At 39.0% G+C, this 144,179-nt stretch overlaps 1 protein-coding gene across 1 annotated transcript; it reads left to right on the top strand.

Moving 5' to 3' along the window:
- The first annotated feature begins 61,335 nt into the window (after positions 1–61,335).
- Positions 61,336–108,395, top strand: LOC149267460 (uncharacterized). Its single transcript, XM_089432876.1, has 2 exons — positions 61,336–61,858; positions 107,535–108,395. Exons 1-2 carry the CDS (start codon positions 61,728–61,730, stop codon positions 108,103–108,105), a joined length of 702 nt encoding a protein of 233 aa, XP_089289002.1. The 5' UTR covers positions 61,336–61,727; the 3' UTR covers positions 108,106–108,395.
- The last annotated feature ends 35,784 nt before the right edge of the window (positions 108,396–144,179 follow it).

The following is a 144,179-nucleotide window of genomic DNA, read 5'->3' as shown; positions in this document are numbered from 1 at the left end:
CTGTGCAACTATTTTACTTACACCAAAGGTACTTGATATTAGAGAAGTGTGTGCTTCTCGAATTATATTTACTCTTTCAATTTGTGGAATGCATAACTTTCCCAAATGATACAAGAGCTGGTCCTTAACATGATAATCCAATTCTCCTACTTGTTTGCCTTGACTTAAAGTTGCATACACATCTTTAAAATCTATATCTTGAGCATATTTTTCAATGTAGCTTTCATACAGTACTGAATTATGCTTAAGTATAATATATGCATTTATGATTGGTCTGGACAACATGTCTGCAACTTTATTGTGTATGCCCTTTTTATATCTGATGACAAGATGAAACTGTTGTAGAAAACCCATCCACATATAGTGTCTTGATTGCTGCAACTTAGTTTGGGAGTGTAAATATTGAAGTGGTTGATGATCAGTATGTATAACTGTCTCTTTACCCAATAAATAATGTTTCCACTTTTTCACACTCTGTAATACTGCATACAATTCTTTATCATATGTGGGATAATTAACCATTGCAGAATTAAATGTCTCAGAATGATAACATATGCGTTTACCATGCTACATCAACACTGCTCCCATGTCATAGTCATTGGCATCTGTTTCAATCTCAAATGGTCTTTGAAGATTGGGCAGTGCTAGTACTGGTGTTGTACTAATCCTTTTTTTCAAGGTGTCGAAGGCTTTCTGTTGTTTGCCTCCCCACTGAAACACCTTGTTCAATCCTGTTAAAGCATGTAAGGGAGCTGCAATTAAGGAAAAGTTAGAAATAAACTTTCTCCAATATTGTGCTACTCCTAGGAAGCTTCTAACTTCTATAGCAGATTTGGGCTTAGGCCAGTTTACAATGACTGCAACCTTAGAGGGATCTATCTTCAATTCACCACCCCCTACTATATGACCCAAATAATTCAAAGATGTTTTGCCAAATTCACATTTTGAGAGTTTAACATAAAGGTTTTCTCTTTTCAAAACATCTAGAGTCTACTTAACATGCTTTAAATGTTCTTCCCACGTTTTGTTGAATATAAGAATGTCATCCAGATACACAATAACAAAATCCAACACAAGCTTGTCTAACCTCAATAACCTAGAGCTGTGATACCACTTAATATGGAATTTATCCAGGACAAAGAATTAAAGGTATTACAAACTCATGTGCATGGATGTGCCTATGTTACTTTATGCAACGGACCGATAAGATTGCTAGAATACATAGACACTGAGGCAGTTAGAGAAAACATAACAGGAAAACATGTAAACACAACAAGTTTAATAAGGAGTTCACCCAATGCTCCTGGGCTACGCCTCCTGGTCCAGCCTTGGGTGTTGGCCTCTCTATTATGTTTTCAAGCAGAGTTTTACAACACTGAGCTCAATTTGAGTCTCACTAAATAGATATAAGTCAGTAGGACTGGAGTACACAGACTCTCCTTACTGAAACTCAACCTCTAAGGGTCACAGTAGTATGACAGGCCTATGTCGAGGAGTTTTCTTGAACCTCTCAAGCCTTCTCTAGATTACACAGACTCTCTGGCTCCGTCTGGCTCGATGCTGCCTTTAGGTCAGCTTGGCTTCTACTCTCTGTTCTCTGCTCTAGCTTTCTGCATCTAACTAACTCTCTCTTTGTCACTGCCTCCTCTGTCTCTGTCAGTTCATGGCTTTAAAACCAGTCTGTTCTTTGACTATTCGTTTCCGCTTCCCGGCCTTCTGGTTTCCCTGCCTCTGTCCGTTCGATTTCCTCTGCTCTGCGTCATCATCATTGGGTAATGCCTCACAGGGAGGTGGCCACCTGTTTCCTAACGAACTGAGTGTCAGATTCCTTGAATCATATTTGAATGGTCATTAATTCTGTTTGCTTCAAGATTGCCCGTGAATCACGACTCTTTTTCCAACTCATCATCCACGTCGGACTTCAAATCCCCTATAATCTTGCTTTATCACTTGTCAAATCTAGTCATTTATCGGGATGCGCCTCCGCCGTTGATCTGGGCCCCTAGATCCTACGGTCGTCGCTCATATCGGGCAGGTAAGTTGCATGACGTTTAATCATCTGATTTTCTCTCTCATCTGCCAGATGCATGTCGCTCGGTGTGTGGCATCGGGCGAGACTTAGTGAAAACTTCTTACCACCTCGAAGCCTTCCTATATCCTGCCGGTTTGGGTAATCCCATGCTACAGAACTGAAACGATTACTTTTTCACATTTCACAGTGTTTCTGGGTCCAGGCGCTTCGGGGCTTTCCTTCACTGAGGGGGACACCCTATGATATGCGATTAGCGCTAATCGCGTATCAAAATCTGCCCCCGTTCTTCGAACCAGCCTCCGGTTTTGCTAGTTTGTGCTAGTGCGACTTACCATGGGCCAACGGTCTACGCGCTCGACCGAGGGTCCTAGTTGCTCCGCTCTGGCCACAACTGCAATTGCGACGAGGATTCCTTTTGATAGCTTGATTTTTCTAAGACTTGAATCTTTTGGAATAATTTGAAAGAGTCATGAAAACTTAGAGAGTGTTTAGGATCCAATTCGGATCACGGTCTTAGGTTGAAAACCCCAACAGAGCAGAGGGCCAACAGTAGCATGAAATGCTCAGACAAACCATCTAAATGCTTATACTACTAAATTGGGAAGAAGTGACCTTACTGGGAGGTTCTACGTTTGGGTAGATCCCGCAGGGTTCAAACCCTTTGCTTCCTCTGATGCCTTTGAAACATGTAAATTATCCAAGAAAATCATATACAACAGCAGTAACATAAAGAATATTCATGATATATACGTTAGATCATATAAGCAAATGAACAATTACATATTAATATAAGATTTATAAACAAATCACAACATGTATCAATGCATAAACACGATAAATATCAGGAACAGAACAACATTTCTTTATTGATGTAAGCTACAAGAAAGGTGGAAAACTACAACCTGAGTCTTCCTCCAGCTCCAAGCGAAACCGTCCTCTGGATCCGTCCTGTCTCGGCCTCAGCAATCTTCCTCCATCAACATACACAAGGATATGACAAGAGGGATGAAGGATATCTCAAAAGAGGAAACAAGAGTTTCCTAAAGCTTGGGGAGTGCAGGAGGCACAGGGATTTCTTCAGACTTGATTAGGGATCAATCAACTATAATATCAATATCTCATCTCTTCTCCCCTTAGGCCTTCCCATGGAGGTTTATTTATACTTCTCCAAATTAGTTTTTTTCAGTTGGGAAACATTTGGGCCACAGGCTATAGTAGGTGAGTAACAGGTAAAACTCGTAAACTCCACCCGAAATTAAGGAGATTTATTATTTTTAAGTGTTTTAACACATATGCATGGGTTGGGTATATGTTGACCTATGTGTACACGCTTTTAACACATGTCAAAGTAGCGTATAGGAAATAAAACACTTTTTTTTAGATATTGAACCAAGTCTAGAAAGGAAGGGTTTCCCTAGGCCATAACCAGAGCATAAAATCTACTAAGAGTGGTAGATGGTGCTATAACAGATGCCCCTTAATATATGAGGTCATAAGGGGTACATGATGGCCGAAATTTATTAAGTGTATATAAGGAATCATGTCGAGACAAAGGAGGAGTTCACCAGAATTCAGCGTGCCAAGCCAGTGAAAGAAATCAGAAAGAAACTACTGTCTGAGGCAAGCATACCCATTCTCAGAGATAGTAAAGCATGTCCACATGTCAAGTACAAAAGCGGATCCAATATGCATATAAGTATAAAGGAACTGAAGATACATAATGGATCATATGATCATATCCAAGTAAGTACATGTCTGAATATCACATATAAAGAACTGATCAATGATGTTGAAGTATGAAGCTGATCACTGAAGTCATAAAGCTGATCCAAAAAGTACCAAGTCAAATGGTGGAATAAATGGTACTACACTGCAACTCGGGTGCCAACATATAGGATGTCGCTATAAGGAACTGCAACATATAAGGTGGATGGTGTCAACTAGCAGCAATATGAGCAACTGACAAGTGAACCAAGAAATGCTGATGCAAACTCGAGGTCTTCACCGATCGCCATGGTACATTTCTACACAATGGGAATAAATGATATGAAGTTGACCATGTGAGAAATCGTTTGTTATCGATCATTGATCTATACCATTAACAAATGTGAGACTACTCACCGATAATGATGATGAGATCCAAGGTACGGAGTACAATCCCACAAGTGCGAATAAATGAGTTGTAGTCGAACACTTGGAAGAATCTATCAATCAGGAGACAATGATGTTTTCCCATTGTCGATAGCAAAGGAGTCTGCCACTAATGACTGCAAACCCTAAGGTACTGCCAAATGGACTCTAGATCTCATTCCTAAAGCAATGAGCTGAAGTCGATGGGAAAAGATCCGCTAGAAGGAAGGCATTAAGGCATCCTTCATCAATCTAGTGTGAGTGTAACCCGTAGGCCAATAATGTTGAAGGAATCAGATGAATAAAGATGTAGTAACCCAATCGAAGCATGTTTCCAACATACACAAGATGTAGCTAGCGCACGATAGAAACCCTTTGAACCAACCAATAATGAATGCTTAGCACAACGCAACCTATCAATAATGAAAATAGTTCCAGGGTGCGGCTCTAGATCTGCTCTCATGGCAATTTGTATAGTCGATAAGAGCAAGACCCGCAAGCAAGAAGTCAATGGAGACCTTCTCAAACCAACACGAGCAAAGGACCAAATTGTTGATGTGATAACAAACATGACTTTGACAACAAGGGATGGCCGACTGAAAAATAGGTCAAGAGACACTGCAGAGAGGTCGACTCAGGTTTACTTCCCTTGAACAAAATCACGACTCAACTCTGACTACATGGCAGCATATGATAACTTTGTATAAGTTTGTCATGCACGAGGCACAAGCAAATTCTCCATATGATTGGAAGAGATAACCAATCGGAGGAGTACTGACTCAATAACAAGGTTAAGGCTCTCCTAAGTTAAACTAAAGCCCATCCCAATGGAGGAAAGACTTATTTTTTGAGTTCTTTGTTCAAGGGCGACACAACTAACTCGAGCTGCCATCAAATATGGAAATAATGTCTTGTTCCCGCTATTTTTTTGGAATATACAATATATATCTATATATATATATATAAATATATATATATATATATATATATATATATATATATATATATATATATATATATATATATATATATATATTCTTTTTCATATTTATGAAACCTGAAAAAAGAATAAAAGAATGCTATAGTATAGTGGAAAGAATGAGTATCGAAAAATCAAATGCTCTAGTTCTTAGGAGGGGAACATTCCTATGCTCAATGCAAGGTGGTGAAACTGGTCAATGACACTCAAAGGAATGTTCTTTCCATGGGTAAAAGGTGATGTCAAGTTGCAGAGGCTAAGTGATTGCAAGGTTGATTTCGTAGAAGACATGGTCAAAAAGTGGCTTAAACACAAGTCCAAGTGAAGCTGACTCAAGGCCAAAAGGTGAAAATGGTCAACATGTAATGCAATAGTACAACTCAACACAAAGGAGCCTCTAGGGTATAAAGCCAAAAAATAGTGAAGAAGAAAGAGAATAAGTCTCCAATGCACAAGTCATGGCGAGACTAAAGAGGACCCCCGAACCTAGTCAATATAGTAGCATGGAAAACATATGCCAGTGAGGATCTAACTAAGATGCCCATGTAAAGGTTGGCTCTACCATCATATCATGATTTTATAAGTCGTCAAGTGAAAATGGTTTGTGAATAAAGACATGATGGGGTCGACCCTATGGCAAAAATATCGCAGTATGGAGGCTAGTATGCAAAATGTAGCGGAAAGTGATATTCCCTAACCTATATGCCAGTAAGCAATTGATACCTACCATGACGGGTGTGCAGTCATGGAACCAAAGCAATTTCTCAAAAAATTCTCCAAAATATCCTGTAAAAGCAACCCATTCCCAACACTCCAAGCCAAAAGGTCAAAAAGTCCATAAGATAAAAATCAACTTTAGAAAAAATAATTTTCATTTTTCAACCTATATAAGGACTTTTGGACTCACAATTTTCTCATTTGTGTTTTGATCAAGGAGCAATGGAGAAAAACTCAAGCAAGCTTCCTCCGTCAAATTCAACCATTCAAATTACTTCAAATCTTCTAGGTAACCCTCTAATCATACTTGTTATAATTTTTTATGCTTTTCAGATGTTTTTTCATAAATTTGATCGTAGGAAATTATTTTTAAAATTTCAACTTTGCATACACGCGGGTTGGATATAGGTAACCCGCGTATACGAAGGCCCTATACACGACTATGTAAAAAGCGAACCCGCGTGTGCACGAGTTTAAAATTTCAAACATGGATTTAATGATATGAAACATCTTTTCTTGTAGGATGACAATTACCTGGCGTGAGAGAGAGCACAATGCCATTGATAACCAAGTGATGGAGGATCAAAACGCATTAGATGCTTTGAGAGGATGTGGTTTGTTAAAATTCTTCAAAATGCCAAAGATGAAGGCGAATACTTGATTGCTTGAGCTTCTAATTCACTACTGGAGTGCAGAAGAAGATGCATTCGTGATTGATCAAATGCCCCTAAGGATCAAGATATAAGACATTTATTTCATTACAAGTCTTTCCCGAAGGGGGGAGAGAGTGCACTCAACTGGCAGGATGAGAGGTAGTCTCAGTGTAGAAGACTACGTCCGTATATATTGTCCTAGAAACCCTGAAAAGGTTGGAAGTCAAATTCCAATCAAGTATGTAGAGAGTTTATCATTGAGAATCCTACTATTTACCATAGCTAGGGTAAATGATTTTGCTGCTCTACATTAGGCTTCACGTGTTTCCATGAGCCTAGCAGTGGATTGCCTCACTACTATCTTTGATTGGTGTACACCTTTGCTAACCAACATGAAGAAACAACTCACTTCCATCCAGAAGGGTCAGACAAAGAATTTAAGATACGGAACTATCTTATGTTCCTTATTTTTTGAGAGAGTACCTGGGCTTCAGCCCAAGGTATTATCTACCATTAGTAGCCCGAGAGATTCACGGATGGGCGGATGGGCTGACTTGATGAAACGCCTAGGGGGCAGTGAGGTCCCTAGGACGACTTTTGATGACGATTTTTTCCTTTGGTGGGAACAATAGGTCACTGCAGTGCAAGACTACCCCTATACCGGAATGGATTTCCGAGGAGATCCGGATCTAGTATAATGATTTTTGAATTTTAAGATATTTTTGAATTTTTAGTATAAATTAATTAAAAATCTTTTTAATGAGACAAGACACTTACAAAATTATTGATCATGTTTCAGATGTGGTACTAGTGAGACCTGATGGACTTCCTTGACATAGGCGTCGTGGAAGAGATGTTGAAGGGGCCGCAGCTGAGACTGAGAGAGTCCTCCATGCAATCTAGAGAAACTTGGCGAGACTAACTCACCAGGTACCCAAGGTGGCCATAGAGGACTTACCAAAGGAGATGCAGTGGCGCATGGTGGGAGTACCATGGGACTAGGTGTGACTATTTCGGCAAGTGGCTAATACCGTCATTTTCTTTCAAGTTGCTCATCCTGAGCAGGATTGTTAGATAGATGATAATATCTTTTTGTGATTAGACATGATGATGTGCATAAGCCCAAATTTTATAGGGAATTTTGTCCCGATTTTTGTATATTATTTTGGACACAAAAACTCTATCTATATACAAACGGTTTTATGATGATCATATATATAGATGATACTTCGATTATTTTTTATGTTTTAATGTGATGAATGATTTATATGCCAATCCAAAGCTTGATTTGCAATAGAAACTGCTAAGGAATTTTCTGATTGTGGAATGTGAACAAATGTGATGTAAACAAATGATCTTTGCAATAAGCACACTCTCAAAAATTGGTGATACAAATAAGGATCTCGTACCTGATAGATGTTATTCAGTTGAGATACCACCAGTTGTGATTCTAAATAAACTATTAACAAATCAATATCAAGAGATATCACTTTAGATAGTAAATTAATAACAACAGTATATTCGACAATATTATTTGAAGCGGGACTGATACATACTCCTCTCGAAACCATCAACTGGCCAGATGGATAATAATTCACCCAAGCTGTGGAAGCAAGGTTTCAGGTGTGCCTACTAGCACCATCTGCCAACCCTATATATATCAAATCGTCCATCAATACCTGCCAAAGCAGATCAAAAATATTGACATCACTAAAACCGATAGATAGATATGTACAATATTACAATATATACAATTAAATGCTCGGTCGAAGCCTAAGCAAAGTACTTCTTAAGGTAGAGCCCATTTCTAGGCTCTGCCAGCTTGTTTCCTTCAAAATCAATAAATTCATAGGCTCCCTTTTTCAAAACTCACTTAACAATGAAGGGACCATACCACATAGACTTAAACTTGCCTGCCCCCAAGGCATCTTTGTCTTGATCATAGACCAAGACAAGGTCGCCTTCAGAAAAATTTCTAGGACGGACAACTTTATCGTATTGAGTTTTTAACCTCTTTTTATGAGTTTCGTTTATTGTGACGACATCTCGACGTTGCTCATTAAGATGTTCCAAATGAACGAGGCGTTCTTCGAGACTCAAAGTCTCAGGAAGAAGTTTAACAACCAGTTTAAGGGAAGGAATTTCACATTCGATAGGAAAAATATATTCCAACCCATAAACCAATTGAAAGGGAGTAAAACAAGTGGCAGTCTTAACTGACATTCGGTATGCCCGAAGTGCCAGATATAACATGATGTGCCAATTAGATCTAGCTTTGTTAATCGTCCTTTTCAGGATGATTTTAAGGGATTTGTTCACGACTTTGACCTTCCCATTGGCTTGAGGATAATACGGAGATGAATGCTCCAAACCCAACTTGAGAGCTAATTCAGACATTAGTTGATTTTGGAAATGACTGCCATGGTCAGTGAAAATATCTTTAGGAATATCGAACCAGGAAATAACTTGATTGAAGAGAAACAGGTCGTTGTTTCACTATCATTCTTGAAAGGAGGAATAGCCTCAGCCCATTTAGTAAAGTAGTCTACGGCCACGATGATATACTTGTGATTTCCTGCCAAAGGTGGATTACAAGTAGTAAAATCAATGCCCCACTTTGTGAAAGGACCGACGGTGATCACAGGGAAAAGTGGAGCTGGATGTGCATGCATTTTCTGAGTATAAACCTGACAAGGATGGCATCTCTTGACCACTTCAATACAATCTTTGAAGATCGAAGGCCAAAAGTAGCCTGCTGGCAAAAAGATTTTGGTTGTAGCAAGCCCGGATAAATGACCACCACAAGCTCCATTGTGGCAATCATTAAGCACTGACTCAACTTCTTCCAAGGTTAAACAACGTCTAAGGATTGAATCAATCCCGCGACGATATAAAGTGTCACCTATAATAATATAATTTTTAGCGAGGTGATGCAATTTTCTATGCTCGTCCTTGGAAAAAGCGGGCAGAAACTTCGAAGTCTGGAGATATATAATGATATCTCCATACCAAGGATCTTGCGAGGAAATAAGAAATAGATGTTCATCAGGAAAATTTTCTTTGTGAATGATTTCTTCCTCACAAGGTAGCTTTGAGATCAACTCTGCAAATACTAAAGATTTCTTAGATTTAGCCGACATGAATTTGAGGTCGAATTCTTGTAAAATGACAATCCATCTATTATATTTTCCCCCAATCACTCGCCTACTGAGTACAAGACAAAAGTTTTTCGAAGCAGAATATAATGTCAAAGCCGTTGGATAGCATGAACAACTGCCAAAGCTAATTTCTCAATGGGAGAATAGCGCGTTTCAGGACCAACCAAGCCTCGGCTCAAATAGTAGATTACATGCTCACACAAGGCATCATCTTCCTGAACTAGAACCATACCAATAGTTGATTCTGCTGCAATGAGATACAAGAGGAAATATATACTATAATCAGGTGGTCTCAACAAAGGAGCAGAGGTTAATGCTTTTTTCAAATCATCAAAAGATCGTTGCGCGAAATCATCCAATAAAAATGGGACCCCTTTCTTAAGAAATTGCATAAATCATTTTTTGATCTCGGCATAATTGGCTATAAATCTCCTCAAGAAATTTGCTTTTCCTTGGCGACTCTGAAGTTGACGTATGGAAGACGAGGGGGGCAACTGAAGTATTGCCTCAACCTTGAAGGTATCTACACGAATCCCCTCTGTTGACAAGATGAATCCCAACAACCGACTGGATGTAACTGCGAAAACGCACTTATTCAGATTCAACCGAATTTTATAAAAACGACATCGTTCAAAAATAAACTGAAGATGTTTAGGATGATCAATTCTCTTTCGAGAACGAGCAGCTAAACCTTCCAGATATGCTTCGATAATGTGCTTGGTGTCGTGAAAAGCATATGACATGGCCCACTGAAAAGTAGCTCCAACATTTTTTAGGCCAAAAGGCATCTTTTTGTACGCAAATGTACCCCAAGGACAAATAAAATTTGTCTTGTGCTGATCTTCTGGACGGATAGTAATTTGATTATAACTAGAGAATCCATCCATAAACGAAAAAATCTCATTACCCGCACATTCATCAATAATATGATCAATAAAGGGCGTGGGGTAATTGTCCTTAGGACAAGCCTTATTTAGGTCCCTAAAGTCAATGCATACACAAATCGTTCCTTTCTTTTTGTCTACAGGGACTGGATTAGAGACCCACTTAGTTAAAGGAACGGGGTATATGAAACCCGCCTTAAGCAGCTTCTTGACCTCAGCTTTGATAGTTGCTGCTTTTCTAGGGTTAACCGGTCGAAGTTTTTGATGAATAGGTTTTGCATTCTTGTATGTCTTGATCTCATGCTAGACTATAGATGGATCTATTCTAGGCATTTCCTCATAAGACCAAGCGAATACATCACGAAACTCTTTAAAGAGATCGGTATAAGTTTGAATTTCTTTAGGGAAATAGTCAGCTCCAATGAAGTCATTTTCAATAATGTTGGGATTCCTAGAGATGTTCATTGGTACAGTTTGTGAGATAACAGACATGTTACCTTCGGCAGAAAACTGTGCTGGGGCCAAAGGTTTTAAAACTGCATGAACATCACTTGTAGAAGGACTGGACAAACTTGACTCTACTTCTTGAAAATGCGGGAGGAAATACGAACGATGATGAAAATCATTCCATGGTCTTTCAACACCCATCATTACTTCTATAATTTCTTCTTTAGATGGTAAAGACAATATCTAAGAAATCCTGAGCAGACATTGAATTGAGAGTCCAAGTCGAAGCCACATCTCCATCCAGCTCCTCTGGCAAAAAAGGAGTAGGATTGGAGTCTGCAGAGTTAACAATGGACTGACAAGAAATTTCTGTTGCAGACATAGGACATGCCATTCCACCTACCTTCCCCTCACCTAATGTGGTGGTGGATGAGGGTAAGGGCCAAGGTTACGAAAAATAATGAGTTCTAAATAACACTCTTCGAAAAGGTCCCTTGGAGGATGAAATATCATTAATTCTAGCTATAGGAGTAGGAAGATAAAAAGTACCCATTAAGGAAGAGTACATTCCAACTCTTAAATTCTCTATAGGTTGCTTGGGATTGTCCACTAATGGAACAGTTGAATCATAAGATGCGTGGGACTCTCCCGAAGAATAATCCATCTTATCGACCTTTACAATTCTCCCTTCATGAGGAAAACAAAGGATGTGAAATAATGATGATACAATGGCATCCATCTCATAAATCCAATTCTTGCCTAAAAAGAGGTTGTAATCTAGATTCGCATCGACTGTCTCTACTTCAATATTCACCACCTTTCCCCCAACATAGATGGGAAAGGTTGGGATAATCCCTTACGGCCTATGAGAATGACCATCAAATGTTGTCAACAAAGTTGGTGAAGGAACAACTTGAGGCAATCCAATAGCCTTCCAACATGACATGGACATTACACATGAGGAAGCTCCCTCATTGATTACAGTTCGAAAGATATTGATCTTTTGATATGTAGACTTTATCTAAAAATCCATATGATGTAGGATCCTTTTCTTGGTGTTTGACATATCGAATGTAAGCACAAGAGAATTTTTTGGATCAATTGCTCCAATCACAGTGAGTAATGCACTCCTTTGTGTGAGGCACGATTAGAGTACCTCTAACACCGACATAGCACAAGGACTCTAAGCCAGATCTTCTACAATCGAGTAGTTATGGGATGCCCTAGCATTAGGGTTAATGGTCAAGCGTTTTGCAGAGCCTTTCGGCATCTGAGGTATAGACTCAACAAAGGGCCTCTCAATATGGAGTGGCTCTGAAGCATCGGAAGTAGACTTAGCCTTAGATGACTCTAATTCACCATAATCACGTGATCATGTAGCAATGTCGATATGTGAACTCATCATGTAGACATTTGATGTATTATCCCCTTCCTAGTTGCCCCCTAGAGTTCGCTTTAGCAAGTAACTGCTTCCTTCCGGGAAAAGGGTTAGTGAGGACAGCTTGGGAGATAGAAGGCCCCTGCTGAAATAATAAGCGCTCAGCATCTTGGATCTTAGGGCAAATATGAGTCAAAAGATCTCCATTGCACAACTTGCATGGAAATTTTACTTTTTTCTTAGACTCTTTCCTACCCCCTCCAGCATCATTGTTGGGTTTGTTTGCGTTGCCCTTCCCATCTTGGTTCTTTTCCTTACATTGTCCTTTCTTCTTCCCATCAAATTGTTGGTTTCCTTTGGGGTGAGAAGTTTGGACAAAATTTATATACGTAGGTTGAGAAGGCATAGGTGTTGATGGTGATGCTTGTATAGAAGAAGCAGTTTGTAAAGACAACTATTACAATTGATTTAGCAAGTTAGCCATGTTAGCATCGATCGATTCGACTAGCCCATCAGCATGAGGACCTAGCTTCAGCTTGGCTATATCAACCTTAGACCTAGGAGCATCAGGAAGAATTTTTTTAAGAACCCCAGATTGAGAATATATAAGTTCTAATTATTGGGCCCTAAAAATAGCATGTTCTTCGATGAACACACCGGAGAGTGACACATCCTTAGAGATCTCAATTTGTAAAGATTTAAGGAACCATTCAAGAATGAATTATTATGGAATATCGGCTTTAATGAGCCTCTTCCTCGTCCTTCATTCCTGGATGTGATCCGAAATGTGGGTTACCTGATCCTGGTGAAAATTAGCCAATAGCTCAGTTTGAGCATCATAGCGGAAAGGCAACTGAAAATGGTTCAAAAATATTGTAGCCAAATCGCCGAAAGAAGAAAAGGTGGCCCCCAGAAGTTCAATGTACCACTTAATTGCATTTCCAGTTAGGGTACGTTGGAATAATCTCAACCTGATTGAATCATCTATCAGGGAGTTTGACGAAAACCATAAGTGAAAAGTGGTTACATGGTCACCTGGATCTTCACCAGTCTTCCCTTAAAATTTAGGTATGTCTTAGGGAAGTTTGGTCAGAATTGGAGGCCAAACTAGGTTATATCTAATTGGATCATTAGTCAATTTAGAAAGAACTGGCAAGTTTAACGTTGCGAAAAAAGGTAGTCGCGAAGGACCCTGAGGATTCCACTTGATGTGGGCAGAATTCCCAACGTTCTGAAAAGAATGCCCTGGATTTGTGAAGGCACCAGGTTGCTTGAAGTAATTAGTAGAGCCACTTGAACCATAAGGAGTTCCTTGTGGTCCAGAAAAAACCAGAGTTTGACCAACTCTTGCCGAAAAATTTCTATAGCCAGTGAAATTTCCCCCTGGAGAGGTGTTAAAAGGAGCAAAGAGCCCTTGCTAAGGGTTCCATGCATGAGCATAGGGAGAAAAGTTCTAGAATGAACTGACAAAATAATATGGCATATTCCCCTGGTTCCCGGCTCCAAGTCCACTAACCGCAGGGTTTGTCCAAGCTTGAAAAGGATTATGACTTTGACTCGTAGAGGGAAAAGGTATCGATCTTAAAGATGGGTTGGAATGTGGTAAATGACCAATCCCAAAAGGAAAGCCCTCAAAATAAGTTGACCCACTTGCCATGGAAGTCATGGATGTGGAGGTAGCTGATGGAATACTTAATGGAACATAAGGAATAACATTGGTCGACATTCTAAAAGGGAAAAAACCAATGCTAGAGGCAAAAGCTTGAGTACCGCCACTCGAAGATGGAATGGAAGTAGAGCCAAATATAGCAGTGCTAGGAGTAATGGAAGGTATGGAAATCATTCTTCCTCCTTGTATGGATACAGGAGTTTGCATACTAGTAGCACTCATGGTGGATGCCATGCTTCCAGCAGTGGTCATCGAAGGAAAAGATTGAAAGAAACCTAGGCTTGAAGGCCTGTTGGTCGGAGTCTCGACATATAATAAAACATCCGGGTGATTGAGAGGAAGAGGAGAATTGGGAGCCAAAAGAGACTCTTGAAGCTCTTCAACCTCAATAATGTCTTCCGACTGGAAGAGGACTCTTGAAAGAACTGGAGTGTTCCTCTCCAACTTTGTACTTGTACCAAGTCTATCTTGTAAATCAATAACTTCAACCGGAGGATCAATCTCTGATGTGTCCACTGTCACTGATTGAAAATAACTGGTGGCATTGCTCCTACGCCTTCGAGGAGAAGGCTCAGGACTCATAGGCGAAAGCCCATGAAGCCTCCTAGACCGATGAACTGGTCAATCAACCATTTTTAATTATTTTTAAGAAATCTAATTAAAAACTCAAAAAAATTGTAAATCTAGGCCAACTAAGAGAAAAGAGCACTCTCTAAAAATCCCTAAAGATGTAGTCAATCAAACTACTTTCAAGTACTTCCGCTTCGAGTGATGACGGCCAGACACCAAAATATAAGAAAGCGAAAAACAAGGACCTTCTGAAAATAGTCTGGGGTAATGATGGCCTAGGCCTACTAGCGAAGGTAACAAAAACAGTTATGTTGACCTCAAGACAACATCCTTTGTTGGTGCAAGTGCCTAACCTTCGCAAGGGTACCCTCCATAAGTACTAATGAATGTGATGCAACATCTGCCTCAGGTGCCATGGGATTCCCCTCCACAGCCACCTATGTGATCCCTAGGAAAGGCAACTATGGGCACCAATTCGTATCAAAAGTTGGGTGGAACAGTTGTGAGGCGGGATCCAACAAGTAGGAGAGGGGGTATCTCTCTTCCTTGTCTTCACTCTCCCTCGTGCTTAACTCCCAGTCACGGAGCTTTCCCGGTCTTTCTAACGATATTGGATTTCGCTCGTTATTCAACTTCTATGTTTGATAATTTGAGCAGCCTTGGAGAGTTAACTCTCCACTCACCTATTCCAAGGCCCTAAAGAACTTAAACTTGTTGGTGTTCATTAATGACAAAATAGAAAATTTCTAGTTCTTTTTATTAGATCGCTTGATTTTAGAGGGTTGTTCTTTAAGTCAAGGGTATAGCGAGAGTGAAACTGATGATGTTTTCGATGCAAAAGAAACCAATAGAAACTTAAATATATGCATGCAGTTATTTTCTTTCGATGAAGAGGGATTTCTACTTGGTTCTACGAAAAACCTATATAAGCAATTTTTTTTTTTCTTTTCATAAACACTCCACACGCACTCAAAATCTAAAAAGACTAAGAATGCTTATGATGCAAACTAACCTAATGCAAATTTAAATGACGATGCAAGATCCTATGAATACTCACAACATAAGCGAAAGTGTTTCTTTATAAGGTCAATAAGCCAACTTGACAATGAAGAGGGAACAAAATTTAAAAACAAATTTCCCTCAAAACCAAGCAAAACAAATTGACAAAAAGATCACAATTGCTCAAAAAACAAAACCAAAAGAAACCAAAGAACCAAAGGCTTGGAAAGAAAAAGAAAGGCAAAAGCTATGTTTTTGTCTTTTTTCTTTTAAGGAAACTAAAGAAACTTTTGAGGTCACAAAAAGAACTACTAAATTCCAAAGATCAAGAAACAAGCACAAGGAGCCCTTATACCTTGCAAGTTATAAAACTCATTAATAAATGAAACTTGAAACAAGAAGGACTACAAACTCGCACAAACTAACCTGAACAATAGTAAAAGACTTCAGCAAACCGAAAAAATGTCAAGAAAGAAAAACTCTCAAGATTGCCAAAGAGACACTCAAAAAGCACGAAAAGCAACAAGGCCAAACAAAAAGGAAAGCAAAGCAACGCAATTTGAAATCCGAGTTATAAATGAAATCAAAACCAATTTCTTGTTCTAGAAAACCAGAACATCCAAGAACTTCAGACAAAAGCCTTGAACCCAAGACACAAAGCAAAAACTTGCTCCAAAAGCAATCCTAGGCCAACTAGGCTTTTCACTGAGAAGGAGATTTGAAAATGAGAACTTGCAAGAGAACCGAGTTCTATAGACAGTGGATGACCAAAAAATAGCAGAAGTCACCAGGCAACAGACCTAACTGAGCAAAAATATTTTGAAAAAACAATCCAAAATTATGTATATGCGACTGTGTAAAGGCACGGAGGCGTGCACATGCGTTTCAAACACAGGAAACTTGCGTATATGCAAGTCTACTTGAGGAAACTAGCATGTATACGCAACTGTACTCCAAGAAAAAGGCGTATAAAAGACTCAATCAAGAAAAACAAAAATCAAGGCCTGATCCAGAAGATCAGAGTTGATGCCTAGGAAGATAATAAGTCAAATAACATTGTAAAAGCAAGCAATCAAGAAAACAAACCCTAATTGAGAATAAACAACCCAAACTAGGAAAAAAAAGAATGTTTTCCCCAGTGGAGTCGTCAATTTTGCTGCGGGTGGGAACACCCTAGGGTCTTGGGTTGAAAACCCCAACAGAGTGGAGGGCAAACAGTGACAAGAAATGCTCAAACAAACAATCTAAATGCTTATACTACTGAACTGGGAAGAAGTGACCTTACCTAAAGGTCCTACGTTTGGGTAGATCCCGCAGGGTTCAAACCCTCTGCTTCCTCTGATGCCTTTGAAACCTGTAAATTATCCAAGAAAAGCATATACAACAACAGTAACATAAAGCATATTCATGATATATACGTTAGATCATATAAGAAAATGAACGATTACGCATTAATATAAGATTTATAAACAAATCACAACATGTATCAATGCATAAACATGATAAATATCAGGAACAAAACATCATTTCTTTATTGATGTAAGCTACAAGAAAGGTGGAAAACTACAACCTGAGTCTTCCTCCAGCTCCAAGAGGAACCGTCCTTCAGATCCATCTTGTCCCAACCTCAGGAATCTTCCTCCATCAACATACACAAGGATATCACAAGAGGGATGACGAATATCTCAAAAGAGGAAACAAAAGTTTCCTAAAGCTTGGGGAGTGCAGGAGGAACATGGATTTCTTCAGACTCGATCAAGGATGAATCAACTATAATATCAATATCTCATCTCTTCTCCCCTTAGGCCTTCCCATGGAGGTCTATTTATACTTCTCCAAATTAGTTTTTTTTTTTTTGGGCCATAGGCTATAGTAGGTGAGTAATAGGTAAAACCCATAAACTCCGCCCGAAATTAAGGATATTTATTATTTTTAAGTGTTTTAACACATATACACAGGTTGGGTATATGCTGACCCGTGTGTACACGCTTTTAACATAGGGAAAGGTGGCGTATAGGAAATAAAACATTGTTTTTTAGATTTTGGACCAAGTCTGGAAAGGAAGGGTTGCCCTAGGCCATAACCAGAGCATATAATCTACCAAGAGCGGTAAATGGTGCTATAATAGAACCCTGAAAACCATGGAGGTAGCTGCATATTTATAAAATAGCTGCAGAATCATGTTAATTTCGTAGCTAATGCAATCTTTAACATAACAATAAGGAACATTAACGAATATGAAAAATAAGACATGTAAGAGTTTTTACCTTATCAATATCTATGATTTTCTTCCTTTATTGAGTTGATAGTGATGATGAAAAAGGGGAAAATGGAGTAAAAAGGGTGTAAAAAAAAAACAGTTATGGAACTCTACATTCCCCCACACTGAAGATTTTGTATGTCCTCATAAAAAACGCAAAATTGATATCTTGAACTACTGCATTTTCTTGGACACTTCTGCCAATACATCTAACTTCGTCCTTTTCAGTTTCTTTCCGGTCATTGCCATCCTTGGTTTCCTCATGAGGATCTTGTAGTTCAAGTTTATAACCTATCTATGTAAAGCCTTGTTTTTCTTCTTCAGTTTCTTGTTCTTATTAAACCACAAACTTAGATGTAAGAGGAGGTTGTCACTCTTAGCTATTTGGATTTCATTTTGTGTTTTCAAGGCTTGATTTTCATTTTTAATGTACCTATTTAATGTCTCCAGTTTGAAGATTTCTTATTTCAATATATTGACTACTAGAGGTTCTTGTGGCTCATTAAACTGGACTTCTTCCTCCTCTTGAATTGGAATTGATGTTCTTGTTGCATCCCTTTTCTCTAGGGACTCAATATAATCATAGATCTCTTGCTGCACCGGATCAATCTCTGGCATTCTCCATCTTGGACTTTGAGGAGGCGAGGTGATAGTTGGTGATGAAACCCTTGGAGGAGTTCCTTAATCTTCTTCTTATGCCTTTGAGTTTTCTTATATTTCTATATTGACATGCTTTGTGCTCTTTGAGGGTAGTTATTTTGTTGAGTTGAGTATGGTAATCCTTCTTAAACCTATGATAGGGGTCTTTTGAGTTTTCTTCCTTTCTGTTTTAGGCTTCTTTGCTTGTGGTGAAATCTCTGTTTCTTTACTGGCTTTCTTTCTTCTAACATTTCTTTTGTTTATTTTCTCTAAAACTTCTGCAAGAGGGATGTCATCTTCTGACAATTTCTGTGGCTGTTGTGGTTCTTGTTCCTGTGTCTTATCAATTTTTCTTTTCCTTCCCCTCTTAGGTCTGCTGCTATTTGGTTGCCCATGAGTTTCTTCCTGAAAGTGATTTCTTACTAAAAAGCTTTCCCAATTATCACCTATGTTTTGGAGATGAAATTCAACAAGTATTTTGACTAGACCATGGTGATACATTGTATTATCTATAAATTGAATTCTCCTCTAAACATTTCCTGACATCTTTCTAAGACTATTTAACAAGAAATACAAAAGATTTATCTCATTTTCTTCAAGAAAATTCATTAGCAACCGAATATGATAGAAAAATATACATCCAAACCTTCCTTCGCAGGTAACAAATTTTTGGATTATTAGAAGTAGGTTCCTCCACTTACTTTTCAATGTCGTTCTTGGGATGCCCTTCTTGAAAATGGTGGTGTCCATGCTTGGTTTCTTCAGGAAAACCTTCCAGTCTTCTGTTTCAATACCTTTGTTCTTGAACCATTTCTCTCCAATCCACGACAATCTAGTGGCTTTAGCTATAAATGACTCTGTCACTGTGAATTTGATGTCCCCTATCTCCACTTCGACTCCATCAAAAGCCTTAGTGAAGGATTTGGTCACTTCTTTATGGAAGCCATCGAATTTCTCTACAAATTCTAGCCATTGTGCTTTCTGCAATAATTCTTTTGTTTGTGGATACCCCTCCAAAAATTTCTTCCCTGTTGGCTCTGTTCTAACTATCACTCCCATGGCCGAGAAGCTTTGTTTCAAAACTGTTTTGTTTGACAAGGGTAGGATGGCTTGGTAGGGTTTTTAGAGCGGAAAGGTCGAGAGTGTGAGTGATGGAATAATGAGAGTGTAGGTAGTGAGGGTATAGAGGAATGAGGCAGAATCTAATCGTTAAGATCATTCATGCTTATGTTTTGGACAGTTGATTCAATGGATCGGGATATGATTTATGATGATTGAGAGTGAATGACAGATTATGTAAGATTTGACATGACACGATCAACTCTTTGCAATAATGATTTTGATTTTTTCGGTAGTACTATGTCTTATAATTCATATATGTAATGTTTTGATCCATATTATTAAATTAAAGAAGTACATACCTTTGAATTGTTTTCTTGTTAACCTTTGGTTGCCTTTTATGCTGTCTTCAGGTACTTTGCGGTGGAGGGAGTCAATCATTCCTTCAATTGTATGATTAGAAGTGTCTATCAAATTGGCTGCAGAAAATCAATAATTGTGTAGATATTTATTATTTTTGAAAAGAAAGGGATAAAAAAAGATGGGTTTTTAGAAAATGTGATACAAAGAAAATTTAAAATGCCAAGAATTCTTGGTTTTCACCTTGAATTTTTTGCATAAACATGCCAACAATTGTTGATTTTCATGTTTATACATATTTCTTACTATTACTACTACTACTATTATTATTATTATTATTTTTTATTTTTTTTAGAGAAAAAGAAAATTTTAAGGTGGAGAAGAGGAAGAATTCTTCTTAACCAACTTCAAATCAGAGTTGTCTTGGGAAATCTTTACAAATTCCTCCTTTGTCATTGGCTTATGATAGATCTTGAGTCGATGTCCATTCACTATGAGATGAATTTTTTCTTCATCAATAGTCCTAATTCTGACTGCTCCATTATAAAAAAAAAAATTCAATTTCATAAGTCCCAAGCGAGTGAGTTTGAAATTTTCCTTGGAAAATTTTGAACTTTGAATTAAAGAGTAATGCCCAGTCTCCTCGCTGAAATTTTCTTTCTTTGAGGTATTTATCATGCCATCTGGATCTTTGTTGCTGGAATAAACTATTCTTCTAGGTAGCATCTTGCCTTGTTTAATGAATCTCATTGATTTGTCCCATTCTTTGCTTTTATGCTTCTGATAAGTTAAGTCCCAACTTGACTATTGTCTTGTAGGTCTGAATCTAGAACTCAATTGGAAATGGACTTGTTTCCCATAAACAATTTCATACGGAGTATGTCCTGTAGTGCTTCTCCATGTAGTATAATAGGCCCATAAAGCTTCTTGAAGCTTTACCTCCCAGTCCCTTTTATGCAAGTGAACTGCCTTTGTGAGAATTGCTTCAATCACTTTGTTGGTAGACTCTACTTGTCCATTAGCTTGTGGATGGTATGGAGTAGACTTCCGATGCTTGATTTTATATTCTTCCAATATCTTTTGCACTACTCTGGATGTAAATTTCTTTCCTTGATCTGTTACAATTTCTCTTGGGACACCAAAATGAGTAAAAATATCCTCAAAAGAAATAAAACTATAGCATTTTCAGTAGCAAAAGAAAGTGTTTTAGCTTCTACCCATTTAATAACATAATCAGTGCATACAAGAATATATATTTTTTTTGTTTTGAAGATGGATTAATTGATCCAACAAAATCCATAGCCCATTTTTCGAAGGGTTCAATGAGTACTTGGGGCTGTAGTGGCATTTCGTATGAAGGAATACGTTTCCCTTTTCTTTGACAGTTACCACAACTCTTAACATATTCCTCAGCATCCTTAAAAAGGGAAGGAAAATAATATCCTAAGAGAAGGACTTTATAAGCAGTTCTTTTATCAGCAAAATGACCCCCACATGGTTCATCATGGCATGCTTTAAGTATTTCAGATATTTCATCTTCTCTTACACACCTTCGAATGATGAGATATGGTCATGTCTTGTATAAGTCTTCATTTATCCATGAATAAGATAAACTTGTTTGGACTATTCTTCTCTTTTCTCTAGGAAACAAATAGGAGGGTAACTTTCCTGAAACTAAATAATTGGAAATATTTGCAAACCAAGGTGATTTTTTATACACTGCAAAAATATATTCATCACGAAACTTATTCTCTACATGTGTATCATCATTTTGAATTCTAGATATAAATTCAGCAATTGTGTTTTATTTTCCAGGTCGGTCCAAAATGGTGATATGGAATTCTTGTAACAATAATAGCCATCTCGTTACTCTCCCATTAGTAATTGGTTTATTCATTAAATATCTAATGGGAGAATGGTTTGTATGAATGAAAGTTTCATAACCAGTAATGTAATGTCTAAATTTATTAATGGCATGAATGACAGCTAAAAGCTCCTTTTTAGTTACAGTGTAATTTAGCTATGTAGGAGTTAAATTTTTACAGGTATAATAAATGGCATAAGGAGTGAGGTATTTTTGTCCTAACACAGCTCCTAGATTTGTATCTGAAGCATCATTTGATATATGAAAAGGCAATTTCCAATTAGGTCCTTTTAAGATGGGTGCTTCAAAGATCTTTTTTTTTTAAGTTTCAAAAGCCTTTTGACAATCAAAGTTCCAAATAAATTCACAATATTTGGTGAGTAATCTTAAGAGTGGAGATGCAATCTTTGTGAAGTTTTCTATGAATCTTCTATAATATCCAGTAAAACCAAGAAAACTCCTAACATCTCGTTGACAACTTGAGATTGATAATTTGGAAATAATTTTTAGCTTAGATGAGTCTACCTTAATTCCATTTCCTAAATTATGGTGACCTAAAACAACTCCTTCATTAAACATCATCAAACATTTTTCATGACTTAATGAAAGATTTGTTTATTTGCATCTTATGAAAACTTTTTCTAAATTTTCAAGAGCTTCTTCAAAAGAATCTCCATAAACTATAAAATCATCCATATACACTTCCACATAATTATGAATAAGATCAGAGAAAATTCCTAGTACTGCTCTTTGGAATGTTGCTGGAGCATTACATAATCCAAAAGGAAGTACTCGGTAAGCATAAGTCCCCCATGGACAGGTGAATGTGGTTTTGTCTTGATCTTCAGGTGCTACCTGAATCTGATTATACCCACTAAAACCATCCAAAAATGAGAAATATTTTTTTCCTGCTAATGTATCTAAAACTTGATCTATGAAAGGAAGTGGAAAGTGATCTTTCAAAGTTGCTTTATTCAATTCCCTATAATCAATGCATACTCTCCATTTTCCATTTTTCTTAGGAACGATTACTAGGGGTGAAACCCATTGACTATCTGATATTGGATAGATGAAATTTACATTTAACAGTTTCTGCAATTCTTTCTTTTAAGTTTGGATTCATTCTTCTTTGTGGTTTTCGAACTGGTCTAGCATTTTCTTCAATATAGATATGATGCATGCAAGTTTTAGGATCAATTCCCTTCATATCAGTGTATTCCCATGCATATGCAGAAGAGTGTTTTTGCAATATTTCTACTAGTTTCTTTTTTTGTAATTCTTCCAAGTTTTCATTGATGTTCAAGATTTTTCCTGGAAAAATTTCTATTGAAGAATTTCCAAATTTTTCCATAGAATGTAAAGACATTTGTCTAGATGATAGATATTCAATATTACATTGTTCTTGAAAATTTTGACTATTGTCACAATATAAAGAGGGTTCATTATTTTCTATTGAATTTAAAATTTGATCCTCTTCATTTATTTGTGCAATAATGAAAATTGGTTGTATATCATTATCATCATATATCCATTCTTCGTTCTACTTCTATCATTGTTTTTGGAGGTGGGTACAATGTAAATTTCTTTGTCGAACTTCCATCTGAGATAAACATGTCTCCTGATCTACAATTGATAAAAGCATCAGATGTAGCTAACCATGGTCTTCCTAAAATTAATGGATGTCTTCCTAAATTATTCCTAGGTATTAGGATCATGAAATCAACGGGATATTCCCAAGAATCCAAGGATACATATATATCTTCTAACACACCATTAGGTTTAATTACAGACCTATCTCCTAATTGTAACAAAGTTGGTGTGTATTAAAGATTAGGAAGCTTCAATTTATCCATAGTTTGGTTTCTCAGTATGTTTATCATTGCTCCTAGATCAATCAATGTGTTTGGTATTTCAGTTCCATTGATGTGTGTTTTCACAATGGGGCTTCTTGGATCTAAATATTTTTGAATTATTGTTTTCCCCATCATGATATCTACAATTTTCCCGACTAGTTGAATTCTTTTTATTTCTTTTCTTTTTCTTCGTGATCCTTTAGTACTCAATTCCTTAATTGTTTTTGCAAAAATCGGTATTTCTTTTATTGCTTGTAATAAAGGAATTTTTATACAGACATTTTTTAATTCATCTAACATATCATAATCAGGCAATATGATTTGTTTTTCTACTCCTTTATCGATTTTCAACCTTTCAGGAAAAGGTGGCCTTGAGATAGATACTGAAGATTGTTCTATAATAGGAGTATTATTAGAATGTGTGGGATTTTATTTATTTATTTATTTTTTTCCTGTTTCAATATTTTCTTTCTAAGGAAGGGAAAACTCTTCTTCAGAGTCATTATTATCTTTTTGAGAATTCTTTTTCTATTTCTTGAATAACAACAGATGGTTTCTTCCTTTCTAATACTCTACTAGACCTTAATTGAACATTATTTAGATCTAATGGAGTTATCATATAAGTTTGAGGATTCTGTCATTCTAAGTTGTAAACAGGTTGTGAAGTTTTATTGTTTGGATTTGGGAGTGGTTGAACGGGTAATTGATTTGGTCTTTGTGAAAATGGCAAAGAAAGTTGTGGATTTGCATTTTGAGCTTGAGCTTGAGGTAACTAGTTGGTTTGAGGGAAGTATTGTGGTGGAAAATTTGGATAAGGTGGCGGATATTGTTGATATTGAGAATATCTTCCTTAAGGATTTTGCCATCCTTGATTCCAAGATTGTCGTGGTTGAGTGCAAGGCTGCCATGGCATAGGTGGATTTCAATTATTTTGTGAAGATTGTGCAAATTGTTGAGGATTAAAACCTTAAGTTTGATTTGTTTGAGGATTTTGACATGGAATTTTGGAAATAAAGTAAAGAGGGTCTACCTGGTTTGGCCTTCCTTCTTCACTAAACACGGCCTTAAGACCTGGTATAGAGGGACATTCTTTTGTATCATGGCTTTCTGCACATATAACACAAGTTTCTATCAGAGCATGTTTCTTTCTACACCTAGGACAAAAGATGGATAATGCAACATTTTCGGCTTTTTGCTTGTTTTGTATTTTAAGGGTGTCAATTTGCTCACTGAGACTCCCTAAAATATCTGTTTTAAAGTTATCAAGCAAACTACCTATTTCTGCCCTACTTACTGTCCCGGCTGTAGATTTATTTACTCTTGATAAAAGAGGATCCCTTGAACTTTTCCCTATTCTTGCTTTACCTCTTGAAATATGTACACATAGATCATAAATATCTACAAATGGTAACTGAGAAATATCTCCTTTTCCCATTAGATTTAGAAGATCAATCCACTCATCTTTAATGGATTTGAGTAAGAGAGCTTTCAAAGTTTCCTCATCCAGATTATTCATTTTTTCCCTTTTGATATTATAAACAAATATTTTGACAAAGTCTTCAAGATTCTCATCTTCTTTTTGTACCATTTTGAAGACTACATCTTTGATGCTATGAGGCATACAATAATCCTTATATTTCTCTAAGAATGCATCTTTCATTTGTGCCCATGTCCTTATAGAATTTGTTTCTAAACTCATAAACCATTTTAATGTTGCATCCTTTAAGGTGACAAGGAACAATTTTAGTTTTTGAGCATCATGCAGATAATCATATGATCTACATAATACTTCAAATTCAAAGAGAAATGTCTCTGGGTCTTCACTTCTTATTCCATGAAAATTGGGGAGAATAGAAGGCGAGATGTTTTTCATTGTTAATGTTGTATCTTCATTCCTCTTCCTCTACCTATACCACCTCCTCTTCCACCTCCTTTGTTTCCTCCTCCTCCAATCCTATGTTGTTCACCATTGAAATTGTGTACTTCTCCTTCTCTTTCTTCAGCCATGATGGATTCCTCATAATAGATATATGGTTCTACAACAGGATTATCTAGTTTTTCTTCTAGTTCTTCTGGTTCCTCTATCAAGGGTTTGAAGTAAGTTTCTTCCTCTTCTTCTTCAGAAGGAACTTCCAATTCTTGAGCTAGAATTTTTTCTCCAATTGAAGATAGAAAAATTATTCCAGTTTTTGGAGATGTAGGATCTATTTCTATCACAACTTTTGTTGATGAAGTTGGTGAACCTTTAGATTGGATTTCAGATCTTAAGACTTCAGGAAGTCTATATTGGGTTGTTATGGATGGAATTCGAATTTGTGTGGGTGGTATGGCACTACGAGGTCATGGTGGAGTGAGTGATGATGTAGGAATTAAACTTCTTCCTCGACCTACAAACCTACCTCTAGAGTCTCTTTCCCTATGCATGTCATGTTTTTTTTTGATGATTTTTTTTAAGGCTTCTATTTAGACTTCCCCAGTGACGACGCCAAAATTTGGTCAATTTAATGTTCTTAAATTGCAAGCATAAATTATCGACCGAGTTGGTAAACTTATGAAGTGCATGTGCACTATATATGCTAGAAGCCTTTAGTTTGGAAGATGATGATTATGTTTGTTTTGGGATTTTGTTGTTATTTAGATTCCTATTAGTTTAAAGTTAGATTTCTACAAATTGATAAGTGGAAGTTAAACTGCTGTTAGATTAAGTGGGAGTTAAACTACTTTTAAATTAATCTACCAGGTCATATCTATTTGAGTATCATCCTTATGTTATTCATCCTAAAATTATGAACCTATCTAAACACCTTGCTGCTATGAAACAAAGTATTGAAATTCAAATTATTCTAATGATATTTCAAAAGTTTTTCTACAAAATATATATACAAATTCTGATTTTAAAGAGCATGAAAGAAATCTCTAATTGCATACTACACATTAAATATAAGTTCTAATTCTAAAAAGCATGAAAATACTAACTGTAATGAAGCAAAAAACATTGAAGAACTAAACCATTAAACGACTGTAAGCATAAACGAAATAACGAAATGGTAAACGAAATAACTGAGTTATAGCGAAATAATGAAAACAGCGAAGTAAGGAAACTAAAATAGAATGCAATGATAACAAAAAGCGATTAAATTCAAACACTCATAAAGCAATGAAATGAAATAAACTTAAAAACCTTGATTGTCTGCAGGGGCCCTCCACATCCAATAGGTGTAATTCACACTCACATACGCATTGAATCACAGAAAGGTAACTTCAAATTAATATGAGAACAAAGGTTTGTTTCACAATTCTTCAGCAATTAACTATTACTTCCTCTCCGCTATCGTTTACAGAGGATACATACTTATATAAAATGTGTGCTCAACAGTTTGAGACTTCTACGCTTGCAGGTCTGTTGTTCAAGCCTTATTCAAATTTGAAACTAAACAGAAAAAGCGTTATCTCGTCGATTTGATATTTGGAAAGCAAATCGAAGAAACATGATGCACTCAGAATTTTGTTACTACGTGTCTGATCCATGCCTTTGACCGCGCCACTGTGTGATTCCTTTGGTGAATTGGCTCAAGTGAATAGGAGGAGATCCATGAGGGGATCAATCCTCAACTACCCATGTGCTTAGTTGCTTCATTGGCGCACCAGAACCCCGCAAACCATGGAGGTAGCTACATAATCATGTTAATTCCATAGCTAATGCAATCTTTAACATAACAATAAGGAACATTAACGAATATGAAAAATAATACATGTAAGAGTTTTTACCTTATCAAAATCTATGATTTACTGCCTTTATTGAGTTGATAGTGATGATGAAAAAGAGGAAAATGGAGGAAAAAGGGTGTCAAAACAAAACAGTTATGGAACTCTACAACATGCTTGATCTTTGAAGCTAAACTTGTATTCCCTCCTTGTAGCCAATTGATGAATAAACCTGGAAATGATGCCAAAACTTTGTAACTGTCTACCCTCGTCACTACTTGCTTTCCTCATGTTGACTCGTACGCCTCGGGCCACAAAAATATATGATATCTTACCACAATATACTCAAAATAATTATTGCTTCATTATTTAACCATGGTAAATCAAAATGTTAAATATATTAGGGTTTCGTGTAGCAAAATTAGGGTTTATTGTAAAAAAAACTTGGGTTTATATTATACTCTACCCCTGGAGTCAATTGTTCACTTCCATATGTCCTTTGTAACTTGAGCAAGGATGTCCAACTTATCTTGACTCATTGTCACCCTCCTAGTTAGTTTTCATGAGCTTTTATCAGTTTTTAGGGTTTTGCCTTTGTTCTTCTTAGCATACTCTATTTTTCTTTGTCTTTTCTTACCTTTTTAAGCCTTTTTTGGCTTGGTTTGGGCTAACCCAGGTTCGATCTATACTATGCACCAAAAAACCCTTAATCACTAGCCCTTTCGGTAACGACCTACAAGCGGATCGCAGTGTTAGGTCTCTATACTACTAGTGTAACCCCTTATTGTTATTAGTACAACCCCCTTATTATATTGTTGTGCCCATGTAGTCCCCATATTGTTATTATTGTGCCCCATAGAAGCTCATTATTGTTATTATTGTGCCCTTACATTATTATTGTTATGTCGGCTCTGATTATACTATGACCCCTTAGACTCCTATATATAGAAAGGAGGTATTGTCATTTGTATCATCCAAGAATTGTTCATTTGTGTAATGTAAAGGAGGTTGCCCCCTCGAAGAGGCTTATTTCTAAGGCATTGATCTATCTTTTCTATCTTTTTGTGAGCTCGTTTAATAACATTTGGTATCAGAGCTTTGGATTCTAGGGTTTCGCTGCTCCAAACAGGCCTTCATGGAATTTTCGTTATAACTTTTTTTCTGCGACGTTTAACAAGATAAACAAAAAACCTAGTTAAAAAAAAATCGTTCTGAACCTTGAGTCTGAATTTTAGATATTTTTCTCGCTACATTTTCGGAGATTTGATATGAGGAAGTTAGGGTTTTTGCAAGCTCCAAAATTCAATCTCAAACCGGCCATCGTGGAATTTTCGCTATAATTTGTTTTCTACAAAGGTTCAGACTCTGAAATTAAAACCCATTTGAGCTGAAATCACGGGTAAGCTCAAGCCCGAATTTCAGATCTCGTTTTGCTACATTTTCGGAGATACAGTCCAAGACATTTAGGGTTTCTGCAGGCTCCCGAATTACATCCCAAACAACTGACCTGGGGAAAATTGTCATAACTGTCTCTCTAAGCATCAGATTGAAATTTCATAAGAAATTTCAAAAAGAGGACAGACTGTAGTTTTCTGTGTATCTTTTTTAGATCCGAAGGTCAAAACAGTGACACGTGGAACTTCGTACAAGTTCGCTCTTCTGAAAAGGTATATAATGAGGTCATCTTGGGAGATTGTACATAACTCTTTCTTGGAGAATCGAATTTCGATCAAACTAGTGGCAATGGAAAGAGGACAAAGAGGGATACCGCAGATCGCAATTTCAGAACTGGGAGATCCGAAATTATAGAGTTACAGTCGTTTCAAGATCGAACTCCTAAAATCAACAAAAAGACGATATGAGGAAGTTTAATGGCAAGGATCCAGTAAATTGGATACTACAGATGGAGCAATATTTTGATCTACATGAGGTGTAACTATTACAAAAGGTACATATTACATCTTTATATTTAGAACCGAATCAATTTTTATTGTATGAAGGGCTTTTTTCTCGTAAGCCACTTGTCACATGGTCAATTTTCACAGAAGAAATGATAGCACATTATGAGGATACAAAGAGTAACTCTTTCTTTAGCCAATTGATAAATCTCAAACAAAACGGTTCAATGGCAGAGCACATTGAGGACTTCCAAAAATTGAATATAAGGTTAAATGATATTCCAGAGAAGCAAAGGATTGATGTCTTCATAGGGACTTTAAAGGATAACATTCAACATGAGGTTTGTCTTTGGGAATCTGATTCATTGGAGAAGGCATTCAGGTTGGCAAGAAAAATTGAAAGTGGAATTATGGAAACAAGGAATCCCACCACTCATGGCTATAATTATGGAAGTGTTTTTTCTCCTAGCCTTCCACAACCTACAAGGTTTACACCACAACAATTGGAAGAAAAAAGAGAAAAAGAGCTTTGTTATAATTGTGATAGCAAATACACTAAATGTCATAAGTGTGTTGATAAGAAATTATTTTACATAGATTATGAAGAGGAGGAAGAAAATGATCAAGAAACATTAAAAGAAGAGGATATACACAAGGAACTAACCCCAAAGAAAGAAGAAATGAATCCGACCATTTCTTGTAAAGCATTGGCAAGAATTACCACTCCTCAAACTCTCAAGATAGAAGGACATATCAAGAAGAAAAAGGTTCAAGAAGTGAAATATCACATCGAGAAAGAAGAAATGAATCTGACCATATCTTGTAATGCATTGGCCGGAATTACCACTCCTCAAACTATCAATATAGAAGGACATATCAAGAAGAAAAAGGCTCAAGAAGTGAAAGATCACATCAAGCATCAAGAAATGAATCTGACCATATCTTGTAATGAATTGGAAGAAATTACCACTCCTCAAACTCTCAAGATAGAAGGACATATCAAGAAGAAAAAGATTCAAGCAGTGAAAGATCACATCGAGCATCAACAACAAGTTCTCCAACTTTTAAAGGATAACGCCACTTTGGTGTAGAATCGAATGAAACAATAGGTAAATCAACATCACAGTGAAAGAAGTTTTGATGTAGGCGATTGGGTATTTTTACGGCTACATCTCAAGCAAGATATTCATGAGAAGGAAATGTTGGCAATACTACATGCACTTAATAAATGGCGACCTTACCTAATGGGAAGACACTTCAAGTTGAAAATGGATCATGATAGTCTTAAATACTTTTTAGAACAAAAATTACCTTTAGAAGAACAGGAAAAATGGGTCACAAATATGTTGGGTTATGACTTTGAAATCATCTACAAAAAGGGGAAGCAAAATGTTGTTGCAGATGCACTCTCAAGAAAGGATGAGGATGTGGAAGCACTGTTTTGTGCTATTTCTATTATCCAACCATATTGGATAAATGAAGCAAGGGATGAATGGAAGAAGGACGAAGAAGTGTGGCCACTCATTCAAAAGTTGCAAAAGATCCCAGTTCAAAAAATATTGCTTTAACTTAACGAGGAAGAAAAAATCATATTGGAACCTGGAGCAGTGACAGAAACAAGAACCCGGCAGCTATGAAATTGATCAATTTCAGTGTATCTCATCAAGTGAAAGAAATTACCCGCTGAATATTCCACATGGGAGGACAAAAATTTTATACAGAAGCATCAAGAACTACTCAAGTGTTGAGGACAACACTTTTTGAAGGAGAGGGGCATGTTAGGTCCCTATACTACTAGTGTAACCCTTTATTGTTATTAGTACAACCCCCTTATTATATTGTTGTGCCCATGTAGTCCCCATATTGTTATTATTGTGCCCCATATAAGCCCACTATTGTTATTATTGTGCCCTTACATTATTATTGTTATGTCGGCTCTTATTATATTATGACCCCTTAGACTTCTATATATAGAAAGGAGGTATTGTCATTTGTATCATCCAAGAATTGTTCATTTGTGTAATGTAAAGGAGGTTTCCCCCTTGAAGAGGCTTATTTCTAAGGTGTTGATCTATCTTTTCTATCTTTTTGTGAGCTGGTTTCATAACACACAATCTCACCTGAAGTGATTATGGGAGGATGCAAAACCAGGTTTTTGTAGCCTTCAACAATTAGGAGATGTGGTATTATTATATTATCTTACTCTTAACAATTATAAATCACTTCGCCGCATTAGGTTAATCACTTAAACATGCCATATGAAACCATAAAGGATCATTGTGTTGAAATAAAATGCAACTGTAATAATTGTTACTCTACAACAAATAATAAGTAAATATACACATCAAGACACCAAATTATTGTGTTTCACCCCAATGTGGGGCTACGTCCACAAGAACTATTGCTTATATAATGAATCTTTGTACAACAAATAGTTCTTGGCATGCACACTAAGCTACAGGTTGTCTGCGCACTCAGTTGCAGAGCCTCTCCTCCGCTACAAAGCTACAAATCACAATAATTCAACCATAACACTAATCTAGATCCAAAGATATATGATTCTCTTCTTATTATTTTACCCTATATATACTATTACATCGTTACAATATCATGGTCCAAATACCATGAACTCCCTAAAACAAGCAGATATGGTCCCAAAACCATTGATCCCTTACAAAATCACGCTTTTACAAAAAGGAGGGGCTTCGACCCATCCCAAAGCCCTTACATTGCACAGTATATTTACTTCCTCAAACTGTGCTCTGTTGCTCCACTACGCAGTCCACTTCGGACTCTGCTGCACTCTCCGCCCCACAAAATGCGAAGTCTTTGCCAAAATCTAGGCCAAGTTGGGTTGCACCCAACAACCTGCTCTGTTTTTTCTTCTTTATCAAGGATGATGACTGCTTATTTGTACTTAGGATTCATTATGGATTTGAAGTTAAACCTTAGCTTGTTAGTAGGCTGAGTGTGAGTCCTCTTGCCCAAAACCCTAACTATCTCGACTTCCTCATCTTCTCCTTTAATTTTTTGTTTACCCTTTTTGCTCTTTGATATTTCTTGTTTTATTTCCTCCTCCTCTACTAAATTTTTTTGTTGGATTCTTTGGCTTGTAGTCCTTCCTTCATAAACCTCAACCTCAACTTCTGACATTTTCACAGGGACTTCCTCATGTCTTTCAAGCTGGGGTTGGCTAGATTCTCCTCTAGTCTCATGAGCTACAACTTGAGGAGAAACTTTGTTTTGGCCCCTTTTTTATCTTTAGGGTACAAGTGGGTTTAGGTTCCTTTGTCTAATTTTCCTTAATTGTTCCCCTTGCTTATTCCACTCATGGGTATATAAAATATTAATAAGACTGTGATGACAAATATCATGAGCTTGTAATTTAGGTTTCTTCCTTGCCTTAGTGAACATTTTCAAAAAAAATTGATGTAGGAAGTATGGAAAATTCATTTTCCTAAAACCTGTTAAGTGACAAAGAAACCTCATGTGGTATAGGTAAGCTTTGGAATACCTGCCTTCACAAGTGAAGAAAAGTTGGACAGTTCTAAGTGTAGTAGCCCATTGAGGTTTCAATTTTCTTTGGAGGACCCCTGCATCCCAGTCTTGATTTTGGCAGTCTTCTTTCAAGAAGAAATTCAAATCCACATTCAACAACCTCTGCTTCTTGAACCACCTTTCACCTTCTGTTGGAAAACTCGTTGCTTTAGCAATCGACTCCTCTATGATAGGGAACTGTAATGTCTTGATTCTAGTTGTATTACCATTGAAAGAGAAGACAAATTCATGGCACCAACTGAGGTTGTACCCGTTAAAACGTTGAAAGACTGCTTCCTAGCCTACACTTTTGAGAAGATCAAGCATTTTAAGGTACACTTCGAAGTACATTCCATCAGGTTTGAACCTATTCACATGACTAGACCAACCCATTTTTCCAAGCTCCAAGACCTGCAACACCTTCACTAACCTTGCAATAACTCAACAGGGGACTGCAAAACAACTAACCCTATTTTTGCATTTGGAAAACAACAAATCTCGATTTGCTGGAAAAACAATTTTTACGCAAAATAGAGTAAACTGGGGTTTGGTTTAAAATGGCTCAATTGGATTCAAAACTCTTGGAAATGTCACTTCATGCAGGGGAGGATCGTTATTTTATAAACCACCACTTTGATGCTCATAAAAGATGACTTAACAGGTCAAAAATTGAGTTTTTTAGCGCTACCCAATTTTTTGCTATAAGTCAAATCATATAGTGAAACTTTGCATAAAGTTAGGGTTAGGAAAAAGGATTTAAATGATACATTTCCCTAGGTTTTTCCAACCTTACAATGAAGACAATACCCCCCTTTTCATGATTATGACTTGCAAAAAAATAGACTGACATCCCTGACTTGACATGAAGGCGTAAACCTGATGCTAGCAGGTAGCTTCAATCTCTTAATGACCTCAACTGCTATTAGGTTCTTCTAGTTGCCACTATCAACAATTAAATGTAGTGGGGTCTCCATCACCCCCATCTATGAATGGAAGAGGCACTCTCCCTCCTTAAGTACGTCTAATTCTTCTAGTTGGATCTTCGTAGATGCAATGGTAACATTGGGTTCTGCATCACTGATCAAATTCCTTTTATTTTTTTCTAAATCAGAATTTGAACCAGAGTCTATTTGTTTCTCTGCAAGCTCTACTGTTACACAGTAATTTGTCACTGTCTCCCTGTCAGTCACCTTACTGTGTCAAGAATTCACAATAATCAAGTTCATGCCTTCTGAACTGGCCCAAAACCCACTTTTCCAAAGTTTTCCTCATCAGCGCGTCTGTTTCTAAAATATCCGCGCTGACTGGCGGCTCGTAGTGTATTCAGTGCGCTGCCAGCACGGAAGCACATCACTTTTCCGCGCTGGTCGCATTTTATGAGCCAGCGCATCTCTCCTTTGTATTGGGTCACGCTGACATGACTTTCCCAATTATTGAGGCGCGACGTCAGCGCGTCAGTTACCTCATAATCCGCGCTGATCCTGTTTGGGCGAATTTGTTCCAACAGCCAGCCTTCCAGATAACTCCAGGTTTGGTTGTTGGCTTTGTGAGTATCGACTCCCTTCTATGGCATGTCTGTTCGACCCTTTGTAACCATTTCCCTCAAGGATAAGCTCATCCTTCCACCCTTTTAGGAGGCTCCTTCTCCTATATAAACTTCCACCATTACCATGAGCAGCTAGTTTGGAATAGCTTGGATTGTGTAGAGCTTATAGTGCTCAGATTGCTGCTACTATAGGTATTTGGTGTGCTAAGTGTGGAAGTGATTGATAGCTTAGGGAAGGTTGTTTTGTGTTGCTTGTGTGAGAGAGAGTTTCTTGTCTTGGGAGAATCACTTCCAAAGGTGTATGCTTGAGACGCTTGCTGATTGGCCCCTCCTGAGAAGGATACCGACGTTAGAACATTTGGTTGTACTCTTCTCTGTCTTGATTAATAATAGATGACTGCTATTATTGTTCCATTCTCATTTGTTTATGCAATGGTTAAATGTGAATTACATCTTTTCTGACTGATGTATGGTTGCTTTTACTAGATTTCACGCTTGCGTTTGTTTCCTCTTCGTGTGTGCAGGTATCTATTCGCGGGGATCGAGGAGGATTGTGACCGGCCAAAGCGAAGGAGCGAAGGCAGCATCTCTTCGTTAAACAACAGCGTTGGAATCCAAGTAGGTGCTCGTTACCTCTTGTTTAATTGTAATTAGGAACATGCATAGCAGCATTGATTGATTGTTGCTAGACCCTTGCTGGGCTAGTAGGGATCGCCTCTATCCGTAGAGGGGATTTACCTCTCCAACAATTTGGCGACTCCGCTGGGGATCAGCCTTTTTGTCTCTTGAGTCCACTTTTGTGTTTGAATTTGATTGTTCTCTCTTTTCGAGATTCTGGGATTGTTTCTCTGCTTATAAACTTTCTGGGTGCATCTGGGAAGTGTCTTAATTGTTAAAAGGTTCTTACCTTTGGTTTGGGAAGTTTTTGCTTTGGCTTTACTTGCTTTTTACCCTCAGCGCGCTTTAATTCAAAACAGACGCGCTGACGTCGCGCCCTTTCTTCTTTGTTTTCCCTGTCATCGCGCCTGTACACCTAATACCCGCACTGACCTCGTTTTTGAGCCAGCGCGCTTTTCCCGTGTGCTTCCGCGCTGACGTCGCAAAGTTGCTACGAGACCCCTCCTGTCAGCGCCGAGTTGCTGAAGGCCACCCGCGCTGATCCTGTAAAATTCATTTTTGCCCAGATTAGCCTCCTAAACTTGTTGCTTTAGCTTTCCCCTCTTCTCTCCACTTGGTTTGTGACTTGTTTTTCATTATCTGAACTCTGAGCTGCTTGCTTGCGAAGTCTTGTTCCACAGGGTTTCGTTTTGCTCATTTTTCGATTTTGCAAATACCTTCCTCTTTGCTTTCGCTGCTTGGTTTGTATTTCCGCCATCACTTTTACAGCTGCTGGATTGTGTTGAATCTCTATTTGACTGGTTGGGACTCTTATCCTCCGGGTGTTTGCTTTTCTCCATTGATTTCGCACTCTAGCCCTAGGGCATCTAGTGGCCGTGTGTGTGTCAAGCCTTCCGTAGGGATTTTGTTTTCTTGTTCGACCAGCCAACTTCAGATTTGTTTATACGCTTGTTCAGTGATTGTTGAAGTGTTTTTGGTTGTGTTTCCGAGTGGTTTTCGCTTCCTCCTTGCTTGAATCCTTGCTTGTCGTGCCGAGCTTAGATCACATAGCTCGTGCGGAATTTGGTTTTCCTTTCGATTTGGAAATCTTTGTTGGGTGTTTTGGGAACTTTGTGTGCTTTCACTAAGTGATTGGCTTGGTGTTCTCGTTCCTCCAAATTCATTTAGATGCTTTGTGTCGTTGAAAGAAAATCAAACTAGTAGCTTTGCTTTTGAGAATTGAAAAGGAAAAGAACATTTCATTGATTCGCATTTTCAAAAGAAAAGTTTCCTTTCCTCACTTTTAGCTGCATTAGGCTGCTTGATTGTTTGATTTCATTTTGTTTGTTTGAAAATTCTTCACCTTCTCATAGCTAGAGTTCATCGAACAAAATGGTTTTCTTTGGCATGCAGTTTGCATCTAGGTAATTGTGAGAGAACATACGATAGAGCCTGAAATCGAAACTTAACTCAAGATTAACCATAAAATGAACCGAATGAATCTAAAAACGCATTGGAACTAAACACAAACATCTAGAGGTCTAGGTTAGAGACGTGTTCCGGCGTCTTTAAACATAGTCACTGTTGTTTCACATTATGGTTGGGTGATTCCTCCTTCTGTGACTCGATAGTGGTCTAACACGGACTGCGCTCCCACGTACTGTCGCATATATAGGGAGACCCCACTAGGCTTTTATCCTTTATCCATAGGAAGCCGAGTCTGCCGCCTTGTGAACCGTAACGCACCGAACACAGCATTCGGGAAGATTGACTGCAGTACGGAAAGTCCTTGGCTCTCATATGAGTGCTGGGGTGTATAAGCAGTTTTACGGGTCGCTTGGTAAACCCTTTACCTAGAGTCTCCAGAGCAGTCACTTTTGATCCTTTTCGGACTCCCTAAATGAAAAGGTGCCTGTGAGCGTCTTGTCACTTCGTGCTCATTAAACATTCGAAGGAGACTGGAGTCATCTTTTCGTCCTTTTCTCGACTCTCGAAACATGAAAAGGTCAAGTTTGGTTCTTGTGTCTTAAAATTAATTCGGCCACGATAACATCACCTGTTTTAGATCTTGTGTGCGATAGTTTTGAGTAGGGTTTTTATCGTTAGTTTGCTTTAGGTTTTCTGAGGGGTCTTATCATCCTGGCTGACCCGTCAACTCCCGGTCCGAGTGATCAAAGTTTTCCATCTTCTGTTGCTCCAGAGGTACCAGTTGTAAGCGATACTCTTCCCATTGTCCCGAGTATCCAGCCTATCAACGTACGTGCCCCGGGCGACGAAGATTACATAGAAGATTGGAATCCTATCTGGGAGCCTGACAGCGACACTACCCCCCGTACTCCTTTCGGTATGTCGTCTCCGATGTCTACTTCCCCCATGGATGAGACATCTTCCAGCACGGGTGAAACACCTGTCGTGACAGATATTGAAACTCCGATCCCAGCCTCCTCCCCACTCCCTCCGCGATATTCATCAGTGAGGGACAGGATAGCCGCTAGAACTACTTCTACGACTATATGGGATCCTAGTCTTATTGCCACCACAGGGCCCTTTGTTTCGCAATCTCTCAGTACACCTCTTACTTCAGGTCTTAATACGCCTGTTACCTCAGTTCCCACCAGACCCACCGTTTGTGTAGCACGCTCGACTCCGGTCGTCAGTGCTGTACCAGCATCCTCATCTGTAAACCCTGAAGCTGGGCCCTTTCCTGGTGGCATTCCAGGAGCAGGGCCGTATGATGCCCACGGGCAGCCCATTGTGGACCCAGATTACGATGGTCCACTCTTTTATTATGATGCGAACGGCGAGTACCTCGAGAGCATTTCGGTCCTTCCTCATCGTCCTTTCGAAGAGAACCAGGAACCGTTGAACGTTACGTATGATCCCGTTACTCATGTTTTCCATGGGACCCAGGATCCTCCTGGACAGCCCCAAGGACCACCCAATCAAGGCCAGCCGCCTTATGGGCAAACCCCTCAAGGGCAACCACTTTATGGCCCGCCTCACCCAGGACAATCTGGGGGCCCACAGGGACAACCCTACCAGGGACAACCCTCGGCCGTTGGAGGTCCGCCGTATTCATATCAAGGTCGACCTACTGGATATCCAGGGCAACCTGGTACTCAGCAAGGTTACCCAACTGGACAACCAGGGCAGCCTTACGTTCAGCAAGGCCAACCCGGTTTCCAGCAAGGGTACCCATCTGGACAAACTGGGTCAGTTTATAATCCTCAAAATCAACCAGCAGTCCAGCAGGGATATCCTCTTGTGCAGGGGGGGCAACCCTACTTACAGCAGGGCCAACCTACTGCCCAGTCCGGTCATCTTTCTGGGCAGGGTGGGCAACCCTATGTTCAGCAGGGTCAACCCACTGCTCAATCCATGAATCCTTCTGGGCAAGGGGGGCAACCTGCTATACAGCAAGGCCAACCCTCTGCTCAGCCTATGCACCAAGGAGGGCAGCCTGCTATGCAGCAAGCCCAGCCCTCTGCTCAGTCTGTTCACCCTGGGGGGCAAACGGGCCAACCTTCTATGCAGCAAGGTCGACCCGCTGTCCGCCCTAATCGCCCATCTGGACAAGCTGGCCAACCTCAGCGTCAACCAGCTATCCAGCCGGCTCAGTCATCCGTTCCGCAAGGACAACCCTTGGTGGCACATGGACAACCTGGTACCCAGCAAGTCTACCCTGCTGGCCAACCAGGTCCATCTCAAATCCAACCAAGTCAACCTTCGGGACAGATGGTTCAACCCCAGCCGGTTCAAGGACATTACCCTGGGCCTCAAACTCAAACGGGTTATCAACCTTCTTACCAAACGCAGCCTGCCTATCAGGCTCCGTATGGGGCCCAGCAACCATATGGCTACCGGCAACCCCAGGGGCAAAATAAATTTGCTCCTTATCAAAATTATCAACAGCCACAGGTCACTCCTTATCAAAATTATCAATATGGTGCACCTGTGGGGCAAGCTGCTAATACATGGGGAGCTGGGGGGCAGACACAGGGACAACCGTCCGCATATGGCCAGAATCCGTATGGACAAAATCCCTACGGGCAAGCTCCCTATGCACCAGGCCCTTTTGGACCGGGTCCATCGGGACAAAGTTCTTACGCACCAGGCCCTTTTGGGCCAGGTCCGTCCGGACAGAGTTCGTGGGGGCAACCACCATCTGGTTGGAACCCTAATGTCGCCTCGAATCCGCAGCCTCAAATGTCCTTTAACCCGCAGTTACCATTCTTAGCAACGTTGGAACTGCCTGATGTGTCCAAGTTAACAAATGATCCTATTTTGCATAACCCATATTGGCCACCAGTTCCAACCAAAATACCAGGTGATTGCCCAAAGTTTGATGGCAAAGCTGGTGAAGACCCTCAGGCCCATGTAATGACTTATCACCTTTGGTGTTCATCTAACTCATGGCTTGATGATTCTATCCGGCTTCGCCTCTTTCAGAGGACTCTCACTGGTTCAGCTGCTAAATGGTACATCGAATTGAATCGCGGCATGTTTCAAGATTTCAACTCATTGGCTATGGCCTTTTTGACTCATTTTCAGTTACCCATTCGGTACGAGACTGGGACTCACCTTCTCACGTCTCTCAAACAGGATACGGCTACGCACATCTCCGATCATATACATGAATGGAGAAGGCGTCGTCGTTTGATTAAATTTTGGATCCCTGATCAACTCCTGACCGACTGGTTCACGACTTCCTTTGTCCCCAAGATTGCAAAAGACATCGCAATGGGAGCGTGTGTAACTGAAGAGCAAGCGATCGCGCGAGCTCAGTACCTTGACTTAGTGTATTCTCAGTCGGGTACTTTGTATGAGTATTTTCCAGATGCCCCGAGGCATGGACAGCCCAAAGCTCCACCAAAGCCTTCTGTTGATGGAGTCATTGGTTCTGTGAATGCATCATCCAAGAAATCGGCCGCGAACCCTGGGAAGCAGAAGCAGAATGCCCCTAGCGAAAATGCTCCTCAGGGCCAATCAATTTCTGGGAGTACCTCCGAGGTAAACGCCGTTCAGTCCATCGCGGCGGAAAAATCCTCGAAAGGGAAAAAGAAAGGGAAAGCTAAAGATAAATCTGGACAGCCCAAGCAGAACCCTCCTAAACCTCCCTCCGAGGAAGGAGCTAAACGGAAACCTAAGTATCCTTGTCTCATCTGTGAGGAGGATCACTACACCAAGGATTGCCCTAGGCGGTTCGAGGTTAGTCGACTTTTGAAAGGTGCTCCGGGGCCTCCTGCTGTGCTAAAAGAGCCTTTCCCTTCCCAGCAGACGCATCAGGTGGCAGATCCCTCTCAATCCTCTTCCTCGTTCGGTTCTCAAGTGTTCATGGCTGGAACGATCCCCATCCATGTTTCAACTCGAGCGAAAGATTATCCATCTTCAGCCGGGAAAGAGCCAGAGGTTCCCTCCAGCGCTCCTCCGTCCAGTTCTGGTCCCCTTCACATTGAACGGCCCAGCACTGAGACGATCCCCCGACCCCCTCCCAAAGGTGTACTCAGGAAGTCATCTTATAACCCCAATGCTCGTGCTGCCCAGCACTATAGCATTGTCGAGGACTTAGCTCAGGCTCCGTCTGCTATGTCCGCATTAGAAGTCCTCCAGAGCTGCCCCTCCCAGAGGAAGTCCCTGCTATCAGCGATTGGTGGCATAGACCCGGCAGATTCAGATTTAATTTCTTTTGATCTCGAGGGTTTCACACAGAGACTACCTCATCAGGTGGCTTTCCTTATACAGGTTCTCATCAATGGCAAAACGATCCATCGTACAGTCATTGATGAAGGTGCCTAAACCTGCATCATGTCAGTTGCTTGCTGGAAAGCTATTGGTTCTCCTGCTCTGAGCCAGTCTCCTACGACCCTGGAGGCTTTCGATGGAAGAGAGTCTCGTCCATATGGTATCCTCCCGCGATTGCCTATCTCTTTAGAAGGGAAAACCGTAGAAGTAGAGGTTGAAGTTGTTGACGCTAATATCACTTACAACCTCCTCCTTGGACGAAGCTGGACATATGCCATGCAAGCCGTGGCTTCCTCCTTGTTCCGTGTCGTTCGCTTCCCCCATCAAGGAAGAATCGTCACGGTGGACCAGCTGTCCTTTTTTGCATCCTCTTCTGAAGGAAATGTGCCATTCGTAGAGCATACCTCCAAATCGTTAGTGAGTGTGGGTGCTGGATTATTCAAAGATCCCTCCTTGATGGGAGTCTTTCCCCTCCCACCTCCGAATCTCGCCCCTGTTAACATGATTTCAGTGCGTTCTGATCCATGGGTTCTTCCTCCCTTGCATCAGGAAGACTCTTGGGGTGATATGATGACGTTGAGTCCTGCCGAGCTCAACTACATCGAGATTGTCGCTGCATTGGCTCCCCCTCCTGAACCTGCTTTTCCAAGCAGCGTTCCCGATTCATATGATCACTTCCCTTGGTTGGGAGATGAGGCCACTTCGGATCCCCTGAAGGAATCATTTCCCTCCGATGAGGCTATCATTGAGACTATGTCTCTTGAGGAGCTCCCTTGGTTAGATCACCACCATCACTCTTCGTTTCTCCCTCCGCATTCGGAAATGGTCGAATGTCTCGAGCGGTTTGCTTCATGTGTCCCGTCTCCGCCTCTCCAAACGCCTGTTCAGCTATATCAAGTGTCTTCGGAAGGCAATATGGGTAACATCACGCAGACCCAGGCCATCGACATCTCTGTCAAACCAGGGATTGTCGAGAATATTTTCATTGGAGTCACATGCACTCCTGAAGAAGTTCAACTTTATACCGCTTTATTTCGTGAATTCCGTGATGTCTTCGCATGGTCTTACGAGGAAATGCCCGGCATCGACCCTAGTATTGTGGTGCACGAAATACCTACTTATCCAGGCGCTAAGCCTGTTCGTCAGCGCTTATGTCCAGTGCACCCTCGAAAGGCTGCAGCCATCAAGGCCGAAGTTGAAAAGCTCCTTCGAGCTGGTTTCATCTATGCCATTCCCCTCACGGAATGGGTATCCAATATAGTCCCTGTGAATAAAAAGCAGGGCACTATCCGGGTCTGTGTTGACTACCGCGATATTAATCGTGCCTGTCCAAAAGATAACTTTCCTACGCCTTTTATTGATCAGCTTATTGATGACTGCGCAGGAAGTGAGATTTATTCATTTATGGACGGCTTCTCTGGTTACAACCAGATCAACATAGCCCCCGCAGACCAGCATAAGACAGCTTTCATTTGTCCTTGGGGCACCTTCACTTATAAGAAGCTACCTTTCGGTCTCAAAAATGCCGGTGCCACTTTCCAGCGTGCGATGTTGTATGCTTTTCATGATATCCGACACGTCGTACAGCCTTACCTGGATGACCTCCCAGCTCATTCAGCTAAACGTCAAGACCATCCATCTCATTTACGCGAAATTTTTCTCCGCTGTCGACACTACTGTATTCGACTCAATCCACATAAGTGTGTCTTCTGCGTAGAATCTGGCCGACTGCTCGGGTTCATCGTCTCCCGGGAAGGCATCCGTCTGGATCCCCTTAAAGTCGAGGCCATTTTGAATCTTCCTCCCCCTGCCTCTTTGCAGCAATTGCAGAGCCTGCAGGGTAAAGCTAATTTTCTAAGACGATTCATTCCGAATTATGCCGAGGTGGCTAAGGGTTTCACACGGTTGTTAAAGCGAGACACACCCTTTCGTTAGGATGCTATCGCCCAAGAATCTTTCGAGCGTCTTAAAGACCTTCTTGTCTCAGCTCCGCTCTTAAGACTCTCTATCTAGCTGCCGCTGACACCACCATCGGCATGGTTCTAGTGCAGGATGATGATGTCGGCACCGAGCACGTTATCTATTATCTTAGCCGCAACCTTCTGGATACGGAAACTCGCTACGCCTATGTCGAGAAGTTGGCATTGGCAGCTGTCTGCGCCGTCCAACGATTCCGTCATTATATCCTGTTGCGCACAACGACCGTGATCTCTGATTGCAACCCTATGACCTACATCTTGTCGCGTCAACTGCTGGGGGGCAAATACTCGAAGTGGATTGTAATCCTCCAAGAGTTCGACTTGGAATTCACTGCGGCCAAGTCTAAGAAATCTTTGGTCTTCGCTGAACTGCTCTGTTCCTTACCATCTCACTCTGCACCATCTCGTTCGGAGGAGCATATCCCGGACTCATCAGCACCCTCGACCCGTGGTACGGGGACATTATCATATATTTACAAATGTCTTCCTTCCGTCCGAATGTATCGAAAGATGCTCGACGGCGAATTCGTCACCAAGCTCAACCCTATCGCATTTTGGGCGATACCCTGTACCGCCTCGGCGTTGATTCTGTTCTCCGCCGTTGCTTGACTCTCGAGGAGGCTGAGCGGGTGTTGAATGACTGCCACTCCGGCGCTTGTGGCGGCCATATGTCCGGATATGCTACCGCCCAGAAGATCCTCTGTGCTGGTTATTTCTGGCCTTCCATCTTCAAGGATTGCATCCTTGCTGTACGTGCATGTCACAAATGCCAGGTTTACCACCGGAAGATGCGTGCACCTGCTGCACCACCAAGGATAATTTTAGGGGCGAATGTTCGCCCTTTGGGGAAATTAATGGGTTTTAAATTTTTAGTGGGCGAATATTTTGTATCATAGTACATTTTTACAAATCACCTCATATAGCCCACCTTATTTTAAGGGAGAGGGTAAAAAAGGTAAATTTAGCCCTTGAAATTAGGACTTACAACCTTCCATTCGCCCATTTTCAAGAATAGGTTTTATTTAAGTGAATCCATTCGCCCATTTTCAAGAATAGGTTTTATTTAAGTGAATCCTATGGCCCAAATACCATATTTATAAAAGAGGTATGGTAAATTAATAAAAATATAAATAAATGAGAGGTATGGTAAATAAATAAAACATTTTTTATATTTACTCCATAAGTCACCTTATATACATGTAAGGGTGTAAACAAATAAAAATATAAGTAAAGTGGATGTATGGTAAATAAATAAAACATATTTTTATACTTACTCAAAAGGTATGGTAAATAAATAAAAATATAAATAAACTAGACGTATCGTAAATAAATAAAACCTCTTTTTATATTTAGTCCATAACCCTCGTTCTATTTATGAAGGCTCAAGAAAGAGGTTTTATTTAAGTGAATCCTATGGGCCAAATACCATATTTGTAAAAGAGGTATGGTAAATTAATAAAAATATAAATAAACTAGAGGTATGGTAAACAAATAAAACATTTTTTTATATTTACTCCATAAGTCACTTTATATTTACGAACACTCAAAAAATGGGTTATATTTAGGTGAAACCTATGGCCAAAATACTATGGGACAAATACCATGGACTAGATTGTTATTAATACCATGCAAAAAACCATTATTAACCCTAATATTAGAACTAATAAAAATAAAAATGGCACATGGTATTGACCCATGGTATTCAACTGGAATGTAACCTATTTAAATGGGGGAATTAAACCAGCATGTAGCCTATGCTAAGATTCATTAGGACTTTACAAAGTTTTATTATTTAGTGATAGACTCGCCAAGATCTTACAAGATTTTATAATTGAGTAAAATATTCGCCATGCCTGGTGAGAGATTCGCCAAAAAATTATATATACATATTATATTATTGATAAAATTGCCTTCCATTTTTCCTATATACCATGGAGATTCGCCCATTTATTATATTTATAAATTAAGGGGGGGTTCTTAAAATTTTCCCTGTGCACCACTGCACCCTGTTGTCACCGTAGGTCCATTTGCCAAATGGGGCATCGATTACACGTCCTGTAACCCTCGTTCGACCGGGGGGCATGGGTACATCATCGTTGCCGTGGATTATTTCACCAAGTGGGCCGAAGCGATGCCTACATTGAACGAAGACGGTTACACAGCGGCGCAGTTTTTATTCAATCATGTCATTACTCGTTTCGGAGTCCCTCAGGCTATTGTCACGGATCACGGAAAGCATTTCCGTAATCACATGATGACGGAACTAACGACCCAACTAGGCTTGCATCAGGATAGTTCGACACCGTACTATCCACAATCTAATGGTCAAGTCGAGGCCGTGAACAAAGTTTTGATCACTATGCTTCAACGCACCGTTAATACGCACAAGTCTAATTGGCATCTGATGTTGTTCCCAGCCTTGTGGGCCTACCGGACTTCCGTGAAGGACGCCACCGGCTTCACTCCATTTCAATTGGTTTATGGACTGGAGGCTACCCTTCCTGTCGAATGCGAGATTCCTTCGTTGAAATTAGCTGTCGAGTTGCTCCCCAACACCACTCCGGTGGAGGAACGGCTTCTGTACCTAGAACGGTTAGACGAGACTCGTCGTTTAACTTCTCTGGCTATCGAAGCGCAAAAGAAGAGAGTCAAAGCTCACTTTGACCAGAACATTCATCCTCGTTCCTTCGTTGAGGGAGATTTAGTATTGCTCTACGATCAAGCTAAAGATAAGCTGGGGGCAGGAAAACTCGAGTCCATGTGGCTAGGTCCCTACATCGTGAAAAGAGTTTTACAAAAGGGCGCATATGAGTTGATTGATTACGAAGGAAATCCTCTTGACAAGCCCCGCAACGGGCTGTATCTGAAGAAATATTATGCATGACTTCGTGCACTCAGTTTGTACATACGCGTGTTTAGTGTGTTTTGTGTGCATGATTTCATGTTTTGCTTTGGTGTGAAGGCGTGTTTGCCTCTTATTGTGTTTTCTTCTTCTTGTGCAGATGTCTAGTGCACCTTATGTTGGTTTCGCTGATGGCGCCTGCCGTAGTACCTGCAATTTGTCTTCTGCGGCATGGGCGATCTATGATCCTCACGGAGAGTTGCTAGATCTTCAAGGAGTCTGTCTCGGTCGTACCACTAATAATGTTGCTGAATACAGTGCCGTAATTGAGCTACTAGCCGAAGCAGTTGATCTCGGCATTCGAGCAATGATGGTAAACCTGGACTCCCAACTGGTCGTTCATCAACTTAACGGGCGATATTCCGTCAGAGACCAACGTATCCTAAGGTTGTATCTACGTGTCAGATTGTTAGAAAGGAATTTTGACTATATCACATATCAACATATTCCGAGACGATTAAACACGTTGACTGATGCATTGGCGAATCATGTGTTAGACAGACATTTGCGAAATAGATAACATCGTACAAGAAGACATAGAAAGCATAATAGAGTAAAGCATATGTAAATATTTTCTCAAGCATAGTTTGCATGCGTGCTGTGTGTGCTTTTAAGCTTGCATTAAAAACATTAAAATATATGGGTCATGTGTTTTGCAAATCCATACATAAGATCACATTTGTACTGAACATTTGCATAACAAAACATCATCATATGTAACAAGATCCATCCAAAAATCGGTATGTATATATATCGTGTGGCGCACTGAGGCGCTCAAAAATAAGTGTATGTGTCAAAAATAAAGAGTCACTGTTCTCCATACATTCGAGACATATGTCTCTCAAAACATCAAAAAGAAACCTAGGCGACTACTGTGCTGGGTTGTGCTCTCTGTAGCACACAGCCGCTCGTGCCACCCGCCTCAACAAGCGGTGCACCCTGGGTGCCACCCCCACTGTATGGATCTGGTGCTCTATGGGAACCTCCTCGACTCCCTGATAGTCTGGCACGCCCTCCAGCAACCCCTCAAGGTTGCGAGCTATGGTCTCTGAAGTATCAACTCCTGGAGGGACCAAGGCAAGGACATCGGCTCCTTGCCCCTCTCTCCGTGCCTCTGGGGCTAAGCCGATGGGTCTAACAGGTCCCACATCTGCACACAGCGACATTTATCAAGACATATGCATTAAAATAAAAAAATATTAAAAAAATTCAGAAAAATCAAGTGTCATACCTCCATCATCCCAGTGATCTCCCACGGGCAATGGCATGTCAGGATCGTTGCGGAAATCCATACCTGCGTACGGCCAGTCCTCAACGAAAACGATCTGCTGCTCCAACCACTCTCGAAAGATCACTCCCCAAGTAGCTGGCCGGCCACCACCTCCGCGTGGCATAATGCGAGCCCACCGAGTGGCCCTCGTCTCCCGGGGACCTCTAGGAGGATCCACGGCCATAGTCTGCAGCCGCATGACTGGCACCCGCTCCAGAATGAGTGGGAGTAAGAGCGACCCATAGCCAAACTGTTTCGACTCTCCGCGTCGACAGTTGTTGAGTTGCCTCTTCATGCTGTTGGTCACCGCAGTGGCCCAATCAAACACTGTAGGCTGTAGACAATCAAGAGCTAGTAGCAGGTGGGTCTTCGAGGCCTCGTGGTTGGCCAAACATCCCGCTGCCCGGGTCACCATAAAAAGGATGGTGCGAAGGACTATATCTCTCACCGTGGGAATTGACACCTTCCCACTCCGCGATTTCTCCGCCCCTGGACATACTCGAGCCATGAGTTGGTCGAGAGTCTCGCCGCTGGGTCGCTGCCCCTCCAGAATGGGCCTCGCACCCCGGCGCGACAATCCAGTCAAGAAATATATGTCCATGTGGTCGAACTCAATGTCTTTACCGCGGATGGTAAATTTGCCGTCTATAGGGTTCCATGACCGGATCAGGAACTCGAGTAAGTCATGATGAGCTCTCAAGCGTGGAGTCAGGAAGAATTTTAGGAATCCGCACGCCCGCATGGCATCTCGGCAATCCGCTCTTGCAAAAGCGGCTATGTCCTCAACATCATGAGCCCTCTCTTGCCACTGGAAGGCCATTGCGTCCTGCATGAGCATTAAAAGCAATTAGAACGCTGGCTAATGAGAATTTCACGTTCAAAATATAAAAAATGAAATTTGACTGCGCCAGCGCGGCTGTTTTTAAAACAGCCGCGCTGACAATGGCGGATCCTTTGTATTTTCTCCAGGTCAGCGCGGAAGAACACGGGTTTTCCGCGCTGACCCGAAATCTGGTACGTGTAATTTTCATCGGTCAGCGCGGTCCCGAGCGGGAAACCCGCGCTGACCGAGAGCGCACCAATGGCTCGAAAAAGTGCCCAATTGGGCCAATCCCACTGCCAAAATGCTCACAAAAAGACTCAAAAAAGGGCGCATGGCAAGAAGAACCTACCTGGAGCAAGCCGTTCGCCGAATGGTGTCCGCACGAGGAAGAATTGGCTCCGTCAACTTCACAGCTTCACAACGTTCTCAAAGGCTCAATTTGGTGACAATGGTAAAAATGACTATTTACCTTTCCATTTATAGTAAAAATGGCTTGATTGACTATAATTTTTACGAATAGGGGTTTTTGGTCATACTTTTACCATGGATTTAGCACTTCTGTCAGTGTCTTATACATATTTCAATATGTTTTTAACATGTCGAACGGATTTATGCGGGTATTTTTATTGTGCAGGTCCTCAGAAACGGTGAAAATCATCATGATCCTGGAAACACTTGGTCCCAAACAATGTCGTCTTTGAGCTCTTTTTCGACACAAAACAAGAAAAGATGGCCGAGCCTCCTTTCAGCTCGTTAAAGGGAACGGGAGGCGGTCATTTTAAGCTCTTTTTCCGACCGTGTAACTTAAAAAGATTGTCGGGTGTTTGTCATTTCGCACTCGTTATTGGCTCTAAAACGACGTGTTTCCGACCGCTTTTTTACTTTTTCAGGTCGAAAGCACTATTTACGAAAAGTACTCCTCGATCGTAATGGTCGGGCGGTTCTTTCGGGCATCGTTTTATACTTTTTCGGGCTCGAGAGACACAACTGTATGAAAAAGGACCCCCCTGGAGTCTCCTTTTCCGTTGTCTTTTCAGACTCTCTAAACAAGAAAAGACGCCGAGTTTTTCCTTTGTCAGGCTCGTTAAACACTTGATGACATCGGGCATTGTCAAAATGACACTCTTCAAGCATATGCTATCCCCGTCAAGCTTGTCATCCAAAAATAACCGGGGTACCTGCCAAAAATGGTGGGGAAGATGGAACTGTAATCATAGTCGTGTCGGCAGTATGTCGCTCTTGAACATGGCACTCCTCTGCCTTCGTGTCTGGGTGGGCCCATCTCATCTTGTTTTTCACTGGCCTCCGTGGGTTTGGGTTATCCTATCTTGGCCTCTCGTCTGCTCATTGCCATCGTCACCATACCCTTTGCTCATTCGATGTCAAATACTGCCAAATCCGCTATAGTGCCGCCGATATGTTCAAGAGAAGTTGACCTCTGCAATAATACAACCTCATCTGCTATCTCACACAAATCATTTTACCTCTGTCTCGTGTCGATGATGTGGGAATCATTATGGCCCACCTTCGATCAAGGTCACTTCCTGTCGACTTCAGCTCATTATCCGGGAAGGTGACTTAGAGACTCCCTTCAGGTGCCTTAGAGCCTGCATGCCCTAATGGCAGGTTCTTCGTGTTCGACGCGAGGTTTACATCATTGGCCTCCGATCGAATGATTCCGTGGGTGTTCGACACCAGCTCATTGATTCACATGCCGCAGATTGTACCTATAGTACCTTGAGGGCCATTGTCATTATTGGTGGTACCTCTCACGTCTGTTAACAGTTCTCATCATTGACTGGTAATTAGACGATGTTCATGCGTGTTCGACTTCAACTCATGTATTCACATGCTTGAACTTGTACTTTGTTCGGGTCGGGACGGAGCGCAAGACCCTGGATCCCTATCTGTTATGGTCCAGGTTGCGATTTTGTGGATGATCATTACATGACTCATTGATGGATGGCTGCGCCCATACCTGAGTCTTCATGGATGGCTGCGACCATACCTTATCATTATTCTGGTCTCTTTAGCTGGGTGGCTGCGTCCATTCCACAGACCTTTTCGCATGTCTTTTGGATGGCTGCGCCCATGCCTAGACTGCACGTACTTGATTATCAGAGATATTCGGTCCTTCCTGGTGGTGTTCCAGTTCGGCAAAGTGTTGTAAAGCATTTCACCCCTCCCACTCTCTCGGTCTTCATGCTTTAGGGGGCATCTGTTACACAGTAATTTGTCACTGTCTCCCTGTCAGTCACCTTACTGTGTCAAGAATTCACAATAATCAAGTTCATGCCTTCTGAACTGGCCCAAAACCCACTTTTCCAAAGTTTTCCTCATCAGCGCGTCTGTTTCTAAAATATCCGCGCTGACTGGCGGCTCGTAGTGTATTCAGTGCGCTGCCAGCGCGGAAGCACATCACTTTTCCGCGCTGGTCGCATTTTATGAGCCAGCGCATCTCTCCTTTGTATTGGGTCACGCTGACATGACTTTCCCAGTTATTGAGGCGCGACGTCAGCGCGTCAGTTACCTCATAATCCGCGCTGATCCTGTTTGGGCGAATTTGTTCCAACAGCCAGCCTTCCAGATAACTCCAGGTTTGGTTGTTGGCTTTGTGAGTATCGACTCCCTTCTATGGCATGTCTGTTCGACCCTTTGTAACCATTTCCCTCAAGGATAAGCTCATCCTTCCACCCTTTTAGGAGGCTCCTTCTCCTATATAAACTTCCACCATTACCATGAGCAGCTAGTTTGGAATAGCTTGGATTGTGTAGAGCTTATAGTGCTCAGATTGCTGCTACTATAGGTATTTGGTGTGCTAAGTGTGGAAGTGATTGATAGCTTAGGGAAGGTTGTTTTGTGTTGCTTGTGTGAGAGAGAGTTTCTTGTCTTGGGAGAATCACTTCCAAAGGTGTATGCTTGAGACGCTTGCTGACTGGCCCCTCCTGAGAAGGATACCGATGTCAGAACATTTGGTTGTACTCTTCTCTGTCTTGATTAATAATAGATGACTGCTATTATTGTTCCATTCTCATTTGTCTATGCAATGGTTAAATGTGAATTACATCTTTTCTGACTGATGTATGGTTGCTTTTACTAGATTTCACGCTTGCGTTTGTTTCCTCTTCGTGTGTGCAGGTATCTATTCGCGGGGATCGCGGAGGATTGTGACCGGCCAAAGCGAAGGAGCGAAGGCAGCATCTCTTCGTTAAACAACAGCGTTGGAATCCAAGTAGGTGCTCATTACCTCTTGTTTAATTGTAATTAGGAACATGCATAGCATCATTGATTGATTGTTGCTAGACCCTTGCTGGGCTAGTAGGGATCGCCTCTATCCGTAGAGGGGATTTACCTCTCCAACATCTACTAATAATGATTGTTTCAAGCGGAATTCATCAATGTTGTGCAAGGGACTTTTGTGGAGCCTACACCACTTCCCATTGTCTTCCTTTGACTTTCCATAACCATTCTTTGTTTTTATCTTAGTTGGGTTGTCCTAGGGAGGTCCACCTTGGCTCTATCCCTTCCCTCCTTCTACTGTAAAGGATTTGTAGATTCAAAGTCTTACTTCTTTTGTTTAATTTTTTTTTTTTCTCTATTTTGACAGCATATCTATATGCTACACTAAGTGAGGAGATGTCCATAAACTCCATTTATGTCTGGATGTATCTGTGCAGACAACCATGATACTTGAGCACCAAATGTCGCTCACAATCTTTGATACCCAACTTAGTGCACAAGGTATGAAAGATATTTGTGAACTTTGGTACTGCTTGGTCCCTTTCCTATCGTAGTGTGGTCCACCTCATGTACTGGTCTTCATAGTATCCTACAGGGTAGAATTCCTCCTTGAGGGCATCCACAAAAATGGCCCAGGTGGGGCCTCCCTTGTATACCCCAGACTCGTCTTCATTGAGTCTCTCCTAGTAACCTTCCCACCAATATTTGACATGGGGAAGAGCTTTTAGGAGTGCAAAGGTGATTTTCTCATTGTCGATTTTTTTTGGACCACATAATAACCCTTTAGCAGATTCAACCATTTTTCTAAATATTATGCATCTATTTGTCCTTCAAATAGGAGGATATCAAAGTTAACTTGTACCTGGAAGGGTGTTGAGCTTCCAAAATCTCTACTTGTCAAATATTTTTTGACCGTTGTTGGGAGTCCTTAGAGGATCTCAATGAATTTTTCCATCATCTCACTCCTCTATCATGTAAGTGCTTCCTCGAGCAACAATTTGGCATGGTCTTAGGTTCTGTCATTTTTCTTTTCGTCCACTATGTGAGGTTGTTAGGGTAGACGAGGGCGGTCTTGCAAAGGTTGTAATAATGCAAGTTCGAAGTCCTTGTACCTTGACCTCGTTGGGGACATGTGCAAAGAAAATAAATAAGAGCAAACTGCTATGATAACAATGATATGGATCGTTGGAGGAATGAGACTTAGAGAGTGACAAAAGAATAAAAATTTACAGCAAGTCACCCATCCCAATACTACTCTAGCCCAAGTGACCTTAATTGCAAAGTTCTCATTAAATTTGATGCTTTAAGGTTGTTGTTATCCAAGTTGTTTAGGAAATGCAACTTTATGAGAGACAAAGGAATATGTCACAATGCGTAAGAGAAATGTTGCTATGAAATATATATATATATATATATATATATGGCACCATGGGTAAGGGAGATATTGTAGAAAAAACAATAAAAATGAACTCAAATACATTACGAGAAAAAACATGCTTTGCTCTTAATGAATTCTTGTATTTATACTTTTTACAGGAGTTTTTCTACCGAGAGTCATCCCCTTTACATTTCAAAATACCATGGGTAAATACCATGGTTTACAAAATCCATGTGTGAATATGATGGTAAAAAATAAATCATCATGCAATTATATTCTTACTTCACTATTATGATTTTTTTTCCATGCATATTACAAATATAATCAATGATTTTACAAAGATTGGTAGAAAAATAATTATTAAATATGGTAATTATCATCCACCTGGATCACCCTCTTTCTCCTTCGAAGGAATACATAAATGCACGGGTCACACATTCATTAAAATCAACATAATATATCCTCATATGTAATATGAGGTGGTTGACTATAATTGGGGAATTTTGATTTGAAATTCTTGGGAATGAAATGTGTGAAGAAAGGAAGGAAGAGATTGTGGAATATGCAACCATGGTAAAGGTAATCAATATCCGAAAGACCAAGAAGATTTTAATAGGATATCTCCATGTAAGACATGAAGACTCTAATGGAGTCTGAAAAAAGAAAGATACCTTGACAATATATATATATATATATATATATATATATATATATATAGAGAGAGAGAGAGAGAGAGAGAGAGAGAGAGAGAGAGAGAGAGAGAGATCTTTGGGAGATGTGTCAATATGTATGCACGATGTTGATGCAAACTAGAAGATGGCATGATGAAAAACCATCACAAAGGTAGTGATTTTAATGTTCATTTCTTTATTTTTGAACAAATATCTGGATGGATTTATGCAGGGCTACCAAGGGAAGACTTATAGATTTCTTCCACCATTGATGCACATGTAATAGGATGAAAGAACCTTAAGGAAACATGGCATGATGAAAGCAACATGACATGAAGGAAGGCTAGATATGGACTGATGGATCACTTTCTGATGATGACATGGTTGACTCGTGGATGAAAGTGATGGATGGTCGGTGCCCTATGAAGAAGTCCCAAACATGAAGACTTCTGGATAATGAAAAGAATTTCATGACATCATGAGGAGGAGTTCTTCAAAGCATTTGGTTGTCCCATCATCTCCACCTTAAGAGCTGTTGTAGGTCCCTAATTAAGAGGGAGCCTGGAAACAAGTTTCTTACTTGGAAGAAACTTGGAAGCAAAATTCCTAAGCTAAGAGACATTCCTTTATTGGAATAGATATGTCCTCCCTAATTAAGAGGGAGAGGTAGACACACCATTCTTGTCTTCATTTGGGAAGACAAAATGGAGGATTGGGTAAACATCTGACATCTGATACTCTTTGAGGATGAGTTGGGGCATCCAAAATAAGAGTAGTCATAGAGGACCGATATTCTTTGAGGACTTGGAATCCAAGATAAGAATAGTCCTGGTGGAATACACCTTAAGAAATCAAGTGGGTATGTTCCGAGAGAGTCAATGATGAGAGTGTCTATACATCATTGGTCTCACCAGCATTGTGCTCAGATCTCACGGAGAGATAGAGTTGTTAGTCAAGGCCTTGCTATGTGACAATGCTCGTTGATATGATGCTAAACAAATGAGTTACCAATCTGACTCTTCTTATGAGAAATTATTCAGATTGAGGATGACCACGTACCTGTTGAAAAGTGTGCAACAAGAAATGCTTGTTGAGAATGCAACAAGATGATGGAGCTTAGTGGAAAGGAGTCGCCTTCACTAAGTGGGCCCGCAGGCAAATTATGGCGCAAGTTCTATTTTTGATCCCAACGTGGATGATCACAGTGTGGATGATCACAGTGTGGGTGATCACAGTATGAGTGATCATAGTGTGGGTGACCACAGTGTGGGTGATCACAGTGTGAGTGATCAAATTCTATTTTTAGATTGGCTGTCAAAAATAGAAAAGTCAAATATTATTGTCTCATAATAATATTTGGACTATAAACTTGATCTTATTCTCTTGGAGCACTTCAGTTTGAGCTACAGAGGTGGCACATGCAGCTGTCAGAAGGAAATACGCTTTTCTTATGAGTCAGTTGAGTTGTTGCATGCATGAATTCAGTTAGAACTCAATCAGTTGAGTTTGGTGGAGTTGATGGAGTTGTGTTCAGTTTGACTTGGTTAAACTAGTTGTAGTTAGTCTAACTGCAGATAGACTAATGATGAGTTGTTAAACTAATTATTAACTCATAATACAACTATAGAATACATCAGTTAACTCAGTTGCATGTCAGTGCATGTTCAGTTCAACAGGGATAGGTGGTAGAGAATCAGATTGCTATCAGTTGTGACTATAGTTGTGCACTAGATCTTGCACAATCAAGGGATTGAGTATGCCAATGAGTTTGCTCACGTATTTGCCCAGTATTGTAGCCTTTGCTCACGTCCAACAAAGTGTGAGTGATTATTTTGAGGTGAAATACGAGTTTGGGAAGTCATTCTCATCAGTTCTTGAGCAGGTATTGAGCTGGAGAGGCAGGCAAGCAGTGGAATAGATTTGGAGATCAGATCTGAGCTGTATTGTGTGTAACAGGTGGAGCTGGTACTGGATTGCTTGTGATAAGCATTGTACTTTGTAATGTTACATGATTCAATCAATATAATATACAGATAGTGTGGGGTTTTTAGCGAGATGCTTTCCCCGGGATACATACTGTGTAAATGAGTTTGATTGATGCTTCTATGTGTGCCTGTGAATGTTTCTACTTCTGTAAATTGATGATCAACGTAGAGGAGATTATGTATTATACATGTTCCGCTTATAATTATATGATCAGGATAATCTCTGTGAATATGTGTTAAATTATTCAAAATTTCTACAGTACCATTATTAATACCTCCCTAGTTAAGAGGGAGTGTTGAAAAGTATAACTAGGTTTGGTCTTCATAATGACATATTGTGATTTTATGTAATTGATTAAAAGAAGAAAAATAAAATTATTATTGTAATGCTTGTCTCATTGGTTTCATGAGCAAGGAATTTTATTTTAGTGATGGCTCCCATTGTGAACCTTTAGGATTTGTCATTTAGTCATAAAATTCAACTTGAGTCCACGTCATGTATGAAGGACCCTTCTTGGGCAAGTTACATTTTGTATGCATCATTAGATAAGTATAAATAACCCTCCAAGACTTGTCACAAGCCCTCCTCCAAGTCGACCTGCAAAAGGAAATGAATATGGCTCTAGACAGGCATGTCGACCTAGTCTTGAATTAATGTCAGCCTATTGTACATGGACAAACTACTATATATAGAGGTGCTCGACCTCACTTGAAGGAGAGTAGAACAAGCATCTAAAATAGAAAAGAAGAGCGAAGGGAGTAGCCTATATTCTAGCGAAGCAGTGGAGGAAGAGTAGCCACAATATCTTGAATTTGTTTTGGATGATTCCTCCCACAAATGCGAAGAAGAAGAGTACAGTCGGGGGTAAAAGGAAGTTGAATTGTTACAGTTGTGTTTCAAGACCGAATCAAGGAAGAAAAAAAGATAATCATCAAGGCGAGTTGTAGTAGAACGTTCTTCTATCCAAGCGAAGGATATCAAGATATACAAACGAGGTCAAGTGTTGCAACCAGGGTTTCTAAAGGAGGGTCGAAAGGACCAGATCCGATCTAAGGGCTGAAATATGAAGATTAGTCGAGGAAGGTGGGAGGAGGAAGGAGTTTGACTATCATTGACTCAAGGAAGCAAAAGTTAAACAAGGAAGCCTTGTGACTTGGTCTTGGAGTGACAAATAGGTCAAGGGTCTTGGTATTGGTATTGGTTAATTGGAATCTCTATAAGAAGAAGAATTTGTTCGGGTTTTCCTATCAAGAGTGAGAGGTTTTGGCCCTATTTGATAGCCTATATTCTGTGTCTCTTGTCTCTTTATGGTTTATGCTTGGTAGCTATTTCATGAAGAATAATATTATAATAACATAAGTAAAATAAGATCCTAATCAAGAAGTAAAAATCATTCACAAGCAGATATCTAAATAAGAGAAATCACCTAATATTGATGCCCTAGATTTCTCAACAACTTTTGTTGTATCAGTTAGAATATGTAACTACTATTTGTCTTATATGTGTGTGTGATCATTTTTATTATTGAATTTATTGGTCATGTTTAGGTATAGTTATAGTCTCTACAAAGAGTTTGTTCTTATTACTTAGGAGGTTGTTTAGGCCTAGTCGGTTGATAGATTCTCTCCAACTAGTTAGTCTCCTAGATTTCGGTTACAACTATGAAGACTGCATGTGTTGAAATGGTGCTACTATGTGTGTTGAATTGGTGCTGCCACAATGATTATTGAATTTGTGTCATTGTTTCATAAGTGGGAAGCTACTTGTATCTGCATATAACCATCATGCTTGCAATTAAGGAGACCAAGCCAAGTGCGCCTCACCTTGTGTCTTATGAGTTTTGGACTTGGACCATTGACATCCGAAACATGAATTTAAAGACTTGTAGAGAGCTCTCAAAGATTTTTGTGCAATAATATCTACTCTCCTACATCTTAACATGATATCAGAGCTGAAGGTTGGGTTTGAATCCCTCATGGGAGAGCCAAGAACATGGGGCGAGTAGAGTAGAGGAGTGTAATGTCAATAGTTTGTCCATTAATTGATGTAATTACTATGTTGGAGTGTGTTGTACCCGTATCTATGTAATATGAAAAGGGCATATCACTGTAAGACATGGATAAGCATGCATACCCTTTATCACAAGTCCCAGATAATGACTTGATAAATTGTCTAGTTTGGTTCAGTAGCCTCTATTAGGGAGTTCATCAAGAAGTTGGATGAACCACGTACATGAAGGACTTCCTACTAGAGCAATGATTGCAATGGTTGGGTACCCATGCATTTAGGTGGATGGTTGTTTCTTTATATTGAAATCAACATTTGATGATGTTTGCATGATTGAGGTATGAGGTGAAAGCGCCAGGTTGGACTAGTGGTAGACATTGCTAAACATGAGGATCTTCAATGGGTGTGTGCTACAGAAAAGATGTATATGAATACCTCAACATATGAATATTAAGACAAGTAGTTGTTAAGTGGGAGTGTTAGAATATGTAACTACTACTTGTCTTATATGTGTGTATGATCATATTTAATATTGAGCTTATTGGCCATGTTTAGGTAATTTATAGTCTCTATGAGGAGTCTATCCCTTTTACTTAGGATGTTGTTTAGGCCTAGTTGGTTGAGAGATTCTCTCAAAGTAGTTAGTCTCCTAGACTGGTGTGTGGTTGAGATATACTCTCTACAAAGTGATTGAGTGTGTAAGATAGTTTTTCTATATTGAGACATAACTCATTGTATTCATATGTAATATTATTTGATGTGAATATATTGAGAATGCTCCCAATTTAATTTAGTATCAGAGCAAGTCTAGGCTTGACTCCCTTTCGGAATGGCCCAGGTAAAACCCACAAGAGTAAAAAAGTAAATTGAGGTATAAGATGAGAGAGAGTGTGGGCTACTGAAGTGTTGAAGGAAGAAAGTGTTGTGGAGCCAAGCAGATTGTTGTGTCTACTGTGGTCGTGGATACCAAACCAAGTGCGCCTCGACTTGTGTCCTATGAGTTTTGGATCGTTGATATCTATGACGTAAAGTTAAATACTTGTAGAGGGCTTTGAGAGATTTGTGTGCAATAATATGTACTCTCTTGTATCTTAACACAATTTGTGTGATTGTTTCTTTGGTAGTTGCATGGATATGTAAGACGAATAAAGGGCTTTGAGAGATTTGTGTGCAATAATATGTACTCTCTTGTATCTTAACACAATTTTTGTGATTGTTTCTTTGGTAGTTGCATGGATCTTTAAGACGAATAGAGGGCTTTGAGAGATTTGTGTGCAATAATATGTACTCTCTTGTATCTTAACACAATTTATGTGATTGTTTCTTTGGTAGTTGCATGGATCTGTAAGACGAAGTCTCACTAACTTTCAATGCAATAAATGTTAACATTCCATGAAAATTCAACGCTTAAGCGCACACCAGGCCAATTCAGAGCCTAATATAATTGATGAAGAGTCCTTTGGTAAACCAAAGGTCTCCCCATGTATGGATAACGACACTTGGAATGGGTTCCAACTGCACCATAAGCTAACTTTGATGGAAGGTTAAAAAAAAAACTATAAATTCCAAGCCATGACCAAGCCTTTGAAAAGAGAAGTTGATATAATGTTATGTTGCCAAAGTTTTACCAAAATTTCAATAGTTTGTAACCATTTCATTTGCTAGCATTACCACTTTGAACAAGGTATCCACCATTGAAGAAACTTGCTAACTTCTTGAGATCGATACAATAATCTTCAAGGGAAACAAAAAGACCCTAAAGGGAATTGAAGTAGACCTATCTATTCAACTCCACAAAGTTAATTTTGTCCAATCACTTAACAAAACAACTCAAACAATTACCAATTAACCACACATAAATGTTTAACATTCTTTTCTTATTATACCTGCCAATCGCAGGTTATATTGTTTTTAGTAAAAAACAATTGACTTTTAACTAGTTTTCAAAAATTTTAAATAGATTTTATAAAGTCTATTAAAGTTTTGAAAAAATTTAAATATTAAACTTAATATTTTGAAAATTAAAAATAGATTTTGAATTTTTTAAAATTTAAATTTCTGTTTTTTCATTGGTTCATATAGATGAAGTGACTAATTTTATGGGGTTATAAATAAAAAAAAAATTATATACCACCAAGTGTCATCATAGTACACATATCAATGTCAATATTTATGACCAAATTTCAATCAAATCTCATGAATTAAATATTTTATAATTAAAATATCATGACATGTTATCATTAAACTATAAAATAGTTAATACTTGTCGTCGCTATATATAGGAAGTTCGTGACTTGTTCTAATTAGCTAATACTAATGGGTTATCTTGTTCTCGCTTGCTTTTACTAATTTTTTTTTTTAGATGTATGGAAAGTGCTACCACCATCATATCAATAGAGAAAACAACGTCGAAGACCATTTAGCAATGACTTATTCTAAGTAGCTAATACTAATGAGTTATTTTGGTCTAGATTGCGTTTATTAAAAAATCTTTTTAAATGTATGGAAAGTGCTGCCACCATCATATCAATAGAGAAAACAACGTCGAAGACCATTTAGCAATTGATGTAGATTTTTATTGCGATTATTTGGATGGAAATATATATTCCAAGGTGGCCTTGGTAGTCTTAATAATTATTCTAAAAGTTTGTTGTTCGCCTATATGAACCAAAAGTTTGTTGTTCGCCTATATGACCCACTATGAAAGTTTCCATCCTTAGTAAATGCTGGGTCTATATTGACTAATATTTTTTGCTTTTTGCTTTTTATTTCTTTAATTTTTTCATGTTTTTTTAATGAAACATTCTGTTTTGGATAAAATACATTCTGTTTTGGATTTATAATTTATTTAGACATAATATTTAAAAAATTGAAAATCCACACAACATAAGTTATTAAATTTTATATTTTTAATAAATATTAATAACAATAATTAAAATTTAATGATCAATTTATTCACGGTAAGTAATTTAACATTCTTCCAATTTGCTATTATTAATAATGATTTGAACTATTTGAACCCGAACCATGAATTCACTTATAAAAAATAGAAGTGAAATCCTTCTACAAACAAAAGTGACTTCTAGATCAATAAATAGTACTATGAAATCTTGAACCATCTCATGAATAATCAAATACAATTCAAACTAGCAGTGAAGGGTTATGGAAAATGCTACAACATATCTTTTTGTTATAGCAAACTCTAAGAAAATATGGTCTAAGACAAGCCCAATCAACACACTATCAATAAAATCTTAACCAACAATTATAAAAAAGTAGTGAGCCACTTGGAATCACAATATGGCTATCAATAAAGCACTTGAAATCATAATATACATATCAATAAAACACGAAGCCTAATTAGACCTTGTTAATCCTCATTGAGAGTTGAATTCTTTCACATAAGAATGAAGTATATATATATATATGGGAAAAGCCCACTGCATTTCTAAGAAAACAAAAACATAATCAATATCCAGTTAAAAAATGTAATGAATTGAACTCATCTATCCTTGAGTAATTAAAAAATAGAATCCACTGAACTTGAATAAAACCAAAATGCTTAATTATTCTATTTTTGAATACAATTTTTAGCCAAATTTTGATTTTTGGTTATTTAAAACCCATTAGAATATGGTTAACTTTAACTATTATACATTTTGAGTTTTAGTTTTTTTTTTTTTTTTTTTGGTCATACAATTTTTGACCAAATTTTGGTTTTGTGTTGTTTAACTCAAACTTGTGATTCCAACTCAAACTTGTGATTCCTTAAGACATTATTAAGTTAAAGTTGCACGGCAAAATTTCCCATGTATTAACTAATTAGAATCAATTCAAACTTATAATACCTTTAAAAGTTAAACTTGCATTACAAGATTTCTCTTTATATTAAAAATAGTCCCATAAAATAATATCATTCCATTTATTAATATATTTACTTATTTTTAATTATTATAAGAAACAAGTACTAATCAACATCTCTACCTCTTATACTTGTTTTAAATAAAAAAATAGCACACAACCCTAAAAACTATACTGAAAATATATTCAATATTTTTAACAAATCAACCATTGATAAAATTAAATGATAATTAAATATGTTATTTTATGTTTTGATAACTTGATCTGCTTTCTCCGATCTTTCTATGTATTATAAAAAAAAGAAAAGAAAACCTTATTTTATGTTTTTGATAATTTAATTTGTTTACTCCAATCTTTCTATGTATTATAACAAAAAATTAAAGCAATATAAAAAACACTACTACCAAAACCATTAAATATTTCGTCAAATGTTTTGGCAGATTAGATGTACACGGCAAGTTTTACAGCGTTTTATATTTGTTTTTGTTCTGTTTTTAAATCATTTATTTATCTGTCATATTTGACCAGAGATTATGGGAAATTTAGTACATCACTATCCTGATACTTTATAAAAATGATCGCCAATGAATGCAAAACTGAAAACTTTTATTTATGAACATTCCCCCGGGAGGGATTAAACTAACGGCTTTGGTTGTGCCTCGTCTATATTTACTGCTTACTGCTTGGCTGTGTACAGGGAAAGAACTAGAAACTTGTTTTCTTTCTGTTACTTTAAGGGTTGTGGCTTATGTACAATAAAACCACCCCTGGAAAGCTACTTTTGGGGGTTTTAGGGTTGTGGCAATAAAACCACTTTGTATCACTGGGATTCAAAAGGGTACACATTGTGCTTCTGGGGTTTTTGAAGGGTTTTGAAATGTACCTACTAGGATCTGGTGGGAAGGAATAATAGCAGAGATACACTTCGAAAGAGATGGTGTTGTGGGAGATAACACTCGCCACAGCCTACGTGCTCGGCCTCAAGCGCACGTACAAGCTTGCTCTCAGACTCCAACGCCGACTTATTACACAGAAACACCCTGCTATTCGCCAGTTTGTTCAACGGTATGCACCTTCCTTCCCTTTCTCGAATAAATAATCCATCTAAATCTTCATGACAGCTATGCATCATAAACCTTCTTGAATTAGCCTTCATGATGGTCCTTATGCTCAGGGTAAAGAATTTGGCATCACAATTTTGCAGTCATAGTCTGCTCTATATAGGTCTTATTATTGTAGGAAATGAAATAAATATATCAAAAAATGCATTTATTGGGCATAAATCATGAATATCATGCACAATCATGGTCCGACTGGCCATTGAGGTCGTGCCTATCTTTACATCACTTCACCCCAGAACGAGTTCCAGGTTTTTTGGTACAAGATCAACACAGACCCATCTAAAGTTGGGTTTGATATCTACCTCCAGGTTGTGAAGGTTGAGGTTGCATATGTCAAGGTGCATATTTGAACAAGGTTTTGATGGGCTGTGCTAATGTCCATATTCAATACACCCAATGCATTGTCTAGATTTACTGCATCATTACATGCAGGAAGCGTTGATAGGTCACCCCACCCATATTTGAGCTGTAGAATGCAACTCGTTTCTGTCGGTGCTATTAGGACATTCTCCTCGTTATATAACTCCATATCTTCACACGACATCATTTTTCAAGGATACGTAGTCAAGTTTAAACAGATAACTTGTCCAGTTGCCAGTAGAAACCACAAATCCATTCAGGCAATCAATTTCAGTCTAATGCTTATGAAATCAACTCTTGCACTTAGGGTAGATTACGCTTCATAAATATATTTTATTATTTTACCTTATTGGCTAGTGGTCCTCCAAAATCCCCTTATTTTGATCCTCCCTGTGCACTCCATGGGCAAATAAGGATTCAAAACAGGCTGAACTTGCTCTATCGTCTGAAGCAATGACATCAACATAGAAAACATAACCAAGCAGCTTGGATGTAGAATTCAGTTAGGGCCATTTGGGAACTTTCTGGTAATGGAGTGAGAGGATTACATACTTTATTGATTTCTTCAGGGCCCATGTTAACCAAGAAAAGACCTGCCGCTGAGCCATGGCAATGAAAACATTTGGGTTTTTCCTTATTGCACAGGAAGGAAAGGGGCGCACAGGTCTTCCATGTATGTGTGGAGAAACAGTAAGCCGGGAAAGGGATTTGTGAGTTGTCTTCGTAAAGAAAAAGCCATGTCTTCCTGCTGGGCCATGGCTCCTCATTAAATAAACCAGTTATGAATTTGGTTTGAGTATATAGGGCATTCCATTCCTTGCATACACTGTGGACTCTACAGAGGCTGTCTTGGGGCAGAAATGACGATATCTCATTCTATAAATCCATAGAGACTTCACACCACCGGAGCGAGCAATCCTTCAGCTTTCTAGATGGGCAAGAGAGATGGAGTCTTGAGTGCACACAGAACAGCATGAAAGAGATGGAGCAGGCAATTTTTTTTTTTAAACCACGAGTGCTTCCTGACAGTGGCACCAACAGGTGTGAGAGGAAATTGGAACCAATGAAACGACTGACGGAGGAGACAGGCACGTGGGAGTAGAGAAACCACGAACACTGGAAACAGGCACGTATTACCAGATGACAGATGTTTGATGTTGCAGGAGAAGCAGAGCTTAGAATAGTAGAGGGCATTTTTGAGCAGTGGGATTCATGAAGTTGAGTGAATACCCTGCTTTGATACCACTGTCAGACTGCACCGGATTGAAAGATATGCATGAGTCACATTTTATTCAAGTGATACACATATAAATACATGTTTATGATGGTTGGATTCATCCTTCGGAGGTCTCTTGGACTCTTGATGATGGTTCATATATTCCTCACCATAACCCTAATGGATTAGGTATCTAACATGGAGGAATCCTGTCATTCCGTTTCTAAGTCAAGATCAATCTTCTCCAGTTGAAATGAGAGTACTCGTACTGAAATGATTGCTCAAATCCACTATTAAAACTCTTTTAATTAGACTAAGTCTTATGTCTTCTCAAATGGTGGTTTGCACGTGTTGAAAATTTAAATTAACAAGGAAAAATTGTGCAATGGAGAAAGGAGAAAGAAAGAGGAAACTGATAAATTATACCTGATTACCTCCACCTCTATATACATATTTGTAGCCTTTCTGTAGGTCTAGATGTTCCTAACTGAACAGTATGTCTTTCCTAATGTTTCCACTTGTTAATGCACATTAGCTTTGACTCCCCCCTATAAATCTTCTTACCATGTGAGCTTTTCCTTTGAGCTAGCTTATGAGGATCTCCACCTGGCACCCACATACCGTCTATGACAGTTGCTTGTGCCAGGTAATTGACTGTTATGGCCCTTGCGATAGTCACAGGGACTTCTAAGGTTGCTTTTATTATATGTTCATTATGCTTACTGAGATTTCCTCTTATTTAGGGCCAACTTGACTTTCATTCCTTTTTGTGTTGATCAATTTCATTTAAGTTGTCTTGGCTGTCTATACGGTTATTTGTTTTTATTTCCACATTGTTTTTGTAATTGGTTATGTCATTTAGTTTTCTTGTAATAGGTAGAACAAGGGTATTCCCTTTGATTATACATTTTCTTGTGTGTTGGAACCCTCCTTTTCCTTGAACATAGATATCCTTTTGTTTGAGACCATTATACCCATTACCTGTGCATATCAAAGATTTCTTTTGTTTGTTTTCTATGCACTAGCTACCTTCTTCTTTTGGTTGGATTTATGTGTTGTGCTTGGAACTTGTCTTGCTTTGGCACACTTCAATTAAAGGAAGGCGGTTGAACGACGCTAATGTTTTTCTTATTTATATTATTCCTCATTTTGAGGTTGATGCATTTGTTTTCTCTATCTGTTTTAAAGTCATTGACTATTCTTACAACTTCACCTTTTGTCCATATATTGCCATTCAATTTTTGATTGGATGTTCCCTGATTTAGAAGCAATTAATTCAAACCAATCTAAGTAGCTCTCATCACAGTTTTAATAATTCTATGTCATTGCCAAAATGTACAAATAGGTGTTGATTCTTGAATACATATCTCAAAATAATATAAGGCTAACAGTTATATAGTTTAGGTTCTTTGACTTTGATGTTTTACTCAAATGTTCAAGGATGCAATCAATGCCCTTATATCCACATGCCATTCAATGCACATGATCACAAAGTTGAAGCAAGTGCACTATTCTTTCCTTTTTTAAAACATTCTTATAAATTTCTATTAATGAAACAATAACATACAAGAGTTTCATATTCATTAACATGTTAGTTTTTGTAGCATTGGATGGTGTTCTAGTCTCGACAGTTGCCATAGAGGCTAAGAAACACTAGGACTCCATAACCTAGAAAAGGTTTTAGGAAAATCCACCTAGAATTTAATTAATCAAGTTAATTAATTAATAATTAAATTAAGTTAATTAATTAATCAATAATTAAATTAAGTCAATTAATCAATAATTAAATTAATTAATCAATAATTGACAGTAACTGAGGGAGGTGAGATTTCTTTAGAAACTCACACGAATCGACTATGAAATTATCTCAACCATTGATTAAGTTTTAATCTTGGCCATTGGAGTCCCAACTGGAGATTATAAGAAGAGGTCGATGGGTAGATGGATGAACACACTTGAGATCGATTTCCTTGGGTTGTTTGATTTTTCCAGAGAGCAACAACATTTTACGGGAAGAGTTTGAGCCAGAGAAGGGAAACAGAGATAGAGAGGAGCGGAAGCAATGAGTCCGGGGGAAGTTTTTCAGTTACGAAGAGTAGCTTGCAGAGAGGCAGAGATAGCCACAAAGAGGCTGACGCAAGGGTTGTGCAAAAGTCTCTAGAGGGCAATTTGATTTTTCTGGAGAGAAGCGTGTTTTCAGTTCCAAAGGTCGAGAAGATTTTCTAGGGTGCTAGAGGCAGTTTCTCAGTCAGCAGTTGACAGGACGACTTGAGTAACAACTGTTTCAGGTAGTGTGTATTCCAGTTCTACGCTAGGGTGACTTAGGGTATGCATAGGCTAATTTGCACAACTCACTTGGAGCAAGCAGTCGGAGCTCAGATTGCTTGTGGGGTGAGGAAAATTCCTCATAATATTTTTGCTAGTGTTCTCTTTAGGATTGCCAGATTTCGACATCCGGTTGTACTCATAATTTCTCACTGTTGCTTAATAATAAAAACCCTCAGCTACTGCATCGGTTTTCCCACATTGGGTTTTTCATGGGACTTTTGTCTAAAAATAACAATGTAATATTTTTATGTGCATGTGCCAGTAGTTTCTCAATTTCCAATTTATCTTCCGTAGTATTTTTTATTTGTGAAGATTGCAGTGTAAATAATTCGTTGTTGCCGTAGCAATAAACTACTAAATTAATTTATAGTTAGAAGAATTAATTCTAGTTGTTGTAATATAATTTCAATAGTGGAATTTTCACATGCTATCAGAGCAAATTTGATTAGAAAGGGAAACTCAGAAGAAGAAAATTTGCTGTTCAGAGGGAGCAATAGGATGAATTTTCTGAGGCTGCGCAGTGCCTAGCCAGGTAGTGCGAATTTGTGGGCAGTTTGATTTTTCAGTGTAGGGTTGCAGAAAAATTCGGCTTGCTAGAGTGAGTGATTCCAGTAGGCAGAGGGAGCAGCAGTTCAGTATTTTCGCTTAGTAGATTCTTTGTTTAGGCGCAGAAGGGTTTTGCAGTAGTTACTAGAGCAGAATCAGTGCTAGGTGGAAGAGAGTGCACACACAGAGGGAATTTCTCCCAGAGGGTTTCTAGTTTAGAAATCTAAACTTCTAGTTGCAGCGGGCAGTAGCTGCATGTAGATTTTCCCACTCCAGAAGGGAGTGTGAATAGCAGATTCAACAACTGAGCAGGTGAAAGTGGGAAATTTCCATTCCAGTTTCAGAGATGGCCACAACTGGGCTTAGAGATTAGGATAGGTTGGAGGGAGCTTCCAACTATGTCATCTGGAAGGTCAGGATGTCCTTCCTGTTAGATGAACATGGCCTGAAGACCTTTGCAAAGAGCGTGGTGGCAGTATTGACTGATGCAAATCAACTGAAAGAGTATAGGAAAGAGATGGCCAAGGCGAAGTGGATGATCCTGGATGGAGTCCAGGACCATATAGTTTCACATATATCTGGCAAGAACACCGCCAAGGAGATGTGGGATGCTCTCACACAACTATATTAGAACCCTTCTGAGCAGCGGAAGATGTTCCTAGCAGAAAAGTTGCGAAACATCAGGATGTATAAGGGTGAAGGCATTGATCCCTTTCTCACCAGAATTTAGGAAATATGGGATCAACTTGAAACATTTAGGGAGGCACCTCAAGTTACTGAGTTGGTGCGTTTGGCACTGAATAATGTCTCAGAGGATTGGGAGATCTTTGTCCAAGGTATTTTGGCATGAGATACTCTACCTAGGTAGGACAAGATGTGGTCAGACCTGTAGTAGGAGGAGATGAGGCAAGCACTTGTGAAGACCTCTATCAGCGGAAGTAGCAGTAAGAGTACGAAAGGTGACAAGGAGGAAGAGAATGTGGCCCTTGCATCAAAGGGTCTTAGTCAGGGACAGGGGGAGAAGAAGAAAAAGAAGGACCTATCTAAGGCCAAGTGCTTTAGGTGTGGCGAGTTTGGCCACTACAATACTCAGTGTCCTCAAAGGAAGAAGGAATAGCAGGACTAAGCGACAACATCCATAGAGATAGACAAATTGTCCTCCAGGCTGGAGGGAGACTTTGCCATGTTTGTAGCTATATGAAAGGTGAGAAGGAGGAAGAGAATGTGGCCCTTGCATCAAAGGGTCCTAGTAAGGGACAAGGGGGAGAAGAAGAAAAAGAAGGACCTATTTAAGGCCAAGTGCTTTAGGTGTGGCAAGTTTGGCCACTATAGTGCTCAGTGTCCTCAAAGGAAGAAGAATAAGCAGGACCAGGCGACAACATCCATACAGAAAGACAAATTGTCCTCCAGGTTGGAGGAAGACTTCGCCATGTTTGTAGCTATACCTCTAGGAGTGAGGTGGGGTGATATGGAGTTATAGTCTTAGAGTAGCACAAAGGTTTTGGCAGGGTCCATTGAGGTGTCTTCCTCATGGATCATTACCTTGCTACAGGGGCTCACAGTATTCAATAGCAGGATGGATCAATGTGAGTTGATGTAGTCAAATTCCAAAGTGTCAGTTGCAGACTAGTTACAGTCAGGTGCTGAGGAGTGCAGATGCAGTGTTCACAATAGAGCATGAGGCTCAGTAGCAGAGTCAACAACAACGCAAATTACTTAGTGGACAGTGTAGAGGCTAGTAACAGTTAGATGCTCAAGAGACAAATGCAACACAGAGGCATAGTTGATTCAGTATTTCAGATGCTTCTCAGTTGCAATAGTTGTAGTAGCAATGACAACAATTGAGAGGAAGTTGCAGTGCATATGCAGATTTGGTAGCAATATAGTAGTGTCAGTAGCAGCATAGATGTAGCATAAGAGTTGCGCAGTGGTTGGTGAGCAGCAGCAGGTAGTCACAGTGGCCAGACATCAACAACATACAAAGGGTGATACAAAGACAAAGTGTTGGAGCAGTTCAACATTAGAACACCTTCCTCGCTAAGAGGGAGTGTTGTGTTAGTTTTTGTAGCATCCGATGGTTTTCTAGTCTCGACAGTTGTCAGAGAGGCTAAGAAACACCAGGGCTCCATTACCTAGAAAAGGTTTCAAGAAAATCCACTTAGAAATGCCTTAATTAAGTCAATTAATCAATGATTAAATTTTTCGTAAGTCTAACTTAGGGAAAATGATTAATTAACAATAATTAATTGAGGAAGGTGAGATTTCTCTAGAAACTCACACAAATCGACTAGGAAATGATCTCAACCATTGTTTCAGTTTTAATCTTGGCCGTTGGAGTACCAACTGGAGATTATAAGAAGAGGTCGATGGGTAGATGGAGGAACACACTTGAGATTGATTTCCTTAAGCATTTCAATTTTTTCAGAGAGCAACAACATTCTGTTGGAAGAGTTTGAGTCAAAGAAGGAAAGCAGAGACAAAGAAGGGCAAAAGCAATGAGTCCGGAGGAAGTTTTCCAGTTCCGGAGAGTAGCTTGTGGAGAGGTAGAGATAGCCACAAAGAGTTTGACGCAAGGGTTACGCAGAAGTCTCTAGAGGGCAATTCGATTTTGTTGGAAATAAGCTTGTTTTTAGTTCCAGAGGTTGGGAGGATTTTCATGAGTGCCGGAGAGGCAATGTCTCAGTCAATCACTGACAGGATGGCTTGTGTAGCAGTTGTTTCAGGCAGTGCGTATTCCAGTTCTGCACTAGGGTGACACACAGTTTGCGTAGGCCAATTTGGACGGCTTACTTGGAGCTATAGCAGTCAGAGCCCAGATTGCTTGTGGGGTGAGGAAAATTCCTCATAATATTTTGCCAGTATTATCTTTGTTGGATTTTCAGATTTCAACATCCAGTTGCACTCAGAATTTCTCATCGTTGCTTAACAATAAAAACCCTCAATTGCTGTATCGATTTTCACACATTGGGTTTTTTCGAGGACTTTTGTCCAAAAATAACGATGTTATATTTTTGTGTGTGTGTGTGCCAATATTTTCTCAGTTTCCAGATTATCTTCCGCAATATTTTTTGTTTGTGAAGATTGCAGTGTGAATAATTCATTGTTGCCGTAGCAATAAACTGCTAAATTAATTTACAGTTAGAAGAGTTAATTTTAGTTGTTGCAATAGAATCTCAGTAATGAAATTTTCACATAACATAGGATGTCAGAGCTAAAAAACACCCTACAGTAACAACAATTACGAAATTTGTGTAAGCATAAGGATGTTTAGCTCCTGCAAGAGATGAAAACCTCTGGTTTTGATATGAGATCCATAGTTTGTTGTTTGCCAAAAGGATGCAACTCACATTCAATCTGCAATATATTTCTGAACTCATTGCTTTTCTGGAGCTATGATTAAAGAATGTTTCCTTAATTTAATTTTTATTCTGTATATTATGTAATATAATATACGCTGCATTTCCCCCAAAACAGAAAAGTACAAAGCATATAAAGGAAAATATCATGTGGCAAATGGGCCATCACCATGTCGCAAATTAGAGATGCATTAAAGCCCCCTCTAAACTAGATCCTCAAATCTATTAGCGACTTACAAAATCAGCTTAAGGCCATATGGTAGTTGATAGTAATGGACCATTCAAGATAGTGAAACTAGATGGCTTAGAAGGTAGCAAGGTATTTGGAAATCCCACACTTCCTTTATGGTTGGATTGCTTGGGTGGATGCTCCTCAATAAGAGTTTTAGTGGTTAAAGATACGACTTCACAAATTTGACCTTAAAGAAATTGAAACTGTTGTTGCGTGAAACTGCAAAGTTACTAGATCCTTTTGCACATGGGTTGCTTCTAATTACACCATTTGCTTTGTCGACCCTCTTCATTGGAAAGGGTAACTATCGGGGTACAAATGGATGGTCCAATGTGTAGGAAAAAGAGTATGGGACATCTTTGGATTAACATGCATTTTTCTTATATGGGAAAGGTAATTACTAATATCATTCAATTGATAATAGGGTAATTAATTTGATTTGCTTGGCAGAGGTCATAGCTTTTAGATGAGAGTTGGCTGTATAAATCTCAGCTAGGATTTGGTATTTTCAAGAAAGATGTAGATTCTTTTGTGATCAGAGCCAAATATGATATTTTGTGATCAAAGCCAAATATGATATTCTAGTTCTTGTTACGATGTAGGGAGTGGTAATTGGTAAACTGTCTCCCCACACTTTGGCTTCATGATCTGTAATTCTTGATCTATTCTCTGTTATTCAGTGATAAAATGTAAGTGGTAAAAACAGAAAAAGATTAGTAATTCAGAATTCTTCTTGGAATTCACAAATAGAGGGACCAAGAATACCTATTTTATACGAATTTCAGCGGCTAGAATGCTTCTCCTATAAGTAGTCAATAGGAAAAAAATGAATTTTAAATGCAAACTGTTACCACACAATCTAGCGGGGTTTAAATAGGGAACCCTAAAGGATGGAGAGCTAGACTATGTAATAACAATTGACAATGACCCACTGTCACCACAGTCAATTTCCCCTGCTCTTTACGGATTATAGTGCAAGGTGATGGATTACTATCTCTTGAGGAAAGCCCCAAGTTATTGTATATTGCTTCTAAAGGAACTTTGCTTCCTACAAGAAACCTAGAAAGAGTTTGTGCTAGATCTAGGGTTTCATGAATTTTCATGGTCAAAGGTACTCCCGAGATCTAGACAAGTATAAGAAAGGGTTTCTTATGATCTACTTCTTCGAGTACTATGCTCATATAACCCTCAAAGAAGGCCCCAAGCCAAGGAAATACAAGCTAGGGTTTCCCTCTAGAGCACAAGATTTTATGGGTGAACACGTAAGGGATGCCAACCAAACCTTGTTGTCTTGTAGACAAGACCCTAGGCTTGAAGCTTATGCCCTTCGGATTCACTAATGTACTCTCCAAACAATTTCGCTTGATGACCTAGCCTAGCCATCCAAGAGAAAGGGATCGGAAATTTAGAGAGAAATTATGGAGAAAGAAGTTTGATCACCAAATACCTCGGACAAGTGCCAAGTCCTTTGGTGATCCAGATTTAAATAGGAATGCAACAAATTACAGAGATAACCATAAACACAGAGATGCAGCGGAAATAATACTTCATTTCACTGATGTAAAATACTGAAATATGCTTACAAACATAAATGGAAATAAACCAGCTAGGGCGATGGTAGCTTATCTCTGAAAAGAGATGTGGCGGCTACATGCCTCTGAACTTTGTTACAATGAGGCTCGAAGGCCTATTTATTGTTGAGAAACAATAGAAAACCCTAAACATCCAAAAACCTAACCCTAGAAGATGAAACGCCAAACTGTGGGTCCCGTTTGGGTAAATTGGTACATCAACTTCTTGGGGTCGTAACTTTGGCATATGATCTTCGTTTGACGCACACAATATCTCATTAGAAAGATCTATCCGAGAACTACAACTTTTGGAAGAGCAACATCGGTACATGTTGCTCTCATTTTTCCCAAAAAAACGTCGTTTAGGGCCTCAAAATGGCTCCGGAAGTTTAGGACTTGAAAAACTGCTAAAAATAGTAAACTGTGCTACAATTAAGGAAACTGAAAAGCTGAAAGAAACAATGGTGGGGGTCCAAGTGGACTTGGCGGGTGGCCACCAATATCCACCTGGATCATTCCTCCCCCCTTAGGAAGCAATGGTCCCCATTGCGTTGAGTTCCTCCATGAGATGAGTAAACGTCTACTGCACTTGGTCCCTGGTGAGCCACTTGCCCTGGTGAAGGAGTTGGCCTGCTTTGACAACTCGATACAGTTGGATATTCTGCTGGCGAGTGTGCTTGATCTGTGTGTCCATGATCCGATCAGTTGCAACTTGTTCCATGCAATCTGGATTTAACTCTATGGGTGTGAGTTGTTCTGCAATGTCGGATGTGTCTAGTAATGGTGGAAAATATGGCCGAAGGCGGTCCACATTGAACACTGGGTGCAGGCCAAGGAATGGGGGAATGATGAGCTCAAATGCATTGTCTCCCACAGCCTTGGTAATGGTGTAAGGACCATATCAGAGTGGTCTGAGTTTCCGATAGGCTCCAGTAAGGTGTTCCTTTTGCAAATGCAACCAGACTTTGTCGCCCACTTGAAACTTGTGTGGCACCCGATGTTGATCATGTCGCTGCTTGTACTTGGCATTTGATTTCTCCAGAATATCATGGACCTGCTGGCAAATATGTTGGATGTGCTCAATGAAGCTGTTTGCCTTATTTGTTTCAGACTGGACATGAGCCGAATCTGTGTGAGTAGCTGCAAATGGCATGGCCACATCAATGGGACATAGTGGCTGGAATCCCAAGCCCACCTGAAAAGGGTTGTGGCTAGTCGAGCTGTGGAGAGCTCGGTTGTAGCTGTGCCGAACATAAGGGAGGCTCTCGTCCCATGTGCGTGGATGCTTTGAGTTGTACATGCGCAAAATGTGTACAGTCATCCTGTTGACAACCTCTGTCTAGCCATCAATTTGAGGATGGAAGGCTGTGGACTTAGTGAGTTTGGTGTCCAGCATCGACCAGAGACTGGACCAAAATGTACTGAGGAACCTACTGTCTCGATCTGAGATGATAGACTGTGGGATCCCAAAGTGTACCCACACTCGTTCAAAGAAGAGTTTAGCAGTGGCTTCTGCTGTGATATTCTTCTTGCAGGCTGCCATAATGGCCATCTTCGAGACCCTGTCGACGACCACAAAAACATAGTCGTTTCCGTGCTTAGTGGAAGGAAGGCTTGACATGTAATCGATGGAGATGGATTCCCAAGGTTGACTAGGGGTAGGCAGCGGGGTATAGAGGCCTTGCTTCTTGATGGTTGGTTTGGCAATGGCGCAGGTAGTGCATGATTTGATGTACTTGCCGACATCTTGTCGAAGATTCGGCCAATGGAAATACTCCTGCAGTACTACCACTGTTTTCTCGACCCCGAAATGCTCAACAACCCGACTGTCGTGTGCTTCCCAAATCATCTTGGTACGCTCACTTGAAGGAACACAAAGGTGACCCATGTGGCATAACAGGGCATCCTAGAGGTGAAAATCTGGAACATGCTGACACTCCAACAATGTCTGGTATGTGTGGCAGAATTTTGGGTTGCTTTTATAGAGAAGTGGCCAATCAGAAGTCTCGTGCCCACAAGAGTTGAGCGCGGTGGTTAATGCCATGATTGATGGTCGACTAAGGCAATCTGCAACATTCTTGGTGCTGCCCTTCTTATACTTGATATTCAAATGGAACTATTGCAGGTGTGTGGACCACTTCTGATGGCGATCATTCTGCAATTTCCCTTGGGTCTGTATGAACTGTAGGGATTGGTGGTCTGTGTGGATGACCGTTTCCTTCCCCAAAATGTCATGCTTCCATTGTCGGCAGGCTTGCACAATGGAATACATCTCTTTGTCATAAGTGGGATACTTCCGGACTGTGTTTGAAAGTGTCTCATTGTGATATGCCACTGGATGCTCGTGTTGAGTAACGACTGCCCCAATAACATAGTCAGAGGCATCTGTCTCAACCTCAAATGGTTGTTGCAAGTCTGGTAATGCGAGCACTAGTGCCGAGCAGAGGCGATCTTTCAACTCTGTGAATGCCTTTTGTTGAGATTCAGACCAAAAGAATTTTGCTTTCGCTCCTCCCTTGGTGACTTGACTCAAGGGCCAAGTGATATGAGAAAATCCCAACACGAACCTGCGGTAGAAGTTGGCAAGACCTAGAAAGCTGCGGAGCTCTGTCAAAGTGGTTGGAGATGACCAATCTCGAATGACTTGGATCTTGGCTAGATCCACATGCACCCCCTGTTCATCAATAATGTATCCCAGATACTAAACCTGGGTCATGACAAAAGTGCATTTCTCCAAATTGGCACATAAATTGTGTTGCCGCAGTGTTTGGAGAACTTGTCGGATGTGGTGGAGGTGTTCTTCCCAACTCTGGCTGAAGATCAGGATGTCATCCAAGTATACCACTACAAATGAGTTGGTGAATGGCCGGAAAATGTCATCCATTAGCCTCATGAAGGTTGCAGGAGCATTCGTCAATCTGAAAGGCATAACCAACCATTCGAAAAGGCCCTCCTTGGCTTTGAAGGTAGTTTTCCACACATCAGAGGGTTCCATTGGTACCTGGGGATATCCTGACTTCAAATCGATCTTGCTGAAATATTTTGCCCCCTTCAGTTGGTCCAGGAGTTCATCAATCCGTGGGATCAGGTACCTATTACGGACAGTGATCTTGTTTAGAGCCCGATAGTCAATACAGAGTCTCCAAGTCCCATCCTTCTTCTGTACCAACACGATTGGGCTTCCACAAGGCGATGAACTCGGACGGATGTGACCTTTCTGCAGCAGCGCTTGAATCTCCCTCTTGATTTCATTGTTCTCCAGAACAGAGCGCCGATAGATTGGTCCATTGGGTAGCGGCGCACTTGGGGTCAGATCGATGGAGTGCTTGACCTGACAGTGCAGAGGAACCCCTGCGGGGGAGGTGAAGATGTCCTCATACTCCTCCATGACCTTGTCCATCTGTAGTTGTCGTGCGGAGGGGCCCTGTCTGGAGGTCGTGGCCACCGTCTTCTTCTTTCCTTGAGGGTGTATCATCAGGAAAACAAATTTCCCGGTTTTGGAAATGAGCTTACTACATTGTTTTGCAGTAACCAAAGAGATGGCGGTAGGCGGTGCTACCTCCGGTATCCTGTACAACTTATTTCCCAAAGTAACAATAACAACACGAGGCCTTGATTCATACACAACATGTCGCTTCCACAAGTATGGTTGTCCTAATAATACATCACAAACTTCAAGGGGAGCAATGTCACACAATACCTCATCCGTGAAGGGCTTGATGTTGTATGGAAGGCGACACTGTTGGCTCACGCAAAGATCCTGTCCTTGGTGAAGCCACCCAATGGTGTACGGTTGTGGATGTGCTGTGGTCGGTAAGCCTACCGCTTCACGACTTGTTGCTGAAATGAGGTTCTTTTGGCTCCCGCTGTCGACAATGAACTGTAGCGGGGAGCCCTTTACCCACATTTGGGAGTGGGAGAGACGTTCCTCGTCCTGGATCTTCGAGTTTCTCCTTCTGGATCTTCGTGGTGGCAACAGTGGCATTGGGCTCTGCATCGATAATCTGCTTTCCCTTGTCATTCCTCTTGTCGGGTTCTGAGTCAGAGTCAGAACATGCATCTGATTCTGAAACCTTTAGCTCGGGCACCAATGACTGCTTGGCCCAACACTCACTTGTGTTGTGAGTGGAGCTCTTATGGAACTAACACAACTTTCCCGTGTCCTTTTTCGACTTCGCGGCGCTGTTCTTTGCTTGCAGCTTTGGCGAGTTGTCTTGGGTCGCCCCGCCTTGGCTTTGTTCTTTGTTTTGTGGTTTGGGGGCACCTTTCCCTTGCTTCGGATTCGTAGATCCAAAGTCTCGCTTCTTCTGTTTAAACTTTTGCTCGACCTTGATGGCATATCGGTATGCTGTGTCGAGTGAGGAGATGTTCAAGAATTCTATTTCTTCCTGGATGTACTTGTGCAGGTAGTCGCGATATTTGAGTACCAAATGCTGCTCTGAATCCTTGATACCCAACTTTGTGTGATGGGTATGGAAAATATTGGTAAACTCCGGCATGTCTTGGTCCCTTCCCTGCCGCAACGTGGTCGACTTTATGTATTGATCCTCATAGCTTCCGACAGTGTAGTACTGCTCCTTGATGGCATCCCAGAATGAATTCCAAGTGGGTGCGGCTGAAAATAGTGAGCCTGCGCTTTCATCCTTCTGCTCGCAGTAGGTTTCCCACCAGTCCTTGACGTGGGGGGCTGCTTTGAGAAGAGCGAAAATAATTTTTTCCCTACTACAAAAATCATGAACAGAAAAATAACCCTCTAGTAGATTTAACCATTTATCGACGACATCTGCGTCTATTTGACCCTTGAATATGGGGATTTCAAAATTAACTTGTACCTTAAACGGTGTGGCGTTTCTAGAGTAGCTGTTGGAAGTCGATGCGTCGCCCCTGGGTAGCCGCTGAAGGATCTGGGCAAAGTTGTCCATCATCGCGTTCCTTTGTCGCTTGAGGGCTTCTTCGAGAAATATTTTGATAGGATCTCCTGCCCCCTCGTCTTTCTTTTCATCTGCCATGGAAGGCCGTTAGGATTTGCGAGGCTGGTCTTGCAAAGGTTCGACTAGTTCAAGCCCTAACTCCTTATATCCTGACCTTGTTGGGGACATGCAAAGAAAAACAGAGAAAAAGCAGACCGCTCTGATACCACTGATCCAAATTTAAGCAGGAACGCAACAAATTACAGAGACAACCATAAACACAGAGATGCAGCGAAAATAATACTTCATTTCATTGATGTAAAATATTGAAATATGCTTACAAACAGAAATTGAAATAAACTAGCTAGGGCGATGGTAGCTACATGCCTCTGAATTCTATTACAATGAGGCTCAAAGGCCTATTTATTGTTGAGAAACAATGGAAAACCCTAAACATCCAAAAACGTAACCCTAGAAGATGAAACGCCAAACTGTGGGCCCCGTTTGGGTAAATTAGTACATCAACTTCCCAGGGTCGTAACTTTGGCATATGATCTCCATTTGACCCGCACAATATCTCGTTAGAAAGATCGATTCGAGAACTACAACTTTGGGAAGAGCAAGATCAGTCCATGGACTCATGTTGCTCTCAGTTTTCCCAAAAAACGTTGTTTAGGGCCTCAAAACGGCTCTGGAAGTTCAGGACCCGAAAAACTGCTAAAAATAGTAAACTGTGCTACAATTAAGGAAACTGAAAAGCTGAAAGAAACAATGGTGGGGGTCCAAGTGGACTTGGCAGGTTGCCACCAATATCCACCTGGATCATTTGGGCAATGGAGTCTTGAGATGCATAAGATGAGATAAAACATCTTCCAAGGAGGTTCGAAATCGATGCTCTAACTACCAACTTCAAACATTTACCCTGTTCCAAGATCATCGCATGGAATGAGATTGTAAGGCGTGTTGGAGAAGCGAAAGGGTCGCGATAGTCCGTGCATTTCTCAGATGTGAGGAAATCTGCCTGAAAGCGTCCACTTTCAAAACCAGAATAACAAATATTCATCTTTTGGCTGACATCATTTAGAGATTCATTGTCAGATAATGAAGCATCAGTCAAAATATATACATCAGATACTTCATCATTGGAATCAACTACTGACCAATCATCTGCAAATTCTTCAATTTCAAAACAGGCTTTCAATTTACTAGAGGAACTCTTGGGACATTTGCGAGCAAAATGTCCTTCTTGCTTACAAATGAAGCAAGCATTATCTCGTTTTGGTTGTTTCCTCTTTTTAACATATCTAAATTTTCTGAATGGTCTTCTAGGATTAGCAACCCTCTTTGGTCTGTATTTACCATATTTCTTAGTTCTTCTTTCTCTGAAAGGAGTCCAGGGTAATACAGAACGACAAACATTCAGACTTGGGGAAACATTATGAACCTGTTTTTGCCAGCAAAATACTTAACCTTTTCTTGACACCGGAATAGGAGATCTATCCAATAGATTTGTTCAATCTTTTTGCCTTGAACTTCAATATCTTTCATAATCATGTCTCCTAAATTTCCAGGTAACTTTGATAAGAAAGAAACCTTCTGGGTAGGATCATTATTTAAATTTGCTTTAAACACCTTAGCCATGTACTCAGACCCAAACTGATCTAGATCTTTTAAATCTTTCAACTCCATTCTTGTTAGATAAGTAATTATTTGCTTTCTTTCATCTGTAGGTTCTGGAACAAATTGAGTAAGCAACAAAACTATTAAAGTAGCTAATCCCAACGCTGCAACATTCTGTCTTTCTTCATTAGAAGCAAACATCCACCAGTCCCACACAATTCCTGCCATACGTTTCTCTGCTAGCAAGAAAATTGAGAAATTATCTAGTTTAGACACAACTTGCATTTGGTACAAAGCACCAATCCATATTCGAATCGATTCAGTTGGATTTTTAGATTTATCCAAATCTAGAACATATCCAGATGAATTAGTAGCAAATAAATCCTGTTCAACTCGTGGATATTTTGGTTCTTTATACCTATTAGCTTTTTGCAGGGAGGGCATTATGAATGATGGAAATAGAGTAGCAACATTTTCAAAGGTAGCCAATTCACTTTTATTTCTATGAATTGTAGTTGAATTGGGCTTCTCTATTTTGAAACCAATTTGGCTGTTGCTAGATTCAACTACTTCTTCTTGGGAATCACTAGTCTCCCATTTTTGTGGAATTTCCATAGTTTTAGAAAACTTTGGAGGCTGCGATTCTTTTTTTTTCTTTTCTCTTCTTCTTCTTTCTCTTTCTTCTCTATGCTATCTATCGGCTGTTTGTTCATCATGTAGAAGTTTAAGATTTGCCAGAATTAATTCACTTTGGCAACCTAAATCATCTAAAACTTCTTCTGCATGTGCACACCATGTAGTTATATAATTGCCGATCTGATATGTCTCATCGAGATCATTTGTATTCTGTGCATTATGTTCAATCAGGGGAGCACAATCTGCACGAGTGATTGGTTGTCGAGAAGAGGAAGAAGTAGTGCAGAACTTTGTGCGAGGAGGCCATTTGCCACCCTTGACAAATCTGCGATTGGCATATTGCCATTCTTCAACAGGAGGAAAACGCCCTATGCGATGCATTTTATTTACAGTGGGTAAAAAAGGCTTAGAATCTGGTATGTACAATGTAGTAGATGACATATACCAATTGAAGTGGACTCAGTAACTTACTTGAACCAATTGAAGTGGACGCTTTCAGGCAGTTTGAACCAATTGAAGTGGACGCTAGATGGACTCAGTAACTTACTTGAACCAATTGAAGTGGACGCTTTCAGGCAGATTTCCTCACATCTGAGAAATGCGCGGACTATCGCGACCCTTTCGCTTCTCCAACGCGCCTTACAATCTCATTCCATGCGATGATCTTGGAACAGAACAGTCCTCAGACTGGCGGCCCAGCAGGCTTCAATATTAATTCAAAATAAGATTACACACCATAGATAGCCTCAAGTATGAGAGCTCTGATTACACACACACACACTCACTCGCAAAACACACGATGCAGAACTCTCTGAGAGTTCTTTCTTAAATAGCCTAAAATCGAATCTAACTTAGCTAAGACATGACATAAGATAGAAATAATTGAGGGTCCTGTCGGTATCTTTTTCCACCGACGGTGTCTACTCAATTTTTCTTTTTGTACAAAGATTCCTGTCACAACATGTGATCAACAGTATCACATTGCTGACAAGAGATTCTTTACCATGAACCTGGTGGACTCCTATCACTATCAAAGTCTGCTTCAAACTCTGAGTCTGGTGGTGTCGTTATTCTCTGCCAAGAATATGTTAAATTTGACAGCGTTTCCTGTGGATTTTTCCATGAAGACGTAAGCCATGATAAATATTCCTTTTCCCAAGTAGGGTCATTTTGTACCTGAGCATCTTGATAGACATCGACAAATACGGTCTCTTTTTCTTCTCCAACTTTTGCTTTTCCTTTATAGTCATGAATTGCTATTGAAGATGCCTCTTTTTGTGGTGCATGTGAACTTTGGCCTGTGTCATACGAAAATTTTATGGAATCTGCAGTCTTCCGTAGACTCTTTGATGGAAAGAGATAATCATCTTTATTCCATCTGTTCACATATGCAAATGGATCTATTTCAATCCCAAGGAAGGAATCTTTCTTACTTTTTCTAAAATCTGGCAAAGATTGTACTGCCAATTCAACCCCATCTAACAACTCCCACTTAAAAATTTGAAACATGCTGACTGATTGCTCTATAGCTGCTTGAACCCACAATTTGCACTGTTCACTGACATGTCCTTGATCTTGCCACCCAACTTCAAATATCATTGCTGAACATACCCGATTTGATAATAGCAAATTTATCAGACATACAGAATCTTCTGTCTAGCTCCCGGATGAAACACTGATAGATATTAGTGCTTTTTGATTAATGATTAACCTTAACACTCCTCTTTTTCCTTGCATCGGCTCCAGTGTTTTAATCATCGAAATCTTTTCTGGTAATTTTAATGAGTGGAATTCTTGAAGCCACATAGAAACCTTTTTTATTTGCTCTGGATTTTCAGCCAATGACGATTTGAGAATGATATCCGTGCCATACATTTGTGCGAACGGATTAGGTTCTATTGGATTGCGGAATTCCATACTCTGATAATCCCAAGGTGCTGCAAAAGTTCTAAGATATTGAAGGGTTCACATTACACACTGGGAAGCTTTGATCTGAGCTTTCTTTTGACATCTGCCATTTTTTATTTCCCAATCAGCAAAAGGCTGAAACAATTCATATTGTGGAAAAGAATCTGTCGATACAAAATTTTCATCTACTTGTTGCAAAAAGGCTGTCTCTAATTCTTCAAACATATCAGGAATCTTGAGGGATTTTAAAAATCGTTCAACTAATCCATTCATATTAACTTCCTCAAGATCTAACATCTTTGCAGAGACATAAACAGCAACAGAGAAATCAACTCCACCGATTATTTGATAATAATTCAAAGTCTTTAAGACTTTAATCATTTCTGGAGTGTAATGGCTGTCCCATGTGTCATCAAGCAATCTGAAATAAACTTTTACCTGTAAATTTGGTAGAGGATAAACCTTCACCAACTCTTCATTGAGATTAAGAAAAATACCAACATTTTTATGCTGCCAAGCCTGGCATTTTTGAATCCACTGATTTCTTCTTAATCGTAAACCAATGACCTTCTTTATCTGTATAACAAGGTCAGGTAAGAGGAATTCTAATATCTTAAACCGCTGTACAAAAGTTTCAAAATTATCATCAAAAGCAAATTTATCTGAAATATCAAACATACTCTGTTTATGTACATGAACCTTATTCATTTCTCTTGTCAAAGCATCAGCTAAAAAATTAGAATTTCCTGGGATCCATTCGACATCAAACTCATACATCTGAAACCATATTTGCCATGCTAACAATCTTCCTCGAGCTAGCTGTTTTGAAATCTTTGCATTCAGGAAGTATTTAAAATTCATGGAATCTGTCCGAATTAAAAATTTTGCAGGAGCCAAATAGATTTCGAACTTCTGGATTCCATTAAAAATAGCAAGGGTTTCTTTTTCAGCAGGGAAATAACCTTTTTGATGTTTCTGAAATTCTCCCGATGCATATGCACAAAGAACTTCTTCAATTTCGTCTCCTTCTCCTTTTCTCTCAAGAAGAGTGGCTGCCCAAAAGTTATTTGATGCATCTGTTTGTAGAATCAAAAATCCGTTACCTGGCGGTTTTAATGCAGGTAGATTCTGGCATTCTTGCTTAAGCAACTGAACCGCTTTAGTAGCTTCATCAGACCAACCACCATTAATATATTGTCTAATTGGAGAAGTTTTTTCAGAGAGATTCGGAATATATTTATGTACATAATTTAAAATTCCTATAAATCTCTGAATCATATGTTTATTTGCTAGCTGATTAGGAAATTCGGAAAGTTTTGTTAACACGAGGCTGCATCTGAATTTTCCCATTGCTGACATGTATTCCAAGAAAATCAATACTTTCTTGAAACAGGATCATTTTCTTTTCTGACAAAACAAGACCATGTGCCTTGGCCTCATCAAGAAATATCTGTAAATGTTTCAAATGAGATTCTAAATCTGAACTATGTACAAGAATATCATCAATATATACAACGATGAAATCATATTTGCTGAAGATATGATCCATTCTTCTTTGAAAGAAGGCAGGAGCATTCTTCAAACCAAAAGGAACAACCTTCCATTGGAAGAAACCTGCAGGACAAGTGAAAGCAGTCTTGTGTCGATCTTCTTCTGCACTCTGAATTTGATAATAACCTGATTTCATATCAAATTTGCTAAAAATTTTACTTCCTTGAATTTTTTGCAGAATGGTTTCCTGTCTAGGCATAGGATAATTAAAGCTTTTTGTTATTGCATTCAATGGCTTATAGTTAATAACCATCCTATCCTTTCCACGCACAATTTCTGAATGATTTCTGACAAGGAATGCAGAACAGGAGTAATGAGATTCGCTTCTTTCAATCAACTGAAGATCTAACAATTCTTGAATCTGCTTTCTCATTTCTTTCTCTTCAGCAGGGGTGCATGGTATTAGTTTACCAGTTACCCCATTATCATGTAATGTTATAATTTCCTGTTGTGGACTTTTTGTATTCCAGAATGCCCGAGGGTTGTTTTAACAGCACTTTAACAATTCTTCATATAGACTGATTTGTTCAGATGACCAATTGGGATCTCTATTGGCTTTCTGGGTAGGTTGTGATTTAGCCTCATACATCATCAACACTTCTCTCCAATCATGAGACTCATTCTTTGTTTTCTTTGAACCTACCTTTTTTTGACTCTGCTCTTTTCTAGCTTCTGAGTTTGCCATTGTCAATCTTGGAACTGCTACTGCTTTCTTTTTGACATTACAAATGATTTTGTCTTCACTTATTGTTACAGGCAGTACTGAATTAATAAATGGCATTCCTAAAAATAGACTTGCAGAAGCATCATAATGCTGAATAGCAGAAATTTTTATAGTAACCCCCCCAAGTTTCAAAGAAATGTTATCGACATAATGAGTAAGGTTTACAGATCCGCCAATAGTTTCTGAAACAATTATATGCTGCAAAGGCTTCCATAATCCTTTGAAAAGAGATGGTCTAGCAAGATTATTGGAACCCCCAGTATCAATGAAAGCATCAACACTAACCCATTCACCACGAACTTGGACTTCAACTGGAATATACAAAAGATTATTTGATTTGACCATCTTTTTAAGAAAAGCATTTTCTTCATCTAGAGCAGAATTATTTACAGGGAGTGATGAGGAGGAAGACGCGACTGTTTTAGGATAAGGACATAAAGAACTCACAGGTGGCTGTGGCGGCAAGGAATTTAAACTGGGAAATGAGTCCTTTAAGTCTGCGATAGTAACAGTTTCAATAGAAGAATGATCTGACTCTTCTTCTGTAAAGTCTTCTGTATCTGTCTCATCACTATAATGATGTTCTTCTTCTTCAAATTCACTTGGTTCACTTTCAAAACCAGAATAACAAATATTCATCTTTTGGCTGACATCATTTAGAGATTCATTGTCAGATAATGAAGCATCAGTCAAAATATATACATCAGATACTTCATCATTGGAATCAACTACTGACCAATCATCTGCAAATTCTTCAATTTCAAAACAGGCTTTCAATTTACTAGAGGAACTCTTGGGACATTTGCGAGCAAAATGTCCTTCTTGCTTACAAATGAAGCAAGCATTATCTCGTTTTGGTTGTTTCCTCTTTTTAACATATCTAAATTTTCTGAATGGTCTTCTAGGATTAGCAACCCTCTTTGGTCTGTATTTACCATATTTCTTAGTTCTTCTTTTTCTGAAAGGAGTCCAGGGTAATACAGAACGACAAACATTCAGACTTGGGGAAACATTATGAACCTGTTTTTGCCAGCACAAATACTTAACCTTTTCTTGACACCGGAATAGGAGATCTATCCAATAGATTTGTTCAATCTTTTTGCCTTGAACTTCAATATCTTTCATAATCATGTCTCCTAAATTTCCAGGTAACTTTGATAAGAAAGAAACCTTCTGGGTAGGATCATTATTTAAATTTGCTTTAAACACCTTAGCCATGTACTCAGACCCAAACTGATCTAGATCTTTTAAATCTTTCAACTCCATTCTTGTTAGATCAGTAATTATTTGCTTTCTTTCATCTGTAGGTTCTGGAACAAATTGAGTAAGCAACAAAACTTCTAAAGTAGCTAATCCCAACGCTGCAACATTCTGTCTTTCTTCATTAGAAGCAGACATCCACCAGTCCCACACAATTCCTGCCATACGTTTCTCTGCTAGCAAGAAAATTGAGAAATTATCTAGTTTAGACAACTTGCATTTGGTACAAAGCACCAATCCATATTCGAATCGATTCAGCTGGATTTTTAGATTTATCCAAATCTAGAACATATCCAGATGAATTAGTAGCAAATAAATCCTCTTCAACTCGTGGATATTTTGGTTCTTTATACCTATTAGCTTTTTGCAGGGAGGGCATTATGAATGATGGAAATAGAGTAGCAGCATTTTCAAAGGTAGCCAATTCACTTTTATTTCTATGAATTGTAGTTGAATTGGGCTTCTCTATTTTGAAACCAATTTGGCTGTTGCTAGATTCAACTACTTCTTCTTGGGAATCACTAGTCTCCCATTTTTGTGGAATTTCCATAGTTTTAGAAAACTTTGGAGGCTGCGATTCTTTTTTTTTCTTTTCTCTTCTTCTTCTTTCTCTTTCTTCTCTATGCTGTCTATCGGCTGTCTGTTCATCATGTAGAAGTTTAAGATTTGCCAGAATTAATTCACTTTGGCAACCTAAATCATCTAAAACTTCTTCTGCATGTGCACACCATGTAGTTATATAATTGCCGATCTGATATGTCTCATCGAGATCATTTGTATTCTGTGCATTATGTTCAATCAAGGGAGCACAATCTGCACGAGTGATTGGTTGTCGAGAAGAGGAAGAAGTAGTGCAGAACTTTGTGCGAGGAGGCCATTTGCCACCCTTGACAAATCTGCGATTGGCATATTGCCATTCTTCAACAGGAGGAAAACGACCTATGCGATGCATTTTATTTACAGTGGGTAAAAAAGGCTTAGAATCTGGTATGTACAATGTAGTAGATGACATTACAGGCTCAGTCTGACTTTGACTGGCTTCTTGGATAGTAGACAAATTATGACTACTTGAAGGAACTTCAGTTGGAGCAATAGGAAACACATATCTTTTCTGCTTGGTAATAGGACGAGGTACCTTTGGCCTTGGAGGAATCAGTTTGACTTGGCCATTATCAATAGCAACTCGTTTTACTTTCAGTTCAGGCTTCTTTTCATCAGCTATAGATTTATATTGGAAATACCAATTTTGGGGGTAATTCAGTAGGGTCATATAGTACTCCCTCAACTTGGGCATTAGATGGACCAACAGTAACACAATCTTTAAGTACAGGCTGTTTAAGCTTTGGATGTGCAGTATTCGTAAGCTGAAAGGAAGCTTGTCCTATCACAGAGAGATATTCACTTTCTTCTGCCATAGTTAGCCCTTGAACCCCAGTTAATAATTTCCAACAGTCTTTCAAATGTACATCATTCAGGCTGATGGCATAGTCAGGATATATTGTTCCATATTGACAACCAGTAGCAAGGTTTCCCATAATAGTACCAATCCTAGCATGATCATAATTTTGATGACGGGTATCAAACAGTTCAGCAATGCAAGGAGTATTTATTCCATGACGGAATAGTGGTGCAAGTCCTATCCTTATTCCTCCAAAATGAAGATAAAAATATTTTCCTTCTTTAGCATACTGACGGAACTTTTTAATTTCATCATCAGAAAATAAGTTCAAAGCAAGGATTTGAACTGAAGGTCCAGAAATCTTTATAGTTATCTCTACTTCTTTCAGAAAAGTCTTTCTTTTTAAACAAAGGTCATGGGAAGCTTATAAATATCAGTAGCATGCAAAGCAGGAGGAGTCCAATTTTCAGGATTGTCAACAATCTCATGATTTTCATTTTCAGCAACTTCAGACTCATTAGATCTTGATGAAACTTCAGTTATGACTTTCCGATCTATAGAAGAGAATGAGCGTAATAGACTAGCCATATTGTATAATCTAAACCAAAGATTGACTAAAGAAAGCGTTTATCTACTCAGCCCAATGATCAACAGAGTTGCCTTTCGAAGGCTGCTGGCTTTCTCTAGAACTCTGTCTATAGATTACCGACTCAGGATTTAAAACAGGGCTCTGATACAATGTAGTAGTAGACACCGTCGGTGGAAAAAGATACCGACAGGACCCTCAATTATTTCTATCTTATGTCATGTCTTAGCTAAGTTAGATTCGATTTTAGGCTATTTAAGAAAGAACTCTCAGAGAGTTCTGCATCGTGTGTTTTGCGAGTGAGTGTGTGTGTGTGTGTAATCAGAGCTCTCATACTTGAGGCTATCTATGGTGTGTAATCTTATTTTGAATTAATATTGAAGCCTGCTGGGCCGCCAGTCTGAGGACTGTTCTGTTCCAAGATCATCGCATGGAATGAGATTGTAAGGCGCGTTGGAGAAGCGAAAGGGTCGCGATAGTCCGCGCATTTCTCAGATGTGAGGAAATCTGCCTGAAAGCGTCCACTTCAATTGGTTCAAGTAAGTTACTGAGTCCATCTAGCGTCCACTTCAATTTGGTATCAGAGCCCTGTTTTAAATCCTGAGTCGGTAATCTATAGACAGAGTTCTAGAGAAAGCCAGCAGCCTTCGAAAGGCAACTATGTTGATCATTGGGCTGAGTAGATAAACGCTTTCTTTAGTCAATCTTTGGTTTAGATTATACAATATGGCCAGTCTATTACGCTCATTCTCTTCTATAGCTCGGAAAGTCATAACTGAAGTTTCATCAAGGTCTAATGAGTCTGAAGTTGTTGAAAATGAAAATCATGAGATTGTTGACAATCCTGAAAATTGGACTCCTCCTGCTTTGCATGCTACTGATATTTATAAGCTTCCCATGACCTTTGTTTTAAAAAGAAAGACTTTTCTGAAAGAAGTAGAGATAACTATAAAGATTTCTGGACCTTCAGTTCAAATCCTTGCTTTGAACTTATTTTCTGATGATGAAATTAAAAAGTTCCGTCAGTATGCTAAAGAAGGAAAATATTTTTATCTTCATTTTGGAGGAATAAGGATAGGACTTGCACCACTATTCCGTCATGGAATAAATACTCCTTGCATTGCTGAACTGTTTGATACCCGTCATCAAAATTATGATCATGCTAGGATTGGTACTATTATGGGAAACCTTGCTACTGGTTGTCAATATGGAACAATATATCCTGACTATGCCATCAGCCTGAATGATGTACATTTGAAAGACTGTTGGAAATTATTAACTGGGGTTCAAGGGCTAACTATGGCAGAAGAAAGTGAATATCTCTCTGTGATAGGACAAGCTTCCTTTCAGCTTACGAATACTGCACATCCAAAGCTGAAACAGCCTGTACTTAAAGATTGTGTTACTGTTGGTCTATCTAATGCCCAAGTTGAGGGAGTACTATATGACCCTACTGAATTACCCCAAAATTGGTATTTCCAATATAAATCTATAGCTGATGAAAAGAAGCCTGAACTGAAAGTAAAATGAGTTGCTATTGATAATGGCCAAGTCAAACTGATTCCTCCAAGGCCAAAGGTACCTCGTCCTATTACCAAGCAGAAAAGATATGTGTTTCCTATTGCTCCAACTGAAGTTCCTTCAAGTAGTCATAATTTGTCTACTATCCAAGAAGCCAGTCAGAGTCAGACTGAGCCTGTCATGTCATCTACTACATTGTACATACCAGATTCTAAGCCTTTTTTACCCACTGTAAATAAAATGCATCGCATAGGGCGTTTTCCTCCTGTTGAAGAATGGCAATATGCCAATCGCAGATTTGTCAAGGGTGGCAAATGGCCTCCTCGCACAAAGTTCTGCACTACTTCTTCCTCTTCTCGACAACCAATCACTCGTGCAGATTGTGCTCCCCTGATTGAACATAATGCACATAATACAAATGATCTCGATGAGACATATCAGATCGACAATTATATAACTACATGGTGTGCACATGCAGAAGAAGTTTTAGATGATTTAGGTTGCCAAAGTGAATTAATTCTGGCAAATCTTAAACTTCTACATGATGAACAGACAGCCGATAGACAGCATAGAGAAGAAAGAGAAAGAAGAAGAAGAGAAAAGAAAAAAAAATTTAAGAGATAATGGAGTTTCATGAAGAATACAAAGATATTTATTCACTAGGAACATTCGTTACATGCCTTTATTGGATAACAAGTGCAATACTCTACTAGAAAAGCTTTCCAAAATTAATCTTCAACAATTAGGGCACAAATTTAGCATATCTAGAGCAACAATTCCATACATTAAACAAGTTCAAAGAAAAAATTGATCAACCTTAAACATTTACAAAGAGACATGCAATATATCCATCCACTATTCAAGAAGAAACTCCAAAGAAGAAGTGAAAATCATCTCCATACATCGAAATGCATCAATAGTCTCCAATAGCTCCAAAGAAAAAGTGTGAGTTCTTTACAAGAGAACAGATCCAAGCGTGATGATGATCTCTCACAAATGAACCTAAGTTCTATTTATATGAGTCGTCCTAAATCAAATTTAACCTATTAAGTCCCAAAATATTATAATAATGAACAAGATACATGCCTTGGTCACAAGCCGACCAAGTAGCTTTTACAAATTATGAATTATGTTCAAGTTAGAGAGAAAGTGGTCTAACTAAATTTAGAGATGCACTAAATTTGACAGGGGACCCACCAGAACTCCATTACAACTATATTTAATTTTTTCTCTAATGTTTAACTTAGGAAATTTTTAAATTATCCTAAATGGGCAACGAATTAATCTCAACTCTTGGATCTTTTGATTTTTAACATTGAGATCAATAGTGTGGGCCCATGTCAATTTGAAGTGGAAAAATGGGCTGTATGGAGTTAGCATGCACCAATTTTGTTTTGGTGAGAGCTTTAGCAAGAAGGCAATAGAGCTTTAGCAACACTCTAGGGCATCAGAGAAAGAGGGTATAACAACTACAAAACGCAACAGTAACATCCACATTGAGAGACAACTCAAAATAGGCATGCAAAAGGGCTTTACACCCTATATGAAATTTGTACAATGTAGCCTGCGTAGGAGGGCCGTGAGCTGGGTCGTTTTCCAACAAGGCTGAGTGGCTTTTTTGGGTCAGATTTTATCATAAGGAAGGTCTTCCTTCTTATTGTAATTTTTTTAAAAGAATGTTTTTTGAGGCTGCCTTAATAGAAGCCACCAGATAAGCAGGGTTTCCCGTGTTGGGTTTCTTGGGTAAATCGTTGTGTTTTTATGGTGATGTGACTGTGTTTTTATTTTTGGGTTATTGTTATTATTTCTGTTACATGTTAGGTTAGAAAAACTCAATGTACTTTTGGAAAGAAGTTAAATTTTAGTTTTAGTCATTTACTTGTTATTTTCAGAAGTTAGTTAGTTGAGTTTTAGAGAAACTAACATGGTATCAAAGTGAGGTTCTTTATAAAGACTAGTCACCAGGGAAAGAGCATTGTGGAAGAGGAGGGCCGTGAGCTGGATCGTTTTCCAGCAACGCTGAGTTGCTTTTTTGGGTCAGATTTTATCATAAGGAAGGTCTTCCTTCTTATTGTAATTTTTTTAAAAGAATATTTTTTGAGGCTGCCTTAATAGAAGCCACCAGACAAGCAGGTTTTCTCGTGTTGGGTTTCTTGGGTAAATCGTTGTGTTTTTATGGTGATGTGACTATGTTTTTATTTTTGGGTTATTGTTATTATTTCTGTTACATGTTAAGTTAGAAAAACTCAACATACTTTTGGAAAGAAGTTAAATTTCAGTTTTAGTCATTTACTTGTTATTTTTAGAAGTTAGTTAGTTGAGTTTTAGAGAAACTAACATGGTATCAGAGTGAGGCTCTGTATAAAGACTAGTCACCAGGGAAAGAGCAGTGTGGAAGAGGGAGCAATGCTAGGGTTTAAGGTGCAATTTAGAGTTTCCAGCCAACAGAAAGTGTGTTTAACTAGCCAAACAACACAGTTAATTAGTCAGACCAATGCTAGAGTTTGAGCAGAAGTCAACCAAGAAGATGGCATATCAGGGTTTGAGACCGGAACACAGTTTGGAAGGAGCCTCCAACTTCTGTGCCTGGAGAGAGAGGATGCTTGTGGTGTTGGAGGACCAAGGGGTCAAGGAGTTTGCAGAAAATCTCATGGCTCAACCTACATACCCTCAACAGTTAGATCAACATAACAAGAGGGATGCTAGGGCCAAGGGAATAGTACTTCGCACGCCCCCCACCCCCCCGCCTATTCCCACTTACCGCTCTGCCCCCCCTTCGAAAACCGTCGTCTCGCTTTCCCCCTCAGACGACCGTTGACCTTTGCTACTCCCGCGCTACTAACATCCCACCATGTGGACTCCCATGTCCCCACCATTCACTTGTACATCATCCTTTCCCCTCCATTGCCTGTCCACCACCTCACTGTTGCAGACCTCGCTACCCATCCACTTGATCTGCCATCCTTCCGCCATATCCAATCGATGGACCTGGTTACCTTTTTGCCACGTCACACTGGCGGACCCCACATCCCTTCCGCCAGAACGACCTCCTGTCATTACTTCTCCCCCAATCTGATGATGCCATCTGGCACTCCCGCCACCACATCAGCAAAACGTTGCTCAATAAATGCTTGCTTGTTTCCTGCGACAACGGACCCGCTTCGTTTAAACGGTTAAATAACAACAATAAGTTCATTTTTGCTATATAAACCCACCCAAAACCCATTCTGTTTCCTCTTTTAACTGTTTTAGGATAACAAGAATCAAACGCTCCAACTCACAGTCAACTAGTCACAATCTGCTTCAGCATTCCGTTAGTGACCCACGCCATCACTGTGAATATTCAACATAACCAGCTACTGTAACCAAGTGCCTTTTTGCGCCCGAATACCAGTCTTCACCTTTTCTTTCCTGGGTAATTCAAGTGCCTTTTTGCACCTGAATACCAGTCTTCACCTTTTCTTTCCTGGGTAATTCTGAATTCTCTTTTTTTCCCTTCGATAATGGCACCTAAAAGCAAATCTAAATCCACTGATGACAGCCCTACGCTGCCCCTACCATAGACCTAGATCATCATTAATGGACCAACAATACAAGATTGCTGAAACCAATTGCGATTTTGACCTGTATGAGCTTCACAGTTGGTTGAAGCAAAAGTATCTCGATCTCAGTGATGAATTAGGCTTGTGGGAATCTTCCTTGCCCCAATTCATCTTCCCACAGACCTATCACTTCCCAGAATTCATGTCTTGGTGCCAATTTCGCTACATCCCTAGCCAAAGGGCAATTGTGGCCCATAACGGTGACATCCTTTTCACCATCACTAGAAAAACCATCTCTCAGATGCTACAATTGCCGAATTTTGACTCCCTGAAGCCATTTTTAGTAGATTCCCTCATGGAATTCTACAAAAACCTGACCTTCCCACAAAGAGCCAAGATTTTTGAGTTTTTTCTCCCAGAGGATGCCCAATTACCTAAGAAAAATCCCCCTCCTACTCATCCTCTATGTTCCCCGAGATGACTAAACAAGTAATTGCAATAATTTCATGTATACTTGGCTATCAATCCGATTAGTGGGTTGATGAGGCCATTGTTGGTTTCCTATCAGTCTTTACAACTGGTGAGAAACCCCTTATTTTCAATTACAGTGAGTTCATTGCAGAGTCAATTCATGACCAACTCCTCAAGTTCTCTACTGAGGGGACTTTTAAGTATTCTTCAGCGTTGGTGTATTTATTTCTTTACCATCAAGCAGATAGGATTTCATTCCCTTTGCAGAAATTAGATGATCAGAGTAATTCACTGTATGTAATCCTTTGGATACCCAATTACCTTTGAAAAATTCCACCGAGTACACCTTCTCTGATTATGTTGATCAATTCCTACATTCAGTTGCCAACTTACTAAACAATGATGTAGATCCTAGGATAGGACCAGAAATACAAAGAATTCTGCATCTCAATGAGCAGACTAAAACAGGGGATTGGTATTTATACCAAACTTATATAGAAATCAGAGTTTTATGGGTGCGAGTTGCAACCCCATAGGCTTCCTAAGTTTGTTCCTGTGAGAATCTTCCCATTGGAATATATCATACAGATGGTACATATGGATTATTTACATTTTGTTGCAACAAAGAAGAAGTCCCAGTTCAAGATCAAGGCACAGGTGTGATTGTTTATTTGTAAGACCAGGGCAACAGGTAAAGAGGCAGATTCACTCCTTAAACAAATGAACTTCAAATTGAGCTTTACCTGGTCATATGACCCTTTTGGAATCATCTCCAAGCTAAGAGTGAAACAAAAAACCACTCTCTACACTCACACTCCAAGACCAAGGATAAAGAAGTTCATGAATCAAAGTCAATGGGAGGAAAACACACTACATGAGGCAAAAGAACAAGTCATATCTACAACAACCTCACAGACTGTGGTACCTCAAGAGAAAAAAGACAAGAGACCAAGGGAGGAGGTTTCCCCTTTAGTGATAGAGATTGGAGTCAGAATTTCAGATATACAAAAAGAAGCACAAGACTAGTTCTCAACCAATTTTTCAGCAGGAGGATGAGGGGTAGGCCACCATAGTCCTGACAGGCCATCATGCTTCTATAAGAGGAGAAGATATCTTCACAGGATCTCCAGCTTCCTTAGCTTCCCAAGATCCCCCAGATACAACTCAGACATTAGAATTGGTTCAGGACCAGGATGAACCAAATATCTTTGCAAAATATAGAGAAATTAAGAAGAAGAATGAGCAGCTCAAGGCCTCCACATACACCCAATTCTGGAAGCAAACAACCTCTTCACAACACAGGCTTCTTTCAACCTTTGATATAGAAAAGGGGAAAATGCAAATTGCATTCCTTCAAGCACAGGTTCCATTTCCAAAGACACCAACTGATTACAAGAAGTCCATTTCTCCTTTGATGTTGAGCAGATTCACCCCATTGACCAAATAGACTTGCATAAACAAACTGGAGAAATGTTGTACTCTACCTTTGACCAACACTGCCATGACAACTTCCAAGTTGCAGGCCTCACTCAACAACATACAGTCACAATTGAAGCTTGAAAATATTTCATCTTTGGCTAAGGACACCAGGATCAAATCATTGGAGGACTTGGTAATTAAATTGGGGTATGACCCCAAAGATGTAAAAGTAGTAGAAGAAATTGTGAGGAGGAAAAATGCAGACATAACAACATTGAGGAAACAACTCAAACTTCCCTCCACTGAGGATCCCCAAGCTAAGGAAGTTGGGGAGCTTGAGAAAGAAAAAGAGAACATGTTCAAGATAATAATTGAACAAAGCAGCCAGATTAAGGATATGGAAGTGGAGATGGAAAAACTGCTCAAGGAAAAGGAGCAGTCATCACAACTAGCTATAGTGCCTCTAACAACAATCCCTATTTCAGTATCAACAATAGCAAGAGCATCTACATCGACCGCAACACCAACACAGAGTACATATTCTCCAAATGAGTTAGTTAAAGCCATGGAAGACCTGTCCATTCAAGGGCAGGAAATTGAAAAGTTAAAGGCTCAGCTCAAAACTCTGCAGGATCAGAAACTACAGATAGACAATTCTTATGTAGCAGAGTTGCAGAAAACTCACAGGCTCACTCTAAAGATTGAATAGTTAGAAAGTGAGTCAGCCATGGCCCAGACTTTGGCACAGGCAAAGGAGACCATATGGATAGAGATTAATGAGGCCATCAATGAAATATGGCCCTCAATTCAAATTATATTTGAACAACAAGAGTTGATTAGGAAATCAAAAGAAGCAGTTGCAGAGATAAAGGCAGATTTGGGACAAAAGCTTGGAGAAGCTACAACACTGATAAGGATCTTAAATTCAAAAACCAAGGAGGAGTTAGAAGAATTAGAAGTTGCAGATAGAACATAAACAATTTTAGAGGTGAGAAGGGTCCTGACTAAGAGGAACCTGATGCTGCAATTAGAAAACAAATGTCACAACATGGAGTCTAGTGTCCAGAAATTTCATAGAAAGTTTAATGCACTTAATTTAAAAGGACTGCCAGGACTGATAGGAAATGGAGACCAACTGACCAGTTTAAAGGAACTACTACCATAAGCTATTCACTATTGCTCGAGATAAATCAAAGTTTGTAGGCACACATGGAAGGCTTTTCTGGAGGCTATAGAGTTCGACTAGTTCATAAAGCACGAGATCAAGCACCTGTTTCTCACCAAGACTACTTTTCAAAAGTACACTGAGGTAGATGAGACTTAAAGGAAGTTAATAACTTTTTCTATCCCAAATGAAGAGCGTTGGGATAAATTATGTGAATTGCTGGAGTAAAACAATTTCACCTCCAATAGCAGGACAATAGGACAACACTTGTTCAGGCCCAGTCATCAACAACCACCCTCGAGGATAGTGCCAAAAATCACAACAGTTTCATATCTCCTATAATTTTGTTCTATTTTTGTAAAAAATCTTTGAGATATTTTGTAATAAATCTTGATATTTTATGTCAAGATATTTAGATAGAATTTGTATAAATACTTTAGAATTCGAAGTATTGATGCTGGGACTCGTACTGAGAAAGACTACCATTCATTGTAAAGCTGTTTACTAAGCTCAAGCAACGATTTGCATTAATACAAGAAAGCTGTTACAGGATTCATGTGTCATAGCTGTGTGGGGAAGTTCTTTTACTATAATATTGTCTTTTCTCTGTTTTCATATGTCTTTCATTTCTTTATTGTTTTTAAGAAAATTAAGTAAAAAATTTATTTCAACACACTCTGTTATGGTTTAAAGCAATAATCAATGTTTTCCACTAAAGTTTAAATATAGAAGGAAACCGTGCTCTATATTTGAAGTGATTCTTATTCTTTTCTTCCTTCTCCATTTCATAAACTACAAAGGTCCAACAGCATGCCTACCTTGCCCTGTTACACTTAAGCCTGATATTTCTGCAAATTGATCACTCTAAGCCCCTTTGACTCCATTGCCCATTGGCTTTCCTTGTTGTTCCAACCAAACCATTTTAAAAACGAAACCCTGAATTTTCACATCTAGCCTAAAATCCTACAAAGCAAACAAAGCTAAATCTGATAGAGAGATCCCTCTCTGAGTTTAGAAAGGCTAGCTTCTAAACTTAAAAGTGGTTTTGTGGTTACCTTTGCAATTTCTTTTACAGCCTTAAGAAATTACAGAGTGCTAACAGAGGGTGCTCTTTGTCCCATGTCTCAGGGGTTAGACAAACCTCTTTTGGCCCTCAGATCAACTACCACTCCATATGGTACGCCGGTTGGGCACACTAGTCCAAGTGCATCATCTCGTGAATAATGTGGGGCAATAAACAAACTGCTGAAGGTGCTGAGGGTGCCCATGGTGTGAAATGATGCTCTGCACATGATGGGAGTCCCATGGCTCTCAATGCATCCCCTGGGGTGTCAATATGATCCTTTGGTGGACATGGGCCCCAATTAAGTTGCCCAACCCATGATGAAACCACTTGCCAATTACATATAATGTCCAATGTGCATCCTCACCATCAGGTACAATAATTCATTAGTGCATCTAAGTGAACCAAGCTTGTTTATCAAGGGCATGATTGAGACTTCATAATGGGCTTCCCTTCCAAATTTGGGGCTTCAAGCTCGTAATAGAGTTACCTCCCTAGGTAGGAGTGGCTAATAAACAACCCCATTAGGTGTTCCCAACCCCTAAGGGGAAAGATAGTTCCTTGGTACATCCTTCATTTGATAGGTGTCATGTGAATGATGATGGATGGATGGGGACATAGGGGTCTCAAGGCCAAATGCCATGGATTCAAGGGTGGCAATGATGAGGGATGCCCACATATTGGGTGTATAGATTTAGGAGGAAGCAGACGTGGATACATGAGTTGCCCTGACCTTTGTTTTTCCACCCTTTTATATTTTCCTTTTGGCTTTTCTTGATTTTTCTTTGTATTATTGCTCAAAGCTCTAGGAAATGAGAACATGATGTAAGCAACTTTAACTCCCTTAAGGTGGGGCAATTGATTGCTTACCAGGGGCTGGGACATGCATGTGTTCCTTAATTATGTAGGGGCACTCATGGGGCCCTAAGAACTAGGGTGATGGCCATAGTGAGGGGTAGAACTCATGCTTGGATTTTGCCCATGTGTTATATTAAATGTCCCTGCCATCTTTTGCATTTTATAGTATTCTTTTTCTTTTGTTTATTGCTTGTGGCTATGATATGCTTTTAATATTTTTTTAGCTGCATCAATCTCCGGGGTAACATTTCCAAGTCCAACCTAGACATGTTGACAAGGGGAGGGGGCGCGCTCGTGCCTTGTGGACCCAAAGAGGGAAAATGATGAAATAGGGCTTGTAATGTGCGAAGGGGAGTGAAAACTATGGATCATGAAAACAGGACCACACCACTAAAATCAGGGTTTCCCAAGTAGCGCCCTTCGCGAAACCATAGGTCAATAAGGGAGATCCCACAAGACTAGGATTGAGGATTAACCCCCCATTTAAGGTGAGGGAACAAAACTATAGTCAAATCCCTCCTTCTTCCAAGTCACCCAATAATCCATGCCCAAGATGCTCAAGGAAAACCAAGCATAAGCACCCAATTGCACAATGGAAAACATACCTTTTGGGTTGGACATCTTACCTTTGAACATATGCTCTCGATAGATAGGTGACGAGACATATGACTAGTGCAGGGAGCGAAGATTAAGTGGCACAAGACATTGGCTACACTGGTGGTTGTCAGGGGCTGACGACTGAAGAGAGATTTCTCCTATGGGTTCATCCACATTTGGCGGGTAACACAAACCAAATTGAATTTCAACTAAAAGAACTACCCAAATTTCCCTACGACAAAATTTGCAGACAAAGAAATATCCTCGTTTGACTATATAAGTACCTAGAGGAGCCCTTCTATCCTTGACTAGGTAGTTCTCTTCCTTACCAAGTTTTACCCTTATTTTGGTTAGTTAGAGTTCAATTAGTAGTAGTCAGAACGAACTAGACTTGATTGAACTGGTCGGTCTGACCATTTTTGAGGGAAAACTGGTCTAAACTGGTACCGACCATTTTCCATTGAACTGACTGGTTTTATACAATGCTAGCAAGGACCCTTTGAACACAATTTAGAAAAAAGGAAAAGAAAAAAAAGAAAAAAGAAAAGACAATAGTATTTGACCATATTGCCCCATTAATGCTCTGTAATTAATGGTGATGTTAAATTCTTGAAGTAAAAGTGATTAACATTACCATTTAGTGACTCTGGATGTTTGCGAGTGGTTCCGACCTTGTTGTATTTCATATTGAGAAAGTTGAATTTTAGATCATTCAAATCTAGTAGACTTGAGAGTTTTTTAGGATTTCAAGATCGTTGTGGGGGGATTGCAATGTTTCCATTAGATTTTGTCATGTACGAGGGTATGGAACTAGCATTTAGTCAAGAGCATTAAGACCTCTATGTACCTTGATGTTGGTGGCATTGATTGTTGAAATTCCCTATCATAGTCCTATTAAAAATGTACCCATCGTTGAAACCAAATCTTGACTTGACATGCTAAGTTTTTTCCATCTTATTTGAATGCTTATGGGGTGATATTGGTGACAAAGATCCCAATATAGGCAACAATTTTGATGATATGTAGGCATTTTTTGTAGCATGAGTGTTTTTTGGATGCTAGCGACCATCTAGGGCATGCTTTTTTTGATGTATTTTCAATTCAGAGATGGATTGCACTCGGTTCTATTTTGGTTATGTGCACCCTAACATGCTATGTAAATGAAAATATTTGCTTATTTGTGTATAAATGATTTGGATGATATGGATTGATATGTTTTTCTTTAAAATTTGAATATTTATGTCTTTTTGGTTGATTGGTTTTTTGGTCGGTTTGGTTCTAACCGATTCTTAGTTCGAGGGCTCTACTGGACCCCGGTTTAGGTTAGTAGCGATTTCCTCTTCCAGGGCTATGCTGTTGGAAATCAAAAGTGGAGCAGGAGCGGGAAGTACTAATTTCAAAAGCTTCTTGGAGCAGAGCATTTTTTATATACTATATATGTTAATATATTTTGATGCCTACATATTAACAAAATGTAGAATGTTGAATTAGTTGTAGAGAACATGATAACATAGATTTTAACTATTGGATTAATAATTATCATTAAAGCATTAACCATTTAGTACACTTATAACATCAATTATCTAGTAGTCATAACGTTATCATCAAAATGATCCACCATAACATCAACCTTCAAGTTTCAATAGATAACATTTGTCATCAATAAACTGTAACAGATAACATCAATCATGAAATGTCATAGAGCACCATATTCATGACCCAAATAGTTGTAATATGTAGTAAAAAATTGAAAGGAAGGTTCAAAATTTAAGCTTAAACTGTGATATAATGTTTACATATATGCTATAGAAAGGAAAAGTAAGTTTTAGAAACTAGATTTTAAACACAAAAAACAAATATATATACTATCTACGTAAAGCTTTCCTCTTGCCATGAGAAACCTCTAATCTCTTTTGCCATGATCTATGAACAAGGTGGAAGTGGTTGTGGAACATGACCACGAGCTATGCGACCCTCGTGCAACACTGGAGTTGTGAAGCTAAAGGAAAAGGTGTTACATCTAGAAACTTGGTGGTGCATGGGGATGGCATCTCTGTTGCATGATTATTGTCATGATTCCTATCAGCTAAAAGTTTAGAGTCCAAGTGCTCTAAAACTATAGTGCCATCCTCCAAATTAGCCTCCTCTAGATTGTTGTCCCACGTCATATATGTTCCATCATTCGTTGGCGCCTTGCAATAATGATACAACAACCTCAAGTTGTAAAGCACATATGTGCAGTTTTTTTCCTGGTCTACATTGAGGCCGTTTCGCTTCATGATGTGGATGAAGCTACATGTTCTACAACACCTCTTTGTTGAAGAAGTGTCAGAAGTGTTAACAAATTGTGAAAGCATCCTTCTCCAATTTATGCACCATACATGTTCCACTAGAAAATACGATTCAACCTATCTTCATTTTAATTGTATGCAGAGTAGCACTATTGTACTTGCTTGATTTTCTTTGTACTTGAGCACGCTCCTCTTCATCAAGGACCAACTTGTCTAGTGCAAGCATATATCCACTTCATACCTCTATATTTGTGTGTGGTTTCTCCTAAACCCACCCCCAAGTGTTAGTTGAGCCAACTAAGATGGAGAAGCATGCTATCACATCTCTAATCATACATCTCCCAGTGACTCGCTGATCTGTATTTACGAATCAATTCATATTATAAATGAGCTTGACAAACTATAGAACATCCTAAACTGTGCTCAAAATTGGCCATTAAGAACGATGACGTCCACCTCCTAAATTTTGTGTGTTTTTAGATGCAGATGCAACCTTCTCTTTCAAACCTTGCCATGAATCATAAGAGACCACGCTAGCCGCTGGTTCTCTTACCTTCAAAAGGTACTTGAAGGTGAGGTAATAATTAGCAAATTTGGTCTTTGCAATCTTAAGAGCACCAACTCAAGAGTTATTGTGGAAATTGTATTGGGTATGACTATGATTGGTAATAAATTTTATCGTTCTCTTCCCATTCTTGTACAATGCACCATTCCTTTTATAAACATGCTTCTTCCAAAATAATGTCATGCGTTCAATATGTGAATCAAATAGATAGACCAAAATATTTTAGGATACATACCCTTTATGATTGCTTCTATTGTGTTACAATTAGTATCATTATATCAGTAATGACTTGTAATGGAAGACTCCCCTCCCCCTTCAACTATGCCAGGGGAAAATTTGACAACTGATTTATAGGATGATCATACCCAGTTTCAGGCACATAATGAATTCCCTTACAATAACATTAATAATAACCAAGGGAATATCGACAGTTCCACAAATATAGACATGGAGTGGGACTTCTCTTATTGGGCCTCGCAAGTCAAGAACTTGTTGAGGAGAGTAGAGTTCCTCGACGATGAAAACAAATAGCTCCACATGATGGTTTCTGACCTTAAACAACTAGTCGTGGAAATGAAGAATTAGTAAAATGTACACCTGCAAACTTCAAGTGTTGACTCCCCCACGCTCCAAACTGAACTCTCAAACATAAAATTTTTGCAAGAGGAGATTTGATCACAACAAGCCCTCTTTAAACAAGAAACGAAAACACAATAACAAACACTCAATTCTTGGGTTGAAGTGGTCCGGAAAAGGGAGTAGCCTCCCTCGCTCATTGTGTTTGAAGGGGTGGTGCAAGCCAAGCTAAATGAGGAACGTCTCCATTGAACTTGAGAGTTTAATCTTAGAGTGCGTGGGCTCCCACTTCCTACGACCCCTTTGGATCCTCTACAGATGGCCATCTCTTTCCTTTATGACATTGTGGACCTGAAGGACATCTCTATTGAACGGGCGTGGATGGGGCCCAAATCCACACTCTTCCTTTGTTTCCGGACACTTGAGGACCGACTTAGAGCTCTTCGGGCTAAGAGAAGGTTGACTTCGCTCTCACTCGCACAAAGAATCTTTCTAGATGCTGAACTCACCAAATCCCAACAGGCACAATTCAAGCAAGCCCCCCCACCATCTCCATTGGTTGTTGGAATTGTAATGGCATATTTTGGTCTTCACCAGGTACACTTCAAGATGCTATTGGGTCCCTTGACCTTCTTTTCCTCATAGAGACACATGTGAGTCCCATACAGACACCACCCTCAATTCAGGGGAACCACTGGATATGGTAATGCAGACAAGAGACAAGATCCAAGGTGGAGTTTGGCCCTAGTTGCCAAATTTAACAGAATGCTACTGAAGCGAGGGAAATATACCAACAATCAAACTTTGGTGTGAAAGCAATATCAAGAATATAATATCTTTGGAGCGAGATCAATACAGGAGCTAAATACTTTTGGTGTGAGAGCAATACCAATTGCAACAATACTTATTTGGAGCGAGAGCATTAATAGCAGCAAATAGCAAAAGTAGAAACCACTATTGCGAGAGCTGAACGAGAGTTCTGAGATTTGTCAATAGATCTGCCACATAATAGATCTGCCAAACAATAGATCTGTCAAATAATAGATTTGGGAAATAGTAGATCTGCCAAACAATAGATCTGCCAATGATGATAGGAGATCTGCAAATCTGCAATAGATTTGTTACTGATAATAAGGGATCTGCTACTGATAATAAGAGATCTGCCAATGATTATAAGAGATATGCAAATCTGTAATAGATCTGCTATGGGTAATAAGAGATCTGCAAATCTGCAATAGATCTGCTACGGATAATAAGAGATTTGCCAATGATGATAAGAAATCTGCAAATTTGCAATAAATATGCTATTGATAATAAGAGATCTGCTACTGATAATAAGAGATCTGCCAATGATGATAAGAGATCTGCAAATATGCAATAGATCTGCTACTGATAATAAGAGAGATGAATTACTGATGCGAGGGCTTGATCATCAATGCGAGAGCTAGATCACCAAAGTGAGAGAGAGAACTCGATGTGTTGCAAATGAAGGCTTCTCTTCAATATATAGAAATCTTTGAGGCAAAATACCTTCCTTGAATTAAGTGTTTTGGAAGCTCCTAGAGTGATCCATTCGAATTAGATCTTAAGTGCTTTTATTTTGCACATGTCTAATTGAATTAGATCTGCTACTGATAATAAGAGATCTGTTATTGATAATAAGAGATCTGCCAATGATGATAAGAGGTTTGCAAATATGCAATAGATTTGCCACTGATAATAAGAGAGATAAATTACTGATGCGAGGGCTTGATCATCAATGCGAGAGCTAGATCACCAAAGCGAGAGAGAAAGAACTCAATGTGTTGTAAATGAAGGCTTCTCTTCAATATATAGAAATCTTTGAGGCAAAATCCCTTCCTCGAATTAAGTGTTTTAGAAGCTCCTAGAGTGATCCTTTCGAATTAGATAACTCAAGTGATTTTATTTTGCACATGTCTAATTGAATAACTTAGGCGATTTTATTTTGCAAATGTCTAATTGCATTATAAACTATTTTTGAAATAAATTTTTCTCTTATGAAAAATAATTTGCTCTTGAGAAATAATTCCCTTCAACGGTGAAGGGGGTTAACCACATAAAGTGATTTCTAGGGAAATTTCTCCCTAGTTGCTCAAAAATTCAACATTGCTGACCCTTTTTGGAATTTATATTGACGAGTTCGAATCTTTCCTCCATGGGCACATCCAGGAGGGTGATGTTTGCCTTCCCCTTGCTCCTTTTTGCTAATGACTTGATCTTGTTGGCTTCTACTCCAGAGGGCCTGCAGAGACAAATCGATGCCTTAGATAGCTTTTGTGACCTTCGACAACTGACGGTCAACCTTGGTAAAACTAAGGTTATGATCTTCAATGCTTTGAAGAAAGCTCTCATAGACATACATTTCTACTATCAGGGGGAAGAGATGGAGATCACCACATCATACCTTTACCTGGGAGTGTAGTTCACAAGACCTCGTTTTGGTATACAGCAAGCCCTCCAACCTCTGCTCAGCGAAGGGTATGGTTCCTTGGCCCTCATAGAGAGACAGTGTTTCCAGAGTCAGTTTCAGGACATCACATCTAGACTCTACCTCGTGGAGGTGATTATTAGACTCATAGTCAAAACTTGAGGGATAAATAGAAGGGAGAAACAACTTATCCTTTCTACACTTTCTAAATTAGGTCCTCAATATTTTGTCTTGGTCTCTTATTTTCATACTACTAAACTCTCCATGGTTAGGAATTGGACGATACCACTCTACGGGTCTGAGATTTGGGGGCTGAGCTTGGTACAGATAGATTGGGCTCCAGAAGGAGTGAGGCTAGACCTGACTTCTCGGGTGCATCATTCGATGCAAGTGTATAGTCCCGTATCCCATTATCTAGGCGGAGTTTGGTGTCCACCCCTTCTGCCTTGTGGTCATATTTTGCTTGGTTTCCTTCCTCCATACAGTTAGATCTTTAGAGATTCAACTACCGGGAGAGACTGATACCCCTACCTTGCACGTTGTTCCTCAGAAGCCCTCACTTTAGCTTCCTTAGGTTGAGCACGTGGTTGGTTCTCAGATGTATCTCGGCTTCTCAAGTCACTAACCATATCTCCAAAGCACCTACCCCCTTTCAGATTCTCCCTTGATGCTCCAAGCCATCTTATACTGCCTAGATAGATATTGAATTAGCCCACAGAGAGGATATCTACAGATTGTATATTTAGGTCACTTGGACTTCACCCCGGATGAGCCTGGGCCCAAATATGTCCTTCTACCTTGATCATTTCTTGGAGTTGTAGGATGATATCATCTTCCGCCCCCCATACACATGTAGACATTAGATGAACTCACTTAGGATCCCCTTAGGATTGCTTCGAGTTGGTTCTCGTTGACTCCAAGTGGAGACTGACCACCACATACCACGATCTGATAGGATTTGCCAGATGTGTCACCTACAGGAGTCAGAGATAGAGAAACACCTCATTTTTAGGTGCCCCCCATACTATGAGGTCAAAGGCTGCTTCCATTGCCTCTATAGAGATTTGGGGGGCTCCCTCTCTACCTTCTTCTGTTATCCAGATAAGAGATGCTTAGCCCTCTTCATCAGGGAGATATTCAAACACAATCTCTGGCCCTACATACATTGCATCATGTGGGGATGAACCAAACGATCACATCATGCTTTCACGTTGATCCGATTGATCAAAACAATAAGCAGTGAGTTGAGTTCCTGAGTATTTCAGATAGTAGAGTAGTGAGATGTCGGGTCTCCCCTCAGCCCCCCACTAATGGAGGCCGACCGATATCCTCGAGATTGGTTCGGAGGTGCTGAATAGCACATCAATGTATGCATGTCCGAAGCACTGGAGGGATCAGTTCTAGGCGGATCCAGAGCAGGACAACCCCCTAATAGATTCCTTCTCAGTTGCAGTAGAGCAGCCAGAGACTTATCTAGAACTTTTTTCTTTCGGTCTTGAATGTTGGGAATATCCCTCACTTCTTACTCCAGGATTGTGTAGCCAAATTCCTAGATAGGTCTAGAGGACTCGGACAGTGAGCCAGCACTCCGGTCGCCCTCCTCGCTATCGGTTATCTCAATCTGACTCGGGCATACTTGACATCATGGACCTCATGTTCATCTCTCTCTCTCCATGGGCTCTTCACCGGCCCGCTGATATGGTTTTATACTTGGTCATGTTCATGAGGATGTCCTATTGTTTGTATTTTTCATTACCTCAATTTGGATATATTCTTTTGAGTTAGATTTAGCTTTTCTAGTAGTGGCATTTGCACTGCCACATTGTACTCTTACTGCATGTATCCTCTAGTCCCATTGACCTACTTTTGTGGTCATTCGTTGGACATTAATAAAGTTATCTTATCTTATGACATTGTAGATCCAATTTTTAAATAGTTTTAATTAAGGTTGTGCAATATTAATACCAACCTTGTAACACTTTGAGTTGTCATGGGTTGAATGAAAGGCTGCAGCACAGCCAGACATACCTAGAGTATTTATTAATTTCCTGTGTATTGAGAAGTATAGCTCAGACAAGATCTTCTGTATGTGTTTAGTGTGAACATCCAAGAAGTAGTTTAAAATATTTTTGAAAAGTAATCTTATTTTTGGAAAAAGTATTCTAGTTTCCAATTAACTTTAGTACAAATGGTCAAAGTCTTATATTTAGCAATTGAGTTTCTAATTATATTTTATGCATGACTTAGACTGGGAGTAATCTTAAAAATAGATTATCCGCTAAAACTATAAGGTAGAGGCTTTCAACCAGTGTTGTGAAAATTGTGCGAGTATTCAAGTTGAGGGACAAAGAGGGAGATAGAATGGGCAGCGAGGAAAGAGATATTTCTAGTAGCATGTAGCACTGTACATCAATTTTGTACACTCATTTGAACAATGCTATATAGATCTCTACAAGACATATCCGTGCAATTGTATGGATAAAAGCTGTACAGACTGTCCTGTAGGTCGTCCAACAGCTTTTCACTGTTTCTGGTTTTTGCAGCAGGCTGTAGAAGCTCAGTTCAGATTGTTTTTGTTATCCGTGTCGTACTTTGTTTTTTGGGCAGCTGTGGAGGCTTCCTTAGGTATTTTTTGAAGTAGTGAAAAACTGATTTGATGGAGTAATTACCTGTGTATGCGTGAAACAATTTTTCATGCTTCCACTGTTTAATTTCTAGCTTGTGTGACTAATGCCATGGTTTGAAATTTAATTTCAGCATTATTCCAATTTCAAATTCAACAATCTATTGTTTGATTGAGATCGTCAGGACATTAATCACCTAGAGCTTGAAATTCTTACGACGTGTTTAACATTTGTCCAATATCAGATACAATGGATACCCCATATTATGTCCAGTCACTTGCAAATTGTCCTAGAGCACGATTTTTAGCTCTTTCCTTGTCAGGTCCCATGGGTTTGGCTTTGCCCTAGAGCATTATGGATTTTGGCTCTTTTCTTGTCTAAGTCTTACATTGCATTTAACTTTTGTCCAACCACTGGATACAATGGATACCCCATATTTGGTCCAATCAATTGTAAATTGACCTAGAGCACTATGGATTTTGGCTCTTTGCTTGTCAAATCCTATGGTTTTGGCTTTGGTGCTTTCCTTGTCAAGTCCTATGGGTTTGGCTCTTGTATCCTTTAGGGGTATTGTTGATGACTTGTGACATTTCATGCTAATAGGGTGAGCAAAGAACATAGAATGGTATGCCACATGCATAGAGAACCTTGAACATTTTTGCATACACATCACCCCTAGAACCTTGGTCAAGGAAATTTGATATTGTTCTATGCCACAAGTGTATGGGTGAGAATCCACTATCATGGTGGGATTGGGTTCAAGCATCAAGCATTCTATATGAGCATGTGCTCTCCGACTCAATCTTAGCCTTAAGTTCTCAATTCAACCTTCGGTTTTTTGGATTTGTTTCGTCCTTCCTACTCATTCTTGATGTATTTTTTTTCTTTCTTAGATGGGTATTTGAACTTGTGTAAGTTATGTTACGATGGGGGCATGTAAATTTAATGGTTCTGCATGTAAGTTTGTGTTCTCGGACAGAGAAATCAGATGATCATACATATTCTTTGGCTCGTCCATTTTCTGTTGTTGGTAGAGGAGACTTATTAAATCTTCCTGTTTTCTTACTTAATTTTTCTTTCTCATCACTTCCATTATAGTTCCACCCACTTTATTTTCGTGTATTTTGCAATGGGTGCTTGCTGGAGTCTTGTAAATAAAGTCTTCTAATTTCTTTCGTTTTCCCAGTTTCCAGGAAAAAACACTATCTATGATTTTAGTTTTCCAGTTCAGCCTAGCAGTTCTGTCTATTTTGGTCTCAAATTTAATATGCCATTGGTGTCTTAAAAGTGCTGATGATTTTTAGTATTGCCACCACTTAACAACACCAGGGTGGGAGTTGGGAGGGGGGGGGGGGCGCGGGAATATTGAGAAAAATATATTATTGTAATATTATGCTTTTCAGGGGGAAATGTTGGGAAAACATAGTATTATAATTTAATTTTTGAAAACATAATATTATAAATTATACAATTATGTTTTTCAAAGATAAAATTATAATACTATGTTTTTTTCAAAATTCGCCCCCCACCTCCACCCTCACAATAATATGTTTTTCCCAATATTCCTCACTCCACTCCACCTTCATACCTATCGTAGTTGTGGTTATCAGTGGAATTAGTTAGAAAAGCTTTGTCATAAATGGTTCAAAGCACTGAGGGAGAATGACAACAAACATATATTCTCTTCCAAACCTTCAAACAAGTAGTCTAGTGAGCATATAAAGTGAAGAAAAATACGGGTATCTCACAACATGATGCCAGATAAGTAGGCTATACTGCATTTTGTAGCTTGATCGTGTATAGATTCACTATGGATTAGGTACGTGCTTCATATGCGTTATTCTTATAAAAACCTTCTTGCAGGCACAGCCCATAGGGAAAATATTGGGTAAAACATATTATATTAGTTCACCGTGTTGTACAAAAGGGGACTAACTCCCACCTAACCTTTGTTCCCCAAACCAACTCTGCTGACGTTTTCATTTTGGAAAAATATGAACCTGCTCTTCAGTCTGATTGCATGCGGGGCACTACGATGAGCCATCCATTGATGGACTGCACTTGTAAGAATGACAAGAGAAATACCCTATTATATAATGTTTTGCATAGAATGCTTTTCCTCTACTACTCATTCTACAATGTCATACTAATCCTGACAACCTATCCTTGTAAATTAATTTTGCACAAAGGAGTTCTTTCCAATCAAAATATCGTCGCTTTTGTTTGAATACCCTTTTAAATATATAGATACTAATGAGTTTTTATATCCAATGCAGGCGAACTCGTGCTGTATTTGATGTTGTTCTTCGTGTGCACAAGAAAATACGTGATGGAGACACTGAAATGGGAAGCAGGTTAGGAAACTGGATTTTGCGGCGTCTTAATCAAGTAAAACCATCAGCAAATATTAGAGGAGATCCCCCTTCCAAGTTGTTGGCTCACCTGATAACTACTTCTACCAAGTCCGTACAGTCTAGATCTCATGCAGGGGCCAATTCATTTTCTGGGAAACACTCAATGTTAGCTGAATCTGCTCATAGAGGCCTGCTTGCTAGGGTCATGCCAGTGCCAAAGGCATGCAGGGGTCTTCTGGCCTCGGTACCAAAACGTAGTAACAATGATGGAGGGATTCTATTCAATGCAGGGGTTTTCAGAAGATCATTACCTTCTATGGCACTGAGGCTATGGTGGCAGCCAGTAAGACACAACATTGTAGCTGCCAGCCTCTCTAGAAATATGTCATTTTGCCCTCCTCATCCATCAGTACCTTTCCCGTTATCACAGTGTAATCCAAAAGGTGGAGGTCTCATTCGCAAAGACATTGCTGCATGGTTAGAACAGTCATAGCAACATTGTGGGTTATAATGTGCGCACGCAATATGAGATGGCTATGGAAGCACTTCATTTCATGACATTAAGTCAACGATGTCCACATTGAACATTTCTGTCATGTATTTAATGATGTAGTGTCTGTTTGTATAGCCTAGAATTGTCCATAGTTCAGAGGTTACTGGTCTTCAAAGTATTTGTAAATAGAACAAAATTTGGAAAATTTCTCAGTAAACGCTATTAATCGTAATGAATCTTGAAAAAATATTGCTTTTATAATTTACCTTGCTTTCTGCTTATATTTTCCAGCCAAATTACTCAAAATGTGGTTTGTCCTCATATGTTATGTTTTGGAACTGGGATTGCACTGGAACATGCAGCAACATCGACAAGTATATTGAACATCTTCTTCAAATACATTAAAAGTTTTTAGCAGCCACTTGGTGTGTTATCGAGAACACATGGCTATCCTAATCTTGAAATTGTGCTTATGTTTATTCATATTGTCTCCATCATACTTCTTAAATTTAATATTAACTGTACTGGTAGGATGCTTCTGTTTTTTATTTTTTTTATTTTTTGTTCCATTGTCATGTAACGTGTCTACTCAACCTCTCCAGATATTTGCAAATGCATTCAAAACCACCAAGCCTATTTAAGTGTTGCACAAAGTGTAAATAGGCTTGCACTTGAGAGATTACTGTGGTCTGAATCGATTTGATCGGAGTCTTACCTTGTACCAGCTAACCAAGTCCAGGACGAGAATCTAATGGTAGTTCGAATCTAATAGTAGTTCCTTGGTGATCAGAATAGTGAATTAGCCTTGCTGTGATTCCTTCTGGCCAATCATTCTGCCCTCAGGACTAATGATGTAGTCTAGGCATTAGCTGTTACGGCTTTTCAGATCGGAAATGAAAACTACCTTTGGAACCTTTAAAGTTGCAAATGAATGAAATAGTCGGGAATGGCATTTTCGAAAAAGTGAACTTGCAAAAACAAAAATTATAAGCATAGGGAAATTTGGTAGGTGCAGCCATCCGTCACCAGCCTTGCTTTTATTTATTTTTCCAATACAAGAAAATCAGATTCATAAAAAATGTTTTCATCACCGCGAGTGAATCTATTGTAGAGTCGGGTTTGATTTTGATCTATATGCCTTTCACATTACAAGGCATGCATAAAAATTTACCTTTGCATTTTGTTTGCTTTTCGAGATTTATAATATGGTCTGCAATGTCCAATGAATTTGCCTCTCCCTAATTTTTAATGAAAGTTTTAGTGTTTACCTAGGTATGTTTTTTTATTCACATTGTTTTTGTGTTGGTTTCCATTTCTATTTTGCCCTATTTCCTTATGGAAACGTTCATTGGATTTATTAACACTCAAAACTGTCCAGTTCCAAATTTAGACTCTTAAAGAGTAATGCTTGAAATTGGAAGAGTTAAAAAGTAGCTAGAGAAAGTAGAGTCACCTCATGTAGTGTGTATACACGTTGAGTTGGTGCTTGCTCAAGGGGAATATTTATGCAATCTGAAAATAAAGTGTGAACCTAAAGGACCAAAAAAAAAAAAACCTTCTGACTTGTACTTCTTGTTATATAAAAGTCAGACTTAAATTTCACTTTAAATTGATTAAACAACAATCTGAAACGCATATTTACACCCAGTAATAATTTTGTCCCTTGGGAATTGTGCAATTATATGGAAAAAAATCTCAAATCTTTCTTTAAAGGGTATATCTATGGTTATAAAAGAACTGTGAGCTTTAAATTTGGAAATTATTAATTATCATTGTAGTGCCTTGAATTTTGCGAGTTATGATGGTGAAAAAACAATTAAGAGGGAGTAATTCCTAATGATAATTGATTAAAAAAAGTAAAGTGAGAAAACACATCCAACAATTGAGATATAGCAGTGAATCAAGATGTTTGTTGCTTTTATTCTAAAGGGGTAAGAGCAAGGTTTGGAGATATTGGCTTCAACTACAAAGCACTCCAAAGGATGTCAAATCACTTCTAAAACACTTTCTTTCACCAATGTTTAGGGTTGAATTCACATGAACATGAAGAGAGTGAAGTCTAACTCAATTAAAAGTATGCTCTCACATTCACCCAAACTAAAAATTGGGGTGTGAAGATGAGAACTCAAGTAATATCAAATATCAAGAACCAAAAGGAACAAAAAATACTTTTCCTTTTCACTACCCCCTTCACTACCCCTTTAGTGTTTATAAAATTGATTTGTAAATGAGAGACTTATAAACCACTTGTTTCACCAACACAGATCTCTACAGAAGTTTGTTTTGGTCTGTCTCAATCTTGAGAATGGCTACAAGACTTGGGTTCTTCATGGAAGTCTATGTGCAACGTTAACTTTGTGTTTCATATGGTTGCTAGGCCTTTTTTCTTAGTGAAACCTTTGTTCTTGACGAAAGTTTGGGTGCCATACTCAACTTTTTACTTTCAAATGGTCTATTTTGGGTTGTAACATACACAAACCAAACTAACAACCAAACAACAATCAAGCCAATAAAATTCAAGACACTACTCTTACTCCATCACTAGGAACTCTTGATGCTTTTGATGTTTGTAAGGCCTTCAAGATGCTAAGCAATGGTCCCCCACTCTCTACCCCACTCTCTATTGTAACTTGTACACAACTAGAGGCTCAAACACGTGCATGTATATGGTATTACTATTACCCACCAAAAAGTGGCCAACCCCTAGGAGGAAATTTTTATCTTCATCAACCAACCAACCAACTAGTAGTCCTGTGATGATCAACACATAACACTATGCCATGATCCTCCACCTATTGCTCCATTTAGATCTCTCTCTCGTTACATTTATTCTTGAAGGAAGGTGGGTCATTTATCGACAAGTACTCTAACTAGATTTGATTTGTAATCATGTGCTTTCATTTAATGTTATGGGCATATTGATATGGATCACGAGGCAAACTGGATGATTGACTGATCTCGATTTAATTGGGAGGTTTGTCTTTGACTCTAGTCTAGTGAGACCTCCTCTAAGGCCTTATGGTTTAGGAAGGGTGCTACTAGGGAGGCATTGATTGATATAAGATGTCCAATGTAATCCATACATACCACTTTCTATCCTTCCCTGTTATTCATCTCCATTCTTTGGGTTGGAAGTCATTTGTTATTGGGATTGGCACCTTTCGTCCACATCCTTGAGTTAGGGTTCACAATCTTGGCCCTAGAGGTTGATGCAGCGAAAAAAAAGCTGAAAGCATATAAAGCCATAATGAAAGAAAATGCAAATGATGGTTAGGACATTATTTAGTGCGTGGACAAAAGCCTAGCATGAGGTTTGCTCTCCTAATTAGCCGTCACCCATTTCCTCGAGCATTCAATGCTTAATCTAAAAAAGAACTCTTGAAAGTCCTAACCCACCCATTTCCTCGAGCATTCAATGCTTAATCTAAAAAAGAACTCTTGAAAGTCCTAACCCTGATGAGCAAGAAGCCATTACATCTTAAAGGGGTATTGGAAAACTACTAAAGAATTGTGTGGAGATCAAAAAAGCAAAAGAAAAAGCCATTTAAACAATATGAACAATACAAATAAATTAAGGAGTCGCTTGGTGAAAAATTAAACAAAGAAAGATTTTCTTCGAACTTCCCAAGCACATGCTATTGTGCTCCTGTTCACCAACAGTGACATACTTAACCATTTGTCATTTACTATGGAATCACAATCTTTCTCTTCGGTCCATGACAATGGCACTAGAAAGGATATTGTCTCTCACGTTGATCCTGGCGACAAGAAACAACCCTAAAGGCATCCAATGAGAATCTAACGATCCTCCCGCTTTAAGTTGGAGACTGGTCTTCTCTAGCTACAAGGGGTATTCCTTGTATTTGCTATATTTATATAGATTTTCTATGATAACATATAGATATAGCCAAATTTTAGATATAAAAGAACCAGAGGTTAATAAATGGTTGAGTTTTATTTGGGAAGGAACTTATACAAAACAAATGATCAATGAATCAAAGGTAGTTTTAGAATACAATCAAGATAAATAATATGTCACAAACTAACAATACTAAAGAAAAAATGAAATAAAAAAAAGAACATAAAAAAATCTGACATATATTGTTGGTAATAGATTATTTTTATCTTAACGAGTGTAACAAAATAAATATGATATCATGCACTGATATATTTCCATCTACAACACAGTGAGTGAATATTTTGAACAACACACCTTCAAATAGTATATGTTCAGAAAACAGTTAAATCCAAATCCAATAATAGTTGTAGCGAAATAACAATGATCATGTCAGCTATCAAATCGCTAACAGAGGCCAAGATATAGCCCTATAAAATTAATAAACATATGCAATAATAAGAAACAATAAATGCAAATTATTGATATATCCTGAGAGTTGAGATCTAATGGGATCTAAGGGGTTGTATTGATTTTAACGGACGACCCTCGTTTATATCGAAAGGGAAACTATCCATGAATTAGCCTCATGCTTCGATCTGATGTGAATTGTATACACCTATGTAAAGTGGGTCCTCTCATGAATAATATTTAATAGGGCTTTACAAAGTGACTTTCACGCAAACCCAATAAATAATATTTTAGTGGGAGTTTAATATCGAATGGGAAATTGTATGCACATTAATCTTTTGTTCATTCTAGCAAATAATATAAAGTTTTATAAAAATGTTTTTTGAACTTTAGATTTTCATGTGTCTTAAAATAATATTTTATAAATTTTAATAAAAATCCGAATAAATGGTTTTTAAACTTTATATTCTATGTCAAGATTATTAATATTAAAAAATGGGGGGTGAGGGTTTAAATTTTGGAAAATGCTTTAAAGGTGAAAAATTATTTAAATTTACTGGGAAAAAATATTATATTCAGTGTTATTTAAATATTCATTCACATGTCTTATATTTTATATCGTGATTTAATTTATCTTAACTTTTGTTTTTATATATAACATGTGTTACAAAGAATGTATATTATATTATTTTTTGGGAAAATCAATTCTCTTAAGAGATACGCGAAGCCTTTTACTTAGTATAAGTCATCATATAATTTCCCTTTTTGTGGGCATTTTCCCATTTTTACGGACATTTCCCTCCCTTTTGTGGACATCCTTAGTTATTGATACGTATTATGATTGTTAGATTGATGTTTAACATATATGTGTATACATTAATATGTGATTGATGATATTGTTATAAAATAAAACAATTATATAATGATATGCATATACATTTATATGATATGTGATATTATTTACTAAACTTAATAAAGTCTTTTATATCATTAGTGTCGCCCATTATTCTTTAAGCATTATCCAATGAGTAATCTTTAAATGATTCAAATGTTTTTATCATGGTTGTGCTCCAATGATTCAAGGGGAGAGTAATTTTGATTAAATTTTAAAATATTAAGGTAGAGACTAAATGTATGGGGTAGGTTAGACTAGCTAAAATGAATTTTGAGAGACAAAATTCATGTGAGGTAGAATTTACAGAGGTAAGACAATTTTTAAAGAGGGTTAGATTGGGTTACAACACCATCTACCTTATGTGTTGGAGCCGATGCCTTTTGTATACTTTCAAATTCACCAAGATGCTCTTGTGGAAAGTCTACAGAAGGCAAACATATCGTAGTGGTCTCAGTCTTGGTGTTGGATTTAGTAGTGGTGTGGAAGATGGCTTTGTTTTATGGCGTTCTTGGATAATTGCTTGGAGCTCTGCCAAGGTGTCCTACTTCTCTGCCGAGTCTTCTTTCCTTTGTGCCATCATCTGAGCGAGTATCTCTTGTTGCCAACTGTTGAATAGAATAACCTTCTCACCAAGGTGCACACACTACAATTTGTGCTTGTCATAGTTTTCCATGACAATGGTGAGGGAGTCTTGGCATTCTTCAAAATTCTTCTTTAGACGTGGAAATAATTTAGTAGAGGTGTCAAGGTGTTTCTCTATTTTCTCCATCCTCTAGTTGAAAACCTAGATTTTCTTCTTCAAGTGCTCATTCTCTTCTTGAAATTAAGCATTGCTAGACCTTAACTCTTTTCGTTTCTATCTGCTTGCTTTACCCACGTTGAGGTTTGTAATGTTCTCCTCAAAGTTTTGGTATCAGTTTCATGGTTAAGGATGCAACTTCTTTGATACCTTATGGTTTGTAGACTTATAGCCCGCTCACTTCACCAACTTTGATCCTATATGGAAGTTTCTTTTGGTTTTTATCCCAATATTGAGAATGGCTACAATATTTAGGTTCTTGATGAAAGTCTATGTGCAACACTAACTCCATCTTTCATATGGATGCTAGGGCTTTGTTTTTAGTGAAGCCTCTCTTTTTGAGGAAAGTTTGAGTGCCATGCTCAACTCTGTACTTTTGAATGGCTTGTTCTACAATGTAACTTAGACACATCAAGCTAAAAACCCAATAGCAATCAAGAAAATAAAAATCAAGACCTTGCTTTCACTTTGTCATTGAGAACCCTATCTATTAGTTCTTCTAATGGTTGTAAGGCCTTCATGATGCCAACTAGTGACCCATTACTGTGTAGTGTAACTTGCACACAACAACTAGCTTCCCAAACATTTGCATGTATTCAGTGTCACCATGCTTGTTTTGCTTCCATTGGCATTAAAGAACAACCTTTCCCTTAGGATTCAACCCCACAATTCACTCACTATGCAATTAAATGGCTTGCACTTTGTCCTTTGTTCACTCATTCCTAACACTCATATTCTCATCACTCTTTAATGAATCACTGTAGAATAAATCCTATTGACCTTAGAAGAGTCCAACACACATATTTTCAACAATCCAGTGAAATAACATTTGTGTTGATGTTCCATGGTATGACATACATCAAAATGAACATTCTGACCAATTAAATGGCATATGAGGGAATGACATTATGCCTTCATAAATATTGAAATTATCACACATTCTTGACAAAGCTTGATGGTAATCTTAGGACAAAATGACTAACAATGAGGATGAAAGAAGTATATCTACTCAAATTACTTTGTAATGGAGTGGAATGTTAGTGTACCTGATAATCAAATGAGACAATACATGGATTTCTTCCTTCAGGGATTGTTCCTTCACATTGGTTATAAATGGAATGAGATCCTCCCTTATGCGAGTTGAATGGAGTAGAAGTAGAACACTAATTCAAAACTTACAATAATCAGGATTGATTGGATAGAAACCAAACTTCACACTACCATTAGGTGCTTCAAACTCCAAATGTCTCGCACTATTATTTAGAGTCAATAAATATGAAATAATAGCTAGTCCCTACAGGAACAATAATTGGTGGTTATAAATCCTCTAAATCAATAGACCAACCAACAATTTGAATCAACTAGTAAATAAAACTGACTAGGAATTGAATTGGTTCATTCAGGGAGAGAAAGAGAGCCCACACAAGGTGTGTATGACATGTACAATCATTGTATGATATGTGGGTGAGGGAAAATGACCTAAGGAGAAAGGATTCAATCCAGTAATGGAATAAAACTGCTAGGGAGATATGAAGTCATCAAGGAAAGTGTGAAATGACCCAAGAAAGTGGGAGAATGTGTTAAACAATTAGAACTCAATCCAAACTGGTGGGAAAATGCCCTAGCAATACTTGATCTAGACAAGTGGACAATGTCCTTGGAAATTATATCTCAACTCAAACAAGTGGGAAAACATCCTACCAATTGGAACTCGATGGAGGCAAGTGGAAAATGTCCTAGACAATTAGAACCCAGATATGTGGGAAATGCCCCAACAATTGGAACTTGAATCAATCAAGTTAATTTGACTTAGGGAATGGAAATACAACCCAAAGGAGTGCATAAATTCACCCAGTAGCCATAAAAAATAAATTTAGAAACTTCCTACACATTTACAACTACTTTGGAATAAGAGCCATTGATCTCCCATCTTTGAAATAGATGTATGGAAGCAATTAAAGAGTTGTTGGGTTGGAAAACAACCTCAAACATAGCTACCAAATAATTCCTCCTTTCTAAACAAGACATAGGCAACCAATAAACTACACAACAACTTCATTTTATCACAAAGACAAATAAATTCACATAACACAATAAATTCATCCATAACAACTTAGTATTTACCTTGGAAACCCAAATGGGAAAACCAACATGGAATTAATCTCTCGTTACAACACTTTCTTGGCTCTTTGTCCATCCTCTTATCCTTGGCCAAAAGACCCTTTGAGAATGAACTTAGATGAGGAAATAGGGAGAGTTGGGGTAATGGGAAGGCCAATAGGATGATCTTTCGTTTCTCATTCCTTACCCTAATCTCTCCCTTTTTTTTCTTCTTCTTGTTTTTCCCCTTTTTCCTTAATTTGCTTTATAATTGCATTGTCGTTACATGGTTTAATAACTTTCATTACTTTCCAAATTAACCTTATAATTACTAAGTCTTACAACCACTATTGGTTAGGATCCATTTTGGATCACATCTCTCCATTGAGAAGATTTTTTGTCTCCAAAAGCTCAAGGAAGCCAATTTGGATCAATGTGCCTTCTATTTGTGTCTTTGGATCATGGCTCTGACTTTAGCTCTTGGAAACAACTTTGAATGTGGTTCTGGTCCTTGGCTATGACTCTGGATCTTGTTTTGGCACGCTTATTCTCACAATGTAGATCTTTGTTCAATGACTTGTAGCTTTGAGGAATCTCCAAATCCAAACTCTCTACTCAACATCCATTTCCATTTCCCTCTCAATATTGGAGATAGTCCATATTGGTAGCCAATCATAAGCGAAGTCAAATGTTTGTCTATGTTTTTTGTGACCCTAGTATGTTATGCCATTAAGTATTAGTCCCAAAAAGGGAAGCGTGGCATGTATTCTCTTCCTAGTATTGATCACTTCTTGACATGGAAATAACTCTTTGGTTCTTGCCAAGATGTCATGGAGTTCTCAAGAACTTCTCTAAAGGTCATTGACCTCTGTGCACAAATCCAAGATGGTTTCTTTAGATGCAATACTAGAAAGAAGAACTGGATTGTCATTGCCCTTGGCATCAACTTGTGGTTTGTCTTGTTGGTGTCGTTGACATCCTCTGTTGATATGCCTCCTTGGATAGCTTCTTCCCATTTGAGTCCAAGTTGACCTTCATTTTATTCAATCTTCACTCTCCACATTCCTCCCTTGGTCGTGTGGTTTTTAGGGTGAAAATCTAGATGAAGTCATCAATACTTTACTTTCCAATGACTAGTCAAATTGTATTGGTGGAAAAATTCTTAGCACAATTGCATGGATTAGTTGAGATATTCCTCCTCTCCTTATGATTGTGAGTAGTTTGTTGTATTGGGGAAGTCTTCTTGTCCTTCTTCCTCTAAAACCATTCAAGCTTGTGGCATACAAATTGCTCTCCCATTGAGATGCATGAAGGTGGATTTTATTCCCACATAATGAACAAACCTTAAGAGTACCAACAACTCATAGTGCTATGACCTCTTTTTGTTTAGGAGTGACAAACAAGGGATTTATTGAGCAATCCTCTTAGTATTCATGTCTTTTTTTCCTTGGTTAATTGACTTGTTGCTTCTTTTGAGTGATGATGCATGTTGAGTCTTAAAGCACTTCTAATCATTATCCTTTTTCATTCCGCCACAAGAAAGTTGAGGTGGTAATGGGTTACCACGTTCACTTATTGTTGCTCTTTATTTTGATGAGTAGGCCAACTTTGACATGTCTGTTGCCCTTACACTAGGTGTACACTAGAAAAGACACAAATGAAAAAGGGCATCATTGAGAGAGTTCAAATAATACCACAAATGATAAGTCATCACATGTGTGAACGGGTCTTCTCGAGGATTTCCATTGAATGTACGGATCACTAGGTAACTTTATGGGAATAACCAACCACTAAGGAGAATGGGAAATGAGATCATTGGTGAGCCTGGTCAGATCCGACAATTTGAGAGTTGCTACGAACGGAAACTACCTATTGAGGTTCAACAGAGGATATATTTGATAATATGGTGGTGACTGAGAAACAAGTATTTGTGTTCCGGGATAGGGAGGATTTTGATAACCAGTATACACATAACCTTGTTGCCCAACTCTAGGATAACCTTGTAAAGGTTGAAACGACTGAGTTTGGGTTTTTTGACCATAAGGCATTTGAGGGATACCTTGATATGGTTGATATTGTTTCCCTGTGGGATTTTGCATCATCCTAACATAAGGTTGGTTAGGTTGTGCCTGTGCCATACCATATACATTCTGACCCATTTGAATTTGAGGAATGGCCTGACCAAGTGGTTGTGATTGTAAGTTACCTTGAAAAGGCTTGGTATATAGGGCTTGAGAAGCACCCGATATGGGTGGAATAGGTTGAGTGAAAGATGCAACCTACAAAGGTTGGATTATATTCACTTAAGCTTGAACAGGTTAGGATTTAGGTTGATGAGCATGAATCTGAGATTGTTAGGTCCATATACTGCTAGTGTAACCCCTTATTGTTATTAGTACAACCCCCTTATTATATTGTCGTGCCCATGTATTCCCCATATTGTTATTATTGTTCCCTTACATTATTATTGTTATGTCGGCTTTGATTATATTATGACCCTTACACTCCTATATATAAAAAGCAGGTCTTTTCATTTGTATCATCCAAGAATGATTAATTTGTGTAATATAAAGGAGGTTTCCCCTTTGAAGAGGTTGAATTCTAAGGCGTTTATCTTTCTTTTCTATCTTTTTGTGAGCTGGTTTCATAACATTTGGTATTAGAGCTTTGGATTCTAGGGTTTCACTACTCCAAACAGGTCATCGTGGAATTTTCGCTATAACATTTTTGCTACAAAGTCTCAGAAGCTAAAAAAAAAACCATTTGATAATAGATAGGTCTGAACCTCGGGTCCAAATTTCAGATCTTGTCTCACAATATTTTCGGAGATATGATCTGAGGAAGTTAAAGTTTTTGCAAGCTCCAGAATTTCATCTCAAACAGGTCATCGTGGAATTTTCGCTATAATATTTTTTCTACAAAGGTTCAGACTCTCAAATTAAAACTCATTTGAGCCAAAATGTTGATGAATCTTGGGTCCGAATATCAGATCTTGTCTCGCTATATTTTCGTAGATATAATCTGAGGAAGTTAGGGTTTTTGTAGACTTTCGAATTACATTCTAAATAGGTGACCTTGGGAAAATCGTCATAACATTCTCTCTGAGCAACAAATTGAAATTTCATAAGAAGTTACAGAAAGAGGATAGACTTTAATTTTCTGTGTATATTTTTCAGATCTGAAAATCGAAACAGTGACACGTGGCACGTCGTACAAGTTTTCTCTACTGAAAAATTATATAATCAGGTCATCCTAGGAGATTGGGCATAACTCTTTCTTGGAGATTCAAATTTTGATCAAACTTGCGGGGTTAGAAAGAGGACTCAGAGGGCTACTGCAGGATGGAATTTTAGAACTTGGAGATCTGAAATTACTAAGTTACAATTGTTTCAAAATCAAGAAAAGGCGATATGAGGAATTTTGATGGCAAGGATCCGGTAAATTGGATACTACAAATGGAGCAATATTTTGATCTACATGAGGTTCAACTGTTACAAAAGGTACATATTGCATCTTTATATTTAGAACCAAATCAATTTTTATGGTATAAAGGGCTTTTTTCTCATAAAGCACTTGTCACTTGGTCAATTTTCACGGAAGAAATGATAGCACATTATGAGGATACAAAGAGTAACACCTTCTTTAGCCAATTGATAAATCTCAAACAAAAGGGTTCAATGGCAGAGCACATTGAGGACTTCCAAAAATTGAATATAAGGGTAAATGATATTCCAGAGAAGCAAAGGATTGATGTCTTCATAGGGACTTTAAAGGATAACATTCAACATGAGGTTCATCTCTAGGAACTTGATTCATTGGAGAAGGCATTCAGGTTGGGAAGAAAAATTGAAAGTGAAAATATGGAAACAAGGAATCCCACCACTCACGACTATAATTATGGAAGTGTTTTTTCTCGTAGCCTTCCACAACCTACAAGGTTTACACCACAACAATTGGAAGAAAAAAGAGAAAAAGGGCTTTGTTACAATTGTGATAGCAAATACACTAAAGGTCATAAGTGTGCTGAGAAGAAATTATTTTACATAGATTATGAAGAGGAGGACGAAAAGGATCAAGAAACATCAAAAGAAGCGGATATACACTAGGAATCAACCCCAGAGAAGGAAGAAATGAATCCGACCATATCTTGTAAAGCATTGGAAAGAATTACCACTCCTCAAACTCTCAAGATAGAAGGACATATCAAGAAGAAAAAGGTTCAAGAAGTGAAAGATCACATCGAGAAAGAAGAAATGAATCCAACCATATCTTGTAATGCATTGGCTAGAATTACCACTCCTCAAACTATCAAGATAGAAGGACATATCAAGAAGACACATGTTCAAGAAGTGAAAGATCACATTGAGCATCAAGAAATGAATCTGACCATATCTTGTAATGAATTGGAAGAAATTACCACTCCTCAAACTCTCAAGATAGAAAGACATATAAGAAGAAAAATATTCAAGCAGTGAAATATCACATCGAGCATCAACAACGAGTTCTCCAACTTTCAAAGGATAATGCCACTTTGGTGCATAATCGAATGAAACAACAACCAGATCAACATCGCAGTGAAATAATTTTTGATGTAGGCAATTGGGTATTTTTACGGCTACATCTCAAGCAATCTATTTATGAGAAGGAAATGTTGGAAATACTACATGCACTTAAGAAATGGGGACCTTACCTAATGGGAAGACACTTCAAGGTAAAAATGGATCATGGTAGTCTTAAATACTCTTTAGAACAAAGATTATCTTTAGAAGAATAGAACAAATGGGTCACAAATATGTTGGGTTATGACTTTGAAATCATCTACAAAAAAGGGAAGCAAAATGTTGTTGCAGATGCACTCTCAAGAAAAGATGAGGATGTGGAAGCATTATTTTGTGTTATTTCTATTATCAAACCAAATTGGATAAACAAATCAAGGTATGAATGGAAGAAGGACGAAGAAGTGTGGCCACTCATTCAAAAGTTGTAGAAGATCCCAGTTCAAACAATATTGCTAGAACTTGACAAGGAAGGAAAAATCATATTGGAACCTGGAGCATTCACAGAAACAAGAACTCGATAACTACGAAATCGATCAATTTCATAGTATCTCATCAAGTGGAAGAACTTACCTACTGAAAATTCCACATGGGAGGACAATAATTTTATACAGAAGCATCAAGAACTACTCAAGCATTGAGGACAACACTTTTTTAAGGAGAGGGGAATGTTAGGTCCCTATACTACTAGTGTAACCCCTTATTGTTATTAGAAGCCCATTATTGTTATTAGTGTGACCTTACATTATTATTGTTATGTCGGCTCTAATTATATTATGACCCTTAGACTCCTATATATAGAAAGGAGGTCTTGTCATTTGTATCATCCAAGAATTATTCATTTGTGTAATATAAAGGAGGTTGCCCCCTCGAAGAGGTTGAATTCTAAGGCATTTATCTTTCTTTTATATCTTTTTGTGAGTTGGTTTCATAACAGATATGTATGTCGAACAGGTTGAGAAACTAGAGATGAAGCCATAATTGAACCATACTGTACAGGTACAGTAGGTTGCCAAACATTAGCATCCATTCCTAGATATGGAGGACTCATATGAGGTTGAGCACTAACATGAGGGGATGGAAATATCCCTACAACAGGTTCCCCCCTTCGAAAGAGAATGGTTATAAGAAGGAAACTACCCCCCAATAGGAGGGTTCCCAATAAGAGGTGGATTGGGTTATTGTAGGTGTCCATACCTACTAACATAAGGACCAGTATGCTATTGAACCGTAGGAGTAGATGGAGGAGGAGGAGAATATTGTGTAGCACTCATCAAAGAAGTTCCAAACAAGAATCTAGATGTGGATGACACGGGAGAGGTCCATGGATTGGATGTTGTACCAGAAAAAGAATGGTAACCATGTGGGACATATGGGCCACCATACAAATGTGTCTCTAGCGATGTTACAAACATGGATGAAGTTACAACATGGGTTATCTCGGTCATGGTAGTAGATATCGGCTGAGAAACCATAACAAATTCAGTCATGGTTAGATGTCCCAAACATGATTACCAAGGGAAACTCAAAGGCGAGTTGAAAGGAAAAGAATCAGACAAAGGAAATTGTAATGGAGTATGAGGAGAAGGAAAAGGATGGGTCTGATAAAAATGAGCTCCCACTCAAATGGGAGAGGAGTATTGAGGCTCTTCCTATGGAATATATTTGATACTCACAAGACCAGGTGGAAGTGGTTCATTGTCGGGTCCAAGATACACACATTTTGGTTGTGTTTGAGACAAAGGAAGAGAAAAGGAAGCTCCTGAAATAATAGGTGCAGATAACTGAGGTGCCTCAAGTTGTGTTGTCTCTAATTCATTATAGTCAAGTTCAATAACATCAGGTAATGAGATTTCAAGTGCTTCGGTTTCAACTATGTCAAATTCACCAGCCAATGGAGAAGTAATCTCGGGCTCAGTACTCATAGGAAAAGATTATTATGGTGGATCTATTTCAGGTGGAGGACCAGAAGTAGTAGCTCCTAAAGCACTAGATTCAGTAGTCTACATCTTCTTATGCTTCTGACGATGACCAGGAGTTTCCCCAGGTGGAAGAGGAGGCTTATTTTTCATTCTACGCGAACGACGAAGGGTAGGGTGTTTTTCTTCCATGTTGGATTAATAAAATTTAACAATTAACACAAAAAATAAATCAAAGAGGGTAAACTAGGCATAAAGGTTTACCAAGAAATTGTGAAATGCAATATACAACCTTGGAGAACCAAGGATTTATGTACGGGCAGGAAATCTCCCTGAATGTTGTGTTCGGTGTATCACAGTATACAAGGCGACCGACTCGGTTACCTATGGTGAGGATAAAAACCTATGGTGGACTTCCAAAATATACTCAATGATATGTGGAAGTGCAGTCTGTGTTAGTGTTATCTAATGCGTAACTGTATGATGAGAGTGTTCCCATATACTTTTCATGCGTGGAGAGCCATCCAATATACCCGGAGGTACATGGAGAACGGTCTGATACACCTATGTACGTGGAACGAAATATCGCCCTAGGAATGAAACACTGGAAAAAAATGACAACTCCTATGTTTGTAGATGTCTGAACACATCTCTAGCCTAGACCTCTAGAAGTTTGCGTTAATGTTTCAAATGCTGCTTAATATTGATTCAATAAATTTAAATTTTATCTTGAATTGTGTTTCATTTTTCAAGGCTCACAACGAATTTCACCTGAATATTCTAAAAAATGCAAGACAGCATGATGAAATGAAACTTTTCTTCCAATGAAAATCTATGTACAGGAGGGAGGGAGAACATAGAGTATGCAACATACAAGATGGAACAAACAACTTTGTTAAACCAATTCCCCTAATGCAACTGTTCCTAATTCCAATGTACACACAAAACTCTACATGCAATGCATGATACATAAGATTTTTCTTTTCAATTCCACTTAATTTTTAGGTGAAAACTAAGATATTTTCCTAATCACTGATAAGAGACACTATTCAGAATAATGATTGAAACACCAATTCTTACAAGCAATCAATGATCAAGAAATCAATTTGCTAATGACCTATTTGACAAGAACAATGGAAAATCTAAACAAATTCTTATGAAAGGAACTCAAAACCAAAAGCAAACAAGATGAAGGCTTATGAGAGACTAAAACACACTCAAAGACAGAAGGAGGACTGGCTAGAACAAAGCTAATCAGAGATAAAATCACAAAACGAATTTTTTTGCATGAAACAAGGGTCAGTGCAGGTGTTGAAAGGGAACCAGTGCTCTGCAGTGCAAGTTCAGATAAGCACAAGGAGTGCTGCAACAATTTGTCTTTAGACCAGGGGGAGCGCTGATCCAAGTAAGGCCAAGTTTCAACACAAAAAATCCAATGAAGCTCAATGAAAGGTCTTCCTAGGCTCAATTCATACTGAGTGAGGCAATAAAGGCATGCTCAATAGGTGAAACAAGTACTAGGGACAAGGAAACCACTAAGGGAATGAAACAACCCCATCTTAGTCGCTAATTTGTTATGCAGAATTTACGACTACAGATAGAAGTATCTTCCCTAGCCTATTGGATTGGTCTAGAACAACATAAAACAAATAATATAAAGTTTCCCCCAGGGAAATTGAAGAATGTAAAGAGGCTTACTTGGGATCCATTGCAAACTTTTCTCTCGTCCTGGGTTGTAAGCTTCAATGGTAACTCTGATTGCTATAATTAGAACATGCACATACAATCAACACATGCCAAATCTCTATGACATCTATGTAGCATTATCCAATTACTTTATTCAATGGATCAACAAATCATTGAAATACATGAATGTAAACATAACACATATAGGAAAACAATATACTATTTGTATTAATATGAATATGAGAGAGTTTACAACCAAGAATAGTAGTTGATCTTCTAGAGATCTCCCCAAGTTGACTTTTCCTTCCTTGTCACAAAGCACACCTCAATGTCACCCTAATACATGAAGATGATGACTCTCTTAGATTCAAGGCAACATCATGAGCATATGATTAGTCTCCAAAATCTATCCCTGATGTTGTAGATGGTTGTAAATTTATAGGAGAGGGATGGTAGTTTAGGAATTATTATCATTTACCAATCTAAGCTTGAGATCCACTTAAGAGGGGAGGATGAGCTCAAGGGATAAGAAGCGAAATCTCCAAGGTAGGGTCAGTTCTTATCCAAGGTAAATGGTTGAAACAACTCCTAAAAAATTCTGTAAGAGGAATCTTCAGGATTCTTTTTAATTTTCCCAGATTTATAGAATTAGCGCATCCTTAACAAGGGACAACCTGATGTTGATCAGTGTTGGTGTAGAATGGATCAACCTACTGAATGTAGGTCCCTAAAGGACCAAAGTGTGTTAGGCCTTAAAAGCACTGATTTGAAGCAGTCAAACCTAGAAACTCAAGGATTTGGAAGATTCATGCTTAGGGATTTCTATAGGGATTATGACAAGGTGCTCACAAATGTTGATTGACCCAGTTTTCAGGCCTATTGACCATATGCGACAAAATGGCCTATAACAATCCCGACTTGGAAGAGTCAATAGTGAAACAATTTGTCACAAATCTAAAAAGGGTGAAAAAAGCTAATGTTATGTGGTCTATCAAAAAAAACAAAGGCCTAAGGAATATATCAAAGTAGTGGAGGAAGAACTGCAATGCCTGGAAGAACCTGAAGGAATGGGATATCTCTCGGAGGAAGCTAAGCAAAGGGTTTTCCATCTGGAGGCAGAAAAATGGAGAATTTTGGGTGAAAGGGAGGAGATGTGGAGACAAAAAATTTGACCTATTAGGCTGCAGAGCGGTGATGATAATATGATATTTTTTCATAACTTTGCAAAGGGTCAAAAAGTTCACAATACCATTTGGGCTCAAGATATCCTGTAAGGGGGAAGAGCCTCCTTTTTTGTGGAACTGACTAGGCCTCGGAAGAATAATTTTAGTAATCTCTTAAAGGTCCCTCCAGAATTTTCCATTGTTGAGATCATTTAGTTGGCCCAAGTTTTCCATCAATTTACAAAGGAGGATGAAGATTGGGAACTAATGGAGCTTGTGTCTAAAATTAAGCTGCAAAAAGTCCTCCATAGCTTCCAAAAAGATAAAATCCTTGGTCCATATGGATGGTCAATGGAGTTCTTCTTGGGGCATTATGATATCCTGGGAAATGGCCTCTTAAGTGTGATTGAGGATTCTTGGTGATCTGGGTGGATGTTCATTTATTTAAACTCCACCTTCATTTCCCTCATACCAAAAATTGATGATCCTTGGTCTTTTGACAATTTCAGACATATTTCTCTTTGCAATTGCATAAATGAAGTAATTGCCAAAATTATTGCAAACAGGTTGATGTTGATTCTATCCAAAAACGTCTCCAAGGAGCAGTTTTCATTTTTGGAGGGTCGTCAAATCAGGTATCCTTAGGAAGGATTACATAACCTAAAAACACAAAATATTAAGGGCATGGAAATTAAGATAGATCTTTCAAAATCATACGATCGTGTCAGCTAGAGCTATATTAGGTTGCTTTTGACTAATATAGGATTCAAAGTTCCTTTTATCAACTTGGGTGATGAGATGTTTAACCATGGTCTCACTTGTAGTTATAATAAATGGATCTACTTTGACCTTCTTTCATACACATAGGGGTCTTAGGAACCTTTCCCTCTTCCCCACTATTATTCTTGTTGGTGGCAGAGGAACTTAGCAGCCTTATTTCTGAGGCTAAAAGAAGGGGCGACCTTAGGCGATAATTGGTGGCTCAATATCTAACCATTACCCATCTACTATTTGTAGATGATGTATTACTATTATCAGATAGGTCCCATAGCGATATTGCAACTATCAAGGAGGTGTTTCATCTCTTTCAAAGGGCTATAGGTATGCTTGTTAACATCTAGAAATCTTCTCTTTCCACTATTGGTTTTTCAAGGGATGAATCTATTAATGCTAAAAATATGCTCACTTTCCAAAAATACAATTTTGATGAAGGATTAAAGTATCTGGGCTTTCACCTAAAACCAAATGATTACCAAAAGATTGATTGGCATTGGTTAATATCTAACATTGAAAAAAAATTTAAGATTTGGAGTTTCATGTGGCTATCTAAAGTGGGTAGACTATTGCTTATCAAATCCGTGTTGGAAGGTATTCCTATTTTTTGGATGTATTTATCCTAGATCCCATATAGTGCGTTGAACACCATCCGAAATATTTGTTATCAGTTTTATAGTTAGGGACAAAATATACCCTTCCATCTAACATTGCCTAAGGGTTGGGGAGGATGGGATTTAAAAAACCTTCCCTCTTTTTCAAAGGCCCTGGTTGCTAAAGTGGATTGGAGGTTGCTCACCACTGACAATATATGGAAAAGAAATAGCCCACATGAAATACATCTACACAATCTCTCTAGAGGAATAACTTCAGTCTCCGAACAAGAAATAAACAAATATTTCAATTATATGGAAAGTGTTATTGTCCTCTTATGTGGTGGTTGAATATGGTCTTGCATGGAAAGTGGGGAATGGTGAAAAGTTGAAAATAACATTGGATTTGTGGGTTAGTTGTGAAGAAAACTATCGTCTCCCCCGTGAATTGTTGCACATCTTACATGAAAATGGAAGGAACACTTTAAACTAGGTTGTTGATCTTACTTGTACATCCATATGGGCACAAGGTTGGGTCAATGCCTTTCAACTCAATTTTCCAAATGAGTACCATGACCACTGGAACAAATATATTATTGCTTTGAATATTGCTCATGTGTGTCTTAGGGAGGAAGATGACACACTATGTTGGGTGCACTCATCATTTGGGATATACATTAGAGGAAATTTAAGACTAAAACTGGCCTCCTAAGGAAAAATAATAAAACAATAGTTAAAATAAGAAAATAAGAGTTATGAATTTTAAAGGGAAAAGAAGAAAACAATTTTTTTTTTTTTTGTTTTTGTTTTTTTCTGTATTTTTGGGTTATTTCCTTATATGTTTACTCAAATTTCAAGTGTAGACACTTGTTGGATGCGGAATTAAATTCCACATCCAACTAGTATCCATTATGCATACTTGTGAGAAGACCCACATTGATTAAAATCGAAGATACATTAAAAAAGTGTGTTTAGTTTGTTAGGACTCCAATATGTATCATTTTGTTATATACTTTCATATCATTTTACTCTCAAAACCATAAGCTCCAATGTCTTTTTCATTCACTATATCCTAAGGTATATGGAAACCTTCTCTTTATTATATGATTAATCTGTCTTACATTTAATTCCATAATACTCTTATATTTTATCAATTATTGAAGTGCATTGTTGCTAACACAAGTCAAAGATCGCAGATAATATATGCCTTATTGGGAATGAGCGGTCGTTGCTGAAACAGCTGAACTTCATTGCTGAAACAGTCAACTCCGTTGCTGAAACAGCTGTCCCGTTGCTGCAACAGCCAACGCAGTTGCTGAAACAACCGTCAAAGCACGCAACTCCCGCTATGCGTTTTGCGATTCTGGAAGAACTTTTTGTGGATAATAGCAGCAGCCAGAAGATACGGTTACCTGAATCATCTTGAAGATAGCATCTCTGTTGTCTCGGTTGTAACAGTATCTCTTTTTAAGAAAGAACAGAATAGTTTTGTTTAGAACAGAATCGAGATCTCCGTTCTTGTGTAAAATTGTAAATGATGCCTCCTCTTTAAAAAGAGGAGACATCATCATTAGAGGGGATCGATCAAATTGTAATTTTTGAGAACAGCATCGTGTGAGACAGGAGCTAGTCTCCTCTTTTGTATGTACCAGTTTTCTAGACAGATGAATAAAGACCTGTTTTGAGCATTCCAGTTTAATTCTTTCTCTTGGGGAATCTTGTGAGAAGGAAAGGGCCCGCCTTCCTCACAAGATTCACCCCTTCATTCCTGTAGTTGTTCATTTCTTATGTATTTGCGTTGTGTTTGGTTCTGTTGCTGAAACACTAGTTACATGGTTTGTGATACTCTGTTTCTTAGCGCTACATGTATTGATTGCACGAGTGGATGATGAGAGCATGTGCTGAAGATCCCGGTACAGAGGGATAGGGTCTTGCTCCATTGATTGCTTTCTTTTACTTGCAGTGTGATTAGAACAGAGAGGCCAAGTGCTGAAGATTCCTGTTCCTGGGAATAGGGTCTTGACCTCTCGAGATTACTTCTTTTGCAGTGTGATTAGTGCCAGGCAGCAGGTGCTGAAGTTCCCACCAAGGAATAGGGTCCTGTTCCTGCTATAGTTGAATGATTTCTTTCTTTATACATTTATTTTCCTTTTGCTGTAACAGAGAAATCGTGTCTGCTATAAGTTAATTGACTTCAGCTTTAATTAAGTAGACTGTAAATTGATAGATTACTGAATTTAACAATTGTGTGTGATTTTCTTTTACTACAACATTGAACTGCTTTTGAAATTGAGCACATACAGTGCGCTATTACCTTTGGAATAAAAAGACCTTCTCGGGTTGACAATTTATGTGGAGCTCGAATTGTGAAAACAATTAAAGCGACCAACATTTTGGCGCCGTTGCCGGGGAAGGTAATTATAGATTTCAAAAAGCATTTATCTATTTTTTTCTAATGTGCAGATTGTATGAGAGGACGAGGAAACCAGAAGAAAAATAACCGCGCAGGTGGCAAGGGCTGGGGAGGACGAAAAACGTTTATTGACGAAATTGTATCAAAGGCTGAATCATCACAAAGACTGAGTTCTCGGAAGTCAAAATTTCAGCATTCCCCTCAGTCAGATTACAGAACAGAAGAAGTTGTGGGTCCTGAACATACAGAAGAAGTTGTGGGTCCTGAAAATACAGAAGAATCAGCAGGCAGCGCTGAAGAGTCAGAGGAAAGTAACAGAATAGAAGAACATATCGAGGAGATAGTAGAAAGCGTTGGACGACCGGTAGGAAATATTGAAGAACCAATAGAGGATTCTGACGATCGAGAAAGTGCAGTAGGAGGACCAACAATGGAAGACAACAATGATAATCTCCTCTTTGGAGGAGGACGTATAGGTCCTGAAGAAGAAAGAAGGGATGAAAATTCTCTTTCTACCTTGGGATTTCCCATCAGTGATCTTCCTGCAGGAACAATGAAAAATATCCCATTGTCTGCCCTACCTAACTTTCATGGTTTATCTACTGAGGATCCTGACGAGTTTCTTTTTGAATTTGATATTTTATGCAGAAGCTATGATTATGTTACTAATGCTCAAAAGTTGAAACTGTTTCCAGCCACCTTAAAAGGAAATGCCTTGAGATGGTTCATGAGCCTTGGGAGCCAGGTAATCACAACATGGGAGCAAATGAAACAAAAATTTCTGCTTAAATATCAGGACTACTGCCGGACAAGAGAGAAGAAGGATGAATTATTCAATATGGCACAAAAATCGGATGAAAGCTTGGAGGACTACATCGAAAGATTGCAATACAACATACAAAGATCCGATCATCCAGATATAAGTAAGGAAATTCGTAAAACAATATTACTTAGAGGGTTAAGGGATGATTGTTTAAATATGTTAAATATGCTTGCTAAGGGAGACATATCTAAAGAATCATATGATGAGATTTGTGAACTTGCTAAAAGATGTTCTAGGGGAGCTGCAAGAAACAGAATAAGAGATTCCACCTATTCAAGGGTACAGAAATCAGCCAATGGAGGAGCAACAAGAGCAGAGATAGGTAATTTGCTTGAAGAATTTAAAACCGAAATGCTAAGTTCTTTTGCTTCGCAGATTGACACTTTGCAGGTTAAGAAGAAGCAGGCTGAGGCAGAAGCAACTCTGGCTGTCTACTGCCCGAAATGTAGAGATAAACATCCACTAAGGGAGTGCCCAAGAGAAAAATTACCAGTTTGCACCCTTTGTGAGAAAGATCATGAGACAGAACAATGTCCATCTCTACCGGGGATAAAAGCAGCGATGCAGCCAACGGAGGAAGAAGCTGAAGCCGTCTACCTGCTAACTCAAAGAAGACAATGGCCATCTAAAGGGCAAGGTACGAATTCTGGTATGCCATTTAATCGTTGGAATAATCATTCAGCTTTTGGCCAAACAAGCTACCCCTCCTTCAACCAAATGCAATATCCACTTTTCAATCAAATGAGCTTCCCACCCATGCAAATGCAAAACCCTCCCTTTGTTGATCCTTCAATGTGGACTCCTTGGCCTCCACAGCAACCACCTCCTTTCAATCCTTGGAACCTAAGTTGGAATAATCAATCATTTCCATACCCAAATCAGATGCCTCAATTCCAACAATCACTCTCTCTGCCATCAAATGCCCCACCAAACAACCAAATGAGACCCCAACTACCCGCGCAACCAAATCCTAACCCCAACAATAAAGCTGTGCAAGTTATTGAAATTCAGAATCAGTCTATATCCCCTACTATGCAATGTAATGATATTCATTTGAGATCTGGAAGAGTAGTAGAGCCTATTATTGATGATATAACTGATTCAGATAAAAATGAAACCGAAAAGCAAAAAGAAGCTCAACCACCTTCTAACAAAAATACTGAATCAACAGAACCTCCATTCCCCGAGCGTTTGGTTTTAACCAAAACAACTGAAACTCCTGCTTTTAATTTTATGGGGGAATTGCAAAATTTGTATATTAAGATTCCACTTTTACAAGCATTAAAAGATGTACCAATTTATGCCAAAACATTAAGGGATATTTGTGTGAAGAAACCTGGTAGGAAAACCAAGGATCCCCTTACAGTACATGTGATGGGAGACTTGTCTGCATTAATGTCTGGAAAAACCCCTCCTGTAAAATACGGTGATCCTGGCCATCCTACTGTTACAGTTCAGATTGGTAAAGCAGTAATCCCCCGGGTTTTGGTAGATTTAGGTGCAGCAATTAATATAATGACTCTGGAAACTTCACAATTGCTACAGCTGAATAACACAATCAGAGAAACACCCACCATTTTAGAGTTAGCTGACCGTTCCACAATTAAACCAGAAGGGGTTGTCGAAGACCTGCTCATTTCAGTTGAATCCTGGAAATATCCAGCTGATTTTGTTGTATTGCAAACCAAAACAAAGCTGGGGGGACATCCCTTAATTCTAGGAAGGCCATGGTTGGCCACAGCTGATGCATTTATAAGTTGCAGATCTGGTTCAATGACAATTTCTAATGGTTATGAAACAAAACAGTTAACTCTTTATCCTCACGCTACGCCAGTAGTTAATAATGAAGATTCTTTATGGATGGATTATGATGATAATGCTGTTCAGCCGATTCTAACTATAGGACAAGCTTTAACTCTTAAGGACAATACAGAAGATGAAATAATCAATAATTTTATTTGTGAACCTTCTTCTGTTATTGCTGAAACACACAACCAATTGACTGCAATTTTCGAAACTGATATGCAAGAAAAGATTGAACCTGAAGATTCATCTCAAACTTTAAACACGATCCCATCTAAGAGCGTAACAGTTGAGATTGAGCCCGGTAAGACATTAAACATAAATCCTGATTTAACAGACACTGAAACAGAGCAGCTAATGAAGCTATTACACAAATATAAGGAGGCATTTGCCTGGGATTACACGGACATGAAAGGTATTTCTTCTGAATTATGTACTCATAGAATTTACATTAAAGAAGGATGCCGACCTGTTTGTCAACCCCAAAGACGGATGAATCCTAATTTACGAGAAATTGTTAAAGAAGAACTTCAAAAATTGCTTAATGCAGGGTTTATATACCCCATATCTGACAGTGAATGGGTTTCCCCGTTAGTAATTGTTCCTAAGAAAAACGGGAAATGGAGGGTATGTGTTGACTATAGAGCTTTAAACAAAGCTACCCAAAAGGATCACTTTCCCTTACCGTTCATTGATCAGGTGTTGGACAGTCTTGCAGGGAAGAAATTCTTCTCTTTTCTAGACGGATTCAGTGGTTATAATCAGATAAAAATTGCGCCCCAGGATCAAGACAAAACCACTTTCACCAGTCCTTGGGGAACTTTCGCCTATAGAGTTCTCCCATTTGGATTATGCAATGCACCAACAACCTTTCAAAGAGCTGTTATAGGAATTTTCTCAGATATGCTGAATGACTGTATGGAAATATTTATGGATGATTTTACCCCCTATGGTGTGTCTTTTGAAGAGGGATTACAAAACCTTGAGAAAGTACTAGAAAGATGTATTCAAGCTCACCTTTCCTTAAGTACAGAAAAATGTCACATGATGATGAGTGAGGGAATAGTGCTTGGACATTTTATTTCAGCTCTAGGTATTCAGGTAGATCCATCTAAAATATTAGTCATTCAGAATCTTCCTATTCCTAAAACTCAAACTGATGTGAGAAGTTTTTTAGGACATGCTGGTTATTATAGGAGATTTATTAAAGATTTCTCTAAAATAGCTTCTCCATTGTTTGTATTGCTTATGAAAAATGCTGAATTCAAGTGGAATAGTCTTTGTCAAAAAGCTTTTGAAGAACTGAAGCAGCAGCTGTCTACTGCTCCTATTTTGAGGGGGCCTGACTGGAATCTTCCATTTCACATATCTTCTGATGCTTCAGACAGTGCTATTGGAGCAGTCCTGGGACAAGAGGAAAATCATCTTCCTTATGCTATATACTTTATCAGTAAGAACATGACCTCTGCTGAGCTTAACTATACAGTTACCGAGAAAGAGTTCCTTGCAGTAATCTATGCCATTAATAAATTCAGACACTATATTACTGGTTATCCTACGTTTGTGCACACTGATCATTCAGCTATTAAATACTTAATGAACAAATCTGTCACAAATGCTAGAGTTACCAGATGGCTATTACTATTGCAGGAATTTGATATTACAATTATAGATCGGCCTGGTAAAGAAAATGTGGTGGCTGACTTTCTTTCACGGTTAAAAACTGATAATAATATTCCAGTAGATGATAGTTTTCCTGACGAATATTTGTTTGCAGTTTCTGCTCATTCCCCATGGTATGCAGATATTGCTAACTACTTGGTTGCAGGAAAACTACCAGCACACCTGTCATACAGGGAAAAAAGAAGAATTGTTCAACAAAGTGCCAGGTATAGCTGGATCAGCGGATGTCTCTTCTATACTGGGCTTGATCAGGAGATTCGAAGATGCATTAGAGAAGATGAAGTGTATGACATACTCAAAGCTTGTCATGATGGTCCTTGCGGAGGCCATTTTGCTGATAAAAGAACAGCGCATAAAATTCTGAGGATGGGCTACTATTGGCCCTCATTATTCAGAGATGCAAAGAAGTATGTAAGAGCTTGTGATAGCTGCCAGAGAATGGGTCAACCCAATCATAGAGACCAAATGCCACTAAACCCCCAGGTAGTTTCTGAACCATTTGAAAGATGGGCCTTGGACTTCATAGGACCCATTAACCCTCCATCCAATCAAAGAACCTATATATTAGTCTGCACAGACTATATGACTAAGTGGGTGGAAGCCAAAGCACTTATTAGAGCCAATGAAGAGGCTGTTTTGTCTTTCTTGTTTGAAGATATTTTCACTAGATTTGGAATCCCCAGAGAGCTAGTTACTGATGGAGGACCTCCATTCAATTCTCATGGTTTCAAATCTACTCTCCACAAATATCATATTCAACATAGAATGACCACACCATACCACCCCCAGGCCAATGGGCAGGTGGAAAGCACAAACAAAGTTTTAGAGGCCATTCTAACTAAAACAGTCAAGGACAACCGAAAGGATTGGTCCCAAAGGCTCCCTGAGGCATTATGGGCTTACAGGACTACTTGGAGAAACACTACCGGTTTTTCTCCCTATGAATTGGTTTACGGTAAAAATGCTATTTTTCCTGTGGAATTTGAAATTAAAACTTTAAAGACTGCCTTAGCTGTTAATCTTGATTTGAATGATGTGCAGACAGCTAGATTGCAGCAACTTTTGGAGTTGGATGAAAAGAGATTGGATGCCATTCACCAAACAAACATGATTCAACAACAAAGAATGAAATGGCATGACAAAATTATCAAACACAAGCAGTTCCAAAAAGGTAATTGGGCCTTGCTGTATGATTCTCGGTTTGAAAATTTTCAGGGAAAGCTACGTACACGTTGGCTTGGACCATATGAAGTAGAAGATGTCTTTCCAAACGGAACGGTAAGACTTGTAACAATTGATGATGCTAAAACACCTCTACTAGTCAATGGCCATAGGCTCCGTTTATATGAACGCCCTGTTTCTAAAGAAGATTTCAAGACTGCTTGCATGACTGATATTCATTATCTTTTTCCAGGGGAGTCTTCTGCTCCTCACAGCACTTAATTTTCTGCACTATATTTTTTTTAGTAGTAGATTAGATTTAGCACTAATAATCCCTGTCAAGGATTGGCATATTACAATTGAATTTTGCAGATTCTGGAAAGGCAATAAGGAGGACAGATTCATCCTGAGAAGATCTGGAGTTTTAAATCAAGAAGCTCTTCCATTCATTTTACCCCTTTTTCCTAAAAAGGCAATATTCCCCCATACCCACATTATTTCTATCACTCCCACCACTCCTGAAACATCCTCCTTCAGTCAGTATTTTCCACTCCTTACTGCTGAAATAATCCCTTACCATTCACAGACCTAAGTCAGTTATCCCAATTCTCTGATTTTTCCCGTTGCTGAAACACCTGTTTTAGCAACGTAACACCAGAGTTTTCCCGTTGCTGAAACACCTGTTTCAGCAACGTAACACCAGATTTTTCCCGTGCTAAAACACCAGATTTTTCCCGTTGCTGAAACACCTGTTTCAGCAACATATCATTGATTCCACTCGTTGCTGAAACACCTGGTTTAGCAATACATGATCAATTTCTCCGGTTGCTGAAACACTTACCTCAGCAATGCATTGTTCATTTTTCAGTTGCTTAAATAACAGTTTCAGCAATTGATTATCATCAAAGTAATATCCCTTCTGGTTCTTACAGAAGCTTTCTGGTTCTTCACAATACTCCTGGTGAAAATTATTTGTCATATGCCAGACTCAGTTACACCTTCAATCCACAGACCCTTCCATGATCACGCAAGGCTATTGCAACCGACACTTCGAATTATTAATTAAAGGTAAAGTATAAGGTATATGGTTTTATGTAATTCGGTTAAATCATATTAAAGGAGAGGATTTCATTTCATAATGATTGCATATCTCCCCACGTCCAATCATAATTATACCATACGTAAGGGGGGGAATTCCAAAAATGGAATGATTATTTCGCATGCACCAACCTGCCGCCTGTTATCGTATCCATTTTTGCCGTCATTTAGACTTCGCAGCCATTGTTGCAACAACTAAGTCTGATCAGGGTCTGAGAATACTGAATTGTGCCTCTGCGGAAAAACTCAGAGCTTTAGCCATGGGAAAGGCGGCCATTAGAAGTGAGCCCGGCTCCATAAGTCTTCTACAGTTCTTTCCGGAAGCATATCAGATCTTCCAACAAGCAGGGTGGACAGCATATTTTGAGAGGTTGGGAGATTTTAACGCAGAAGAAGTATTAGAATTCGCACAGAACTTTGAAGGCAATTTCTCAGTGGTCCGGGGGGTTCGCATTTCAGTGACAGAGGATGACATAGTTCAGGTATCAGGGTTGCCAGTTGAGGGCATTCGCTGGTTCAGCAGGAAGACGGTCGTTCTTAACGCCCAACAAGACTTTTTGCGCCCGGACGAGCAAGTGGAATCTAGAGGCCGCGGGGTCAGTCTGCATTCACTTCCTCAACCATGGCCATCAGTGGCAGAATTCGTCAAACACTACCTCACATGCGAAGGGCGTTATCAGGTAGTGTACAACCACGACTTTGTTCTGCTGAATCATTTGAGAAATGGAAGATTGGTTAATATCCCTTATTATCTGCTTGGTTGTATTAAGAACATGTCGTATTATTGTAAGCAAGCCAAAACTCCCATGACATCCCTTACCCACCATCGCTTATGTCAGCTGCTAATACAGAGGGGTTTTGCTCAGCAAAATCCTCCTCTGCAGGCCCTACCTGAAATTCCTTCGCAGGCCCCACCTGAAGTCCCTTTGCAAACCCCACCCGAAACTCCTCAACAAGAGAAAACGTCCCAATTGTCTGAAAATCCTCATGAAGAACAACAGGAGGAAATCCTGAATTCTCCCGTCAACCCAACCCCGAGCTCGCCACAGTTAGCAGAGCTAACACCCTCTATTATTCCTGTCCCTAGTGACGACTCTCCAACACCCCCTTCTTCACCCATCAAGAAAAAAAGGAAAACCCCAGCAGTCACAAGTTCCAAACCACGGACAAGGTCCACATCCCAAATTCCTACCTCTCCGCAAAACCCTGTCCTGAAGAAAAAGCACTCCCATTCAAGAAAAAGGAAAGGCAGCGATTTTGCTGCCTTCCTACCAAAAAGAAAGAGGACAAAGACTGTTGAGGCAGAATCTACCTCCATTTTCCCTAACCCTGCCACTATTGTATTGAAACCCTTATCCCCATCCCGAACTCCTCAGCCGGCTTCATCCGAGGACACAGTCCCACAAAAATCAGTACCTCGGGATAATACGACAATGATTCTGGATCAAGAAGTGACTGCTCCACAAGAACCAGTCACTTGCCCCGCGACTGTAACACAAGAACCAGTCACTAAGGAAGAAGAATACACCAAGCAGGTTGATGAGGGGAAACGCCCAGTGACTGTCCCACAAGAACCAGTCACTGAAGCAGAGGAATTTACAGAGCAGGTTGTTAGTGAAGAATGTCCAGTGACTGCCCCACAAGAACCAGTCACTGAAGCAGAGGAATTTACGGAGCAGATTGTTAGTGAAGAATGTCCAGTGACTGTCCCACAAGAACCAGTCACTGAGGCAGCAGAATTTACAGAGCAGGATATTGAAAAACGCCAAGTGACTGTCCCACAAGAACCAGTCACTAAGGCAGAAGAATTCACAGAGCAGATCAATACTGAAGAATGCCCAGTGACTGTTCCACAAGAACCAGTCACTAAGTCACAAGAACACAACAAGCAAGATGATAGTCGGAAATGCCCAGTGACTGTTCCACAAGAACCAGTCACTAAGTCACAAGAACACAACAAGCAAGATGATAGTCGGAAATGCCCAGAGATTCAAATGTCAGAACTAGTAGCTGAGGAACAAGGATTCATTCCTGACAGAGCACGAGGACTATTTACTGTGGTATCAGAACTAGTTTCTGACAAACAAGAATCCATTCCTGGCATAATGGATGAAACACCAGAGGCACCCATTGTGGTGCAGCAACCAGCCACCACTATGCACCACCAAAATATTCCAGCAGAAACAACTAGCATACAAGGCCCACATACAATGGCATCCCTACTACAGGAAAATGAATTCCTGAAGACTGAAATAGAAGCCTACAAAGCTGAGTTAGCCATGGCTCGAGAAGCTTTTGAAAAAGAACTCAATCTCCATACATTAGCACAAGTAGCCTCAATGCAGAACAGGGAAACATGTATAGAATATATGTGCAAAGAGTGTGGCATTATTTATCAGAATGCAGGCTATAAAATAGTTGAAATTTCACTCCCTGAGACAATTATGACAAAGGAAACACAGGAGGAATGCCCCACTGCTCCACAAGAACCAGTGGGACCTCCTGCGGTGCAAGAAGAAGAAGAAGAAACCGAACAAGAGATATCTCATCCCTTGGGGACAGATGCAGCAATCCCGGCAGAAGAAACACTGCCAGAGCACACCACTATTGATTTAGATATTCCAGAAGAAGCAACATTGCCAGAACACATGATTACTGATTCAGATATTCCAGCGGAGGAAACATCACCAGAGCATACTACTACTGAAACAGCTGTTTCGGCAGAAGAGACACTGCCTCAGCACACTACTGGTGCAAGTATTCCAACAGAAGAAATAATGCCTCAGTGCATTTCTTCTGAGGCAGCCACACAAATAGAGGAAATAGCGCCCAAGCCTACTACTTCTGTTAAAAAGACACAGACTCGGCCATGGGACCCATTGGAACAATTCAACAGATGGAAGAAGGAACATGCCGAGAACCAGGATATAATATTACAACAGCATAAGTTGCAATGGCAAAACTTTGTATACACTAACTGGGAGAATTTGGAACAATTACTGCAAGAGCACAGGGAATATAAGAAGGAAGCCAGACGGTCTAAGGAACGGATAGCCCTGATATTTTCATTGGTGCGAAAGTTGATGGTTACACGGAAACCTTCTGTAAACTATGCTCTTTTTCTTGCTGAACGATTAGCTTACTTTCAAATTAAATCAATTGCACATGGTAGACCACATGAAGTACTGACTTCAGAAAAATTTGTTGAGACCTTCAAGGAGGCCCCTGAAAGCGACCAGCATCTGCTGTGCGAACTCTACTTGCATAATGAAGCCATGCCTGAAGAAAGAAGAGTTAATCTTACTCCAATTGCAGGAGATATACAAATAAGGGCATTCGCTTCATTCTTGTCTAATCAGCTCACTTGGCAGACTGCGTTCAATACAAGCAGTCATAATGAGGAGAATAAACTCCTGTGGATTAGGCCAGAGCCGGTAAGCCCAGCCATGTTCATAGCACAGTACTATGAATACTTGCAGAAGCCAGGTATGAGCGAGCACATAGAACAATTACAGGCTTCCATCCTTTTTAATTGTCAAGAGCATATTCGACTGAAGGGTCCTGCTGCACTGAAGGCCAATGATCTCTTTTGGCAGCAATCAGATAAGGAAAGACAGGATTATCATCCTCTTAACCCTCTCAATTTTCACGCTGCATTGTATAGAGTCCCTAAGTATGTTAATTGCATTCAGCATTGCGGAGTCAACTGGATTGGGTATCATTTCCGTTTTCCCATCTTATGGCTGCCGTCAGAGAAATATCAAAATCATTACCTGTTGACTGACGAAGAGGAAGCCTCGGCATGGCAACGGTTACAGCTCAACAACGGATTCCGAGCTCCTACAGACGCCACTTTCTCCAGCTACTGCTTGAGTAATCTGCATTGCCAGTCCCAGTACTCAGACTCTGATTCAGACGAAGGGGTTGCCTGAGGACATGCAACATTTTTAGCTGGGGGGGATGTTAGGACTCCAATATGTATCATTTTGTTATATACTTTCATATCATTTTACTCTCAAAACCATAAGCTCCAATGTCTTTTTCATTCACTATATCCTAAGGTATATGGAAACCTTCTCTTTATTATATGATTAATCTGTCTTACATTTAATTCCATAATACTCTTATATTTTATCAATTATTGAAGTGCATTGTTGCTAACACAAGTCAAAGATCGCAGATAATATATGCCTTATTGGGAATGAGCGGTCGTTGCTGAAACAGCTGAACTTCATTGCTGAAACAGTCAACTCCGTTGCTGAAACAGCTGTCCCGTTGCTGCAACAGCCAACGCAGTTGCTGAAACAACCGTCAAAGCACGCAACTCCCGCTATGCGTTTTGCGATTCTGGAAGAACTTTTTGTGGATAATAGCAGCAGCCAGAAGATACGGTTACCTGAATCATCTTGAAGATAGCATCTCTGTTGTCTCGGTTGTAACAGTATCTCTTTTTAAGAAAGAACAGAATAGTTTTGTTTAGAACAGAATCGAGATCTCCGTTCTTGTGTAAAATTGTAAATGATGCCTCCTCTTTAAAAAGAGGAGACATCATCATTAGAGGGGATCGATCAAATTGTAATTTTTGAGAACAGCATCGTGTGAGACAGGAGCTAGTCTCCTCTTTTGTATGTACCAGTTTTCTAGACAGATGAATAAAGACCTGTTTTGAGCATTCCAGTTTAATTCTTTCTCTTGGGGAATCTTGTGAGAAGGAAAGGGCCCGCCTTCCTCACAAGATTCACCCCTTCATTCCTGTAGTTGTTCATTTCTTATGTATTTGCGTTGTGTTTGGTTCTGTTGCTGAAACACTAGTTACATGGTTTGTGATACTCTGTTTCTTAGCGCTACATGTATTGATTGCACGAGTGGATGATGAGAGCATGTGCTGAAGATCCCGGTACAGAGGGATAGGGTCTTGCTCCATTGATTGCTTTCTTTTACTTGCAGTGTGATTAGAACAGAGAGGCCAAGTGCTGAAGATTCCTGTTCCTGGGAATAGGGTCTTGACCTCTCGAGATTACTTCTTTTGCAGTGTGATTAGTGCCAGGCAGCAGGTGCTGAAGTTCCCACCAAGGAATAGGGTCCTGTTCCTGCTATAGTTGAATGATTTCTTTCTTTATACATTTATTTTCCTTTTGCTGTAACAGAGAAATCGTGTCTGCTATAAGTTAATTGACTTCAGCTTTAATTAAGTAGACTGTAAATTGATAGATTACTGAATTTAACAATTGTGTGTGATTTTCTTTTACTACAACATTGAACTGCTTTTGAAATTGAGCACATACAGTGCGCTATTACCTTTGGAATAAAAAGACCTTCTCGGGTTGACAATTTATGTGGAGCTCGAATTGTGAAAACAATTAAAGCGACCAACATAGTTCACACTTTTTCAATGTATCTTCAATTTTTAGCAATGTGGGTCTTCTCAGAAGTATGCATAATTGGTACTCATTGTATGTGGAATTTAATTCTGTATCCAACGTGTGTCTACACTTGAAATTTGAGTAAACCTATATGGAGACAAGGCAAAAATACAATTAAAAATAGTTTTTTTTGCCCCTCCAAAATATTTAAACTTGTCTCTTTTTAAATTTAAAGGATTTTGATTGGTTTACATATTATATACATGAAAATTTCATGGGAACTTTTAGGCTGAAATTTTCTCTAATGCACCCCTAAATCTAGTTATTTGTACCTATGTAATGATAGAAAGCTGGATGAATTGCCCTGGTGGTGGAAGAAGTTGTGGAAGCTAAGAGTCCCTCTAAGACTCATTTATTCCTATTGTATTTGTTGGAAAATAAAGTCCCAAGTTGGATTCAAAGGAGTTGTATGAGTGGCCCCAGCTGGTGTGCACTATGCAAAAATGTAGTGGAAACAATGGAACACCTTTTCATACTTTGTCCTTTCTCAGTGGAAGTTCAGAATTCTATCAGAAACAAAATTTGATTTGCTTTGAATTGGCATAGAACTTATTTTTCAGAAACCTGGAAAATGTGGTGGGATCAAGTCTCTCCTAATAATAATAGAAATATTCCACCTCTTATATGCTAGGGTACATGGAATGCCAGAAACAAAGCCATATTTCAAGATAAATCATCCATACCTGATAGGGTGGTTGTTAAAGTTGTTGTTGATTTTGGACTCATTCCATTTGTTGAGACTGATAATATCCCTCAAAACTTAGTTGCTGAATAAGTTGATGTTGAGAAATCTAGGGCAACTAGATTAAGGGTGATTTCTCTTAACTTAATAATTTCTTGTGATGTTCTTTACTTCAATTTGTAGTATTTACAATTAGCTTCTTATTCCTTTGATTATTATGGTGTTCTTATCATCAGACATCTATAAAAACATGATGATAGATAAAACAAATGGACCTAAGATGTAGGCTACTAACTAGGGCCAAACCCTCTCCTAGAGAGGAAAACCCACAAGAAATTATTGTCCTCTTATAAAATATTCAAATGATGAATTCCAAGACTTTTAGACCTAAGACCAAGACCAAGTCAACCTTTAAAAAATTCTAACCCTTCAACAATTGTTGTAACTTCAATATTATGGCAACTTTACCAGCTTCAACAACTTTGGAAACTTCGACTACCAGCAAATTAAATCTGCAACTTCAACCCAAAACAACAAATTTCAGCCTTCACTACAGGTTTGTAATATTTGGCCCTTTTGCAGCAGCTACAACTTCGCACGTGTGGGATAGAGAGGATAATTTGGAACTCCTTTCTTCTTCACTTGGCTTGATTATTTTTATTAGACAAATGGATTTTGTGTCTTTTCCTTTTGATCACATATTCCAACCTTCTTTGGAGATTTGAAATTTCGTCCTTTGTAGCTGTATAAACCCTAGCTTCTACTTCGCATATGTGAGAGAAAGGAGACAAAAATTAGGGTTTATATTTTGATTTTTTCTTCCTAGATCTTCCTTCTTCTTTGCTTGACTTTCTGTTTTCCTTATTGCTTCATCGAACTTGCTTGGATGTCTCTCAAATGAGGTTGAATGCTTCATACATATAGGCTTTCTAGGAGTGTGAATTTCCCTTAATGAGGTTGACTTCTTCTTTGCAGCCCGACTTGGTCTTGGAGGGATACTTTGACACAATATGACTCAAAATAAATTCTATTGACATGATATAAGATGCCCAATGCGGTCATCACATATGACAATGACTCTTTTTAATTCTTGACATTATGGCAAACCCTAGAAGAACACAATGGGTGCTTTGATCTAAAACAAATTGACCTATAGCATGAAACCCATGCTATAAAAAATAATAATAAATTTTCTCTCTTTTTCATCAAATACATAAAATCAAGAATACATAAGATATTATGAAGACCAAACCTAGTAATACATTTCAATATTTGACACATCCATCCCTTGGGCATATTTTGATGGTGCTTCTTTAGCTAGTGGAGAACACAGGGGGGGGTTGTTTTATATATACATGAAACTCATTTTTACAAGCTACATAGTGGTCTAGGAATAGGAACAAACAACTATGTTGAACTCCTAAGTCTCAAGTTGCTTTGTTTTGCTACCTAAAATAATGTCATTCTTTGCAAATTTTTGGTGCCTCTATGCTTATCATTAATTGGTTCAATGAGCTTCAAAGATGCCACATACACACACTGCTACCCTACTTGATGAGGTCTTACAACTAAAACACTCATTGGATCAAATTTCATGTCAACGTATTTACAGAGAACGAAACTACACAACATATGCACTTTCTAAGGCTGGTCCTACACGGGCTCTAGGATTTTGGAGAGTCCAGGTAGTTAGATCGGTCACATCTAAATACCATCGCAGACCATTTATAGAGGACATTCAGCTAGAGATCCAACAAAACATAGATTGGTTGTTTGTTTTTTGATTACTTTTTTGTATCTTTGATGACATTATACACTATGGATTGTTTATGTCACCTCTTTTGGTTGGTGATATGATTGCTTGATAGCATGATGATTGGCCTTAGGTTGAGTTATAGTTCTTCTTTCAGTTTGGGTACTGATCTATTATATGATTATAGACTTTTGGAAGATGGTTGTTCAAACCTATTTTGAGAGCATTTATATGCATAAATAGAATGTAATTTTTATTTTCCTTAATAAAAATTACGATTTTTTATTGGGAAAAAACATAAAAATAAAAAAATAAAATCGGCATTTTTAAAGTATTCTCTTTGGTCAAATTTTAACTTTTTTTTGGTCAAATAATTTTTTTCGGAGGGTGTCCAATTTATTCATACATACAAATATGCATTTTAACTAACAATAAATCACTATC

Source organism: Pinus tabuliformis, chromosome 6 (genome assembly GCF_031772625.1).
Source record: "Pinus tabuliformis cultivar Carrire ecotype Pingquan chromosome 6, CPIR1, whole genome shotgun sequence".
Lineage (NCBI taxonomy): Eukaryota > Viridiplantae > Streptophyta > Pinopsida > Pinales > Pinaceae > Pinus > Pinus tabuliformis.
The sequence above is the reverse complement of the archived record's forward strand: the minus strand, read 5'-3'. Positions and strand labels throughout refer to the sequence as shown.

Bases quoted from the DNA above. Each gene is read 5' to 3' on its own strand.
- LOC149267460 (XM_089432876.1), top strand. From the start codon at position 61,728: ATGGTGTTGTGGGAGATAACACTCGCCACAGCCTACGTGCTCGGCCTC. The intron at 61,859-107,534 runs GTATGCACCTTC...TATCCAATGCAG, and splicing joins ATTCGCCAGTTTGTTCAACG to GCGAACTCGTGCTGTATTTG.